Source organism: Dreissena polymorpha, chromosome 3 (genome assembly GCF_020536995.1).
Source record: "Dreissena polymorpha isolate Duluth1 chromosome 3, UMN_Dpol_1.0, whole genome shotgun sequence".
In the NCBI taxonomy this organism is placed as follows: Eukaryota; Metazoa; Mollusca; class Bivalvia; order Myida; family Dreissenidae; genus Dreissena; species Dreissena polymorpha.
Genome location: NC_068357.1, coordinates 90981328 through 91108377, shown reverse-complemented (window position 1 = coordinate 91108377; position 127050 = coordinate 90981328). Strand labels below are relative to the sequence as shown.

The window sequence follows — 127050 nt, the reverse complement described above, 5'->3', positions numbered from 1 at the left end:
CACCCCAATAAATGCTACGATATCAACATTAACACCTAGGGTACAAACACGCATACTAATATTTGTACTTTGAAGAGACTGATCGTTAATAAAAGTGTGTGCTTTTGTGCATTTTCAACATCAAGAATTCTAAGCTGGTGAAGCTGCTGGCGTACTTGATATTTTGTCCACGTAGCGTCTTTCGATGCAGTCGAGCTAAATACATAGGTTTCGACTAAAGTTGTATTTGTAAATCTTGCAGTGTGTAACCGAAAACTACATAACGTAATACAAAAAGCGGCTATGGCATAGTCATTTATTCTAAGCAATGGGACGTTACTTTTGTTGCGAAGTACGTACGTACGTACGTTTTCATGTATGTACTGAATATACTAACATCAAAAACATGCCTCTGCTAGCGGCTTAGCCTTGAACGACGATGATTGACCGATAAATAGGCTAATATGATAGGTCTTTGTCCTTCCTATATTTTCATCAAATATGTTATTGTGTATAATAGTACATGATAATGATTGAATGCACGTGTTTGGTAAAAAGCATTACTATCCTGAAAGGAATATGCAATCTGTTTTCAAATGGAATATATATATTAGGTACGTGATAAAACCATAAGCGGTGAGTGGAAAAATTGTAAAAACCGTCAACGTAGTATACCATAAATATTTAAAAATAATTATACAATGGCCAGTGCCTTAATAAATGGTGGCGATGATATGCGTGGGATTAAAAAAGATTTGCCATACATGTTTAATTATTGTGTTTTTTTAATAAATAATTTTGCAAGTTTATCCACTAGTATGTGGTATATTACCTCTTGATAAAACGTCATGCTTTTTGAAAGTTCTGTGTGTTTAGTGATTTTGTGTTTTCTTTTTGCATAACCCTTGCAAGGCTGGATTTTTCTGATTTCCACTTATCAAGTACTTGTTTACCTGCCCAACATAAACTTCATTGTAGCACCGCTATGATTGTCATATAGTAGTATATCTTTATTTAAGTCTCATCAATATACATTCATGGTAATTATATTACAATCATTTACACATTATCAAATGTATATTGCCATTCCATATTGGAATTATAAGAGACTATCGCAATTAAGAATTCCACTTAATATTTACAAATTACATACATTACGACTTTTATCAATTCAACATTTTGCACAAACAAATGAAATAAAAAATAAAAGTTAAAAAGTTTAAAACTGGAGAAACTTTGCTAATCAAATTAATTACGATCTGCCTTAAAACAAAGGTAAGATACTGAAAGATAGAAAAAAAAGCACTATCGCGCATGAGTTAAAAAATGGGTGTAAGAAATCATATATCACGTTGATCAGATCACCGTGAACCGGATTAGCAAAGTTGCTTCAGACGCAATAAAACGGGAGAAAACTAAAGCAATGATCACATTATATACATAAATAAAATAGATTACTTACAAATTAAAAATACCCGCCTCTGTAGCATGAGATAGCAGGATCTGGCACAGGCTCGTATGATATTATAATTGGAAAACAGATAGTTAAATTTGTCAACATCATTTAGTGTTAAAAACAACACATTTGTTTCGGAAGCACGTTTAAACAAAGTTTCTCTGATATCACAGTACACTGGGCAATGGAACAATATATGGTACTCATCTTCAACATTATTACAAAACGGACAATTTCTTTCCTGAATTGGTAAACCTTCATACCTGCCGGTTTCGATTCTTATGGGAGCTACCCCACACCGGAACTTACAAAACGCAGATCTATGTCTAGGTGGCATAATTAATTTACAGTATTGTTCAGTGACATATTCAGATTTAACACACTTATACAGACGCAATTTATTACCTCCTCTTCTAGAAGGACCAGTGTTACTATTTATTCTGTCATACCACTGGGAGATATACTTACTTTTAACAATATCTATGACTTCATCGACAAAAGATGACGACATCGGTTGCAAAATACTGCTATACATATTCAAGTTATTAACATCTAGAAACTGTTTTATAGCTAATACCCAATTTTTACATAAACGATTAGACTTAGATGCTACCCAGAGTGCTATTCGCTTATTTACCCTCGTTGCGTCCATATATGATAAACGTGACCAATAAAGCGTGATAGATTTCCACTGCCGTACTTGTGGTGGAATCCAACCCATGTCACCCGATATTCCATCATTTGGTGTATATTTTCCGACTCCTAGAAAAAAGCGTTGCGCCCTGTTATGCACCGCATTAATGCATGAATAAGTCCGAGCGCCCCATAAAGGAGTGCTATAGTTAATTACAGGTCAAACGACAGAATCGTATAATTTGGAAACAAGAAATATCTTTAAAAAAAGATATACGGCGTAAATTGTTTAATGAATGAGATCAAGGATAGCGTATGTCTTTTTCTGTGCAGTTCTTAGCTGCATCACACGCAGTACGGGATGTTACGCGGAGTTTTCGCGGCTTATTTTACATTATAACATATTTCTGGTCATAAACCTATAGATACAAAACAGAAAACCAAAAGAAGAATGGAAGTGAAATTTAAACATATGAGTCAACCGGCCACACGAGAAGTATCCGTATTTATAGGCGCGTTCTTCAAACAAACCTGTTTTAGTGGTTTGTCGGGCATTGCTATTTGATTCGATTATTAACAGTATCGAGAATCATCGTGCTCGTGCTTAAAGTGATATTATGGGCATTTTGCACTGTTGAATTGAGCTGAAAAGAATTAACAGGTCAAAATAGTTAGTTAAAATGTGGTTACTGATCAATTATCTGCAACTCACCTTGCTACCAGTTGTTTATAAAAATATATTTTATATTCGATATTCTTACGTGACCCACCCAGTCCTGTAAGCCGAAATGATCCGTAAAACAATATTGTGTCTTTGTGTCGTATGAACAAATCTGCACTAAAACTAAATTTAGGTTCAACTCGTAAACGCATGATCAGTTGTCAAACGAAAGTACGGTCGATATTCAAATGCATTATTTTTCTCTTTCTGGTATATTGTTTTAGTATGTTGATGCTGCATGAATTAATATAAGTGTATATGAAGTAGAAACATCAAAAATAATCAACGGTTGCGATAGACACCTATAAACTGTTACATGCTCATAATATCACTTTAGTACATTAGGCAATATGGTGGAATAATTATTGTTAAACTTATCAAAAATAATATTTATCATTGTATTGTTGAAAACACATTAAGCATCTTTTATTGACATACCATAATTATATTGCTGAATATCTTCATTTAACATATTTCTGGTCTAAAGAAAATTCCAGGTCACCTAGTTCACGGATAGCGTCTTTATTATATAACGATTATTTTACTGGCCGCGAACTCCGGTGATGACCTGTATATAAACTCTGAATGTCCGCGAATTGACCCGAAAACTCGCGGGTTGAAATGCAATGCTTTAAAGTGAGGCCTCGCTTCCACTGCTCTTTATACTTTTACATGTTAACATGTTGACAGGAATATGGAAGTAAGTACTAAATATGAGAACATAACCTTTTAAGTATAAACGCTTTTGCGCTGGTAATACTCTGAAAATAAAAGGTGTACGCACAAACTGTATTGATGTCGAGAATTGAGTGTAAAACTGTTCTATCTATTAAGCCTTTTCATTAGAGATAAAATTGTTTCATACAGTAAAACAGTGTTACAAAGACGCGGATATGTTTCCAATGTTCTGGTGGTATACTCAAATCAGCCAATGGAATAAATGAAGTGTATTCATTCGTACCTAGCCGCGGGAAATTTTATTTGAATTGTATTGGACACTTACAAAGGTCAGGCTAAGGTGAAAAGCTGGCTTAATACAGCTTACGCCGAAAAACATTATATGGAACGCCACCCAAGCTTTTACATTTTGCGATTAAGAGTCCCAAAGCACGACTAGCACTCTGAGCAACAGCTTTAACCGTAATATCATAATCAAGATGTTCATGTAAAATAACACCTAAGTAAGTATATCTATCTACTAGTTGTAATACATTTTCCCCACATTTAAAAACTATATTCGTACGTTGAAAAGCATTTGGGCGAAAGTGAATAATATTACTCTTGGACGGATTAACAGTCATATCATTCAGAGAACACCAATCATTTAAAGCATTTAACAATATTTGTAGCTCATCAGCATTGTCGGCTAAAATTACAATGTCATCAGCGTATAACAAGATGCATAGCTTTTCGTTATCAATATTAATACCTAAGCCAAAGGATTTAAGGTATATAGTTAAATCATTGATGAACAAATTAAAAAGCAGTGGAGATAATATACACCCTTGACGTAAACCACACTTGACGTCAAACCACTCTGTTTTAAAAGAATTAACTCTAACACATGACATAACATATGAGTATAAAGATTTAACAGCAGATAACATCTTGCCACACACACCAACATCATACAATCTTTTCCAAGGTAAATGTCTATTAATAGAATCGCATGCTTTCTTAAAATCGATAAATGCACAGTATGTTGACAATCTATTTTTCTTTCTTGTATCAATAATAGTATTAAGTGACAGAATATGATCTGTGGTACTACGACCTTTTCGAAAACCATTTTGTTCATCAGACAACTTGTCATTTGATTCTGTCCAAAGACTAAGTCGATTATTCAGAATATAACAATAAAGTTTATACATTGCAGGTGCAAGTGATATCCCTCTATACGACAAAGGATCCCGTTTATCCAAAGTAGATGCTTTAGGTATAGGGCATATAACAGATTTACTCCATAAAGTAGGAACAATACCATTATTGAGGCAAATATTGAACAACACATGTAAAAATGACAAAGCTGAATCATTGGTTAGTACTTCGACAGGAATATTATCAATACCACATGATTTACCCTTTTTGGCATTGATCAATGCTTTATGAACCTCCATGATAGAAATGTGATCATTAAAAGAGATATTTTCGGACTCCGTCGTATCAACAAAACTGTATTGATTATTGTCAGTATGTAAGACAGATTGGAACAGAGAGCCAAAGTCTTTTTTCCACCTTGCCAACACAACATCAACTTCCGTAGAAATGGAGCCATCCTCCAGGATAACCTTCATCGGAATAACATTATTTTTACAGCAATTTACTCCAATTTTCCCAATGGACTTCCAAAATTTGGTTGGATCGACGTTACACTCCCCCAAAAGTTGATCCTGCATTGAATACCAGTAAAATCGTTTAGCTCTCTGCACATCTCTATCAAAACATTTTCGGACATTTACATATTCAGATTTTAAAGCCGTTTTATGATTTCTATTAATACATGACAACCAAGACTTTTCAGTAGTACAAACAAGATTCCATAATTTAGTCAAATGTTCAGACCACCATGGTTTGCCTGGACGTCGTTTTTTATTATGAGTACCAGACTGAACTACTTTAAAAGGTAAATTTTCATACATAGATTTAGAAACGATATTACACCAATCACTATATACATCATCTATATCAGTTTGGTTTCTTAAACTACTTTCAAGTTTAGATATAGCAAAGTTTACGTCATTTAAAGTGTTCTGATTTAACATAAAATCATCAGGAACATTTTTAACATCAAATTTAGTATACTGAGACATAGGTACATCGCTCTCAGTGATGGTCATCAAATCACATTGAATAATCAAACTCCATTTCAATAATGAATGATCTGGCATAGCTGTAGGTACAGTTTCACCTAAAGTTCCACTGTTGTTTACAAGTGTAGATACTTTAACAACTTCAAAATTTGAAAATTTATCCAACATACAATGATTTACAAGACAATAATCTACGACTGATTTTCCTTTAGTTGAAATGGATGTATAACCATTACAAACATTATTTCTGCCGTTTAACATACACATATTAACATTAATCAAAAAATCTAAAAGTAATTCTCCATATGCATTACTATTAAAATCAATGACTTCCCGTTCAATTATATTATCAACACCTACTATAAAATCGTCACCATCTCCACACCTACTATTAAAGTCTCCGCAGATGTAAATTTGACCATCACCTTTATACTGGTAAATTAATGACAATAACGTTTCATAAAAATTGTGTACATCAAATGACCTAGATGAATGCTCTGGAGGGAGATAACAAACACATGGCATTAATGAAAAATTACTGGATTTATGCGAAAGCTTTAGTAGAAGTATACCCTCAGTGGACTTATCAACAATAGATACATTAAAATCTAAAAGCAAGTCATTTCTAATAAAAAAAACCAACTCCTCCGGACCCGGTTTTGGCCTTTTTGTGGATATATCTTCGGTTGTGTCCAAACCACGTATAGCCCTCGAGAAATAAAACGTCCTCATTTAAAAGATGTGTTTCAGCAACCCCTAAAATGTCTATATTAGTAGATAAAATACACGAAGATCTAAAAACATTATTGTCAGAGTTAATATCTGCCTTCCATCCACGCACATTCCAGAACCCGCATTCGACCTATTGGCGATTGTGCCTATCACCGGAATACGGCCTTTGGGGATAACCTCTAGAACCGCGCCTGTCGACCCGTTCCCATTCGCCACGGGACTGACGCCTATCGCCGTAATCGCTACGATGGGAATTTCCTACCTCATTAGCCCCTCGGCGTGATTCACGGTTGTAAGACCTATCCGATTCCCAGCGGCGTTCTGTAGAAGAAAGTCTATCAGATTTGCGTGAACTGTCAATGTCAACATCACTATAAACGACCCTAGAGCCTTTCATGTAAAGATTTCCCTGACTACTTTTTAATGCATTGAGAATAGTAGCGAAGTTTTTATTGGTGGACCTTTCAGATGGCAATTGGTCATGATGGATGAACACATTTTTGTATTGACTATTCTGCCTAAGTACTGTTTTTGCCTTCATTATTGCCTGTTTATCCTCCTTAGAATTAAGTGTCACAATGATAACTCCAGGCTTGGATTCGTTGTAGGATTGTTTGCGTTCAACCTTGCCAACAGTGACATGCGATACCTTAAGGCCATCTTTCAATAGGGCATTGACCTTTGACTGTGTACTCTCACTGGCACTCTCGGGCAGGTTCCTAATGACAATGTTCATTGAGCGGTCAACATGAGACTGAGACTGAGAGTTAGAATCTGATCGATGTAAAGAAGACGCTCCTTTGAAACTTTTAACCTCATTGCGAAGGCTAGCTAAGTCAGCCGCTATCTCAGCTTTCACCGACTGCTGAAGAGAGTCAAATTTGGAGTCCATTTTGGAATCAATCTCCTTCCGTACCCGGTTGATTTCGCTGTTCATGCGTTTGTCAACAGCCAGTGACACTCTGTTTGCAATCCGTTGCTCCAATGACGCTTCCAAAGTATCAAACCGTTCATTGAGAGACATAAACATCATATTCATATCTGCTGATAATTTGTCAAACATATTTTGCAATGTACGTGTTTCGACGTTAGGTTCAACAAATTTGCGTGGCGCTGGTTCCGGTTCTTTAGGCTGGTACAAACTACGCCGTGCAGTTATAGTTGGGCGTAAACTGGAGAGTTCCGGAGATGCCTCTTGTCTGGCTTTCTTCGTCGTAGTATCGCACGTTCCCGACAAAGACCGATGGCGTTTACGCTCACTTACACGAGGTGTAATAACCTTGGAAATTGGTTGAGAAGACATAACTGAGTCAACGTACTCCGCCGCTTCCGTATTTGTAACAGAAGCTGGCTTCGAAGTAGACATTATATTGAATATGCGAGCTTCAACACAAGTGCGAAACTAACTCACACAAATTCTCTTTCAATCGTAAGCGCGCCACCAGAGCGTGAAAAATTCAATACTACAATTATACAGTGTCAATTGACAACTGTCTGTTATAACTCAAGCGTGACGAATTTTCGGAGATCAGTGGTTTACTGACTGCACTATACTGGAACGCCAAAACAAAAGTATTACTGTTACTATAAATAACCTCAACGCACGCAAAAATCGACTGAGATTATAATCTGTTACTAAAAATAGAATCAGGTAAACTTTTATACATCTTTATCAAAGTCACAAAAACAAAAAGTTTTCACCTTTGACTAGTGTAAATATGTCCAAAAATATCCTTTATCACAAAATTCCCAATCACACTTTTCAACCAACATTTATTTCACAGCAAAACTTTCAAAATTGTATCACCAAAATGTACACAACTATCCGCCATCAATATCGATTACCTATGATTCCTTAAAACGAATTAATTGAATAGCAAAACCCCATATACAAGTACATATGTATTGATTGTATGACTTAAATCAATTATAAGGTGGTGTAAACAATTCAGCAAACATGAGAATGTACTTTAATTAATTTATTTTGGTTTTCTATACGAAATAAGAAGCTGCTTTGTATCAGATAAGGAATACTTAGCTCATGAAATTGTAACATTTAACGCGAAAGCATATTTAATATGGTGTTGATATCATAATGTTCTGTAAGGAAGTTCCGTACAAGTTAAACTAGTTCAATCTAATTGAAGGCTCGCTTGTGAAAAAAGTCTATACACAAATATGTTACATATTCTGCATTACAAAATACAATAATGCTCTTACAAATTTTGACGTGTGTTGGTTTTTTTTATCTTAAATATATCACGAAATGGTAAACCAGTTATATTGGATATACCCGGTCTAATTGGTATAAATGGAATTGCAGTTTCTTAAGTTATATTGAACTACATGATGTTGTTGATAATTATACTCGTCGTCGGTAAATATAGTTTATTCAGATATATTGTAATCGTCCGAGGTTTATTCAAATTTGGTGGATAGTAGTATTATATGGACGGCATGTTCTTACATATATTTGATAATACGCGTGCATATTGTACCTATAAACATATCAAATATGATTACATTATTCAGTGGATGAAATGGGTTTTTTAATTGACAACAGTTAACACATTCTTGAATATACATTACTATGGTATTAGTTTAGTATAATTTAATACGCATTCGTTAAACGATACTCGCGTTACTTTAAAATTTAATACCTATTAACATATCAAATATGATAACATTATGCAGAGGATGAAATGGGTTTTTTAATTGACAACAGTTAACACATTCTTGAATATACATTACTATGGTATTAGTTTAGTATAATTTAATACGCATTCGTTAAACGATACTCGCGTTACTTTAAAATTTAGTTCGTTGGTCATTAGATTTAGAAAACATTCTGTTATAGCCTGCCTGCTATATTTATTGGAGACAACTTGTGAACTTGAATTATTAAAAAATTAATTCAGCCAAAGAATTAAATCTTATTTATTGATTGATGAAACAAAATGCTGCTTATATCTTTAAGCCGTTAGATCAGTTGATACAACTGTGTGCTTTTGTGCATATTTTAGCATCAAGAATTCAAAGCTTGTTTATCTGCTGTGGCGTAGTAGATATGGTGTCCGCCTAGCGACTGTGGCGTCTCGGGTAGCGCTCTTTAGATTATGCTAAAGACACCAAGTACTGGTCCTACTCAGAAAACGGACTCAAAAATGTCTCAGACTTTCGATGCCGTCTAGCTAAATACATAGGTTTAAACTAAAGTTGTAGTTGAAAATCTTGCATGTTGTAACCGAAAAAACTACATAACGTAATACAAAACGCTGCCATGGCAAAGTCATTTATTCCAAGCAATGGAACGTTACTTTTGTTGCGAAGTACGTACGTTTTCATGTATGTACTGAATATACTAACATCAAGTACATGCCTCTGCTACCTTAGCCAGCCTTGAAAGACGATGATTGGCCGATAAATAGGCTAATATGATAGGTCTTTGTCCTCATATCTTTTTATCAAATATGTTATTGTGTATAATAGTACATGATAATGATTGAATGTACGTGTTTTGGTAAAGCGCATTACTATCATGGAAGGAATATGCAATCTGTTTTCAAATGGTATATATATTTTAGGTACGTGATAAAACCATTCGCGGTCGGTGGAAAAATCTTAAAAAGCGTCAACGTAGTATACCTAAAGTATTTAAAAATAATTATACAAAGGCCAGTACTTTGATAAATTGTTGCGATGATGTGTGTGGGATTAAACCAGATTTGTCATACATGTTCAATTATTGTTTTTGTTTATAAATAATTTTGCAAGGCTGGGTTTTTCCGATTTCCACTTATCATGTACTTGTTTACCTGCCCAACATAAACTTCCTTATAAGTACATGTGTATTGATTGTATTACTTAAATAAATCATAAGGTGGTGTAAACAGTTCAGCATACATGAGATTGCGCTTTAATTAATTAATTTAGGTTTTCTTTACGAAATAAGAAGCTTAATCTCAGATAATGAATACTCAGCTCATGAAATTAGTACATTTAACGCGAAAACATATTTAATATGGTGTTGATATCATAGTGTTCTGTAATGAAGTTCTGTACTAGTTTAACTAGTTCAATCTAATTGAAGGATCGCTTGTGAAAAAAGTCTATACAAAAATATGTCACATATTCTGCATTAAAAATACTCTCACAAATTTTGACGTGTGTTGGTTTTTTTTATCTTATATATATTACGATGGTAAACCAGTTATATTGGGTATACCCGGTATAAATGGTCTTTAATGAATTGCAGTTTCTTAAGTTGTATTGAACTACACGATGCTGTTGATAATTACACTCGTTGTCGGTAAATATCTTTTATTCAGATATACAGTAATCGTCCGAGGATTATTAAAATTTGGTGGATAGTAGTATTATATGGACGGCATGTTCATACAGATATTTGATAACACGCGTGCTTATTGTACTTATCAACATATCAAATATAAAAACATTATTCAGTTAATGAAATGGGGTTTTTTAATTGGCAAACAGTTTACACATTTTTGAATATACATTATTATGATATTAGTTTTGTATAATTAATACGCATTCGTCAAACAATACTCGCGTTTCTTTCAAATTTAGTTCGTTAGTCATTGTATTTAGAAAACATTCTGTTATAGTCTGCTATATTGCAGACAGTGTAAACTTGAATCGGGCTGTACTGTCGATACGTGCAGATTTATCATGGAAAATTTTCCATAATTATAATTTGATACAATATTTGAATCAGAACCGTACATCCACACACAAAAGTATACCTTTCCAACATGTCTTTCTTTATGTTGTTACACACCAAAGAAAATTAAGTTATAGCCGAATTACATTTGATTCGAAAAAAAACGTGTGGTTTGCATATACTTATGCTCCCTTTTAGTGTGGTAAACTGACATATACATATCGTGAAGTGAATGTATCGCAATTCTTTTTTACAGGTTTAACTGACTGCCAAGCTGCGTTTCTGACATGTCTTCATCCGCGGACAGGAAGTTTAGACTTGTTCGACAACGAGATATACATGTGCGCAGAAGGTAGTACTGAACGAATCAAATCCAATATGCATGTGTATAATGTCTACCTATAATGTATTAATATCTAAATACAACACACATTGACGAATACCTCATTTAAAGTAATATTTACAACTTTTACATAGAGAACATGTATCTACACATCTTAATTCATTGACAGGTATAGTTGTACCAAAAACGACAACGATACCAACGACAACCCTTCTTTCGTCGACAACCGACACACCTCAACCAAGCAACGCCATTCTTCCGCCTTTTTTAAAGCGCATGTGCGAACTTGGTAAAGATCTGCCAGAAGGTTACAAGTGTTGTGGTTACATTCCGTACCAACCGGATTTTCAAACGTGTTGTGGAATTACGTGGACGAAAACTGTGGTGCATTCTGGAAAACCTGACAAGGATTACACGTAAGTAGACTTCATTTAAAAAAAGTAAATGAAATATGTATATATGAATTAATTGGACAAAATACGAATACTATCTACAATTGGTGATTGAATTGTACTTCTATTTGCACGTTCAGTATATCTTGCTGTAATTGTATTTAGAGTTTTAAAATTAAAAGCAAAAATATTATTCGAAGCAGGTTAATATGGGTTATTTTTTCGAAAGAAAATATCATCATGTTTACTGATTCTTAAAAAACTTTAAACAGATGTTGCAAAGATGATATTTCAAGGGCCTACACAAGAAATGATCTACCGTGTTTGTATCACCCAGCGAATAACGACAAGTTCTGGAACGCATCTAGAGTAACCAAATTGTGGAAATCAACAAAACTTATGCAAGAGGCCTGTCGAACGAACACAGGTATGTACTTTATAATGTACATTCGTTTATTATTCAAGGTGTTTAATTTGTATTGACTATGCCATACGCCGTATGTATATATGGAATATATTTCAAAAATATAGCTCAGGTTGCGTAATCAGACGTGAAGTCTTGTTCAAAGCTTGCAAGCTAAGCTAATCGCTGACAAAAGCTGTATGTTCTTTGAAAATTATTTATTTCTGTCATCTTTGCATGTTACATGTATGCAAAATATCATTTTAAAGTATTATTTTCATGTAAACAATCAATGCTTTACAATTGACAGTAATGTAGGTACGTCTATTGTATGTTATCGTACTTTTTCTGGATTTTCAGCATATTTTGGCAAAGTGGAATTCTACAACAAAACTTCAATTATGAACTCAGACCTGATTATTAGTTTAAATGAGCTTGACTTTAAATCTCCAACTTCACAAATAATACAAACGGAGGTGAGTCTGTATATCGAAAAGGATCGCCACAGGCCAAAACCGTCAAAACTTGATGGGATCTACTTTTTGATTGTCACAGAAAATCAGCAGCCCACAGAAACCCCATCCTACATTAACATTAAGAATGACGCTGTTTATAAACTGGCAAAATCGCGTAAACGTGCATTAAAGAAAATACGTCAACTGGTTAAGCAATGCAAGCGGCTAAAAGGTTGAAAATAACTCACACACGATCGAACCAAGCTAACGAGGATTTAAACCGGGGTCCGGATGCATACTTATACATGATGGTACACGAAATGCAAATGTGGGTTTCCGGATATATTCTAAATTATGTCAGGGATCTCCGGTTTTCAGCGACATCAGGATGAGAGATTCAGAGGTTCGCCTATAAACACGGGAAGTTAAAGATACTCAATCGCTGGGTAGCCGTACGATGACGCGACAAAAATCCACAAAGAATTGGTACTTGTGTTGTATTGACAATATACCTGCTCGTTATCATGATGTTATACTAAAGCATTGTACTTCTAATCTGCTTACATGTAAATTATTTCTTTATAATAATTGTTGAAAGATTTCATTTGTCCAGTTGCAATTAAAATAAGTTTAATAACAAAATAATACATATTTAAAACATGATTTGTTATGTTAATTATTTAACTTATTAATAGAAGTAATCCGTAAAATATAAATGATTGTTGGGTTGATGATATCGATTTCGAATATATTTTATTAATTATCAAAATAAAACTGTATGCGACGGAGCATATGTATGAGAATTATCTATCAACGGATATTTGTTGAAATACCAAAAAGCTATATATATTGACTGCTGTTTGTCGTTAGGATACATAAAACGGAAGCCGTCACAGTATCATAAGAATGTATTTGTTACCAATATAAAAGTATCTTTCTTTGCAAACATATTTCTGAGTAAAAGGATTATAATGATTTAAAAAGGGCAAGCAATTGCATAGATTTATGGCAAAACTTGTGTTGCTGGTATCTCTGATAATACCCAGAATTTCAAAAGGAAAATATACCTTAGTGATTTTTGTGACGAGGCACGTTTTGATGTCTACCAAGGGTACGTAGCTCAATTGAAATTACAACGGAATTTCCCTGCACTGAATTTAACTACTGGCAACTCTACCAAAGGTGTATAGCTCAAGGAAAACTACAACGGAATCTCCCTGCACTGAATTTAATTTCTGGCAACTCTACCAAAAGTATAAACTCAAGGGAAACTACAACGGAATGTCCCTTGACTGCATTTAACTACTAGCAACTCCACAGGTTGATTAACTGCCCGATACTTTAAATGGTTGTTTACATACAGCAGCGAAAATGCATAAATACATCCGTGTTAAAACACCACATAAGAATACTTACATACCCATGTTTGAGAATCGGATAAATCTTGTACAATACATGACAAACCGCAAAACGCGTAGGTTTACTTTAATGTATACTTCTGTCAAAATGTTGTGCTCCTGAATTTGTATACGAGACGAATTAATTTTATGTTTTCCTGGTTATCAACACACCTAAAAAGAAGAAATTGAAATAAAATTATAATCATTTCGCGTTTCACCATCTTCACGTGCAAAAAATGAAACCCCACCTACTCCACGTGCAAAAGTGTGTAATTGTCACGGATGAATGATTTATCGTAATCTTGCACAGAATATAGTCAAATGATCACATGTGAAATAAATGACTATGTCATGACTGCTTTTTGTTTTACGTGATGTAGTTTGTTTGGTTACACTCTACAAATCTTGTATCATACTTATTCGCTGGACTAGCATAAGAGAGCCGTTGTTGAATCCCGGGAAAGACAAGGTTGTTTTCTCATCTACATCATCTATGTTTTTAATTTCAATTTTGTTCAATTAATCATATGGTTTTAAGGATTTATGTCATAGAAAACTTCATACAAAATGGGAATGCCATCTCTAAAAAATCTGAAAATCAAATATTATGCGAATATATGATTACGTTTGAATCAGTATTGATATATAATGGCAAAGACGTAGATAACAGAGATAAGCAGCTCGCCAAATATCGGCAAACTCTCTCACGTCGCGGGTTTAGGCGGTTGCCACGGTAGTTAACACGCTTATCAACATTTCTGAAACACGCTTTCGCGTTTCAGTTTGTGCGATTTGAAACAAATAAACTGTTATGTATTATTAAAATTAGAATGTATGCGGTATAATCACACAATTGAAATGTGTCAATTAAAATAAATCACACGCCGCATTGTTGTATTTAGCGATCGATTTACTTCGCCTCCAGTTTGAAAAAAAAACTGATTATCGGTATTTAAATATGGCCTTTAAAATACGATAAATTCAAATTAAGAAGCGATCAGAATCTTACGACAAACAACTAATAATTGGTTGTTTTAATTAGATTTTTGTTTTTCATTTTAATTGCGGTGTTTAAATTTGATAAATCCGAATGCCATTTACCTAAAGTAAAATTGGAATAAAGCTCTGAACAAATTTGTCTTCTTATGGCGAGCATCTATTCTTGGTCTGCTCTAATCGACTGTTTGTGTTCATTGTTCTCTTTAATTACCGCTAAATTCAATGTACGATTTTACCAATTATAACATTACCACATTGAGTATATGTATAGAAATCTTCAGACCCGTATACTGTGTCATTCTCCGATATTAACACAATGTCTTAGACGGATTTTGTGTCATGGGATGACGAGGATTTAAATCTGGATTTACTTCTAGGTATACCGATAATGATGAACATTGTGGTAATGAATTTGTTCAGGACATTACTCAGTCAGTTGTGCATGAGTGCCCAGAATGCAAAAGTTTATGAAAAGAACATATTATGGATTCCGTGTGTTGTAAAAGACCATCTTCTAAACTTGAAAAGTATGTCCTCACATGTACATTATGATTAGGTAAATGAAATGTGCCCTGGCTTCTACAGAGGAGCCTATGCAACCATTTATGTGATACAGTCTCTTCATAAACCTCTGTAACTAGTAACAATTTTAGTCTGTGCAATAAAAGAATGCATGAACATAGTTTGTACAGTTTAATGATATTTCATCAAAACTTTATAATTCATTTACAAATATCAATACACCTGGCATAACAAAAAATAAGCAATTTATAAATCATAACACATATTAAGCAAGTTGTTGATATTACAAATAACATATTGGAAGAAAACGGCTAATATTCTGAAGTTATGCAGGCAACAAACATGTAAGCATAAGAGCCATTATCGTATGAGGCAGGGTATTAATGTTTCTGAAGAAAAATCATAATCACATAAGAATTTTTCATCATGGACATTGGACTATAAATGTGACTAAGAGTGTTGACATGTTTTTACCATAGCCATATAAGGAAAAATGCTCCGCCGCCTGGCCATGTTTTTAAACCGACCGGAACTATTTTCAAACTTGTCCGAGATATCATTTGGACACATTGTTTTACCAAATTTCATGAAGACGGGACAATAAATGTGGCCTCTAGAGTGTTAAAAAAAAGGTTTTTTAATAGCCATATATAGACATATAAAGAAAAATGCCCCACCCCTTGGTGCCAATGTTTTTCAACCAACCGGAACCAATTTTGAACTTGCCCAAGATATCATTGGGCCATATCTTCTGACCAAGTTTCATGATGACGGACAATAAACCGGAACCATTTTTAACTTGTCCAAGATATCATTGGGACAAATGTTCTGACAAAATTTCATTAAGATTGGACAATTAATGTGGCCTCTAGAGTATGAACAAGGCAAATGTTGACGCCGCACAACACACACCACACGACGGACAAAAGGCAATCACTAAAGCTCACCAATATCACATTGTGCTCAGGAGCTAAAGGGCAAAAATATAATCACTAGAAATTTTGTTCCACAAAAAATGGTCCTGGGCAACTTCCTAACCATGAACGTACACAGTAGTGTGTCCTGCTTCATTAACACATACTTTCATACTTAAATGTTTTGCCATTGCTTTGATCTGAATGTAAACAGAGCATGTGCATGTCTCTTGCGTGGGTATTGACAATATATGGCTTTGGATCACTTCGTTCAGTATGTAACACTCAACCCTGATAGGCACAGTCAGTGATCTCAACTTGACAGTCTCCAACGTCAGCTGAGTCTGAATCTGTTGTTGACGATGACGAACCACACTGAGTTGCTTTGTCTTCATACAATGCGGTGTTGATAGAAGTTTCATCCTCAGTTCTCAGTTATGGATTCATCCTCATCGAACAGGAAACCATCGTCAAGTGCTGTTGGGGATGATTCACCAAGTAAATGTCAAGATTGCTTGTGCTGCTTCTGCACCCCATAACTGAGTCGCTCCCTCCTGGGCATGGCCAAACTGAAAATACAAATGAGCATATCAGATGAACACCAAATCATATGATATGTATTATATGATATTCTGAATTTAGATTAACAAGAGCTGTGTTCGTGAAACACAATGCCCCTACTGCACCGCTTTAAAGCCATATATTTGACCATTGACATTGAAGGATGACCTTAACCTTTCACCACTCAAAATGTGCAGCTCCATGAGAAACCGCGCATGTCAAATATGGAGTTGCTATCTTCAATAGTGCAAAATTTGACCTTGACCTTAAAAGATGACCTTGACCTTTCACCACTCAAAATGTGCAGCTCCATGAAATACACATGCACGCCAAATATCGAGTTGCTATGTTCAATATTGAAAAAGTTATGGCCGGACGGACAGACTGACTGACTGACGGACAGTTCAACTGCTATATGCCACCCTAACGGGGGCATAAAAATATAAAGGCCTCATGAAATTTATAAAGAAGGCATATAAGCATGCATTTTATAATGTTTCATAGGTGAATTCTTTTTCTTTCTATCAGCAACCCGACATCATTCAGGCTGTTCAATTGACTTGTTACTGCATATTGTAATAATGGCAATTTCTCCATAAGATATAACTGACTACTGAAGTTGATGTCCCCAAAAGCCAGTTACCTTTAAAAAAGTATTTGTTACATGAATGTTACATTGTAACCTAAAAACACTTCCATAATACAGAATTCCCTTTCTTGTAATAGAATCAGCCTAATTTTTATAAATCCATTGTCATATTTCAGCAAATGAACACCGAAAGACAATAAACAGCCAATCCACCATTTACACCACACACTACCTGGCAATAAGACAAAATTTTCCTATATAATAAATTGATCAACAAGCACCTGTTTACAATTAAATTCTTTGCTTTAATATTCCTGTATCACCGGATTAATATTGAATTATTAAATTCTTATATTAAATACTAAATGACTCTTGTATCAAAACTAAATCTATAAATTAAATCATATATTAAATGATCAATTAATTAAAACCTTCCTTAACTTGTTGAGTAATACAGTGGTTACTGCGTAACACAGACGTCATCAGCCGAGTTCCCATCAGTCATCAGGTGTTTCGCCCCTTATCTCGGAACACCCTCTTGATGGCGGGGCAGCAGTGGTGATCAATCACTGCTCGTCTGTGATGGCTTCCATGTCGTTTCATTGCGTCGTAGCCAGAGCCAACTGGACGCTCTCTCTGCCGCCTTGCCAAGGGCCCGTACAGAGCTTTTCCTAGCGCTGCCTTTGATGCCCAAAGCTCCTAGCGCTTTCCACACAGATTGTGCAGGGAAGCCCCTACATCCTACTTCTACAGGGAAGATCCAGGTGGTGTACCCTCTCTCCCTGCACATGTCTGCCAGTTCTTGGTACTTTGACCGCTTCCTTTCATTTGCTTCATCAGTTCTTTCTTCCCAAGGGACAGTCAGTTCCAGGAGTATCATCTTTTTTGGAGCTGTTGACCAGATGACTATATCAGGGCGTAGGTTTGTTTGAACAACATCTGGGAATACAAGTTTCTGTTGGAGATCAACCTTCATCTCCCAGTGTCTGGCCTCTTGTAGCAGGCTTGTGTTCTGGCTACCATTTGCCTTCTGTCCTTCCCTGACAAAGTTGATGTAACCTGGCCCTTTGGTGTTGATTTGCCGCTCCTTCCTTCTTTCTTGCTCCAGGATGTCGGCAAGCACTCGCAGGACTTGGTCATGCCTCCATCTGTAACGACCTTGAGAGAGAGCAACAGGACAGGATGAGAGTACATGTGCTAGTGTCCCTCTCTGGCTGCATAGTGGACAGCTTGGGTCGTCACTAAGCTTCCATCTTTCAAGGTTTGTTGGTGTTGGCAAAAGATCATATACTGATCTCAGTAAAAAGGACAGCTGGAGGGGTTCATACTGCCAGAGTTCACTCCATGTCAGCTTACTCTCTGGCAGATTCCATCGACTCCAACAACCTTGTTGGCCCATCTGCACAGATCTTGCAGACCGATGGGTATCTTCTGACCTTCTGATTTCCTGTTGTACCATGGAGCGTCTTTCCTGGCTGTCTGCCTTTTCCCATCGGGGCTGTTGCCCATGCCCTAGGCCTTCCCGACCTTTGTTGGTAGCTCCAACAATGACCTGGTGGTGCAGACTACTCTCGGCTTGTTCAACTGCCTTGCTTGCCGACCACTTCCTCCCTGTTCGGATTTCTATTCCAGCTTTACTTATCTTCTGGTCTGCTGAGTCCCGTAGTGTTAGGAACAGCCTTGCTTTTGCTACCTTGTATTCCTCTACTAGGGATGTCAGTGGCATCTGCAGCTTTGTACACCTTCCATATAGTCCTATGTAGCTGAACGATGGTGGCAGCCCTAGCCATCTTCTTATGTGCTTGCTTACTGCCTGTTCGAGTTGCTCCACTAGACTCACTGGTATCTCGTTGACCATCAGTGGCCAAACAAGCCTTGGTAGTAGACCGTGCTGATAGATCCAGGACTTGAACTTCCCTGGTAGTTCTGCTCTGTCAATTCTCCGGAGACCTTCCTGAAGCTGTTGCCGGATTCTTCCTTTGCTGCTCTTGTCTGAGAGTGTAGAATCAACCCATTTACCTAGGCACTTGATTGGGTTATCTACCAATGATGGGATTTCCTCGCCTTGGATGAATAACTTGAACTGTGTCGTGACCTTTCCCTTCTTTACTACCAGACACCTGGACTTCTTTGGCTTAAACACCATTCTTGCCCATGTCACAGTCTCATCTAGGGCTTTCAGGATCCATCTAGCTTGGATATGGGTTTCTGTGGTGATGGTGAGATCATCCATGAATCCTCTGTTTGCTGGTAGACGGATGCCTGCGTTGGTAAGTGGCCCTCGTGTTTCTCTTTCCCCTGCTCTCAGGATCATATTCATTCCCATAACAAAGAGAATCACGGAAATAGAACAGCCTGTGACTATACCCTTTTCGAGCGATATCCAAGATGTTGTGAAGCTCTTGCATGAGAACCTGAGGTGGATATTGCTGTAGTAGCTCCGTATGAGGCTTCTTGCATGCTCCGGTACATGGTAATGCTGTAGTGCTTCTTGGATTAGCTGGTGGGGGATGGAGCCATAGGCGTTGGCGAGGTCTAGCCACACAATCGTCAGGTTCTTCTTGTTTATTCTAGCCTCGTGAAGCAGTTGAGTGAGGGCACTTGTGTGTTCAACACACCCTGAGAATCCAGGGATGCCACCCTTCTGTACTGATGTATCAATGTAGGTGTTGGTGGTCATGTATATGGTAAGCCGTCTTGCCAAGATAGAGAAAAATATCTTCCCTTCGACACTGAGAAGTGAGATGGTTCGAAATTGCTTGACATTCTTTGAGTCTTTCTCTTTAGGGGCAAAACAGCCCTCTGCTGCCTGCCAGCATTCAGGAACCGAGCCTTTCTTCCATACAGCTCTAAGGAGGAGCCAAAGTCTTCTCAGCAGCTTTGGGCATTTCTTGTAGACCTTGTATGGAATACCACTTGGGCCAGGAGCAGAGCAGGCTCTTGCTTTCTTGGCAACGTCTTTGACTTCTTGGAGTGTTGGCTCTTTCAGGTCCAATGGGAACTGTGGGCGATCAGCAGGTGTTATCGTGTCACAGTCACCTAAAGGCTGGGCCCCTTCTGGGTCGGAGTGGACTTCTCTTAGGTACTGGGCTACTTCCTCCTGGTCACTTTGAAGGCTACCTCCCCTCTCTTCGCCAAGCAAAGTCTTGGTGAACTTGTACGGGTTTGCGATGAAAGCTGCCCTTTTCCTTGTTCGTTCTCTACGTTTCCTCCGAAGTCGTTCTGCTGTTGTCAAGATTTTCAATCTAGATCTAAGCTCTTCTCTAAGCTTCGCCAGTCCCTTCCTTTCTACTTCATTGGCCTTCTTGTATCTCTTTCTCAGGGAATTAAGCTCTTCCCTGACCTTCTTCTTTTCACGTTCCCTCCTGTTTGGGTTAGGGGCTGGTTTCGGCTGACTCTCCTTTCCATCAGTGCCGAATCGTTCAAGACCCAGTGAGTAGACTAGGGTGGTCAAGATGTTGATTTTCCTTTCTACCCTACCTTGGAGAGTGGTCTGAAGGATAATGTCAAGATCGTTGTCGAACATATCCCACTTCTTGTCATTGGTTCTTGGCCAAGATATCTTCTGGCGTTTAATGATGTTGGGGACTTTCCTTCTGTCTTTTGTTGACCATTGGTCTGTGCTCTGTTCATTGGGAGTGGCAGCCGGGCTTTCTCTAGCCTTAGGGGGAAATATTGGGGATTCTTCTCCTATGAATTGGCTGAAGATTGGAGACTCTTCTGTCTTGTCTGTCTGAGTCATCAGCAGTTCATCCTCTGAACTGTTCCCAACTGCTTTTTCTGTCTCTGCTAAGGATTCTAAGGACTGCAATTCTTCAGGCGAGCAACCACTTCCAGTTAGTGACAAAACTGGTGCTGAGAGACTTCTGGTACTATGGTTGGCCACCGGACCAGTCTTCTCCCTCGTCTTATCAGGTAACCCTTTGCGTTGCCTCAATCTATCAGGTTGCTGACAGTTGCTCCTCGCCTGGTGAATCTTTAGCCCTCGAAAGTTTTTGCAGACTTTCCCACATGCACAGGCCACTGTATCGGTCATTGTCCGTTGTTCTTTCCTTGTCGATTCCATTGTGTCCGTCCGGTTGGGTCTCTCATCCTCCCCCCCTCTCGGGAGACCCTGGGGGTGTTTTCCGTCATTTGTTGTTGTAGCTCGTGTAGGTTGTTCCCTCACAGGAACAGCCAGGTGGGCTTATACTTATAACTTATAAAACTGAAGCACTCTTTTATTAAGCACATTCTTCAACTCTTATCTCTTATCTGTTACCATAGGTGTACGGAAGAAACCCCCTCCGGAAGAAACCCCCTTTCATAGTTTGCATACGCGGAAGAAACCCCCTTGCTAATTTTGCATAGGCGGAAGAAACCCCCTCGCTAGTTTTGCATAGGCGGAAGAAACCCCCTTCCATAGCGGAACAAACCCCCTTCCAGACGATTTAGTTACATTCAAACGCACGGTAATTGTTTACAGAAATTCACTTTCATTTTCAGAAAGTTCCCGGGGAGCATGATTCAATTTTTTTTTAAAGATGAATGCTTCGGTTATTGTAGGAAAATATGTACGAAATATCTTCGTCACTATCGGCTTTGGGCGCTTATTTCGTGTTTTTGTTATTTTTATCAATCTAGTACAAGTTAACGCATATACAATGGTATAATCTCACTGAAACGAGTGCAAGACAAATTCACACGAGCATCTCATCATTAACAACTTGTGAACACACGGCCGGTACACCTCTTTACACATAACAGTTTGGAAATAGATGTTCGCACCTCCATTTAATTATATAAAAGGTCCTTTAATGTACCGGCTATTGTAGATAATGATGAGAAGTTGTGTCATGATCGGCGCCTTTGCGGCTCGTGTGAAGTTATGTACAGTTTTTTTTAATTACATTAACATTCGGCTATAATTGTGTGATTTTAGGGAATGATTTGATCTTTGTAAATAAATGTAAATATATGCCTGTTTATCGTTAATAAATGCGTGTCTTTTTTTAACAACAAATTGTTTATTGCTTTTTAATATATGCTTGTTTGAGATCTTTGTAAATAAATGTAAATATATGGCTGTTTTATCATTAAATGCGTGTCGTTTTTTGCAAAAACAATTTGTTTAATGTTTTCTAGTATATGATTGCTTGATCTTTGTACATAAATGTTAATATATTTCATTCTATTTTTGTCTATTTTATCTTTCAATAATAATTCTTTCCCCCATTCATACATTATTCGTTTTATTACCATCTTGATTAATTCTTCACAGATTGTGAACAAACGGCCGGTACACTCCTTTAAAAAATCAGATTTTCGCACCTTCATTCAATTAACACGATAACGATGTTTGAGTTTCACAGATTGAATATTTAGTGTGTATCATTAACAACTTCATTAACAACTTGTGAACAAACGGCCGGTACATTTCTTTACTGTTAATCCGAAACACACTCCCGTAAGTTGGTGTTAACGCGTTTTTAATACGAAACACACTTCAGAATGTAAATGTTACCGCAACGTTGAAATATTTTTGCAGTGTAAATTTTATTTTGTGTTGACTCTTTTTCTCAATAAAAAGGGCGCGAAAATTATGCAGCATAGAAAGCGTGGGTGTATTGAGCGTTGTAACAAGCACACAACAAGTCAGGGGATTGATGCATGTTCGGAGGGAATATTTCATCAAGTCTATAAAAAGTCACCTATGCCGAAATTTATTTGATACAAGAGAAAAAATTGCAAGGTTTGTGTTAAAGAAATTATTGAGAGCTTTTATCGTTAATATTTACCAGAAAGTGCTTTAAAAATGTTATAAACGGGATTATCGTGAAATGAATATAAACTTGAAAAGTAGCAAGCATGCAGTAATAGAGTCGGGTTGAAACAGATGTATTGGGGAATCGTTCGAGTCGGTATTTTACTACCTCTGCGTGAAAGACTTAACACTTAGTAAGGGGGTTTATTCCGCCTCTCTGAAAACACGAAGGGGGTTTATTCCGCCTGTCTGAAAACTCGAAGGGGGTTTGTTCCGCCTATGCAAAACTAGCGAGGGGGTTTCTTCCGCGTATGCAAAATGTGAAAGGGGGTTTCTTCCGCTATGCCGTTTTTAGGGAAGGGGGTTTCTTCCGAAGGGGGTTTATTCCGGTAATCGTTACCATACTGTTTCTGCCATAATAAATTTGAGATATATCCACTGATAACACATTTCAACACCCATATAGCCATAAACTAGATGACAAAATTGGCAGTTCTGTATGGAATATTACATAATATTAGTAACTGGTGTCAAGTTGACATCTTTCTTGGGTGGTTTTATGGATATTAGAGAAAGTTAAAAAAGGAGGGAAGGAATCAATCTATGTGTGCACTAAAATTTAATCCAGATAATTTTAATTACATAGATATGCTAAGTTTTATTCTTTTTGAAATCAATACTAATGGGGCATTTAACCATATTCATATTATACTTAATATACGTTATTGTAATTAACATGCACAGGTTGAATTTGAGCTTTAATTCCATTCAATACTACCCATAAACTTTGTCAACTGTCGTCAAAATGCTTGAAATAAAAAATTTCCCATAATCTTTCTCCTCTATTAGCCAGCATGAGTCCATTATTTGTAACAAATTATTTTTTTATTTATTTTTTTATAATTTCAATCATATTGGGATATAATTATTTTAAAATAAAAAGCAAGTTTAACACAGTTTTCAAGTTTTGTTGCAGAAAATCAAAGAGGCTGAATGAAAATGTCTGAAAAACTGGGTCAATTAAAAAGTGCATAATTCCATTATTTAAAGGAATATCACAATGAAAAATGGGCAGCCATAAAACTAAATCTGTACTGTAAAATAATAAATTTATGTTACAGGGCATAGTATATGTTTTAAGTTTGTGTGGGTACAACAAGTCTATGAAGGAGTTGGATGGAAACTTTGTTTGGATTAAAACATGCACCTGCAAAATGGGGTGTATAAAATATGGTGTAACTTCCTTAAGCAAAGAAATATCACTATGAAACTGTGGAGCTAAATAAAGTACAATCAGCACTTTAGAAAAATATCAGTTATTATATGAAGCAATGCACCCTTTTTAGCTTTGGTCACTCAAAAAATGCAAGTTTTTTGCGGAAAATCGGAACGGCTGTATGCAAATATCTGAAAAACAGGATAAATTAACACTTGCAGAATTTCATTATTTAAAGGAATGTCAAAATGAAAATTTAGGCAGACATAAAACTCAATTGGCATTCTAAAATGATACCATATTTGATGCCATCCATAGTTTATATTTGACGTTTTAGTCGCTGCAACTATGAATAGTTTGGATTGAAACAATTTTTGGCTTAAAGAAGTCACTTGCAAAGAGGGGTAACTAAAATATGTTGTAGTTTTCTTATGCAAAAGAATATCACACTGAAAATGTGGGACTACATAATTTACAATCAGCACTCTTTAAAAATATAAGTTATGATATGATGCAATGCACCTTTTTTAATCTTTGGTCACTCAAAATATGCAGGTTTTTTGCAAAAATCAAAACGAATGAATGCAAATACCTGAAAAACAGGACAAATTAAAACTTGGATAATTTCATTATTGAAAGGAATATCAAAATGAAAAGATGGGCAGCCTTAAAACTCAGTATGCACTTTAAAATGATACCATTGATGATATGATCCATTGAACATGTTGTCAGTTTTAGTCGCTAAAACTTTGAAGAGTTTGGATTGAAACAATTTTTGGCTTATAGCATGCACCGACAAAATGGGCAAAATTAAATTTGGTGTCAATTTCTTAAGCAAAGGCATATCACAATGAAAATATGTGACTCAATAAATTACAATTAGCACTTTAAAAAAAAATAAGTTATGATATGATGCAATGCGCCCTTTTTTAGCTTTGGTCACGCAAAATATGCAAGTTTTTTGTGGAAAATCAAAACGACTGAATGCAAATACCTGAAAAACAGGACAAATTAAAACTTGGATATTTTCATTATTGAAAGGAATATCCAAATGAAAAGATGGGCAGCCTTAAAACTCAGTTTGCACTTTAAAATGATACCATTGATGATATGATCCACAGAACATGTTGTCAGTTTTAGTCGCTAGAACTATGAAGAGTTTGGATTGAAACAATTTCTGGCTTAAAGCATGCACCGACAAAATGGGGAAAATTAAATTTGGTGTAAATTTCTTATGCAAAAGAATATCACAATGAAAAAATGTGACTCAATAAATTACAATTAGCACTTTACAAAAATATAAGTTATGATATGATGCAATGCACCCTTTTTTAGCTTTGGTCACGAAAATATGCAAGTTTTTTGTGGAAAATCAAAACGACTGAATGCAAATACCTGAAAAACAGAACAAATTAAAACGTAGATAATTTCATTATTGACAGGAATATCAAAATGAAAAGATGGGCAGCCTTAAAACTCAGTCTGAACTTTAAAATGATACCATTGATGATATGATCCATCGAGCATGTTGTCAGTTTTAGTCACTAGAACTTTGAAGAGTTTGGATTGAAATATTTTTTGGCTTAAAGCATTCACCCACAAAATGGGGAAAATATAATCTGGTGTTATTTTCTTATGTAAAGGAATACCAATATGAAAATATGTGCAAAACAATACAATAAAATTAGCACTTTAAAAACATATCAGTTATGATATGATGCAACACACCCTTTTTTAGCTTATGTCACTGGACATATGCATGTTTTTTATGGAAAACCAAAATGGCTGAAAGCAAGTATGTGAAAAATAGGGTGAAATTAAAACTTGCACAGCTTCATTATTTAATGAAATATCACAATGAAAATATGGGCAGACATAAAACCCAATCAGCACTTTAAAATGATACCATATATGATGTGATCCATAGTTTATATTCGAAGTTTTATTCGCTAAAACTATGAAGAGTTTAAATTGAAAATCAAATGCATCGGCAAAATGGGGTAAATAAAATCTGGTGTAATTTTATTATCTAACAGAATATCACTATAAAAAGGTGTGAATTCATTCAACCGAATCAGTACTTTAATGCAAAAATAAAATTTAATAATATCCAGGTAATATTTTCTTAGTTAAATGTGTCACAAGTTTACTGAAATTGGAGCAAAACCTGTGTTTCCGAGAATAGCGTAAAAATGCAGTAATGTTTGTAACGATTCTTACCGTAACCTCCAATGATGTCGCTTCTTTACTGAACTGGTCTGGTGAAAACAGTACCCAGCAATTTAAAAATAACATATTCAGTCAATGTCAACAAAGTACTCGCTCTAAATTCGCTCTTTAGTTTGTAGCTTTTACCCGCTTCGCAAACAAAATGGCGTCGTCTATATTTTTCTTCAAGTCTCGCGCAATCCCGTAACGTGTGAGAACTCGGCACACTTTATTACAGAAAATGAGCGACTTTCCAATCTCTGTTATCTACGTCTCTGGGATAGACTAAAACAATTGAAATTTTAGTTCGGACACTAATTCTGCAATAGAAATTGTGTCAAATATTACACAATTTAACAAAAGCAAAGGCATGTTTTTTAATGAGTAATATGTATGTTTTAAAATCAAATGTGAAATAAAAACTGATAAAACCGAATCCAACAGACGTATTGGTTTGCCATGGATTTCAAAGTGCCATGCATCATTGTGAAGAAACTTTAAACGACAAAAATGTTACATTTTAGACATTATTTTCTATTTTGTTGTTATTTAAGTTGAAGGTAACCGGTATGATTTACTAAAAACAAAATAATGGTCATAGTAGAAACATATATATATGTGTGTGTTTGTGTGTGTTATTTTCATATATGGAATTCATATTGTTGCATTAGTTTATTACATAGTATAGATCTTGACAATCATTCGACATGTGTTGGTGATAATGTCATGTTATAAATTATGTCGTTTTATTCAGTGTAACAAGTGTACGCTTATCTTTAGCGTTAATTATTTTGATGAGAATATAAAAAGTAAATGAAGAACTATTATATTAAATGATTACATGTATATACGTACAATTCTCCTCTTGTGTTGTGATGGGATGCAGCTGTGAAGAATGTCAAGACGTATTGCGAATTAAGGAGTATTGTATTGTATACACAACCTCATTGCACACTTTGTTTACTGTCAATTACCACGGCCTACAATAAGTATAAGCAGGCAGTTAATTATGTAACGCAATCGTGAAAATCACTACTATTAGAAACCCTGGCTACTTATGATTATCGAACTAGCTCGTGACAGCGGTATTTAAAATTGAAATCAACGAAAAAACATCGCAAAACTTTAATCAAGTTATAATTAAAAAAAAATCACAGATTCGATAATACAAATCACAGATGTGATATATTAATGAATAACGTAAATTCAAATTATTGCACAATTATTTGAGAATGATTTCAAAAGAAACACACAAACGAACTACGTAAACGAAACATAAAAACTAATCAAATTCGGATAACTTTAGAATCATTTTGAAAAGTAAAGTTAAAATAAAACAACGAACAAAATAACGTAAAACGATAATCAAGTTACACAGATGAACTGTAAACTATTATGATTTTTAATCAGTATTCACGGATTTATGTGAAGTCATCAAGTGTCGAGAAAGGTTTGTTTTGTGTTTGTACGGTTTGAAACACTCCTCACACCTGTAACACTTGTCAGGCATGTTGGTCTTGACGTGCTCTTTGAGGTCATTCTCACTCCTAACTGCCAACCCACACTGGTAACATTTCACCAATCCCTCTTTTTTGCACTTTTCTCTCGAGCCACGAGTAGGTACTTGTCCGCAAAGCTCCTGCCGCACTGTACACACACGTGACATTTGGGTCCTTCGTTCTTTGAAGCCTTTTAAGATTGTAGGCATCCTGAGAAAAAACACCTATTTTATTCACGTGACATTTCAATGCGTAAACACGCTATTTCAAAAATGTTAGTATCAGAGGACACGCGTTTGTTATTTTTAAATTACCAACGATTTGACGATTATTGAGATATTTCAAAATATATGATAACCTGAGAAATGCGATATATTGTATATTTGTGTTGCTTCAAGAAAATCCGTTCATCTGTTTGTTAGTATAACTGTATACAAAATGTAACTATTTTTACGGTATTTAATCTAACCTGAAATGCTTTCCCACAGCAGTAATAGTTTTCAGAGTTAGCGTGTCTCCTAATGTGGCGCAATAACCCAGCTCTGGTCTTCAACATTTTTTCGCATTCGGAGCATTGAGCCATATCTTAAAGAAAATATAATAGTTAAAATAATATACGATACATTACTTCACGTGACAATAGTGTTTGGCGCCAAAATAAAAATGGAATTTAATACAATAACATAAAGTGTACACGTATTTAAGGTAAGCATGGAATTGTGTCATCGATTTTAGATGTTCCAGCGTAAGATTTTAATATTATAATGGAGATTGTATAGCATGCCTGTATATCATAATTATGTATTAGTTCAACAAGCGGTGAATGCGAAGTGTATAGCCATTATGTGTTTTACCATTTAAAAATCCAGTTTCAAATACATTGTTGACAAGCATTTTTTTAAACAACTGAATAGAACTGAAAAACTTAAAAACAGTATGCCACACAGATCCTTGTAAACACGTATACCACACAGATCATATTACTGTAAGAATATTTTTCTTGATTTTGTTTTCATAAATATTTGAAAGAAACCTGAAAAAGAATGCCAAATGATATAGTGTAAGCTCCGCCCATAAAGTTTATTGCTTAATTTCACCAGAGGTGATGTTTCTGTGTCAAAATAAAGTAATGTCCCCACACTGATCCTACCTTTTTCTAACCGTTAAAACGCGCGGTTGCACTTTACTGAAAAAATACTTTTTTGTTTTATAAATTCATGATACCTATAGAAAACTCTCATGCATGAGCGGGCTCTCCACTTTATCCCATTAAAAATGGTGACATATCTAAAAAGTAATCCTTTCAAATCTTACCTTGGTCGCGCTTTTGTTGATATTTTACTCCCCACACAGATCTTAAAAAGTCACGTGGTATAGGCACCGTGATAATAGTCTACTTAAAGGGGCCTTTTCACGTTTTGATAAATTGACAAAATTGAAAAAAGCTGTTTCAGATGCGCCAATTTTCGTTTTAGTTATGATATTTGTGAGGAAACAGTAAAACTGAACATTTACCATGCTCTAATATAGCCTTTATAATATGCATCTTTTGACGATTTAAAAACCTGAAAGGTATAAAAGCGTTGCAACGTGAAACGATTGAATAATTTGGAGTTTTGTTGTTGAAATTTTATTTTGTGAAACTACGAAGATTGCTTATATACAGTATAAAATACGTCTATCATAAGAACGTGGCAGGATGGCCGAGCGGTCATATTGGTTTTTACTCCAGGACTCCAGGGGTCACTGGTTCGAGCCCTGCTGAGGGCTACTTTTTTCTTGATTTTTACTGGAGCTTTTTAGATCCCTTGTTTACATTTATCAATATAAAGCATTTAATGACAAACTTCAAAACATGCCAAAATCTGTGAAAAGGCCCCTTTAACTTGAAAAAAATGAGTTGGGATAGTTGATAATTTGAATTACCGGTAGTAATCCACGTACTTCAATATAAAATTATATCCGTTTATACCGGGTACATAGCTTTGGAATTTTACCCCTATAGAGTAGGAATTTGCTCATTAAGGACTTATTAATCTCAATATGTAAATTCTTTTTAATGCATAGAAGTTAAGGTTTAATATTTAATTTAAAGTGCTTAACATTCATAAATATTGGTTGTCAATATCGCAAAATAAACAAAATTGTTTGTGTATAACACAAGATCGTGCACAAATTGTGTTGCTTTCTTTTTATTTACTTTCTTGTTATCCCCCGCCATAGGCGGAGGGATATTGTTTTGGCCTTGTTGGAAGTGCTTTGGCGGATTTCATTGAAACTTGGTATGAGTATATATATGGATAAGAGAATGATGCACGCCAAATGGCATTGTACACCATCCGTTAAAACGGAGTTATGGCCCTTTGTATCTTGAAAAAATGATTTTTTGTGTCCGGAGCCATATCTTGGAAGTGCTTTGATGGATTTCACTGAAACTTGGTATGATAATATATATATATGGATAAGAGGATGATGCACGTTGGCGTTGTCCATCCGTCGAGAAAACGTTTGTGTCCAGAAGTATATTGGCGGGGGATATCAATTCAAAGAATTTACTTGGTTATTTTCTAAGATACATCACGGAGCGTATATTGATCTCTAGAATCCGTGGTTACATTGCTTATTTAGAGAACAGTCTTATAATTTATTTGATTAACATTACGTTTTTAACGAGCGACTGATAAACAATTAATGTATGGCGCGTTATAGAGTGTTTTCACCAAAATGTTCCTACCAGGCCCACGTAGGTGTGCGTATAGGTCGACATTTGACGCAAAAAGAGACGGTTATCTCAGATTAATATATAGTAACGTACAATATGCAAGATATGCATTCTCTAATTTACAATATGAAATTAGTAAACAATACGCACCTAATGCTATCAATAGGAAAGGAACAATATCGCAAAGCTTAAATTATGTTAAAAGAAGCGCTTGATAGTGTTTCACTTAGTGTGTTGATAAGAAATGATTGGGTATTGTTAAGTTTCAATTATACAATTTAGTTTTTGTTAATCTAAGAAAGCTATTTTACGTTCATTATCATATGTTTGTTGTATAATTAATTGAGTTCATAAATAAACACTTAAAAGTCCATTTCTCTCGCCGTTTTATTAAACATGATAGAACCTGAATGCATTGATAAAATAATAATTATTATTATAACAATGATAATACTTAATAATAGTATTGTTATACAAACAGAACATAAACTTATAATAAGACAAGTCTTTTTCAGGTTTTATCGCCAGAGGCCTGGTCCTGTTCTCTCCTCAGTTTAGACTTGAACCCGACCTTCATCTTGGCGGTGGTAGCGTTCCAGCTCATGACGGCTGGTTTCTTAGCAACTGACACACAATCATCCTTTGGTTTGCACACCGGTGGAGTTGGTACATAGTTACTATTATTCACGAAATCTTTGGTATGTCCGCTTGAAATAAATTCATATCCTCTTGCCCTATTGTAGCTTGCTGTTTCCGGTTTATCGCATTTTGGCGGAGCTGGTTCGGTATTGGTGTAGCTGGTTGTTTCAGGTTTATCGCATTTTGGCGGAGCTGGTTCGGTATTGGTGCCATTTTGACCCATGAGGTATTTCAAATTTAACCTCCTGATGCGTTGGACCATCGACTCAGGCCCCCAGTCCGGATTCCCACAAACGGGAGGAGCTGCATCATTCTCACTTGTGTCAACCGTGCTTTCTTTGACAACATTCGTGTCATAACCTTGTGCATTGGTTTTTGTCACAACATCGCTCTTTACTTCATTTTGTGTCGCATATATTTTATTGTCATATTTCTTAATGTTGCACGCGTAAACAACACTTTTCTGCATAAGGTCATTCGTATGCTCGCCCATGTCTGGGCACTTGTTAAAGGCTTTCTTCAAGCCATCTTCTTTTACATACACTTTCCTGTTCACTTGGTTCTGATATTCCTGCACATCATTGTTCTTGTCAAGGGCTTTCTTGAATACATCTTCCTTCACATCTATTTTCCTGATCACACCTTTCTCAAGTTCGTGTGGTGTTGCGTCAATGTCTTTCTTCAGATGACTTTCTTTCGCCGCTGGTTTAACAATGCAAGGTGGAGCAGGCACAAACACACCCATCCCGACATTCTTTTTATTTACATCTTCCGTCAATAGCGCATTTGAAACTGGACTGTTAATCGAAACATTTGCTTCTTGGTCTACATGTATATCAGATTTCTCTTTCTTTCTGCGCTTCTTGTTAGATTTCTTGTGCTCTGTCTTCATCTTCAGCAACTCCTGCCTCTTCAGATCCAGTTCCATCTCCTTTATCCTTTCGGCTCGCTTTCTCTCATCTTCCCTTGTCTTCCTCTCCAACAGGCTCTGACGTTTCTTGTCCAATTCTTGCTCTCTCTCCGTCAGCGCAGGGTCATAGTGTTCGTTGATGTAAAAGCTTTCTCTTAATTCATCCACGTATTGGGTGCGGACACGGTCAGTCGCGAACTGGCGGTCATCTTGAAACTGTGAAGATATTTTATTTGGCTTTGGCCAGGCCTCATTGAATTCTTGGACCGAAGACGCCGTGTAGCATTGCTGGGCTATTCTTTCGCCGAGTTTGCGCTTAATCTTTTCAGTTTCAATATATTTGGCCATCTGATTCAATGCAGGGTTAGTATTATCAATAACTGCCCAACGTTGATTTATATAACCCACGCGGTCTGAATCTACAATAAAAAATAAATGCATTTTTTCAATTTATAAAGCTCAACTATGGAACATACGTTATAACATAAAATGAGGTCATGAAATATTTGATGCTACTTGAAGATGAAATATCCCAAGTTTAAAATCCCCTATTTAATCCAAGTCTAAGTATTATATGATATTTGCAACGAACATTCTAACATGTACACTATCCGAAAAAACAACAAAAACTTAGCACCATTTTAAATCGACTTGCCTGCAACATATCCGTTTGCAACATTTTCTTACCATTCTTAGTTCCACGCGTTATCGGCTTCATCAGAACTCCGTTTAGATCGCTCGGTCGATTGTTACCAAAGCACGACTTCTCGTGCACTCGTTCGTTTCCACTCGGTTCTCTGTCGCCGCTTGGCGGTTGAGGTTGCCGATGTGGCGGAAACTTCTCATTCCTGATATGTAATGCAAATAATGAGGATATTTAATTTAGTTCTAGGTTTCGATGTACTATGTTATGGTCATTTATTTAATGTCATTGTATCAATAAATCTGTCATAAGATCTCTATTTTGTTTTATTGTAAGTTGTTTTTATAATTTTTCTATCAATAATCATTCAGAATATTTTACTTCAAAGTCTTGGATGTATATGTACGCATTTTTCAGCGGTTGAAAGTATAAAAGATCTTCATGTAAATGGTTGAAAGTCTAAAGGATATGCCTGTAAAAAAAAAAATTTGTACACTAATGTAGATTTTATATATTGTACACCGGATTTCTAAGACTTTAATTAGTTTCATGCATTTAATAATGATGGCTGATATTGTGTGTGTTAAATCATTTTTTTACATTAATTTAAAATCTTACCATTTCATTTTATACGAAGTCAGTATTTATTAATATAACTGAGCGTATAAAATGATGTACAAAATTAATCGTCTGCATTGATCACTTGCGATGCTGCGTCTGTCAATGTTGCTAAGTGACGTCGTCAACAGTAGCAGACTGGTTCTAGATGGTTCGACGTCAAATATCGAAAACAGACACCGCAGTCTGTGAGTCTTATCAAAGAAAATTGACGTTTATACATATGTATACAATATATCATATTAAACAATTTACGTTTCCAGAAGTTCTATAGCGCTTTAAGCTAGTTTGTGTCTTTAAATACGGCGTTACTTCAAAGTTAAATACAATTTGTTAGGCTTGGATTCGTGAAAAAATATATATATATATATATAACGACAATTTAAAACGCTAAAACAAAATATATATATGACGCCGACAAATATTCAAAGACAACGAAATCCGGTAAGGTTCTTTAATAAACATGAGCCGTGGGAGGCCCCCCGAACCACCACCAACGGGAGGGGGATACACTCTCCCATACCCACCCCTCCGCCGCCCCAATATCAATTTGCTTCCGACGCTCCTGAACTTCTGACACTTTTTGCTGCTGCAATGCCCATGTCTTCGTTTGAAGGAACATAACGTAATGGATAACTATGCATTTATTGCGCATCTTATTTTCATGGTGATGACATATTGTATGTTTAAAAGCAATCCCTTGAGGAAAGTATGAAGTATATCGCTCCACAATCTCATAACATTTTATGCAGACAAAACGACGGATCGAATTGACTAAAGCGGGATGATAATAAAATAATACGTATTCGGAGAAAAGTAATTTTTCTCGTGGCAAATTTTTTTTATTTTTTTGTATACTTCGATGTCTATAAAATTTTCATCAATTCATAAAAACACGGGCTGCAAAAGACGTGAAGATTCATAGTGACTGCGATTGGTTGAGCTCGAAATCTATCAGTTAAAGAGGAGCTAAAAAGTGTGTTTCTTACTAAGTGTTCGCAAGGTTTCACTCAGAAGGTAAACTGCCAAACCACATGGCGGCTATGTTTTTTTGACCAAACTACAATCATTTTTCAACGTTTCCCAGATATCATGACAACCGAATATATTTTGTACACGTTTCATGATGAGTGGATCAACCAAGTTACTCCTATAGTTTTTAACAGGTTTTACTATAGCCCAGGGACCTATACAAACAAAGTTTGATTGTATAGGTCCCTGTATAGCCACATTAGGGAAATTTTCCATCTCATGGGGCCATTTTGTTCAAAGGACCGGAACGGTGACCCATTCAGGGAAGAAAGAATTTAAAACAGCGCTCTGACCAAGTTTCATAAAGATTAGGAAAACAAATGTAACTTCTAGACTGGTTCTAAGCTCCCTCTTAAATTTAGTGATTTAGTTTTGATCCCATGTGATCCAGTTTCTAACTTGGCCAAGACATAATTTGTACAAATGTTCTGACGAAGTTTCATGAAGATTTGGTATGAAATGTGGCCTCTTAAGTGTTTCCAAGCTGTTACTTGTACTTGATATATTGACCTACTTTTTATTACTCCAAGTAAACAGTTTCGAACTCAGCCGGGAAAATGTTTTGACCAAATTAAATAACGATTCAGCAAAAAATGTGGACCCATGTGCTCAGAAGCTGTTTTTCAATTTGGCCTAGTGAAGTAATATTTTAACTCATATGACCCCGATTCAAACTCTAAGATATCATTGAGACGAATGTTTTGACCAAGTTTCATGAAGATTGTGTAATAAATATGGCTTTTAGAGTAATCACAAGCTTTTTGGTTTTTAATTAGAACTGTTAACCTTTCTTTGGTCCCATATGAACCAGTTTTAAATATGACAAAGACATTATTGGCATAAATGTTCTAACCAAGTTTCATAAAGATTGTGCCATGAATGTGACCTCTAGAGTGTAAATAAAGCAAATGATGCACGAAGAACAAGACCCTGTAAACTGATACTACATGTTCCACACTATAAAGGAAATGTTTAATTTTGGCCTGAAATGAGTTCGATTATTAGGAAAAATGCAGTATTGTACCAAAATATTCATTAAAAAAACATAAATACATTAACAATAAAATTAGGATAATAAAATATTTATACAAAATATCTTTTGTAAATCTTAGGGACATACAAAAATTTGTTGAAACAAGGGCTGTTTGTAAAACATGCATGCCCCCCTATATGGGCTATAAGTTGTAGTAGCAGCCATTGTGTGAATACGTTTTTTGTCACTGAATACGTTTTTTGTCACTGTGAATGGTGGTGGTGGTGGTGGTGGTGATGGTGGTGGTGGTGGTGGTGGTGGTGGTGGTAGCAGAAGAAATAGTAGTAGTAGTAGTAGTAGTAGTAGTAGTAGTAGTAGTAGTAGTAGTAGTAGTAGTAGTAGAAGTAGTAGTAGTAGTAGTAGTAGTAGTAGTAGTAGTTGTAGTAGTAGTAGTAGAAGAAGTAGTAGTAGTAGTAGTAGTAGTAGTAGTAGTAGTAGTAGTAATAGTAGTAGTAGTAGTAGTAGTAGCAGTAGTAGTAGTAGTAGTAATAGAGTAGTAGTAGTAGGTGGTGGTGGTGGTAGCAAAAGAAATAGTAGTAGTAGTAGTAGTAGTAGTAGTAGTAGTAGTAGTAGTAGTAGTAGTAGTAGTAGTAGTAGTAGTAGTAGTAGTAGTAGTCGTAGAAGTAGTAGTAGTAGTAGCAGTAGTAGTAGTAGTAGTAGTAGTAGTAGTAGTAGTAGTAGTAGTAGTAGTAGAGTAGTAGTAGTAGTAGTAGTAGTAGTAGTAGTAGTAGTAGTAGTAGTAGTAGTAGTAGTAGTAGTAGTAGTAGTAGTAGTAGTAGTAGTAGTAGTAGTAGTAGTAGTAGTAGTAGTAGTAGAGTAGTAGTAGTAGTAGTAGTAGCAGCAGCAGCAGCAGCAGCAGCAGCAGTAGTAGCAGTAGTAGTAGTAGTAGAAGTAGTAGAAGTAGTAGTAGTAGTAGTAGTTTGCATTACAAAAATGCAGTTAGCCTTACATTTGGTAAAATTTAAATATATTACAAGGGAGGCAAATCTGTAACAATAAATTTAAACTTATTGCATTTGTTTCCCCTGTAGTGTATTACCTCCCCTGTCCTGCTTATATTTATATTAATCAACAAAATTAAACATAAACACAATATTTAATATACAAAATATACAAAAAATCTCATATTCTGATAATATTTTTACTGATCCAATGTATTTTACTAAAAGGATGATGTTTCATTGGACTGATAATTATAGATTTAGGATTACAGACCAGTTGCTTCAGTAATATTGTTCAGAGTGTGCCCTGTTGGCCGCGTATGCATTCTAAAATTATCATTCAAAAAAACATTTTACTATTTCGAGTCACCGTGACCTTGACCTTTGACCTAGTGACCTCAAAATCAATAGGGGTCATCTGCTAGTCATGATCAATGTACCTATGAAGTTTCATGATCCTAGGCACAAGCGTTCTTGAGTTATCGTCTGACAACCACCTGGTGGACGGACAGACCGACCGACGGACCGACCGACCGACATGAGCAAAGCAATATACCCCCTCTTCTTCGAAGGGGGGCATAATAAAAGAACTACAAGTCTACTTGGTTCATTAGAACTATTGTTGAAGACTGAAACAAAAACAATGACGACTGGATAGCAATGTCCAACTTATCTATTTTCCATAATTATTGTGTTATGTTGCATGATGGCATAACAAGTTCTTCATTAAATAAATGTTGTCAGCTAATATTACGTGAGCCCCCATGAATGCAGCTAAAATCCCATAGAACATAATCTCAGCAAAGGGACCTTGGTAAATATACAGAGCAAATGCATAACCATTTCTACAATTTAATGCTTCTCTATTATTATGTCAAGCAAGGTTTCCTGGTCTCATTAACAGACAAGGTGGCTCCTGACCAAGGAAGCATAAAAAACTAACAAAGTTCATAAAACTCAATAACAAAAGAATCATAGTGCTCACTTATACTGATTACTACATGCATCAATGCAGTCCAACGGTGGAATTGGCAAAGCATGATATTTCACTGGATAGAAATATGACATTGTTATTTGAGCCCCATTCTGAAAAAAAAGGTTTTATTACATGTGCCTAAAGAGTCATTCTTTTTTGGCCTGTGCAGTCTGCGCACCCTAATAAAAGACGACATTTTTTGCCCAGACTGGATTTTCGCTTAAAACAAGACTTGCTTTTAACGAAAAGTCATGTCAAAGGGTAAAGTGTCAACCCTAAACAGCCTGTGTGAATCGTTCAGGCAAATCTGTGAGGACACTTAACGCAGCTTTGTTTTCCAAGAGTGTGGCTCACATAACAACATTCATCTTCAATCCACGCTGACCATGCTCCAGGAATAGTGTTCACACATAACAACATTCATCCTCAATCCACGCTGACAATGCTCCAGGAATAGTGTTCACACATAACAACATTCATCCTCAATCCACGCTGACAATGCTCCAGGAATAGTGTTCAGGGATGATTCCTTATATTTTACCTCAGACTTTTAATCATGACCTTGACCTTAACCTTTTGCCAAGAGGGCTGATACTTTTGAGTAACACTGTCTCCTCATGCTTAACACTTCTGCCAAGTCATTTTAAAATCAAATATATGCTAGACAAAGTATGCACTGGACAAAGATTGAGTTGCCCATATGCCCACTGGCATGTTCCCACATACAGCCGTATCAAACTGTTTTTAACAGTGGTACTTCAATTACAAACAAGCAAATTCGTTCAATTGATATCCCCCGCCAATATGCTTCTGGACACAAAAGTGTTATATTTGACACTTAAAAAAGCATTTTTTCAAGATACAAAGGGCCATAACTCTGTTATTACAAGATGGTGTACAACGCCATTTGGCGTGCATAATACTCTTATCCAAATATATATATATACTCATACCAAGTTTCAATGAAATCCGCCAAAGCACCTCCAAGATATGGCTCCGGACGGACCGACGGAAAGACAAACGGAAAGACGGATGAACAACGCCAAAACAATATCCCTCCGCCGATGGCGGCGGATAATAATATTAATATACATCATAACTATTATGCACTATTGAAATTAACATACAAATATAAAGCATATACGAGTCACAAGAAAAATGTAAAAAAACAATGCACAAAATAAGCTAATGGCTTAACATGATTAATAGTAATTGTCAACATACCGGTTGAAATGTCTTTAAACATCATAAAATAATAAATACACACATGTACTGTAATTATACATGTATCATTTTCTTCACAGAAGATTTAAGGATACTGTATTAATAGTCTTACATATCATTAAACTATATATAAACATATATCACAGCTCTTCAGTTTTCAACCAAGGTCCATTAAAGTAAGATGACCAAAGATCCTAAGACGTTCACCTGAGACCTAAATGAACTTAACTGTTCTGAGATGGTATTGTCTCACTATGGCCATTATAATGAAAGTAACATCTTATCCCCAACAGTTCTTTTAAACAGAAAGAAAACATTTTCCCTCCCGACCAAGATATACTTAAAACAAATATCTAAATAAATTTCATAAAGATTGTAAAAAAATGGACCTGAATGTTTACAAGTTATCCCTATTGCCATTATAAGGAAAACTGCAACGTCCCCAGGTGGCCATATTGTTCAATAGACCAGAACCCATTTCAAACTCAGCTATCATGTGACTTCAAAGAACAAATGCTCTGGGGAAGTTTCATATGATTGGGCACAAATCGCGACTTCTAGTGTATTCACAAGGTTTCTCAATAGCCTAATAAGGAAATGGTTCCGCATTATTCTGGACATGCTTTTCAAATGATTGTAACCATTATCAAACTCTAGAGCCATATAGAAAAACTAACCCGCCCTCTGGCAGCCCAGGTTTTTTCAACTGACTGGAACCATTTTCAAACTCTGCTGAGGTTTTATCAAAACATATGTTCTAAGCAAGTTTCGTGAACATGGCGCAAAAAATGTGATTTTCAAGGTGTCTACAAGATTTGATAACAGCCCTATACTGAAACTGCCCCATACCCTGGCGCTCAGGTTTTTCAATTATTTAAAACCATTTTTAACCTCAGCTGGGATATTTAAAAAAAAAATATGAGCAAGTTTGTTTTACAAAAAGAAATTTCTTGAGTTTTCACGAGGCTATATTACAGCAATATTAGTTACTGCCCTGCTTCCTTGGCTGCCATGTTTTTTCGATACAGCAGGATACTTGATACTTGAACTCTGATGAAATATCATTAGACAAAATGTTCTGAACAGTTTCATTATGATTGGGCAAAAGTTGTGATTTCTACAATGTTCGCAAGCTTTATATTTAATTTGATTCCAATTTGATGTAGAGAACTAGTTTTGACCCTATGTTACCCTGTTTCAATCTTGGTAAAGATATCATTGGGAAAAAATGTTCTGGTTAAGTTTCATGAAGATTGGGCAATAAATTAGGACTCTGAAGAGCTAAATAGGTCGATTTTGATGACAGACAAAGGATCACAGGTGACAAACAACACAAAAGGTGATCACAAAAGCTCACTATGAGCATGTTGTGCTCAGGTGAGGTAATAAATGAACTTACAGATCTATTGTTTACAACCAGCCAGTAATTTCAAACTAATGAACAAGTATCACCGTGCTATACCTTGCCATCACATAACATGTAGATTCATTCAGTAGTCAACAACTACCAGTTTTATTGATGTTTGTATCATTTTGGACTACATATAAATATTTTAAATGTAACAGTTAAATGAAAACATCAACCAGGACTCGATGCATTAGTCAATGTCCTTTACTTCAAATTTTTGCTGTGGCTTTAGTGAGGTCACATTAATCGGACTCTCATTAACCCGTTCATGCCTAGCGTCCTGAAAAAAGGACATTGCAAACAGCGTAAACCCAGATCTGGGTCTACGCTGTTTGCTTAAATGAATTTCTGTAAGAATTGTTCTAAATATAGAAATAAATATACTAGACATCCCTAATTTTGGAAATAAATTGATCCAACTTAGAAGGATGGGAGAGTCCTATATACTAATTCTATAAATTATCAATTAGCATAAATAACACACTAGAATAAAGTCTAATATTTACACTGAATTTTGTTTGTGGAAATATTTCATATTCTTTATCATGATTGTAATTGTACTGGCCAATCAAAATGCTTGCATGAAATGGGCTATTAATGTTTTTAACTTTTACAATTAGTAAATGAACACCTTAGGATGTTTTTTGTATATAATAACGCCATTCATAACAGTCTGTATTGCATTCTAGTAAATGTATTTCAACTTTTGTGTCAGAACAACAACAAACTGTGTATCCCAAATAGATCTTAGCTTAAAGATCTACATAGACCAATATGATATCATTTCATATAGGCCCATGCTGTAGCTTAAAACTCGAACAAATTGAATAAACAAAACCCTAACAGTCCAACTGTAAGTGTTAATACTGAGTTACATGATGATGCAGTGTCTGTCACTACTATTTTTTTGCATTAGAGTTACATTAGGCTGCACCACACTAAACTCAAACTCACTCTCAGTCTCAATGCTAATATCTCCAACATCTACACACGAGTCACTGCACACATCACAGCCATTTTCTGACTTCTCTTCATCCTCTTCTTCCTCCTCATCTGTATCAACAGCCTCTCTCGATATGCATGAAATAGGGCCAGATTTTCTCTTGTGTAGGTTGAACTGTTTCTGACACTCGCGCACATAGCGTTCGTACCGGGTGTCTGCTTCTTTCATTTTCCTGACCTGTTCATGCCTTGCTGGCACCTCGAGGTCTCGTGCACACTCCAGGGAACACACCCAGTGCTGAAATGGCACGCATGTGTTCCCTAGGTAGGGGTTCTTGAATGTTATCACTTTAAAACCTGAAAAAACAAGTCTAAATGTTTATCTCTGGGAAAAGAACTGAATTTTAACAAAGGAGTCTCACTCCAGCAAAACCAGACTTAAAGCATGTGCTGAAATCTTTGTCCCAGATTAGCCTGTGCATTAAATTATCATGTAATCACCTTTGTTTTTATTTCAATCATCATTTTTTTGTTTTCCCACATGAGGGCCGATGTTTTAAATATTTGGGTTTGGGCATTCATTTTCAGGCTTTATATTTATTTAAGTTTTTAATAATTAATTTTTAACAAAGCATGATACTTGCTTATACGCACACACATATAAGCGTTTTATAAATGGTTCAACATGGGAGAAGTCTCTAACATGTTTATCCTTAGTTATGTTCCTAATTCTTCAAACTAAATTATTCACTATCATTTATATCAATAATATGCTAAATATGAAGCAGAAGAAAATAAAATTACATGTCTACCAAGGCTGACAGATAAACATAAAATTTATTCGGTATCATTATAATATTAAAGAAAAAAACAAATGCAAATTACGAATCGTGTAACCTTATACAACTCTTAAGTCCGTATAAATACATGAATAAATGGAATCACTCACAGTAGAACTCAAATAATTGTCTAATTCAAAAGCATTTGATAAACATTTTCAGAAATGATCCTTATTTAATGCACATGGTAAATATCTTAATTCGTTGTTTCCATTCAAAGAGTGACGGTAACAATATGAAAACCTAGAACATGTATACATACATATTTAGTTAAAAGATTGCGCATTACAGAACTCATCAGTGTTCTACATGTGTATCCATGCAACCATAATCACATACATAAAATTGTAGTTTGACAAATATACCCACCTGGTTTATTACTCGAGCTTGCCCGTGCACACTTGTGGCACACATTAAACATCTCATAAACGTCACACAAGTAATCTTTCAACACAGACGCAACATTGTCATCTGTGAAAAAGTTCCTTCTTGTCCCTATAAGGGCCTTTGCGGCCCAGAACTGAAGGGACATAGTCTGTTTTTTGGCGCCATCTGAACTGGCGAGGGGCATTATTCTACAGTACACATCAGTGTGGTACCACATGAAAGTGGACTTGAAGTAGTTATGATTTCCATGGCGATGGACTGTCTCGATGTTGGGCATCTGGAGCAGAAATCCCGGCAGAGCGTCAAGGTGATTGTTGTCAAGTAGCAGGGTGTGAAGTTTTGTGCAGAAGATCAGCGTGTGAGGGATGGACTGGACATGGAGGCGATTGTTGGTTAGAGCCAGGTACTCGAGCTGTTGGAGTCGACCGATATCAGGCGGTATGTAATAGAGGCAGTTGTACTTGAGGGACAGATGGCGGATATTTGGACACTTGAAGATCTGAAAAAGAATACAACTGAACTGATAGTACTTAAAGTTACTACTTGAAACTTAAATGAATTCAATGTGAGGTACAGGGCTCTGTGTGCTGCAGCAATTTTATCTTCAAACTTAAAATAATTAATAATTTTTTATCGTGTATTGTTATTGTATATGAATAAAAAAATTGATGGTCTTAAAAGAACATTTAAACCACGCCTTTTAAAGCCACACAAATTATTTGGCATAGTAAATTTAAGTATAAATAAGAAACATATTTTATCTATGCCAATTAAATTTGAGAGCCCACTCAACTATTTAATCAATATATATTTAAATACCTTTCAAGAATAAAATATTTTTTTTTAAGTAGCAAATATCCAAGTATACTACTGTCATGTCTGCATCCAATTTCAAAATAACCCAAAAAGTCATTTCTATCTTTCCAATTACCTCTTTTGGCAAGCTGTTATCCTCCCCATATTTGAAGATGCTATCTAAATGGAACTCTGTGAATTGGTACATGTTGAGATACGTAGTCAACAGGGTACCTGCAATACAGTTAATCTACATGTCGTCTTTCATAAAGACTGAATTGCAATTTTAGTTTTCCTTCATTTCAATCTTTAAATTAGAATGTTCTAGAGCGAATGCTGCTTGTCAGATATTAAACATTATTGAGAGTCCGAAACTTAGAAAAAAATCTATTATTTGTTAATAGTTCTTAAATATAACATCAATATCACACTGAAGCAGACAATCCTTGACAGCTTAAAGTTAAATGCAATCAATGCTATGTTAATTATAGAAAATTTAATAATTCCCCAAATTATCTGTTATAATGTTAACTTGCTTTACAGATCCAATTAATGAGACATATATTGAATGCATTTAGTTTCCCTTAAAGGGGCCTTTTCACAGATTTTGGCATGTTTTGAAGTTTGTCATTAAATGCTTTATATTGATAAATGTAAACATTAAATGTTAAATGCTCCAGTAAAAAATCAAAAATTAAATTTAAAAAAGGAAAAAAAAAGTAGCCCGCAGCAGGGCTCGAACCAGCAACCCCCGGAATCCTGAAGTAAAAACGCATTAGCCAACTGAGCTATCCTGCCAAGCATACATAAAATGCGTATTTTATACGTTATATAAGCAATCTTCGTAGTTACACAAATTTAAGCGACAACTACAGAACTCTCCAAATTGTTCAATCGTTTTGCGTTGCAACGCTTTATCATTTTTAGGTTTTTAAATCGTCAAAAGATGCATATAATGGCTATATTAGACCATGGCAAATGTTCAGTAATACTGTTTCCTCACAAAAATCATAACTAAACAGAAAATTTGCGAATCTGAAACAACTTTTTTCAATTTTGTCAATTTACCAAACAGTGAAAAGATCACTTTAATGTAGGCTTTTCTTGGTATATTCATGAGTCACTGGTACTACTTATGAATATACCATTAGAGGCTGCTGCCTGCTCACAAATGTATGGTATATTTAAATTCACTATAATTCATTATTATAAGGAATTGCATTGATTAATGTAAAATTGTGTCCCATGTCAGTCATATCCAAACTTTTCATATTTTTACAGGACAGTAGGTCCTGTGAAATGGGAATAAATACAGGACCTCCTCTTTTTTTACAGGACCTACCCGCTACATAATATAATAGGTAAAATAACTTGGTTTCTTTGCTGGGATCAAGGTGTTTATGATATTAAATGATAAATGATGAAAAAGCTAATTATTTCAAGGTCACACATTTGTATCTGACGTTAAATAATAATACACGTCATACATAGTACTAGTCTTGTTTAGTTAAAAAATATCCAAAAAAAATGTTGAACACATGTTAAAAGTAAATATGCATTTTCTCATCAATCATTCTAATTTTCCGCCGGGAATCGCTCCTTGTAATATCTTAGAACATTTTACAAAACGAAAGTAGCCGATACTTGTTTACCTAAGCTACCCTTAGCGTGCATGTCAGATAGGTATCATAACGTCCAAAACCGACGACGACCTCGATAAATGATCATCCAGCCTTTTTCAGGCATGGACATGGACAGCCAAGATAATAACGGTTCCAACTAGAGCTTTGTCACAGACGTGACGAATACCCCCACATGCCACATTGACACAGAATATTTTGCATGTTGTCTTTACAAAAAACAGCGGACACCATGCTAAATGTTCAAAACGCACTAAGTGACTCCGTGACCTGGTTTTTGACCCTGCATGGCCCATGTTCGAACTTGACCTACACATCATCGAAATACAACTTCTAACCAAGTGTGGTGAAGATCATATTAAAATTACTTGAATTAGAGAGCAGACACCATGCTGAATGTGTAAAACTTACTAAATGACCCAGTGACCTAGTTTTTGACCCAGCAGGACCCATTTTCGAACTTGACCTAGACATCATCTAGATACAACTTCTGACCAAATTTGGTGAAGATCAGATGAAAACTACTTGAATTAGAGAGCGGACACCATGCTCAATGTTTAAAACGCACTTAGTGACCCTGTGACCTAGTTTTTGACCTGCCATGACCCATGTTCGAACTTGGCCTAGACATCATCCAGATACAACTTTTGACCAAGTTTGGTGAAGCTCTGATGAAAACTACTTGAATTAGAGAGCGGACAACATGCTGAATGTTTAAAACGCACTAAGTGACCTCGTGACCTAGTTTTTGACCTGGCAAGGCCCATGTCCGAACTTGGTCTAGACATCATCTAGATACAACTTCTGACATGTTTGGTGAAGATCGGATGAAAACTACTTGAATTATAGAGCTTACACAGACCGACAAGCTCACTCCTATATATCCCCCTAAACTTTGTTTAAGTGGGGTAACATGACAATGATCATTATAATATTATACATGTACATTTCTTTTGCTATTACAACGACACAAATTGATATCTTTATCATTCAATAATCAGAATTATGATTATCTTGTTAAGCCACTAGGCCTTCATGGATTTGGACCGTCCGTCCTGACCCGCATTCGTAGGATGCACAAAAATGGACCAATCAGGTGCCCTCGGAAAATTCCGTCAGCAGAAAGAGCATTGGTACGGAAAAGCATGTGTATAAAGACGCTATTGCTATTTTTGCAACTCAGAACACTTTCAGAGCCATAAACAAACCTATACAAACCAATTAATTTGTTCTCTTTTTTTACCAACAATCGGTTCTGTTAATTTGACTAACAAGCCGGACCTTACAAAATTTAACAGGACATTTCAGTCGGTCAGGCCATGTTTGGCTGAGACTGCCACATTTTAAATATATTGGCAAAACTTAATCATTACCATACTCAAAATCTATTAAATATACAGCAAATTTTTTCCTTCTTTGTAAAGTACCGGAAAACGGCACTTTCCCAATCTGGGAAAAATTACATATTTCCCAAATGAAGATTTATTTATTATTTTAATGAATTGTAATTAATTTACTTATGCAGCTTTATGGCTAGAACCTTAGTATATATAACATTAACAACTTGACATCAGTTATTCTCAATTATAAGGTATTTGTTAGCAAAAAATCAAATACACTAATTTCCCAATTTGTAGATTTCACAACGCATTTTCCCCAATTTCTAGGTTTACACGACTCAATTTTTCCCAATTGGACCTGTACGGGTACTTTTCCCAATAAAATATCGCTGATATAAATAAAGAAAATATATTTAGAATGTCTTCTTTATTACTGAAAATCTTATCAGTTAATTAAAATTTCATGTGTGTTTTGAAATGGTCAAAATATTTTAGTATAAATCACTCACTGCCTGTCCTGCGCATGTGATTGTCTCTGTTTTTATCAATCTCATCTCTCACTAGCTGCATCAAATATTGAGGTCTCGAGCGTAATGTAGCCACTAGAAACCACAACTCCTCTGGTATATCCTGTAATTAAAAGGCGGATGAATACAATTTAAATAACAAAAGTTGCAAACATTTTATTGCATCAATAAATTTTAATACTGAATGTTGAATGATTTCAGTGCATGATATTGATGGTATCAATGGCTTTTAATTTACTATTTAAATAGATAATTATGATTTCTGGCACATTTGATTGGACACTGCTTATCGGGACAATTCCTGTCATTACAGAATACATATATAATGAAACTTGTGAATGAAAAAAGCTCTTCAGATTATAATCACATATTGTGAAATTTTAAAATGTAAATAAATATCTGACTATAAAACACGTCCAAACAATACAAAAATTCATACACGGTTATTAATATTCTATTTGAACAATTATATAAACAATATCTTCATTAATCAATCACAATATTCATTATTTTTGACAATAGTCCTAAGCTAAATGTGTAATGTATGACGCATACACAGTACATGTCCGTGCCCTTTTCCTCACGTTCTCTCAGCTTGTCCCTCCACTCAATCCATTCTGCTGGATGTTGGTCGAACTTTTTAAACAGTAGCAACTCATACCCATTAAAAACACCACACATCTTCGTTTAATTTACTTTCATATCTATTTTGGCACTGGCGATTACAAGTTGTTGTTGTTGTTTTTCTGCAATGCGCTACTTGATTGGCACTCAATCGTATTTAATAGAATAAGGTTATATTCCACTTGCAAATCATTTCAATTAGCCTATGAGTATGAGGACCACGTGCGCATGCAAGTGCATTTTTTTTTAAGTTTGCCATCCCATGCTTAAAAATGTGTCAGGGTTTTCACACTGAACTGTTCTTCTTTTACTGTGAGATCGTCGTTTTATTTTTTAAACCGAAGTCCTTTCGTTACGATGTTTGTTCGTTTCTGTTTCTTCAAAGGGACATTTTCACAGATTTTGACATGCATTGGAGTTTGCCATCAAATGCTTTATATTGATAAATGTAAACATTGGATCTAAAAAGCTCCAGTAAAAAATAAGAATAAGATTAAAGAGAGAAAAAAGTAACCATCAACTGAGCTCGAACCACTAACCTCTGAAGTAAAAGACTAGCGCTTCGACCACGCGGGCATCCGTGCTCATACAGTGAGGGATGTATTTTATACTGTATATACCCGGGAAATCAATCCTCGAAGTGTCACAAAATATAACGACAACAACAGTACTCTCCGAAGCATTCAATCTTTTCGCGTTGTGCAACGCTTTATATTTTAGAGCATGGTATATGTTCAGTATAACTGTTGCCTTACAAATATTATAACTACAACGAAAATTTGCGATTCTGAAACATTTTTTTTAAATTTTGTCAATTTACCAAAACGTGAAATGGTCCCTTTCATCAAACATTCGCCGGCACGAATGTGAGCAGTCGCATCGTATATAGTGATTATTTACTTCTTTATACTGATCGATAGAAAGTACAATATTCCAGAGATCAAGTTCATTACTTATACATTCAGGTTAATAAAATATCGTCTTAAAAGAAGAAATTCAGTAGCGATATAAAACACAACGGTCATTATTAAAGCATAACTAGAACTTTGAAACGTCCAAGTTGTTAATTACATTGTATCTTATGTTCCTAATAACTTGATAATATGATAATAGGTGCTGCCTAATTTACGGACATTTTTTGTTGTTTGACAACCAGGTATTGTAATAAAAATTTGGACATTCTTGTGTACACAACATGATAATTGTTTCAATAAAAAAAAAATAATGCATCCAAACAATAAAATCTTTTTTTGCTTGATGAAGTGTTTTTACATCTGCCAAGCTTTTTTTATAAACGTGTGCTTATTTTGGCTCGATTGGTCATTGTAAGATCTGGTACTACTTGAATCTACCCCGGGTACCCCTTCATTATTTTTTATCGAGTGCACCGGGATGGTCTCCCATATGGCCATCGCCCCCAGAAAGACGTGTTAGTTGGTTACGGGGGTTACCCCGGGTACCCTAACGTTTACTTTAAATGTACCCAGAGTAAGGAAAATATACTAAAATGTACCCTGGAATTCTAACGCTTAATTGGTCGTTGTCGGCTTTGTATGCCCCCCACCACTATAGTGGGGGACATATTGTTTTTGCCCTTTTCGTTGGTTGGTTGGTTGGTTTCTTTGTTTGTTTGTTTGCTCAAACTTTAACATTTTGCCATAACTTTTGCAATATTGAAGATAGCAACTTCATATTTGGCATGCATGTGTATCTCATGGAGCTGCACATTTTTAGTTGTAAAAGGTAAAGGTCATCCATCAATGTCAAAGGTCGAATATATAGCTTCAAAGCGGTGCAGTAGGGGACATAGTGTTTCTGACAAACACATATCTTTTTTTCTAATAAATATGTTCATATTATGTCGATATTTTGTTGAATGGTCCCTATTTAATCGAAACTCATACGCAAAAACATGTTGAGGAAGGTTTATTTCGAAGATAATTTTGTTTCGAATTCCGTAGCGCGTTTTACGACATCTGATTTTGGGCGGGAATAAAACTCGGGTACAGTCTAAAAAGGCCGGGTAGATTTTAGCATACATTCCTTACCCGGGGTAAATTTAAGTAAACTAATGAGTACCAGGGGTACATTTAAGTAATACCCGAGCCGACAACGACCAATCGAGCCGTATTTAACCTCTAGAATTCAAAGATAGTTCTGCGGCTGCGGCGTAGTGGATATGGTGTCCGCTTAGTGACTCGGATGTCTCGGTATTGATCCTTTAAGTGGAATCTTTCTTTAGATCACACTCGAGGCACCAAATACGTGTCCTACACAGGAAACATGTTGTTTTATTATGTCTGCATTCAATTAAAGCTTGATAAAGCCGTTGATCCTTGCATAAGCCGATTTAACATAGCTTATCAAAATAATGAGATGTGTAAAATCAATTTTTATTGTCATGATTATCAATGTATAATAATGAACAACTGAAGGACAGCATACTAGTTTTGCAATTGAAATAGTTCATACATATAGATATGGTTTTCTTTCGCAAACTTGTGTTGCCTACCTTAAATTCTGTCGTCACAAAAACTAACACTTTTGTTCCAATTCATAAATCACTGCCTTAACTGCATTCACTTAGTTTGTAGCTGTACATTAAAGATTTGAATGCAAATTAAAAACAATGTAATATCATCAATATTTTTATTAATGCATTCTAATCACACATGGGACAAACATAGATATATCAGTAATCAAATAAGCTTTTTTATACGTCAGTCATTGTCTTTCCAGGCTTAGCCGCTAGCAGATGCATGTAAATAATGTTAACATATTCAGTAGATATATACAAACTTATAAATTATGGTAATGTATTGCGATACAAAACACATCACATCATTTATTTGAATGTAAAAAAATATAGTAACACAATACGTAATTCTAAATCACTGTCATCAAGAAACAAACAGTTTTACATACACGTGCTTGAAAAATGATACATGTAATATATATATTTTTACAAGATAAGTATTGATGCAAAGCATCAAAGGGCGTCGGGAATTTCAGTGTTAAAGGCACTCAATGAAGTAACATGGAACGATTTTTTTCTACTGTAAATATTAATATATTGGCCGATTTTAATCAAAATAGAAAAAGATACTGGTATAACCATTATCTATGATTTTGTGTTATAACCCCCAAATAACCATTATCTATGATGTTGTGTTATAACCCCCAAATAACCATTATCTATGATTTTGTGTTGTAACCCCCAAATATTCCATAGTTAATTTTATTAACATTGGTTTCCTTTTCTTATTGGCATCCGTGTGCAATTTTCATTAATGGAACAGAACTGTGTAGGTTTTAAAAAATCTGCTTCATCTCACAAAATGCGCATTGCTAGTGTCACCTAAAAAAGTCCATACCAAAGGGTCCATACCACCTGGATAGTAATACGTGTCGCTCTTCGCGCACTATATGTGGTTCTTAAAAAAAACTCCGATGAGTGCTTGACTCTAGGGAAACGGGTTGCTGGGACACAGCTCCTCCTTGATAAGCGGCTGCTTCCTTTATCACAACTCATTGTTACAATCAATAATACGTGTCGCTCTTCGCGCTCTATATGTGGTAGGGATAGTACTTAGGGCCTATGATAGACAACCATAAACAACAGCAAAAATACATGCAAAATAGATCTGTTGTTTGCATTTATTTGTTAATATAAAAACATGTGTATGTAGAGATGTAAGAAAGTTTAATTAACGTTGTCACCACGCGGCATCCATTAATTTTAATAAAAATGTGCAACGTTGTATTTAGGTCGCATTAAAACGCAGTATTTTTAAATTCTATTTAAAATAATATAAATATATATGTATATTAAAAATATAATATATCCATAAAATAATATATTAAAAAATGCTCCCCGCCTGGGAATTGAACCCACCAATTCCCGATCGCTAGGCGAACACCTCATCCACTACACCAAGGCGACTGTTGATAGTTTTTGACAAAAATGTTGACTATTGATTTATAGTTTCACCGGTTCGCGTATTTGCCCAGTCCCTGTGATCTTTTATCAGTGCCCAGTCCCTGTGTTTAGCTATTAATTTAAAGAATTAACTTTGCATTTTTTGCAATAAATGTTGTAATAAATATAATAGGCAAAAATGCAGTACTTTTTTACACTAATTTACACAAAAATCACCACTATGCAAGATATTCTTCAAACAAAAATATATACATTGATCCGTACAAAAACTGCTCCTCCCATAAGCGAAAAAAATGCATTACATACTAGTCGCCGCTCTCCAGAGCGACGCCAATAACTTGATTCCTTCAAATCTTTGAAAATTCAGGAATCATTACTGTGTTGGTTTATGGAAAGCATATCGGTCGGATGTTCTCAACATTCTCAGAATGGCTTGTGTGATTTCCAACACTATGCAGATCAGCTTCTAAAATAAAACAAAAACAAATTTTAATTTGATAACTTATGCAAAAGTTTAGTAAATGTCATGTTTTTGTTGATTTTGAACAGTCTGGAAGATTTTGGTACGAAAATCCAACAGCATTTAATTAAGCGGTTTTATGTTTGATCGTTATATAGTGATATGTAACCTATCAGGAGATCGGTAATTCGCGAGCAGACGAAGTGTAAACACAAATGTAAAATAAGCTAAAATACTTAAAAGTTAATTCGAAATATTAATTAATTTTGTGAATAAATGTTTTTCTCATGGGTAAAATCCACAACTTTTTACAATATCGCTTATGATCACATGTAAACTGCTTCTTAGAGCGAACGGAAGTTGGGTCACAGAATCTGACATGTAAACAGCCCGTAGGGGGGCGCAATTGCAAAACCGCAGGAAGAGGGATACCGCGATAATACAGATGCCGACTTCAATGTTGTTGTGTTGTTGTTGTTTTTTCAGATATTTTTTAAACAAGCGTTAACTGATTTATGTGAATAATAATAACACTACAATCTCGAATGTATTTAAAATGAAATTATGGGCATTTTTCACTGTTGAATTGTCAGAGCTGAATAGAATTTACAGGTCAAAAGAGTTAGTTTAAATGTGTTAACTGACCAATTTTCAGCAACTCATCTTGCCACCAGTTGTTTATAAAACTATGCATTATATTATATATTTTTCATGACGGTCCCAGTCTTCTAAGCCGAGCGGAACTGTCTTTTTATTAGGATCGGAGTTAGTATTTGTGTGTCGTATGTAAATATATCGTTGCAGGAAAACGAATCATTTCTGTAGTCAGTTGTCAAATAAAAACTTTCATTTGACAACTGACTACAGAGTACGGTTGATATTCAAATGCATTATTTTTTTCTATTTCCGGGATATTGTTTTAAAGCGGGATTATACGATTTTTTATATGTGTTTAATTGTAATATATTGATAAAATATGTTACAATAACACAAAATAGGCAAGAAAAATATACATCAAAGGCGAATTTTATAAAATGCAGCAAAGACAAATTAGCGTCCCGAGCCGATTGTGACGTACATATTTTCCTACAATAACCGAAGCATTCGTCTTTGTATAAGGATCGGAGTAAGTGTTTGTGTTTCGTATGAATAGATATCGTTGCAGGAATTCAAATAAACCGTTAAACTAAATTTAGATTCACATCGTACATGTATGGTATACATGCTGGCGAATTCGGCTGTACAGCCGTTTTCAATTTCAGAAATAAATATCTGGCTTATTTCGCATTTTTCGACACATGTTCTTCTTAACTTTTATTTTAATTTATAATAAAATATGTATATAATAAGTTTTTTTACATGTTTTATATAAATTCATAAATATTTGACAAAATCGTACAATCCCGCTTTAATATGTTGATTTATATATATTATGTACACATTTACCATAACTATTGTGTGTGCGGTCGAAAAGCATTGCTCGTTTTGGGACAAAGGGTCACCAAGTAGAGCATATAGATCTATGTGAACAATCAAAACGGCTCACCTCTTTAGGCGCCATTTTGAAAGTTATTATGTCAATAAATGTATTTCCGGAAGTACACCTTATCATTTTTAGCTTATCCCTTTTTGGCATTCATAAGTTGATTTACCGGGCATTTTCTTGTGGTTGTCATAACAAAGGTTGCGATCCTACGGCGACTACCCTGGTAATCCTTGCTCTCAATGCCGAGGTAATGCGTTATTAACTCGTCAACGGGACAACACAGAAGGATCGCACGAAGAACGCCATAAACGCAAAAGCGTTGGAAACGCAAACAGAGAGAAACAGATAGTCTTAATAAAATTGCATACCAGTGAAAACGCAGAGAATGAGTCCATAGACCACCGTACACTCAGGGGCGACCCCACTGCGTTGTAAACACGTGTTAAAGATTCGTAGTACGACCTTGTTGCGTTCTTAGTCCTAGCAATAGCAATGCCACCTAAAAGATAACGCTTAATACAGGTAGCATATATTTTTATATTCCACTCGAGGCCATCGTATTATCAAGATTCAATATTAAAGATGCTGAATCTGTGTAATAATCGCCTTGTTTTGCAAATAAACTCATGCTTTTCCAAAATTGTATACTAAAAATAACTATTGATTCAATATTTTGAGTCAACTTGAAACAAAAGCGTGTTTAATTGCGTAGTCATATGCCCCGTCACAACTTCTGTTAGGGCAAATTTCGCTGGTTGTCCACTTGCTGTCGATTAAAGTCTAGAGTCTTCTGACTTTCCTAGTCTTCCCGTTTACGTTTACGAAAGTATTTCAGGAAGTAATCGTCAATGCAGGTATTTAAAATGTAGATTAACAAAGCCAGACTAGGACCACAGCTTTTATCATTCAAAGGTATGTTTTGCTAAATATTTAAACTACGGTCATGGACTTATTCATGTTGAATGTGAAACAGTACCTTATCATTTTTCAAAACAAATTTCTGAAAACATACCGATCCAGAATCGTAAATGATTTTTATTAAATTCATTTGCAAATACTAATTATTTTAATGGACTTATAGACACGCATATTATTGGTACTAAAAAGCATAATATCTATAAAAAAATACGATTTAAATTCTGAGATCTGTTTCCAAGTCATTGATATACATGTATCCTCACGTGATATTTTTTCCTATGTTAATACTTTGTTGTAAAGTGTCTGATGTGATTTATTTTTGTATCATATTTTTCATATTTTGTATTACCATAATCACCATCGTCATCATCATCATCGTCGTCGTCTACGTCGTCGGAATTGATAAAGAAGTTGTTGTGACATTTAACTGTAGAGTTCATTTTTTCCCTTGTATGTTCGTATGCATGTTTCAAAATATATACTTGTGTTATGTTACTGAAGATCACATTGTAAAAAAGAAATCAATTCTAAATGTGAATTCTTCATGAAATAAAGTTATTATCATTATTATTATTATTATTATTATTATTATTATTATTATTATTATTATCGTATGATCTTTATTCTCAATAACCCAACATTTGTGTCACTATCTCAAGTAATTTGCACTATGGTATATTGGCGCGAATTTTAAGGTATTGTGTATTTTTTCTATAGAAAACTATTGAGTTTATATTGGAACGATCGTATAAAACCCGTACACTAAAATGTGTATACATGTGCACTTTTTAAACAATTTATAGATCTGTACGTGTTGTTAATTAAACTGATATCAGACGTTTTGCGAAATCAAAAAGTGATATACCTAGGAAATATTAATATTATTTTACGATTACAGAGGGGTTTTCTGACACATTTGCGTATATTTTTAATTGTAAATAAGTGCATTTACTAACATAACTCTTATATTTGGAATAATAAAAAATAATTAGCAAGGAAAAATGAATGAATAAATAAGGTTCAAATGTGTGATCTTTAAATGCAAAACTGATGCCGCTTCCACTGCATCACTGCTTTGTTTAAAAATAGAGGATATTGTAAACTTTGCGATATTAATACACACATTTGCCAAATTATCGATGAAAGGGAATACAAACGCTTTATCATATTACCAATATCGGTGAGTGATTTTACAAAGAGAAAGCGCTTTTTTCACGTTTTCTTAATGAGAGTGTTGTTTTGCATGTCATAATATAACGCATTCATGCTTTTCAAGCCACAAGAATTGGTTTGAAAATGGTAATGTTGTTAAACTGTTAACAAGTCCCTATACATGTATAAAACATGCAAAGACTTTGAAAATGTTTTCAACTCCAGAATTGTTTATTGGATATGTGTAAACATTGCTTGAAAAATAAATGTAGAACATGGATAAGAGCGATTGTCAAACTCACCCAAGATATATTTGAAAGTAAAATATTCTGAATAAGTTTGATGAAGATATGCAATAAATATGGTCTCTTCAGTGTTTACAATAAGCATGTTTGCGAGGGACGACAAACATTAGGTGATTAGAAAAGCACACCATGATCACGTCCTGCTAAGTTGGTATAAATTGTGAATGATGTTGATGTCGTGAGCAATGACGGACGTTGATGCTGATGTTTTTTAGATTGTGAAACTGAATTTTTGTGAAACAAATGTATTTGTTGAAAGCAAGTTTCATCTCTGTCAGATGCATATACATGTATTAAACACAATGAAGCCTTATACAGCATGCAGCTGTGTCAAACATCAAGCTGATATTGTGTAGCAGTGCTCCTTATGTCGTTCAGAATGAAATTTAAAAAAAGGACTGCCACTTTCAGTTCCTTTTTTAGCATTGGAGTCGAACATAGGTCAACAAATAAAAAATCATATCAATTTATTAAAGCGAATAGCAAAATAACAACACATTTTATCAAAGTACACAAACAACACGAGAAAGAAACAGACGGGCAATATGCTTGATACAAACAGTCAACATCTTTATAATGTCTAACGTGCATTCAAAAATTTGTGGATTTTAAATAAATAAAATACATGATAATAATCATAATAATAACAAGATGTGTTTGTGAAACACTATGTAAACCCTCCATATATTTTACCTTTTACCTTGAAGGATGACCTTGACCTTTCACCACTCAAAATGTGCAGCTCCATGAGACACACATGCATGCCGAATATCAAGTGGCTATCTTCAATATTGACAAAGTTATGGCCAATGTTAAAGTTTGACGCAAACAAACCAACAAACAGACAGGGCAAAAACAATATGTTCCCCAGTATAGACTGGGGACATAATAATTATAATGTATAACACGGAAGTTATTTCACATAGTAACTGCAGCGATAATTTATTATTTAACCCATTTATGCATAGCGTCTAGAAAAAAAGGTAATGGCAAACAGCGTAAATCCAAATAAGCCGCATGATGCGGCGTCTCATCAGGGTCTGCGCTGTTTGCTTAAGGAATTTCTGACTAGACATCCCTAATTTTGAAATTAATTGATCCAATTTAGGATGGGAGAATCTACTAGGCATAAATGGGTAAAGATAAAAACCTTTTGGGCGATATATCGGAAGACCAATCTGCCTTGCTATTCGCTGTCATAATGTTTATTGACAACATGAAGATAACGCATGAAGTGTAATGAAAGAATTTTTCTTTACGAAGAACAAAGTGCATGTTTGTTTTAAATAAAACTACTGCCATGCATACCTATTCGACCAAAAATCTGGAACTTTGGTTTTCGATTACGTAGATTTATTTATTTTTTTACATATTTAGATTGGCTAAACCGATGTATACTAACTAGACAGAGGTACATGAAAACCCATACTAGAAAAAAAGGTAACACATTGTAAGTTGTGAACACAACATGACATTAACAAACACAAACTCGTGAGAAGAAATGAGTAGGACTTTAAAATCAACCTCCTGCAATTAAATATCCCTTGAAACAAGAACCTAACCACCGGATATCGGGTACACGGGGTAAGGTTTGAGCAATCTATCGCGGAAAAATAAGGAAACTACCAACAAACCGCTCTTGAATCCTGGCCACAGACAAGTAACACTATCTGCAAAATTTGTTTGACGCACGTTCTTGTAACGAAATGCACACATTCTATATTTGTGTAGGTATAAAAATGTGCACTCGGTACTTTCAGAGTATGGGGATTAATTCACTTTTGTCGTCGCCGTTAACTGAAACTTATTGTGAACAATTATTGCAATAGCTTTGATAAGAGCATGTAGCCAATTATATCTTGCCGAATTTCGTGTACCTGATTTCACACGCGTCTAGATGTTTTGAGTATTCATGTACAACATGTTTATTGCTCCTGCACATGGATTTCTGTATCATGTGCAATAGCTATAACGTTTTAAATGGATAGCCTTAACTTACAACGCACAATATGAACAATTTATTTTCCGTAAATATTCTGAGAACGTTCATAGTTGTGCTACATGTACTAGTCGCATACATTGTTTGCTCAGAATCCCACTGTGTCGATGCATGTAAAGAAGCAGAACTTCACAAGTTTATACGTCAATAGAATTGGTTGTCCAAAGTCTACGTCTGTTTACATTGGGTAAGGTCATCTTGCGTACTTTTCAAATGGAAATAACCGACTTAAATAAATGTAGTATGCAGTTGTTATGCTTCATAGATACAATGTATAAACTAGGTAGGTTAAACACGTCTATGGGGTGCCACGGGCCTGCATAGGAACACCTTCGGATGCATTGGCCTCGGGCTTAAGCCATCGGCACACCATACGTACACAACTTAAAACTATTGGCACATATACATATTTGGCTTATGAGTTAGTTTCAAGCATGCGTTCTCGTCATGTTACTTTCTTATTCTGTTAACAGACTGAGCATGCGCAACGGTCCGGATCCAAACACAGGTTTTCCGCTACCTTGAGCTTGCGCAATACAAAGGATTTTAGTTGTTTGCTCACAGTTTACGCAAGCGCAGTGAAGTGTTTACTGCTCATATCTGTTTTCTTCTCTCTCGTCATGGTCACCACCATTTGTCTTCAACTGGTCTTCTTGCTGTTTGATAAAATCGCTGGAAAAAAAAACAACGACATAAGAACCCCACTTAGAAATAACAAATTGTTATGTATTTACGCATCTTTTGGGGCAATTATTTCTAAAACGATTTACAATGTGTTTGTGGTTTTTTTTATACAAAATGACATCATGTCTTACGATTCATTATGTATCATATCATATGAAATAGATGGATACAAGGCATGCCTATTTACTTTACCTGGGATTAATAATATTTCAACAAAAGCTTAATTTATGGGCCGGAAAAATAAAATGTAATTTATTGCTAAAACAATGTAATAAAATATTGTGTCTAATTGAGGCTACGCAAAGGCATTACAACAGTTACCCAAAATATATTCTCCCTGCTTGGTCGTCGGCTAAGCGTTTACATGCGGCCTCCAACTTAGGCTTGTTGAACGGTACTGCAAGGTCCTAAAAATTGAAGAAATATTTAAACATGAGCCTCGTTCTGGGAAAACGAGGCTTAATTCATGTGTGTGAAGTGTCGGCCCAGACTGCACAGGCTAATCAGGGACTATACTTTCCGCTTTTATGGCATTTTTCGTGTAAGGAAAGTCTCTTCTTAGCGAAAAATCCAGTTTAGGCAGAAAGTGTCTTCCCTGAATAGCCTGTGTGGATGACAGTTTACGCACATGCATTAAGCCCAGTTTTCTTAGAGTGAACCTTAAATAATAAATGAATACAAATAAATTAATGAAATGTATATAAAACTGTTAGACATAGCAGTACACCAATCATCAATGGAATTGATTATATGAATACATATTTGTATATAAATGTATTAACCGAGAGGAATGCGCTTAATAACATCTGAACATAATTGGACAAAGCACCGGTGTAAAATGCCGTTAGTATGTTTATCCATACCACTTAAAGAAGTTACTTTGCAGTATAATTGTCCGATCGTCGCCGTTTAATTAACACATACATTTGTACAACTTTGATATTTATAAATAAATGCTACCAACGTTCATTGTTAGCGATTAACCGTACCATCGGCGTGACTGTACTTTATCGCATAGTGACCGGCCAATGGAGATATATAAACAAGCCTGTCAGATGGCCTAAACACGACGAATACCGTTTACAGCATAAAGACTATCTGTATATGACATGGCAAGTCACGTCTGTCTGAATCATCGAACATAATTTCAATAAAACCCAGTTGATCGACAAATTGCAACGAGAAAAAAGCAAATGAGCCTCGCTCTGGGGAAACGGTGTTTAATGCATGAGCGTAGTGTCTTCTCAGATTAGCATGTGCAGTCGGCGCACGCTAAACAGGGACGACGCTTTCCGCTTTTATAATACTTTACTCGCTTAAAAGAAGTCCTTCCTAGCGAACACCCAGTTTATGCGGAAAGTGTCGTCTCTGATTAGCCTGTGCGTACTACATATGCTAATCCGGGACTATACTTTACGTACATGCATAAAGCCTCGTTTTCACCGAGTGAAACTCAAATCTTTAGCACGTTGTTTTTCAGTACCTCGACGGCTCTTACGAAGTCTTCTGGTGAGACGGTATACCCGCCGTCCGGGTCGTAACGCTTTAAAATATCCAGCAATCGCATGTCGTTCACTACAATGTGCTGATCAAGTATCAAAACCGGCTCCTTCCGTTTGTGTGGGTGCACCGCGGGCTTGTTCAAGTCGTCCTTTGTGTTTCCGGAACTAATGATCGGGCCGTGTGTAAGCTTAAAATTCGGCCTCTTCATTTTGATATCCTCAAAAATGCGTAGAAATTCAAACTCGACCGGGACATCCTGAAACATTCGTAACGAAGTAAAAGATGTGCACTTTTCAATGTATTTACATCATAACGCGGACAGAGCTTACACTTTCAAAACCTAGTGTATGATCTATAAAAATATATTCTCGGTTTGATAAATACGGTATCGTATTGGTTTTGTACATGTTATTTTGAGAAAGTACGTTTATGCTTTAGCGCAAAAATGGACGGGTTTCTCGTTTTGGGGTTTATATTAGTTGTAAATCTATTGATTCGTCATTCGAATTGTGTATTTGGCGGGGTTAAGTTATGGATATGGAGAAAGAATCCGCCCCTGAATGAATGTATCTGTCTAAAATTATCGGTTACATTATTTTACGTGAAATATTGTAATGATAAAAGTCGATATTTAGTTTATTTTCAGTCCAGTTTCTTAGTTCATGTGACCGATTTCTTTACGTACTACTATTTTCGATGATGGTGTTGATGAAGATGATGTAAATGTGGTTGATAATTATGATTAGTATTTTATAGTTATTTGAGAATAAAGAATAACAAATTTACTCATGACTATGAGAAAACAAAATTTAATTTCATGAGACTTTGGTCGTCGACACTATATATAAAACTGTTTTTTTTAGTGTAATATTGTTTGTCCAAATACTCGTTAAGACGCCCGAAATAACGTATGTGCAAACGCAGCCGGGACGCTTCAATTGACGTCATGGAAATGATGTTATTCACAAATGACAACGTTTGGTGCGCATTTCATCTTTGTAACGAAAATTCAAGTGTAGATTATACCAAGTCATATAATAAAACACTTACTGACTAGAAAACCATAGAATATGATCTGATATTAACGGGCAGAAAAACATGTACCCTTCGGCAGCTCTTTGCCAGTGATGTCCACCAGTGAATATCGGATCATATTCAATGGCTCCTAAGAAAAGAATTGTATAATGTTAAAGGTATGACCAGGTGCCTTTAAGAGTATCGTCCGTCCCGGGGTTCATTGTAGTATACTTAAAAGCACCCGCAGTAATTTTTAATAAAACCTGAGCCGACAACGACCAACTGGGAGTTAGTGGTAACATCTTCAGCAACATTAAACCTGATTTTGTTACTATACTCACGGTTATATCTAACTCTTCTAACTCACTGCTTTGCGCATTGTTGATTGAAGTGGCCAGTACGATCGCACCTGATGTCGTAAGTAAATTGTTACCCATCTATAACAACAGAAACATTGATTAAAAATACAGTATACTGCAGTTTCTTTTCTTTACAAAGCTGCATCTATCATACCTGTAATTACATAGTGAACGCATTGTATTCTGGTCGACAAAATGTCAACATAGTGTGAGTGGTGAGCATAATTGTTTCCGACATACACTTTAAGTTATTATATATGCGTTTTCTTTGCGTTTGATTATTATGCTGCTAAACACGTTTAAGGAAATATATGTGTATTGTATTTGCTAGTATAAGAAAAAACATATGAGGCGCGATCTGGGAAAAAGGGGCTTAATACATATGCTTAAAGTGTCGTCCCAGATTAGCCTGTGCAGTCAGGAATTTATTTAAAATAGACATCCTGTAAACAAAAAAAAAATAAGCGGAAAGTTTAGTTCCCGTTTAGCCTGTGCGGACAACACAGGCTAATATGGGACTTCACTTTACGCACATGTATAACCCTTTCAGTGCTGAAACCGAATTTTGAAGGCCTTTGCAAACAGTTTGGATCCAGATGAGACGCCACAGAACGTGGCGTCTCATCAGGATCCAAACTGTTTGCTATTGTGATAGTATTCTTTGAAAAAAAAATCGAAGAAAATGCTAATTTTAGAAATTCAGCAGACGACATTTTAGCAGACGACAAATTTCCCAGCATGAAAAGGGATAAAATTCGTATGATACCTACTCTGAGGACCCGGATGGTGTCGTTCGATGAGATCAGTCGGGACATTTTGACTGCGGTTTCTGCGTTAAGGCGATTGCCACTAACGTCCAGCTCTAGCAGGGAGCTGTTGGACGCCATCGCCTCTCCGACCGCCGCACCTCCTTCCGGTCCGAACCCGTTCCAACTTATGTTGCAGGACTTAAGTCGCACATTCTCCTACACGAAAACAATGAAGGCAAATAAAATGGCTGAACGAGTTTTTAATTCAATTATGGAATGTTATGGTTTTGTATGGAGTTAATGTATTGTGTGATACAAGTTGTTTCGCAAAAAGCGTGCTTGTAATAAATCCACAACATACTGGTATACAATTTTGAGTTCTGGCGGGATTCTTGTTTTTGTGGTTCGAGTGATGCTATAACATCCACTGCAGACAAACCACTTCACTTGAACGTCTTTAATCGCCTTTAATCGTCAAGTATATGCGCTATAATCATTTTCGCCTTTTATCAAACAAAGAAACCAAACCTCATTATATATAGGTTTCACATATAGTTCAAACCACACAATATCAGGTGACGCAATGCAATCTCATCTTCATAAATAATGTACATGCTTTACCCCAATGCCTTTTGCGACAGCAATTGCACCTTTCCCGCGTATGTGATTCCAGCTGAGGTCCAGTACCTCCAGTATATCATTGGAACCTGGAAGCAAATATGCAATCGAGCTTCGCACTGGAAAACGGAGTTAAATGCATGTGCAGTCAATACAGGCATATCAGGAACGACACTTTAAGCATTTTAACTAGATTTCCGATGAGAAAATATTTCCTTTAAACGTAAAATACCATAAAAGCATAAAGTGAAGTCGCTGCTTAGCCTGTGCGGGCTGCACATGCTAAGATTGGACAACACTTTACGCACGTGTATTACTCCGTTTTCCCAGCGGCTCAACAATAACTTATATAAACCATATTCTCAATCAGATAATGTCGCCCAACGTTATTGGTAGTTCTTGTTATCTTGATGACATAATGGTATAAACACTCATTAAGTAGATGCATTTTAAAGTTAAGAGCAGAGTTGTGATCAAATGTTGACAGTATTTCCATAAACAGTTCCACCTTTCAAATAAGGTTATTTTTAATCAATCTGTCTCTGTATTTCTACATAAATGTACATGCAACATATTATGAAATATAGTACATATCCTCTAACACTTAAAGAATTTAAACACAAAATGTGCAACATTTTTTTAATAATATACATTGATGCATTAAGAGTGTTGACAATACTTGAACTTACTAATGGCGGGTCCAAGTATTTCGCCCGCTTCTGTTCCGAACTGGTTACGGGAAAGATGGAGTTCCTTGAGGTATTTGGCGTGCTTCAAAATATAGGAAATGACATTTGTGTGGAAAAATATCTATCAATACAAATTGATTGGTAGATATTTGGACGGGGGAGGTAACTCAAAACAGGAAAGGTTTCCATGGCGATTGGAAAGTTAAAACATTACACTTCGTTAAGGAAAACAACTCTTTTTTTGGTAACTTAACTGTAGGTGTTGTTGTTGTTGTTCCAAAAGCGTTGTATATCATTATTTAAACGTATTTAACGTCATTTTAAACAAAATAGACATCATATTGCTTTAACATCGATGTGTATTTAGTACTTATATAAAAGTTATTTAACAAATGCAAGTTAAGTAACATGAAACCCAGTTTGAATTGATATTCTCACTCACTTCTGTTAAACAATCAGCAAATATCACGGCGTCTTTATCTTGGAAATTATTTCCTGGAATGACATAAAAATACATTCCATGATTCATAAAAGTGATACGCATTTAATTTCATTTACATTTTCAAAAAACGATTAAGGTCAAAACACGTAAATTTTTATGAAACAACAAACACAATGACACTGGTTTAATATGTGCGTAGTTTGATACTTTTTGCTAAATTTTAAAGATACCAAATATACTGTCAGCTCATGGAACTAAATTAAAATGACATAGGGCCAGATAAAACAGACTATTCTATGGAACAGACATACCTTAAATGTATCAATGTATTACCTCTTTTTTGCAATATATAAGCCAAAATATTGTTTGTACATGCGGTCATTCCGGATAAGCCTTCGCCTTCTTCACATACCTATCTGGGACGGCACTTTACACATATGCATTACCGGGTAAGCCAAGTTTTTTTTTTCAGAACGAGGCTCATATAAACATTCCCAAGTGATGCAACGTGAATACCCAAAGTTCCTTACCTGAGAGATCGAGTACCCGGAGCCCAGCGTTCACAGACAACATCTTGCACATGCACTCTGCCCCTACAGAGCCAAGTCTGTTGTCAGAGAGGACCTACCAACAAATTACACATTTATATATATCTGGTGATCCTAAATTATGCATTGAAACACCAATATTCGTCTTGGTATTCAATATTACCTTGCACTCATTCGTTTGCACTGCGTAAGTGGTACTTTTGTTCTAAATATACCATTGCCATGAAATATTTTATACTCTTTGATATTCTTACACTGCACGGTTAAATATAGTGTCGTATCCGATTAGCCTGTGCAGTCCACACAGACTAATCAGGGACGACAATTTCCACATAGGCTGGATTTTCGTTAAAAAGAGACTTTTCTTAAAACGAAACATACCATAAAAGCGGACTGTACATGCTAATCTCGTGAAATATTATTTATTTGTTTATTTTATTTGTATGTTGTTGTTGTTTTTTGTGTTATTTGTTTGTGTGTTTGTTTTTGTGTTTTGTGTTTTTTTTGGTTGTTGTTGTTCTTGCTGTGTTTTTGTTGTTGTTGTGTTGTTTTTTTGGGGGGAGGGGGATAACAGCGACAGTATTTCGGGCACATCACGACGGTTTGCTCAACCGAATCCTGACAGGCAAACCTGTATCTATCTACAAATTATTCATCACAAACCTCGGTACTCGCACAAAATGTAAAGCAGTGAGAAAGCACAACATCATGATACTTACTAATTCTGTGATGTAGTCGTTCTCCTCCAGCATTCGCGCCATGGCGAGGCCCCCCTCCCCCTCGATCCAGTTACCTTGGAGATTTAATTTCTCCAGCGTTATATTGTCCTGAAAAAAGAACCATTTACTTGTCAGGTTCTATTTCCTGAAAGATGTACCATGTTCTGATCAAACGTTCATACCGAGTCTCACGAAGATCTACATATAATAAAATCACGAACGCGTGAGTTGCACAAAGCGTGAAATATAAATAAAGACAGAAAGATATCAACAACGTGACATTATATTGTAACATGTTTTTTTTTTGTTTTTTTTTTTTAAATAAGAAAACTTTATTTACCTCGCCAATAGGTATGTGTAGGTCGAGGCCATCCTACTCCATACCTTACAAAAATTATGTGTTAGTAGCAATTAAATACAGACTGTGTTAGTATACAACTAAATGATTTGCACGTTTATAAACAGCGGATGCAAGTTTATTATATTGTAACATAACAAGAAGATCAGTCTTGATACATTCAGAAGACGTGTATAATGTGAACCTACTATCAAAACCGTTACAAATTGTGAGACATACTGATCCACAACCTAAATAAGTATAACAGATAAACGAAACCATGGTCATTTGTATCCCATCCTCCTTTCGAAGAAGGCGTTATATAGCAGTGTTACTGTCCGTCTGTATGTCGTTTGAAACTTCATGCCTCAGCCAAAACTTTGAAATATACCAGTATTGATGACTGTAAAATAACTTGAAAAGAATAAATCATCATAAGACGACGTGTCGCGTATAAAACACTTCTCCCCACCAAAAACATCAAGGGCTCGTTAAGAGGTCAAAGGTAAAAGATGTTCATTAAAGATTGACAATTCCTGTCTCGGCCATAACTTTCCTACATATTAATGGGGATTTCCAATAACTTGGCGATTAAACAATTATTAGACGACTAGTCACATTAAAAACGTGTTTCTATTCTTTAAAGTTCAAGGTCACGCAAAGAGGCAACTTTTGCAATCGGCCAGAAAACAGCTTGTGTGGACGTTAACTTGGTGATTAATCATAAAATTTTCAAAATACCGTGTCCTACCACAGATGCCCGTCAACAGGAGATTGCAGGTTGCGTGTGTAACGTGCCTTCTTACCTCAAACGTCAAGGTCAAAAGTCAATGTTAGCAACAAAAAACAGCTTAAAATTCTTGTCTTAATGATAACAATGTGTCGCATGGGACACTCGTCTCTGTACCCTCACTATCAAACGCATAGTTACAAGTGATATTTGACCATAGGACATATTGATTTTTATTGATTTTGACATAAGCATTCGTGCCATATTTACACATATCTTTTTCATATTTAACTATTCAATTTTTATAATAATGACGATATAACCACGAAACTATCTAGCGTGACAAAAGGCATATTCGCACTCAACGGAAAGTAGTTGTGTAACGTCCACGAACCCTAAGCACCAGAGCGATGGCCTTAGCGGCGCTGGCACCCAGACCGTGAAATCTCATCGTAATCTCGTGGTCCGTGATGTGACGTTTGAGGTACGAGACGGGAACCAGTCCCATCCGGCTGCACACCTTTTCGTAGTAGCTGCGGCCCGTAGGGTCGTGGTTCCGGACCTCTTTCATTACTTCATCTACAATATGTTAACCCATTTCCACTCAGATACTTATTTTGACGAATTATAGTCACTGAGAGATATCAAATCAATTAAAGACTTTTTTTAATAGATTCATGTTTTAAAGTCTTCATGTCCAATCCTAATATACTAATGAGCAGCAAACAGCGTAACACCTGAACAGACTGCGAGTAATTCCCAGGCTGTTTTGGTTTTATGCTGTTTGAACAAGTCATTACAACTTTGCATCAGATCGGGGAAGGTTTATTTGTTAATTCTTCACATCCATTGTTTGCCTTTTGAGCTATCTCATATTACTTCATCTAAATATGTCGATCTTCAAATGCTTTACGTCAATTGTGGCCTTTTTGTGCTAAAATAACTTGACTTTACTTTATTTAAAATCGTGTTTCTATTTGCCAGTGAAAGTTAGAATAAGCCATCAGCAATATATTGTCTTTGAATGCTATGTTTATTTTCGATGTTTCCATGCATATATGATTAGGCACGATTATCATCTGTTAAAACTGCGCCTTTCTGGTAAAGGCGTTCTCAACAAAAATTGTGAACTATTTAAAAAATGTTTTTGTATTGGATAATATTACCTGATTTTTATTTACAAGCATACATATGTTGATTATATAGCAGTCGTAATAGAGTATGAGCAGTTGCACATATTCTAATATTTAATAACAATTCTAACTGCACACCTACATGTCTACGTCCCCGGTTTTCAGTGCAAAGTATTGTGTACAATATAATATGTTGAATATTAGTTCTTATCGTTAGTTTCATAATAATACGAGTATCAATGTAAAATACTAAAACTGAACTACATAGACTACTAACTTAAATCTGTGTGACTATACGTTATACCAATACATATTCAATGTGTGCAGCAAATAAAGTTGCCAGTTTATGCGGAAAGTGTCGTCCCTGATACGCATGTGGGGACTGCACATGCATTAAACCCTCTTTTCACAGAGCTCGACTCAAATATATATTGACTCAAAGGCAGATCTATCAAGGTATCAAGGAACATTTACTCGTATCTGGAATTGTTGTGTCATCGGTTTAAACTTAAAAGATGTACGAAGTTTGTGTTTTGAGCCGCGTTCGAAGAAAACTGGCAATAATGCATGTTCTCAAGGTTTCGTCCCAGATTAGCCTGTGCAATTCCACAGGTGAATCAGGTACAACACTTTCCGCGTAAACTGGATGTGCGCTAAAAAGAGACTGACTTTAAGCGAAAAATACTATAAATGCGAAAAATGTCGTCCCTGATCAGGAATTTTAAGCATTAAAAATTTAAAATTATGCCCAGTTTTTAACGAACGAGGCTTATATATTATGAACATTTTTTCCAAATCCAATCATCGGTGTCTAAGAACAGGATATTCATATATGCCAACCCGCCTCCTGACGGCCATGTGTTTAACGAATCAAAGAAATTTGGTAGAGTAACCGTTAAAACTCTTTTTTACATATATTTTGAAACAAAATTGAAATATCGATATGTTTGAGATTTGATTTCCATAGCCATCATAAATTTAAATCATTTTTTATAATAAGAGTTCTTTGGACAACCACCCCGGAAATGTCCTGCAATGTTTGGTAAAAATCAACTGAGTGGTTTCAGAGACGTTATGTGAAGGAAATATTGACGCCAGACGCTGCGCGTTGACTACCCAATAAGCTCACCTTTGCAGTTCTTCCCCAGATGAGATAAAAAGAAAAAGAAAACTTATAGTCCAATACTGTCGGTGCTGACAATAATACAGTTTAAACACAAAATATACAATGGTACCTAAGCATACAAAGAAAGAAACAATAACATTCGACATTATATACATGCATTATAAATCTAAAAGATGTCTACAAAAGTATATTGATGTACGAGTTCAAAAGGTCTGTCTATATATTGAAGGCAACAACGACTCAAATCTAATTAATATTACGCAGAGAAATAGGATCTACAAATATGTTATACTAAAGTCCTCAAATGTTATGCAACTCATAAATAATAGTGAATCAATAATCTCATCATTAAGATAAAAAAAGTAAGACAACAAAAATGGATATTATAAAAGCCCAATAAAGAAATCGCCAAAATAATGTCTACAAAAAAATAATTAATTAAAAAACAACACAAACAACGCAACACTTATAATAAACAAAATAACAAAACTAATAACAAAACTAAAATATAAAAAAAAATGTTTACCAGGACGGATGCAATTTAATAATTTCTACATAAAGAAACAAGGAAAAGCCTCCAGCTCGTTATATTTGTATGTCGTACTGTCATGCAAAGAATGTACCGGTACCTTTATTTTTCCTCCGATGCCCCTTTCGTATTATATCTGTTTAATAAAGACAATTTGAACAAACACAAGTACAAATTGATTGAGTTTTCAACGGCATCAATACTAGTCAATAGCCAATTGAATTCATCGACATTAGTAACTACAACTTGCTGAACAAATTGAATAAACATTTATATTTTCGTAATCTGAAATAATTCATTCAATATATAAATATAATTTATAGTAGTAGCCATTGAAAAGATGACCATAAGTATCTAAATCAACGTACAAATTAGTTATCCATGCATGATAAGACAAATAAGCATGTGTACCTACATCAGCTGTACATTTAAAAGCAAAATAAAATGAACTTAAAAAATAAAAATGTTCTTCAATGTTATGAAAGAAACAAAACGTTGTAGAAAAAAATATAACGAACCTATCAAAATCTACATAAGTCCTACGTCACACACTTACTAAAGCTACACAGTAACATGGCTTACAATTCACAAGAACATGTACGGGTACAACAGAAACATTTCGAACAAAGACCAAACTATCTACTTGAAAACTGTTGACCCGCCAGATCAATCGTAGATTATAATAGTTCGAACGACTTATACTTTGTGTTGATTTTTTTTATAAAGTATTTGTAAAAAAGGAGAAATGTGCGTAATTGGTGGTCGTTTATAGACTTAAAAAGGAATTCAGTGCCAAGAATATAAAATGATTATTAAAATGTCAAAAACATGAATCTAGATGCCAATGGTAACTACCATACATAACCCATGATATGCACTCAATACGAGAAAGTAAATATGAGTATTTAATTCGTGAGTAACTACTGACCAGAAATGGAGATCCTGCAAGTCCATTTCTAATTTAAGGGTAAGTTCTTTATGTACGAAAGAAAGTTATTCATAATTACTTTACATATAATAAAAAGTCAGCATTGTGATTGATTGATGACAGGTACATCTAAAAGGTGTGGTCAAATATAACATTAATCAATATTGTTTTTAGAAGATAAATACATAAACACTTCACTATCATACAAGTACACATAGCTCGTTAAAACGTATATTAATATAGGTTGATTCTGTCATGACATGACAATATATAATGTATTGACATTGCAAACTATATTCCAAACCCAACTTTTGAATTGCATATTCACAGTTATTGGCAATTTAAATTAGTTAAATATTAATCCTTTGTCTTAGCTAAATCCGCTTATGTCATCATTGAATGCGCAACCAATTATAATTAAAAGATCTCACGGCGGATCAAACGTGGCCTTATGAAGTTTGAACTAGGATACAACACTATATTGCTATGCACACACACTGTATCACTACAACACACAGAATAACCCAGGATGAAAGTTGCAAATGCTTACTCTTTTTGTCTGAAACAAAATTAAAATCACATTGGTGAGATTGCATTTAATGAAATATTTAACAGCAATATAATGTTATCGCTATTTGAATGCAAATGTTTTGCTCTTCTAAATGATGCCTCAAAATGAAGAATATACTATCACTATGTAAATAAAACTATAACTGCCACTCACAGTCGTGTCTAGAATACCCACGCATGCCACATCCCCAAAAGGCATTGGCGTTTCAGTTTTAAAAACTGGTTCTTGCAACAAAGCAAGCGTCCTACCTAAGAAGTTTGATATTGATACCATGATTTTGCTGTCGAGATATGCATAAGACACAATTACAACATGAACATTAAACCGGGCAATAACTGTTAAATTATGGAAGCAGGAGTTATGGTTCTTATGCACTGCAATTCTTCTCACCTATTTATACCTACACTAAGCTCAAAGCTGGAAAATCTTGTCAAGATACGTTGTGGTTAAACAGATTAAAAAAATAAAAGAAAATATTTATTAAAAAATAAGGAAACAAGCAGTATGGCTCTTGAATTTTTCACAACTTCTAAAACGATGTGCCTATCTTGGAAGTATCTCTTATATTTTTTAAGATTTTCTTCGATATCAATACAAAAATATGCTAAAGGCAATAACTGTAAAAGAATGGAACCAAGAGTTTAAGTTCTTGTGCACTGCGCTTTTCAACCGACATATTAAGTTGTATGTTGAACCTCACCGAGATTCTCCGGGAAAATCTGTAATGGTGTTATGTATATAAAAAAACTCTAAGTTGAAAAGGGGACATAATTTAAGAAATGGTTCACGTAGGATGATATCATAAAAATCGCATATGCACAGCTTCATGTAACGAGGAACGATTCCTGCATGTCAAAATGATACCAGTAGAATGCTTACTTAGTATCGCGGGGTGTGGTATTACGAGGCATGAATGGTTATAAAAAAATAACTTGTTATTGCTATTGAAGCATGTGTTTATAAAAGAAAAAAACATGTTTATATAGTGAACACTGTTTATACTATTTTACTGTATCTAATACCGAGCTAACAAAAACTAAGTAAAATGCATAAAAGTGGAAACCATAAACGCTAACAATACAACGTGTTGATGCTTTTGTAGTTAATCATGGTTAAAGTGGTTGCAATTAGAAAACGCGAGGATTACTGAACACGTTTTTATATAAAAAGAGGGAATAAAACCTGAATAACAGTCTTTTTGATTTTAACTCATCTAAATGACGTATGCGTATCGACGTAGTATAAGTACAACTTACTGCATACTGTAAACACATTTATGTTATATATTTATGCACGTGATTCTTAGACTTCAAAAGAATAAACATATAGTGTGTCTTATACTATAATTAAATAAAGTGTTTGTTTCGCTTCGCTTACGTCCTTTTAAATTGAAATTAACGTAGTACAACAGAATGCTATAATTGTTCAATTTTAAATAGCGTCGGCATTTTTTTCATATCAAGCATAAGATACAATTACACAACATTATATCAACTATGCGGAATATTTCGATACGTGTAAATTGCAAAGGGCCTTTTCAAGTTTACCGTACGTTTTTGTATACTTTTGGTCGCTGACAGTTTAAATTCGTTTGTTTTTATTTTATTGTTGGAATCAAAGATACGTGAAAACATATCGTCACTAATTTTTGATCACTTTTATTTTTTAATGAATGAATTTCTCTGACATCTACCATGTTATTTATAAAGTAAAATAATTATTAAATTAGTCTTTATCGACCGACCTTTTAAATCTTGTCTTTTAGTGACTTTGAAGAGGCCCCGTGCAAGTCAATAACTCTTGCATGCAAGCTTACACAATACACAATAAATATAATTGCTTCAGAAACGAGTGAGCTTTCCAGGATATTAAAAAAACTGTAACATAGAGAAAATACGTGACTTCGAAAATTGAAAGCAATAGAAAGAATGGTCAATATACACCAGAAAAATACTGTGTACCGATGGCTTACCTTTAGGTTCTACAAAGCAACAGTGAAAAGCATTAATGTAACTTGGTAGTAAATTTTAGCAAGCATATGTATAATTTTTTTTACAGAAAGACCACGCACAAAATATCTTTGACATTGCGAGTTAAGACTTAATATAACTGTGTTTTACAAGCAATATGTACATATTTGTCAACTGTGTAAAGCAATGCACTTTTTGTGAACAAATCGCAGCATGGGCAAAGCGTTGAATGTCCTTTTTAAGCGTTAGAGCAAATCGCAGACTAGCACAAAATGGGTTATGGCGCTATACTGTACAATTAGATTCGCGCACTCTATTGGAATAATTACCGTTTCAAAATATTTCTTATAGAACTCTTTATTTATTTATTTTCCGAAGGTAACTCATTAAGACAACACATTGATACAAAGTCACGCAAACAGTTTAACAATGGCAATCTTATTTTCAATGAGGCTTTTAAACAACTATGGTATGTATAATGCATTTCTACATTATAATGCAAACATGTAGACTTTGACGGACATAAGAGTACTGTAACAGTGTAATAGAAGTGTTATAAAAAGCAAGTATATTATATGACTTCTCTTATATTATTAATTTCTCTTCCAATATTGAAATGGTCTCAAGGAAGAAATATTTAATAACAGAAAGTGTTTAAGAATATAAATGTATTGTAAATTACATTTTCCCATATGCACACACTCTAACGCACGCACGCACACACGCACACCTATACACACACACACACACTTATACAATTACCAGATCTTAATTAACACGACCAAAAACAATAACAAAAAGTTAACAAAAACAGCCGCGTACATTATTGTAAAAAGTCAGAGTTTAAAAACGTGGAATACATTTTTCTTGAAATAGTTTACGATTGACAGAAGCGGCTGATGTACACAAATATTATAATTACAGAAAACAATATTCATGACCAGTGTTGTTCACAATAGGATATGAAATTACTCAACTGTTATGAAGAATAGCCTTCATCTCCTTGCTATATAAATAGTTGAAAAGGCAATATGTATATTTGTTAGCAGAAATTAAATCTACAGTAATCATTATGACACGTATGGAGGAGTATTTGACTTTTGATTAAGAGGGAAACAGAAAAATGTTACTACGCGTGAGACTCATTTTGTGCCTCGAAGAGGAAATATTTCTTAAGCCTATGTTTGAGAGTGGTGAGAGTGAGAGATTGGCGAATTCTAACCGGTATGTGGTTCCATATTTCCATACCAGAGTATGATGTTTAAATAATTATTTATGAAGTGAATCCTTTTTTATTACAATGAACGTTTCTTTCCTGGTCTATTTATTCATTTGGTAAAAAAAACGGGAAAAAAGATCGAGCAAAAGAGTGCAAACATTTTATGTATGGAAGCATTACTTAAAAATAAACAATGCAGAATTGCGCGAAGATGGCTCTTTATTTGTCAATGAACTTTTTTTTTCATACTAAATTTAATATCCATTTGTCATGTGCAGAAAGCAAGAGCCATGCATAAATATATCATCTCTTGTGCATACCGAATTGTATGAATCAAAGTCTATATACTTTTTTAGTTGTTTTTTTTGCGGACCGACAAACGGAACGGGTAAAACAAGGAAGGACCGGATAGACAAAAGCCTCATATATATTCAAATGTGTGTACCAATTTTATAATTCTATCTAATGCAGTTTTTGTGTTATAACCCAATACCTAATTTATATCGTTATAACGCTATGAAGTTGTGTTCTATTTTTAACAGTGACCTTGACTTTGATATCTGGCGTCTTCCAAGCCTCTCCAGTACTTTCTGACGATAGCGTATTCCAAATTTTGCGGGCGGACAGACAGGCGTGAGGAGGAACAGACGGACGCATGGACAGATAGGTAAGATTCTTGGTGCAACAAAATGAGACAATACACGAGTATAATTATTGAAATATTATTTACAAAATAGAATATCATGTTTCCATAGTAGGTATAGGCGTTTGGCCTTTGAAAAAAAAAGATTGTTCGAAATATAGATCATTTGTCAGTGCTTTCAATTACCGGATCAACTCAATAATTGTGTTCTGTCTTTGATATTAATTCTGCCTGACCAGCTCCTTCGCAAATTGCACGCGAGAACAATTGTAGACAAAAGAATAGACGGAAACTTAAATTGGTGTGTGAAACTTAAGTGGTGCTTGAAGCTTGGATCCTTCAAGCGACGTCAAATGTCAATACGTATGGTTCAAAAAGCAAACATTACTTGGTCCCGATTTGTTTATATTGATTTCGAGAGACCAATAAATTCACTATCGGTAGTCGATTTTATGTTTGTAATTCGCCTACTTGAAACTGTATGTCACCCACTTGAGATTGATACGTTTGATCTATGTTTGTTTGGTTTTTAAGTTTAAAGCATCTCATTGAATATTGTTGAAAACAAGGCACATTTGTTTTCATATGGTTGTTTTTTCTTGTTACAAACAACGCGTTCAGATTTCTGCATTTTTATTCAGGACGAGTCATGAATTTGTTTGTATTCCTTTAATTAATGCATTAACAAAATGTTCACGTGAACAGATTTTCTAGAGCGCGATTTTATTTTATCAAACACATAGCACGGGCTTTGCTAATTACGAAGAAAAGCTGGTCCATAATCGTCAATAATTAAATTCCAAAAAATCATATGCATCAGTTTAAATATTTGAATATAATGAGTAAACATATTGGTGAATCAAGTTAAATAGAACCGTAATTGACTAGTTGACATGTTGGCTTAATGGAAGTCAAAGATCTTAACCGAAGATTAGACGAATGAAAGACTTTATTCATTAATTAATTTCAGTATACCGTTTAAACGATCAATACTATTTAACCGGGAATACGAGTTTAATTTTAATAGATTAATCATACAGATTGACGATTCTTATCAAGTTTACAGCTGTTATTAATCATCATTTCACGCGAATATGAAAGTAATATCCTCCCACAAAATATGATTATTTATTTGGCGTGATTTTATAAAAGGATTTATAAATATCCTGATTTAGACAAGAACGCCAGGCTGTTGTAAAAAGACCATAATCTTAAATATTCTCAGCAATGTAATACGTTTTTTGAATACATTGATTTTTGTTGCATTTTTATAATTTCATATCTTCGAGAAAACCTTTGAAATACTAGCGTTAACATATGTTAAGGATAATAACGGAATAACTATTAAACACTACACTCATTGTATAATATGGACTTAAAAGTTTCTAAAAAAAATATTTCACATAAACCAATGTATGTAAAATGTAAGCTGGCAAATATAACCAATCATAGCATTTCAAACATACACGCGCGTATTTTATTACTAAAATAAATTCAAATGATGTTTAACGTCTACCGGTACTTAAAAAAAGTGAATAATGAGAATTAATCAATGTACAATCATGTATATTCTTCGGATTGAAATTTCGTGATATATTTTTTTTCCGTAAACACGTAATTTCGTTGATTTCCGATTTTGCAAAAGTCTGGAATTCTGTCATTCCAATGTGTTAGTGTTTAGCTTTGTGATCTCTTAACCCACGAAATCAACGAAAATGAATGTCCCATGAATAACAATGATTTTACAGTATTAAATACACATTCTCTATAATAATGCGTTAATACCATCAAATAATAATTCGTTTACGAATACGTATATAAGACTAATGATTTTAAGAGTGTCTCTGTAAGATGTCTCTGTCTTTAAGCCCTCATTCGAGCAAACCCGTATCAGACTTGAGAATAAAGAATATACCATACAAGAATGATGAAAATATGTCACACAGGTGACCATTTAATCTCAACATTTTCGAACTTTGCTGCGAACATTAGAAATCGAATTAGAAGTTTAACACAATAGAATCGTGCGAACATAATAATTTGAAAAATATTCTTTATTCACAGTACTCGGTCGGAATTTCAATTGTGAATACGCTACCCGCTTACCTTCAATTTCCAGATCGGTGTCCCAGTCCTCGTCGGCTTCCACCGTCTCTATGGTAACCTGTCGGTATTCCTGCTCTATATCCGACCCTTCATCGGGATCGGCGTCACCCTCCACAAGTTCCTGTTCTTTCAGTTCCGTTATCAGTATATCCGGTTCGTGAGGTACCCGTTCGTCGTCGGAAACTTCGGGAGAACGCGAATCGCCGCTGCCGTCTTTGTTTGCTGGCGTTCGCACGAGCATAGCACGTGTCATCGTTGAGGGCATGCGTGACACCGACGGTGCCCGATCGCCCTCGATGATTTCCGACCGTCTTCCGGAGTCGTCCATGATGTCAATTTGGACGCGCTTCCCCTGGTGGCTTTCCTCCGATCGCTCCAGTAGATACTCCTCCTGAACTGACTCGAGAAAACTCGTTTGAGGCTCCCCCTGTACACAACACATGGGCAAATGATAGAATTCATCGAACTATATAAGAGGCTTACTCTGGAAAAACGTGGCTTAATGCATGTGTGTAAAGTCTCGTCCTTTGTTAGCATGTGCAGATTCTGGCTACGAAGATACATCCTTTAAACTAAATATACCATTAAAACGGAGAGTTTCGTCCCTGATTAATCTATGAGGACTGCATATGCTTATCTGGGACTACACTTTACGCACATGCATTAAGCCCCATTTTCCCACAACGAGGCTCATAGAAAGTATGCCCGTATTATTGATCACCGGGTACTCATGATGCAAAATTCCGCCTGTTTCTTACTTCGTGTATATTTTATAAAAAAACAAACAAACAGATAGTATAAAAGTAAGCAGAAATGCATACAATAATTTATTATCCTGTTATAATTTAAACACAAACATTTTATCTTTGTACAATGTATTTATATTTCGCAAACATGTTTTTACAGTATATGTAGAACTCGTAAACATTTCATATGTACAAGCAATGTGACAATTTCTTTAAAAAAAATACTTACTTTTTATCGTTAAAAATCTATCCGATTTGTGAATTTCCTTTTAAAAGCGTGAAAACAATTAGTTTTATAACCGTGCTCATACCTCGCCAACAAAAGGTAATATAGGAAATCGAGAGCAATCATACACTTAACAAAAATTCGGTCGCCGTTAAACTTGACGACGTCTTTAAGTTTTGAGACAATCTTTTAACTGATTCATATATATTTAATTTTCCTTATGACAAGTATAGGATTGTGCAAATTACAGGATCGATTTTTTGCAATACAAAAGCTGTAAAGGCATGAATTAGCTATAAAAACAGAGAAAACGGAATAAGTGAAGCCAGACAAACAGGCGAAGCCATTGAGAATGAAGAAAAAATTGCAAATCTAAAGAAAAGAAATATTTCAATTGTTTTTTAAGTATAATAATGGCCTGTGTATATTTTCTTAAATCAAGAATACGGTTCCTGGTGTTCTAATTCTGAAAACAAATATCTACACAACAATAACCGAAACCCGAGTTTGTATTAAAGTTAAACGTTATTTTAATTTGGTTATGGCTAGTATTTCAATATTAAAAATAATGTAGTATAATTCAATTGTGGTAAGAGAAAACATTATCGTGTGTTTTTTTTTCTGTTCATAAGCATTTTTCTGAAATAATAAACCATATTAATGCATTATCATTTTACATAATATATTATGAACTTACGAAATTTATTTACACCTCTACCATCGTCCAACTGTTAAACAATCATCTTGTAAAGTATGAGGTAGATTGCGTGCTTCTGCTTTTTCATAGTGCATGTTAACGCACTAAATTCAATAAAACAAAGAACACAAACCACACCCACACATGCCCGAAAAAAAGATAACCTGAGGAAAAAACACATGCTCGAAAACAACAACACAAAACCCGCATACACAGGCTCGAAAACAAACAGCACAGGTCACACCAACACATGCACGGACATAAATATCAAGACTTCAGCAGTATTTTATAAATAAGAACGATATTTTGTAATTTTATTTGTTCGTTAGTATTATGCATGTAATAATTAACCAAACTAGTTTAAAAAAAACATAGTTTGTGTTATATTTATAGGTATATATAACTGAAAGCACTTATAAGAAAACACTTATCTAAATAAACGTATACTATTTATATATACCATATGGCAAATACGACAAATCGCACACATTTTGGGCATCCAGCGTCGAATGATTATGACCATGATTAGGTACAGTCGAAGCACTTCATTCATATTTAAGAAATAATTTTGGATAAAGCATTATAGCATGTTATTATTTGTTATCAAGAGCGGCAGCAGATATAGGGTGAATTATGCGTGCTTATTGTTCATTCGTAGACGAAAATGTACATGAATCGCGCTCTTCCCTCACTCTGCCATTAACACTTGACGTAAATAATACAACCATTGACAGCATTCCTGAGATCTTAGACACATTCAACACACGTTTTACTAATATATCCGATTTGATCACCAAAACTAAATTTAAACCATATTATTATAAAAATTTCAAAACATATCTCAATGATAAACTCAAAACACATTTATTTGAAATTGCACCAATAACAGTATTCGAGGTCCGTAAAATAATCGACTGTTTAAAAAACAATAAAGCACCTGGCCTTCACAATATCGGTCCTGATATACTCAAACATTGTGGAGATACTATTGTCGGCTCAATAACATCAATAATAAATTAGAGCATTCAAAGTGGATTTTTTCCGGACAGGCTTAAGAATGCATATATATTGCCTGTGCATAAAGAATCAGATAAAAATGACCTTAACAACTATAGACCCATTTCCATACTCCCTACTATTTCTAAGATATTTGAAAGACACATTTCAAATCAAATCAAGTCATTTCTTGAAAAACATCAATTGTTGCATACTTTTCAGTCTGGCTTTCGTCCAAATCATTCTTGTCAGTCATCACTGATTCGACTTATAGATTCTTGACTACAAAACATAGATTCTGGACAAATTGTAGGGTCAGTATACCTTGACCTCAGAAAAGTCTTTGACTTAGTAGATCATGATATTTTACTTAAAAAACTTTCTATGTACCATTTCTCTGAGAGTGTGCTTACCTTGATGCAGTCGTACCTATCTAACAAACAACAATGCGTCAAAGTCGGAACGCAGAAACCATCTTTTCAAACTATAAAAGCCGGGGTACAGCAAGGATCTATTCTCGGCCCTCTTCTCTTCCTTATATATATGTCGTTTTTCCTTCAAAATGGAGCGCTAGATCTTTATGCAGATGACTCTACCTTACATGTAGCTGATGTTGACATTAAAATCATTCAAAGTACTTTGCAAAATGGCTTAGATATAATAACAAATTGGTGCTCTTTTAACAATATGTTAATACATCCAAACAAAACTAAATGCATGATATTATCCAGTGCTAATAAGTCTTCAAACACCTTATTACTTAAAATCAACAACATTGTTATTAAACAAGTTGAATATCATAATTTACTTGGTATAACTGTTGACAAACATCTCACTTGGCAACTGCATATAAATAACGTCTGTCGAAAGCTCAACTCAAAGCTAGCCTTATTAAAACGTATTAAACCCTATCTAAATTATGAAACAATGAAGTTGTTTTACAATTCATACATCTTGTCACATATGGACTATTGTACAATATGGTGCTCAGCCACAAGATCAAATTTAAAGAAGGTAATTTCGATACAGAAACGAGCTGCAAAAAAAAATGAATAAGCCGTTTTCCTCTCCTTCAATTCCGATTTTCAATAAACTGGGCTGGTTGTCATTTGAAAATAGGTGTAAATTTCTTGTTGGGACTATAGTGTACAAAGTTTTAGATGGCTCAATGCCTACTTATTTTGATGACGTTATTTTTGTATCGAATAACAATTCATACTCTCTTAGGTACACCACCCACAACGATTTATCATCTGTTGCATTTAAAACGAATTACGGAAAGCGTACTTTTTCCTGTTGTGCGAGAAATGTATGGAACTTTATTCCGAACAATATAAGACAAGCACCTACAATTATTTCCTTTAAACGGCACTTTAAAAATCATTTGCTACAAACGCAAAACTTGTTTTGAGATTGTGGATTGTTTGGATTAAAATACCGCTTTTGGGTATTTTTATTCTTCTTCTTTATGCTTTGTGATTGTCTGTTGTTATGAAAGAATGAAATAACCGTTATTATTGTTATTATTTATTATTATTATTATTATTATTATTATTATTATTATTTGTATAAGTATTATTATTTTCATTAAATATTGTAATTATTTTAAGGCTGATTGCAGTATGCGAGACATAGTTAAGTGATATTTACATATACTGTGATTTTAAAGACCACATTGTAAAAAATAAATGTTATTTCTTAATGTGTAATCTTCGTGAAATAAAGTTATTATTATTATTATTATTAGAAAACGGGTTTAATGCATGTGCGTAAAGTGTCGTCCTTGATAAGCCAGCGCACAGGCTAATCAGGGACGACACTTTCTGCCTGAACTGGATTTCGTCAAGAAGAGCCTTCCTTAAACAAACACTAAAATAAAAATGGAAAGTGTTCTGTGCGGAGTGGACAGGCTTATCTGGGACGACACTTTACGTACATGCATTCAACCCCGTTTTCGCAGAGCGCGATTCATATACATTATCGTCTATAAATGAGCAACATGCACGGATACTTAACTCTATTTCTGCTGCCGCTCTTAAGAACAAATCAAACAATATGAAAATGCTCAGCCAGCATCCAGGGAAAGGGAGTTCGGCAGAGGACAAGAGCTTTATTTGACGGCAAAATATGGTAAATATAATATAGAGAACATATTTACATAAAATATGTAATACAACGGTGTTTTAATAACTACAGACTCTATGGAGAAAAAAACCTACACCAAAACAAAATATTCAAGAAGAAACATGGCAAAACTGGGCGTAATTCACGTTCACTTCACTTCACTTCCAAGACCAGCCTGTGCAATCAGCATAAATACGCTAAAAAGGAAAAGTTCTGTCCTAGAGCGGACTTGCAGTTCACAGGCTGATTCTCGGACGTCGCGTTACGCCGATTGTTTAAGCCCAATTTTAGCCCCATGGTGAGTACTATAACAAAGAGATGCGATGTTACAACGAATCAAGAGCGCCAAACCAGCCACCACAGGTCGCAATGTTTCGATATACTCACCAACAAAGATATATCCGTGTTCTCCCGGCTATCGGGCTGAAAACGCCGGAAATCCTATACGAAAGCACAGATACAAGCGTTTGTAATATTTAGACAGGCGTCAAAACTATCGGTAAGCGCCTATTCCCCACTACTACAAATACAAGTGTATGTTTGTGTTTCATTATTATTTTATTGTTCTCTCAATGTGGATTTCACATTATTCTAAGCCAGTACATTTCTAAACTACAGTATTTTATAACATTCGTCTAATTAGATTGCAGTATTTTAAAACCCGATGCATAATGAGATCACGATTTAAAGTCTTTTGTGTATACAATTGATTTTATTGCAATATTTTAACAATCATGTCAATTTGAAAAAAAAAGAAAAACAAAAATATGATGAAAGTGACAAAGACAATAGAATGCACAAGCAAAAAAAACAATGTCTTTTTCGAATCCATCTCTATATTTTAAAGGGGCCTTTTCACAGATTTTGGCATGTTTTGAAGTTTGTCATTAAATGTTATATATTGATAAATGTTAACATTGGATCTAAAAAGCTCCAGTAAAAAAAAAAGGAAACCTCAGCAGGGCTCGAACCACTGACCCCTGGAGTCTTGGAGTAAAAACTTTATCAATTAGACCACTCGGCCATCCTGTCAAGAATGTATAACAGACGTATTTTATGCTTCATGTACAAGCAATCTTCGTAGTTTCGCAAAATATAAAAACAACAGAACTCTCCAAATTTTTCAATCGTTTCGCGTTGCAACGCTTTATAATTTTCGGGTTTTTAAATCGTCGAAAGATGCATAAAATGGCTATATTATAGCATGGTTAATGTTCAGTATTACTGTTTCCTCACAAATATCATAACTAAAACGAAAATTTGCGAATCTGAAACAACTTTTTTTAAATTTTGTCAATTTACCAAAACGTGAAAAGGCCCCTTTAAAATAAAATGATGATAAATTACCTTTCTAGAGATCTATGATCGACATTGTATCTTACCAGTCAACCTGTATTAATATTTTACTCTGCCGTTATCTTTTTACATGTTTTATGTTTCAAACGTTTCATGATCGGTTATTATTGTAACAGTTTGAGTAGATCAGTTTATACAGATATAAAGGAGTTACCTATTTCAGTTGTCAGGTTATTGCAATCACGACAATGTCAATCGTAATTGTTCCTCAGTAGCCGAAATTCCAAACTCAAAATCCGAACTTATAAGCATTAAAAGTATCCCCAAGTAACGGCCAATCACATGATGAAATTGTGTTTTCAAATTGTAACTCAAAATCAACGCTCGAATTGCAAGCATTTCGTTATTTGTCCAGTATAACACAATGCATACAATAAATGTGACATGTTTGCGTTCGATAATCTAGAGAATCTAGGATTGTTCGTGTTTTAAATGCGAAATTGTATTATGACAGATGATTTCTATTAGCCCGATATTGCCACTTCAATGTGGATAATGGACGAAATCTGTGGGTCTCGAAATGAAGGTAAACATTCTTTCATCTGTAATAATAACTCTGAACGCCATAATGGTTGATGAAATGCCAATATGGTCGATAAATATTTGATCAACTGTAAGTTCAAAATTGTCAACATGAGAAAACATGAGGTGGACTTAGAAAAGCTGAATGATAAAATCACAAGAATGAACAACAATGTTGCAAACATGATATTATTACCAACCGATTTAAGAAAATACCCTGGGAACAAATAAGTTTTTATCCCATTTATGCCTAGCGTCTAGAAAAAGGGCCTTGGCAAACAGCGTAGACTCAGATGAGACGCCGCATGATGCGGCGTCTCATCAGGGTCTGCGCTGTTTGCTTAAAGGAATTTCTGTAAGAAATATTCTAAATATAGACATAAATATACTAGACATCCCTAATTTTGGAAATAAATTGATCCAATTTAGAAGGATAGGAGAGTCCACCAGGCATAAATGGGTAAAATGACACTGAGAATAGTTTACGTGAAATGACTCTCAAACACACTGGTTATGCAAATGATAACTGGAATAGCTAAGTTGTGAAATTAAACTGAAAACAACATACTTGAGCCGCGCTCTGTGAAAAGGGGGTTTAATGCATGTGTCTAAACTTGATTTTTCCTCAGCTGTGACTATCTTGAAACGAAAAATATCATAAAAGCGGAAAGTGTCGTCCCTGATTAGCCTGTGCGGACTGCATAGGCTAATCTGGGACGACACTTTACGCACATGCTTTAAACCACATTTTCTCAGAGCGCGGCTCACTTGTTAAATGGCAAAATCTGGTCATACCCGCGAATGACGCTGGGAAAATATATTGGTTGTCAGTTTGGGCTATAACAATCGGTATTTTACAATTTGTAACGTAAAAATGTAAAACTTTAAATGCATAAAATTAAATTCGTTAAAAGAATCTGGGTATAATTTGTTCTAGTAAGTTACCAATCTTTCTGCGCTAACAGCGTTATTAGTATTTTTTACAACGTTTAATCTGTCGGAAATCAAAGACATGTTCATTGGCTAGGTTTCCAATGTATGCATAGGTCTTTAAAGCTATTGTGAAAGCTAGCAGTCGAAAATATAAACCAGTTAAATAATGGGTTTCAAATAGATCTAATATTTGCTCTAGAAAAGAAGTTCAGTGAAAAATTAAGTGTTCCGATGCTCTCTGACTGTTTCCTTTCATTCTCAGATTGAACGATATGTTCCAAAATACTGTGATTAGTTCCCACCGCAGATATATCTATGTTTATTTAAGATCGCTAACTCGATAACACATATACGCTACATTTGTACCTTTACAAACAATACTAGTCTCAAGTGAGATTATTAGTAGATAGATAATAGTTCAAATTGATTTTTGTTCTAATGATTATCGGGTCTTTACTGCATTCAAAAAGCGCAGTTGATAGCCTGTCGTCGTTTGTTTCATAAATTATAGGTCACGTGAATATGTGTTTTATCAACGTCGGCGACAAATTCGACAGACTTAACATTTGCACCACCGAATAATCAATGTTTATATTAGTTACTCGAAACTCATGGGTTTTCCACAAATTTACATCATGTATAAATCAACTGTTCTTATTCCACGGGGTTATGTATTGTCATTAAATTGTGCGTCAACATGGAAACATTGACTCTAGTTTATATATTTATGCATTATAAATTGTGCGAGGAACGAATCCGTTGCATTGCAAATATAAAAAAGTAAATTATTGCTTTGAGTCTTTACATATTTTGAATTCACCGAGACATTTTCAAATAGCATGCAGTTTGTCTATTAAGTCTATAACTGATTTGACAAAAATATGCCTTTCAGTTTTTAATCCTTGGTCAACGAAGAGGTAAGCCCGCGCTGTAAAATGCAGTTATTCATTCAAATCTATATAATGAAAAATTGAACATATTTAAATGAAATAACGCAGTATGTTCGCACAATCAATCAGTCCCTCCTGGCGTTATTGCCACGTACGGTAGCTACAGAGTTTCTGACAAATAGAAATATTGCGTCTGGTGGCAACAAACGTTATGGCTGTCCATTTAACCCATTTATGCCTAGCGTCTAGAAAAAAGGCCTTGGCAAACAGCGTAGACCCAGATGAGACGCCGCATAATGCGGCGTCTCATCAGGGTCTGCGCTGTTTGCTTAAAGGAATTTCTGTAAGAAAAATTCTAAATATAGAAATAAATGTACTAGACATCCCTTATTTTGGAAATAAATTGATCCAATTTAGAAGGATGGGAGAGTCCACTAGGCATAAATGGGTTAAAATAGTTCGAATAGTTAGATTAAGCGGATTGAAATTGGACATATTCAACCGCTGTGTCAATAAAATGAGTCGCGTTCTGAGAAAACTGGACACGATGCTTATGCGTAAAGTGTCTTTCCATATTAGCCTGTGCAGTCCGCACAGGCTAATCAGGGACGACACTTTCCGCTTTTATGGTATTATTAGTTTCAAGAAAGTCCCTTCTTACCGAAAATCAAATATAGGCGGAAAGTGTCGTCCCTGATTAGCCTGTGCGGACTGCACAGGCTAATCTGGGATGACACGTTACGCATATGCATTACGCCCAGTTTTATCAGAACGCGGCTCAAATGTATGTGCCTCTGTGATATTTGCGTTTATATTTAATTGCGCACGTGGAGAAACATGCTCTACTTAAAAGTGAACCAAGCACACGCCTTTTTTTATTATGCAAATGATTTAAGTGAATTGAATGTTTCAAAAGGTATACATATTCATGTATGGAAATTTTAGCTGTGAAATCGCTCAGTTCATTCTTATTTCACCACCAGTGAAAAAATGACAGAATAATTGTGTATGAATTATGTGATGCTTTAAAAAAGAACGTTCGATGACCAAAATATGCTCGTTGACGTATGGAACTATCCGCCCATAGCATACAGCCTTCTTCGTATGATATTTCGGCCATTCTATTGAAACGTTAACAGTGGTTAGACCCATAACAATATTATTTCAATTTATATAAGTGTAATCCCTTTAAAAACTTTATACTTACAGACGGTGGATACAAGCCCTACCGATGATTGCGTTCTTTAACCAACTCACGGCTTAAACTCTAATTCGTCTAGCGTTTAAAGATCAAAGACATATATGCAAAAATATACACATGATCAATTTTTATACTGACCTTTATTAGATTTTAACTATACGTCGAAATGAGGTCCTTACAGCATTGGCGACATACTGTCCAAGATTTTAAAAAAAGCTGAGAGATAAAGCACTAAATATGTTATAATTGCCAATGATATGTTACCTACCTTTTTAACAGTAAAGACTTTTATGGGGTTTTCAAAGTAATTTTGGAATCATCTTAGGGGAGAAAAATACACACACACACCGCTCCCTTCTCACACTCACATTTAATAGGCTCACCTCTTCATGTTTATAAACATTAAGTTTAGTTTAGAGAGATTTGCATTTAGCAATATTGGCATTCCAAAAAGAGGGAATCAGCAGATGACAGATAACATCACACATATGAATATTAAAACTGTATCATTCTGAACGCCGTACCTTCGGGGTGGCGGTGCCACTCGACGATTCGTCATCCATCCGGAGAACCTGTCTCTCCGTACCTATACCCACTGACGTCATTGCTATCGTCACAAGTGAAACGCCTGAGCACGACGACGAATATCACGTAAAGTGGTTAATTAAAGCGTGAATCTTAGTATATCCGTATTCGTCTCCAACAAACACTGCGCATGGCACCGATTTAGATTCCGTAACCTAGTGAATCAGGAGTTACAATTGTCAACACTAGATATTAAAATCAGAAGATGTTATACAAATTTCAATATCATGAAACTACGTTATCCACGATGTCAATTAGACAGCATTGCACTTAAAGTCGGTGATATCTCGAGTATCGACCTTATACAAAACAAAAAATACCACAAGAGCACCGCTGTATCGTTTAGGCGCTATATCAATAGTACACGAGATATTAAGTTTCCTCGCATATAGACGTGTTGTATGGTCGCGTCAAGGCTATTTGCCTAATAGAAGATTATTTAAGAATTTACTTAAGCCCAGCCGGGCGGCATTACTACCCGTCAATGCAGATCGATACAAATTAATAGCGAAATACGGGCACAAATCCGTCTTAACTCGCCGTGTATGAAGAACATTTTAATACGGTAACACGTTCAATACATTTCAGTCAATGGTCCATAATAATGTCATTTTGTGAGATTAAATATTAAAAAAAATGATGGTATCTGTAATCAAATGAAACTCGCAAAACAGCCGTGAAAGGACTGGACTTATGAATGAAAAGTACACAACGAACTACAGACAAATAATGTATGATACAACTAAAATTAATAATTGTAATCATTGGTACTCACATCGCTGCATTTCACAGCGACTTATTTTGTAATGTATTCCAAAATATGTATGAACACACGAATGTCGATTTGGATAATTGGAGTCCAAGCGGAAATTATCAGAAAAATACTTGGTGCGTTTTCCATACATAAAATATAACATTTGAGTCGATCTGTGGGAAAACCAGGCTTAATGCGTGTCGTCACACGTGTGCAGTCAGCACGGGAAGCGGAAAACTACAACGGGCGAGGCATGGTATGGTATTGCGCAAGGGGGGGTTAGATAGTTAGGGTTATGGTTTGGGTTAGTGTTAGGGGTCGGGTTAGGGTTTGGGTAAGCCTAAACCCAACCCTAACCCTAACCCGACCCCTAACCCTAACCCTTACCCTAACCCTTTTTTGGGGTTATCACCCCTGACCATGCCTCGCCCGTTGTAGTTTTCCGCCTCCCAGTCAGCACATGCTTATCAATGACAACACTTTCCGCTTTTATGTTTTTTTTGTTTAAAGAAAATTTATTCTGATTGAAAATCCAAAGGAGGCGAAAAGTTTCGTTCCTGATTAGCCCGTGCGGACTGAATTAAGCCCCGTTTAACCACAGCGAGGCTTTTTTTCATTTGGAGCTTTATAACAGGCCAATAGACCTAACGCAACATAATATTAGAAATGCACTGTAGGAATCTCACCAAAAAAATGTTACCATGTTTATTCATAATATTATGATATGACATTTTATGTTACTCAATAAGCATAAAATAATGAACACAACGGAACTTTGTGAACATGTGTACTCAGTGACACGCACACAGAATGCAAGTTGTACACCTACATTTATATATGAACCGCGCTCTGGTAAAAACGGGGTTAACCCTTTGAGCGCTGGAACCAGATTTTGAAGGCCTTTGCAAACAGTTTGGATCCAGATGAGACGCCACAAAACGTGGCGTCTCATCAGGATCCAAATTGTTTGCTATTCTGAAAGTATTCTTTGAAAAAAAATCGAAGAAAATGCTAATTTTAGAAATTTAGCAGACAACATTTTAGCAGACGACAAATTTCCCAGCATGCAAAGGGTTAAATGTATATGCGTAAAGTGTCATGCCAGATTACCCTGTGCACAGGCTAATAAGGAATGACACTTTCTGCTTTTGTGGAATTTTCCATTCAAAAGAAGTCTCTTGATTATTCTGCACAGGCTTATCAGAGACGACACTCAACGCACATGCATTTTGGCCCATTTTCCAAGAGAGCGGCTTATATCTAAAACAAATACCCGCACAAAGTACCAAAGACGCACAAATACAAAAACATCTAACAACATTTACATAATAAATGTCTTAACAAAAAAGTACAAATACGAATATATATAAAAACATAACACAATACTGTTTGATATATATATAGACAACAATCTTAAACTGGCCATGTTTTCTTACATTATCTTCAATGGCCAAACTTAATGTCGACATTTGCATTGATATATTTAGGTCCCAAAATTATGCCATCTGTTTTAACCATGTTGTATAAAGAAAAAAAAACGCTGCATACTTATAAGTACATTATAGTGTATATCCTCAAGATATTTATGAATTAAAAATCACAAACAAATAAGTGTTATATTCATTTAATCCATTTTTCATTAAAAAAACTTCAATACTTCTTTTACAAATTTAATCAATGATTATCAACCTAATTGCAAATAAACCTATTTCAGCAGGTGTTACTTACACAAGGGTGTGGAAAATGCCCTGTAACAGGGATCAGATAAACTCTTCATGTTTACATAGATGCATCAAAGTAAATACATACCGTATTTGTACAATAAGTTTGTCATTGAAAGAGAGGAAAGGAGGAGAAATCACACCCCTGTTACAATCTAATATCATATTCTTAAAATTTACAGGTACAACTGATTCCTATTATGCTACAGAATAATTGAGACAGAACTCATATAATCAAAGAAAGTATATGTCATTGAGAACATATTGGCATATATTTGAGTCTCAATCTGAGAAAACAGGGCTTAATGCAATCCGCACCAGCTTATGAGGGACAACACTTTCCGCTTTAATGGTATTTTCCGATGATAGGAAGTCTCTTCTTAGTGAAATCCAGGTTATTTGGAAAGTGTCGTCCCTGATTAGCCTGTAGGGACAGCACCAGCTAATCTGGAACAACAATCTACATACATGCATTAAACCTTGTTTTACCAGAGCAACGCTCCATTGTCAATAAATGTTATTAGGGAGAAGTCACTCATCACAAAATTAATAAATTAGCAAAATGTGTGTAATTTCATGAATAATGAAGTGATATACTAATACGAGTACATTTAAATTTATGTACCAAAAAAAAAAATACAACAAATTAATAATTACGCTTATGTTGATGGACGAACCATTTGATAATTACTGGCTCACTAACAATTTGTGCGAGTTTACAGATATTTACTACCTATGATATCCATTGGCTACTCAGGTGGTTTATAAATGAGGCATTCTCTGGGAACTCTGGCCTTAGAGAATGTGCGCAAAGCTATCATGTACGGCACTTTCCAAATCAACTGGATTTTTTAAATTAAAGGCTTCCTTTAAACCAAGAATTCCATAAAAGTCGAAAGTTTCCACCCTATTTAGCCTGTGCAAAGTGTGCAGGGACAACACTGTCCGCATAAACTGAATTTTCACTTAGACGATACTTCCTTAAAACTGATTCTTTCATAAAAGGGGAAAGTGTCCTCCCTGATGAGCCTGTGCAAACTGCCCAGACAAATCCGGGACAACACTTAACACATGCATTAAGCCCGGGTTTTCCAGACAGCGGCTCAAATGAAGTCACAGATAATTGTTTACAATAAATCATCTTTTTTTACAAAGTGATCAGTCAGATAATGATATGAAATGCCCTATCAAGATTTTCTATGCAACAATAAGTGATTGTGAATGTGCTAATAAAATATATATGTAGATCAATATGCAACAATTGAATGCAAAACAACCCAAAAACCAAAATGCCACAAACTAAAAGATCAATGTGCTGGGGTGTAAATTCCAATTACTCGATCAAATTGGGGACTAACGTTTGCTCCGGACAAATATGATAGCTTAAATATTGGTTCGATCAAGTGGGTCTATTTTTCAATCAGAGCTTATTCGTTGTAACCCATTCTTGACTGTATCTGACATAACAAGATTGGGTTGATGCCTTTAACAATATAACGTAATGATCATACTGTTGGTTCAAGTTACCAATTGATTTGTAAGGGCAAAGGGCAATATTTGAGCCGCGCTCTGACAAAATGGGGATAAATGCATGTGTGTAAACTGTCCTCCCATATTAATGTGTGTGTGTAAACTGTCCTCCCAGATTAATGCATGTGTGTAAACTGTCCTCCCAGATTAATGCATGTGTTTAAACTGTCCTCCCAGATTAATGCATGTGTGTAAACTGTCCTCCCAGATTAATGCATGTGTTTAAACTGTCCTCCCAGATTAATGCATGTGTGTAAACTGTCCTCCCAGATTAATGCATGTGTTTAAACTGTCCTCCCAGATTAATGCATGTGTGTAAACTGTCCTCCCAGATTAATGCATGTGTTTAAACTGTCCTCCCATATTAATGCATGTGTTTAAACTGTCCTCCCAGATTAATGCATGTGTGTAAACTGTCCTCCCATATTAATGCATGTGTGTAAACTGTCCTCCCATATTAATGCATGTGTTTAAACTGTCCTCCCAGATTAATGCATGTGTGTAAACTGTCCTCCCATATTAATGCATGTGTGTAAACTGTCCTCCCATATTAATGCGTGTGTTTAAACTGTCCTCCCAGATTAATGCATGTGTTTAAACTGTTCTCCCAGATTAATGCATGTGTGTAAACTGTCCTCCCAGATAAATGCATGTGTGTAAACTGTCCTCCCAGATTAGCCAGAGCAGGGAAAAATAACCAGATTTAGCCAGCTATTACCCTGCATGGTGAGGGGAATTCTATTAGATTTTTACACCCTTATGAAAATGCATTAAGCCCCATTTTCACAGGGCAATTTCATATGTTAAGAAACAATCAGAAGGAGACAAAATAATACTTCATTTAAAGAATGTATTGCCATGAGAATGAGGCAAACCGATTTGATAACAAACTTATATAAGACTGATTTCATGACATGGCCACTCTCAACCACAAAACTAAACAAAAAATGTACCTTTTTATCTTAACTTAACCAAGATGTGGTGTTAATTAGTAAAACAATCTAGCATTTAGGTTCATTTCAGAAACTGACAGAAACATAGTAAAATGGTACTTCATCCAAAAATGAGCACTTTTACTGTGTGACACCTTGCAAAAAAACACTGTAACAAGTAGAAATACAAGCTATACATTATCATGACTATGATTAATGATTTAAAACATTGAAACAACAAGTCACATGAGTTTCCCTAAAAAAGCAACAACAATTTGTAAAAAATGTCAAAAATGTTTGCAGCCTGTTACCGGTACAGTTTAGTTCTTTTGTGCAGAGATACTTAACAATTGGTCTTCACACAAAATGCCAATTGATTCTAACCTATGTGTTGCCAAGGATGCAAATGTATTTCCCGCTCTTATGGAATTATAAAAATATGGGTCACTAAACTTCATATGGGGCTTAACTTGGTGCAAAGAAACAGATTATTGAGCGCCTAAAAAACTGACAAATACATGATAAAAAAGTGCCCACAAGCCAATGGCACTATGCTGACTTTAATTTTTATCTCAAATAGCGTTTATCTGAAATGTCTCAAACGAGTCCAAAAATGTGCATTTTTAAATTTAACTTTATTACCTTTGGAGTTTTAACACTATATAATATTAAACGCACAAAAAATAGATACACAGCATGATGAGGTTAAATAATACACCTATTTTTTATATCCAAATTATGTATACATCTCCAAAAAATACATGTTCAAATTTTCTTTTCCATTATTCATATCAACTTTAATGTTTCTTTACAATTAACTTCTGTACTCTATTAATATGCGTGTCTGGTTTAAAAATTACATTAAAATAAAAGTTGTAACAAATTGTAACTTTCTTATATACACATTATTAGAAATTTATAATGACAAGTGTGTCTAGCATATTGCATCTACACAAGGCAAAACTGTTTCACAATATTACAAATATAAGCACCATTTGTTTTGTAAAAACAAAACTTCATACCAAACAAACACAAAGCATTTAACCAGAATTCAGAATGCTTTTATCAAATCATATTTACTAAAATAAAATCCTGTACTTAAATTAAAAGCAATTGATATATATATATAAGTGTGTTCTTCTTCCATCCTTTTTTCAAATTCAATAGTTTAAGAGTAAATAATGCGTACTAGACATTATTAGGCAGTATATCCTGACATGAACCCAATGAGAATAACATTACATATGCTTTAATTAATTCCAAAGAGAACATTCAGAAGTGTTGCAGGACAAAGTTCACAAATTTCATTATGTCTGCTCAATAAACTTCCATCTTTTTTTATAAATTTCTGTACAAACACTTTTTATATATACAAACATTATTCAACAGAGAAGTATTTTTTAGAAAATTATTCATGCATAAAGGTAAAAACAAGAGCACCGCCTTGCGGGTGCAGACCGCTCATCTATTTTCTTTTTAAAGGTGAAGGGACTCTCATTTTCAATCACAAAGGAGGGAGGAGTGGAGTGAAGAGGGGTGTATAGTGTGGGGTTGTGGACATTTATTACATTATCTTCCAAAAAAGCGAAAAAAAAAAACAAAAACAAACAAATCGGGGGGGGAGAGGGGGGGGGGGGGGGTTGGGGGGGCGATGGGGGGGGAGGGGGGGTTTTGGGTGCGATGGTTGGACGGTATTTCAAACATAACCGTTTTAAAAAAAAATGGGGGAGGGGTATAGTGTGAGGGTGTGGTGGTAATTTGTGTGATGATCTTAAAAAAAAAAAAAAAAAAAAAAAAAATTGGGGGGGGGGGGTGGGGTGGGGGGGGGGGTGGGGGGGGTATAGTGTGAGGGTGTGGTGGTCATTTGTGAGATGATCTTTAAAAAAAAAAAAAAAAAAAAATAGGGGGGGGGGGGGGAGGGGGGGGAGGGGGGGGGAGGGCACGGGGGATGGTTTGGGTGGAGTCTATTGTGGTATGTCAGGTAAGAGTAGTTTCATCAAAGTATCAATCAAATCTAATTATAAATAAAGAAGTTATGGCAATTTTAGCAAAATTTAATAATTTGACCTTGAGAGTCAAGGTCATTCAAAGGTCAAAGTAAAATTCAAGTTGCCAGGTACAGTAACCTCATGATAGCATGTAAGTATTTGAAGTTTGAAAGCAATAGCCTTGATACTTAAGAAGTAAAGTGGATCGAAACACAAAATTTAACCATATATTAAAAGTTACTAAGTCAAAAAAGGGCCATAATTCCGTAACAATGACAACCAGAGTTATGCAACTTGTCCTTTTACTGTACCCTTATGATAGTTTGCGAGTGTTCCAAGTATGAAAGCAATATCTATGATACTTTAGGGGTAAAGTGGACCAAAACATAAATCTTAACCAAATTTTCAATTTTCTAAGTATAAAGGGCCCATAATTCCGTCCAAATGCCAGTCAGAGTTACATAACTTTGCCTGCACGGTCCCCTTATGATAGTTCATAAATCTTGCAAGTATGAAAGCAATAGCTTTGATACTGTAGGAATAAAGTGGACCTAAACACAAAACTTAATCAAATTTTCAATTTTCTAAGTATAAAAAGGGCACATAATTCTGTCAAAATGCCAGTCAGAGTTACATTACTTTGCCTGCACAGTCCCCTTATGATAGTTAGTAAGTGTTGCAAGTATGAAAGCAATAGCTTTGATGCTTAAGGAATAAAATGGACCTAAACACAAAACTTAACCAAAATTGTCAATTTTCTAAGTATAAAAAGGGCACATAATTCTGTCAAAATGCATGCCAGAGTTATCTAACTTTGCCTGCCCAGTCCCCTCATGATAGTAAGTAAGTGTACCAAGTTTGAATGCAATAGCATTGATACTTACTGAGAAAAGTGGACCTAAACGCAAAACTTAACCAAAATTTTCAATTTTTTAAGTATAAAAAGGGCACATAATTCTGTCAAAATGCACACCAGAGTTATCTAACTTTGCCTGCCCAGTCCCCTCATGATAGTCAGTAAGTGTACCAAGTTTGAATGCAATAGCATTGATACTTACTGAGAAAAGTGGAACTAAACGCAAAACTTAACCAAAATTATCAATTTTTTAAGTATAAAAAGGGCACATAATTCTGTCAAAATGCACGCCAGAGTTATCTAACTTTGCCTGCCCAGTCCCCTCATGATAGTAAGTAAGTGTACCAAGTTTGAATGCAATAGCATTGATACTTTCTGAGAAAAGTGGACCTAAACGCAAAACTTAACCGGACGCCGACGCCAACGCCAACGCCGACGCCGACGCCGACGCCGACGCCGACGCCAAGGTGATGACAATAGCTCATAATTTTTTTTCAAAAAATAGATGAGCTAATAAGGTAAAAGTTTTCAACTTAATGTTTCAAAGGCAACGATATGTAAGTTGCAGCTTCTTTTTGATGTGAAACATTTTTTTGCAAATTGTATATTAAGCAAAGAAAATAAATACGCTTGTATGTTTAACATGTGGGAGAAACAAAACACAACAACAACAATCTAAACAAGAGCACAGTCTTGCGGGTGCAGACCGCTCATCTATTTTTCTTTTTAAAGGTGAGGGACCTATCTCAATTTCAATCACAAAGTTAGGAGGGGTGGAGTGGAGGGGGAGTATAGTGTGGGGGTGTGGTCATTTATTACATTTTTTTCCAAAAATGCAAAAAAAATGCATTTTTTTTTGGGGGGGGGGGGGGATTCTTGGGTGGGATGGTTGGACAGTATTTCAAAAATAAAATAATACAAAAAAATATTTGTTTTTTTTAACCATGTTTAAAAAAACAAGAGATGTGTTTGTCAGAAACAGAATGCCCCCTACTGCGCCGCTTTGAAATAAAATATTTATTTATCATTTGGGAGGTATAGAAATCATCTCCCTTTAAAGCTTATTACTTCCCTTGGATTTTGTCCAATCCAACCAGGGGGGGGGGGGTCTGTAGACAGCCAAAATGACCAAGTCAGACATCACTGGCAACAAAGGCCTGTGGTTTATCAAAGAGATCATAGCCAGAGTCCATCATGTACCTATAGACATAAGTCCAGAGGTATGTAATGAACCCACTATTCACATAATTAGTACAGTAAAGAAATGATAATTATATCATAAAAAAACTTTGACAAATCATTCAGTTGAGTTATAAATAATCCAAATAAAAAATCTGTACAGTAACTGTGAAAAGTTAAATTCTTGGTACAGAAATATATAATATGAGATTTATAATTATATAAATTACTTCCCTTGGAAATAATTGTCTCTAACAAAACTCTATTTTTAGTTGCAAATAATTAAAAGCCACTGTCTATTTTTAGTAGCAAATAATTTAAAGTCACTACCATGACTGTAGATTCACCACTCAATGTGCAGCTCCATGAGATACACATGCATGCCAACAATCAAGTTGCTATGTTCAATATTGAATAATTATCTCCCTTTAAAGCTTATTACTTTACCTTTGATAAGTATTTTTGACCTTAGACCTTGAAGGATGACCTTGACCTTGATCTTTTACCACGATTTGTTTGTCAGAAACACAATGCCGCCTACTGCACCGCTTTGATTGATTAAACAAAAATATATACGTTGGCAGGTCAGATAATTATGTCCATTTAAACCTAATTACTTCCCTTGGATTTGTTTTTTCGACCCTAGACCTTGAAAGGTGATGTTCACCTTGAAATTTTAGCACTCAAAATGTTCAGCTCCATGAGATACATATGCATGCCATTTTACCTTGAGAGTCAAGGTCATTCAAAGGTCAAGGTAAAATTTAACTTGCCAGGTACAGTTCCCTCATGATAGCATGAAAGTATTTGAAGTTTGAAAGCAATAGCCTTGATACTTTAGAAGTAAAGTGGATCTAAACACAAAATAACCATATATTCAATGTAACTAAGTCAAAAACGGCCATAATTCCGTAAAAATGACAACCAGAGTTATGCAACTTGTCCTTTACTGTCCCCTTATGATAGTTTGCGAGTGTTCCAAGTATGAAAGCAATCTCTATAATACTTTAGGGGTAAAGTGGACCAAACACAAAACTTAACCAAATTTTCAATTTTCTAAGTATAAAGGGCCCATCACTCCGTCAAAATGCCAGCCAGAGTTACATAACTTTGCATGCACAGTCCCCTTATGATAGTTAGTAAGTGTTGCAAGTATGAAAGCAATAGCTTTGATACTTTAGGAACAAGAGGGACATGATGGCCCTGAATCGCTCACCTGATTTCATCAAGATAAACATTACCAAATTTCATAAAGATTAGATGAAAACTGTGACCTCTATTGTCTACACAAGGTTTTTCTATTATTTAAACTAGTGACCCAGTTTTTGACCCCAGGTGACCCAAATACAATCCCAACCCACATTCTGATCAAATTTTATAAAAATTGGATGAAAACTGTGACCTCTATTGTCTACACAAGTTTTTTTTTATTATTTGACCTAGTGACCTAGTTTTTTACCCCAGATGACCCAAATACAATCCCAACCCAGATTTCATCAAGATAAATATTCTGACCAAATTTCATAAAGATTGGTTGAAAACTGTGACCTCTATTGTCTATAAAAGGTTTTTCTATTATTTGACCTAGTGACCTAGTTTTTGACCTAGTGACCTAGTATTTGACCCCAGATGACCGCAATACAATCCCAACCCAGATTTCATCAAGATAAACATTCTGACCATATGTCATAAAGATTGGATGAAAACTATGACCTCTACTGCCTACACAAACAACTTGTAACAATCCAAACCCAGATTTCATCAAGATAAACATTCTGACCAAATTTCATACAGATTGGATGAAAACTGCGACCTCTATTGTCTACACAAGGTTTTTCTATTATTTGACCTAGTTTTTGACCTAGTGACCTAGTTTTTGACCCCAGATGACCCAAATACAATCCCAACCCAGATTTTATCAAGATAAACATTCTGACCAAATTTCGTAAAGATTGGATGAAAACTGTGACCTCTACTGTCTACACAAGGTATTTCTACTTTTTGACCTAGTGACCTAGTTTTTGACCCCAGATGACCCAAAAACAATCCAAACCCAGATTTCATCAAGATAAACATTCTGACCAAATTTAATAAAGATTGCATGAAAACTGTGACCTCTACTGTATACACTAGGTTTTTCTATTATTTGACCTAGTTTTTGACCTAGTGACCTAGTTTTTGACCCCAGATGACCCAAATACAATCCCAACCTAGATTTCATCAAGATAAACATTCTGACCAAATTTCATACAGACTGGATGAAAACTTCGACCTCTATTGTCTATACAAGGATTTTCTATTATTTGACCTATTATGTGACCTAGTTTTTGACCTAGCGACCTAGCTTTTGACCCCAGATAACCCAAAAGCAATCCCAAACCCAGATTTCATCAAGATAAACCTTCTGACCAAATTTCATAAAGATTGGATGAAAACTGTGACCTCTACTGTCTACACAATCAAATTGTTGACGGACACACAGACATACACACATACGGACGCCGGACATCACACGGTCACGTAAGCTCACCATGTCACTTCGTGACAGGTGAGCTAATTAAGTGGACCTAAACACAAAACTTAACCAAATTTTCAATTTTCATAGTATAAAAAGGGCACATAATTCTGTCAAAATGTCAGCCAGAGTTACATAACTTTGCCTGCAAAGTCCCCATATGATAGTTAGTAAGTGTTGCAAGTATGAAAGCAATAGCTTTGATACTTAAGGAATAAAATGGACCTAAACACAAAACTTAACCAAAATTTTTCAATTTTCTAAGTATTAAAAGGGCACATAATTCTGTCAAAATGCACGCCAGAGTTATCTAACTTTGCCTGCCCAGTACCTTCATGATAGTAAGTAAGTGTACCAAGTTTGAATGCAATAGCATTGATACTTTATGAGAAAAAAAGGACCTAAACGCAAAACTTAACCGGACGCCGAAGCCAAGGTGATTTACAAAAGCTCATAATTAAAAAAAAAAAAAAATGAGCTAAAAATATGATTAATAGCATGAGCTCTCTTAGAAAGAACTAAATCTCAGATCAAGTCTCAACTTTAGCGTTACATTGTTATAGTTGTGGAGTCTGAATAAGTCATAATAACTAAATAATTGAGACTTTTTCTGAACAAACTGGGCTTAATAAATTTGCGTAGTGTCGTCCCAGATTAGCCTGTACAATCTTCATCAGGGACAACACTTTCCACTGTTAAAGAAATGTTCATTTGAATGAACTTTCTATTAAAGAAAAATCTCATTTAGGCCGAGAGTTCTGTCCCTTATCAGCTGCACAGGCTTATCTGGGATGACATTTTGCAAACATGCATTAAGCCCAGTTTTCTTAGAACAAGCTAAAATGACCTATCACGTTTATTTAAGGGAACATAAAAATCACATTTGTTCAAAACATTGAGCATTTTCATTAACCACCAGGGTACGAATGATATGACAATTATGAAACTATCCATTCAATACTGGACTAATAAATCCACTATAATTAACATGGATTGATGAAAGGATTATTAACAGTATTATAAATGAGTCACGCTCTGCGAAAAGTGGGTTTAATGCATGTGCATTTTCTGCTTTTATGATCTTTTTTGTTTAAACGAAGTCTCTTAGCAAAATCTTGTTCAGACAGTCCCTGATTAGCCTGTGTGGACTGCACAGAATAATCTCGAATGACACTTTACATACATGCATTAAGCCTAATTTTTCCAGATTAACCAAAGCTAGAGTAACATGCAGGATCCAATTGTAAGTAACTTCAAACATTATTTAATTAACTATGGTTAACGACTAAAAACAATTTTTTTCTTTCGTTTCTAGAATGACCTTTCCTATGAAGGCTAACTATGTAAGAACAAATTTATATTAAGTGAATATTTAGAAAAGCTATAATTCAAGGAGGATTTAAAAATTGACGTGTTATCAAAATAAACAATTGTTATCACAAACATTGGTATTTTTGTTAACAACAGCGTCTCTGGGTTTCCAAAACGACACTTGTCTGGTCTGTCATCTGAAAACCCGATTCCCTCACAAATTTGGTCGGTGGATCAGGAAAAGCTTAGTCGGTATAGTCCTGGAATATCAGCTTCACAAAGCTGGGCTCTTCAATAGGCGTGGCACAGAATGGACAGACTGGATGGAAACCCTGGCAACCATGGGGCACTGCAACCTGGGACCAGTATCTAAATGGAAGAATAAGAATACATGCTTAATGCTTGTGCATACATTGTGGTCCCCTATTAGCCAGTGCAGCCCCCCCCCCCCCCCCCACACACACAAGCTAATCTAAGAGACACTTTCTGCTTTATAGAATTTATTGTTTAAAGAGTTTCTATTTAAGGAAAATATAGTACAGCTGAAAGTGTCTTCCCTGACTAGCCTGTGCCGACTACACAGCCTACTATGGGACCACAATATATGCACATGAATTTAACTCTTTCAGTGCTGGAACCAAATTTTGAAGGCCTTTGCAAACAGTTTGGATCCAGATGAGACGCCACAAAATGTGGCGTCTCATCAGGCTCCAATATGTTTGCTATTCTGATAGTATTCTTTGAAAAAAAATAGAAGAAAATGCTAATTTTAGAAATTCTGCAGACGACATTTTAGCAGACGACAAATTTCCCAGCATGCAAAGGGTTAGCCTAGTTTTCCTAGACTGAGACTCATCTTATCCCAGTTTGCCCATACCTGACTGTTTTCTCAGAGGCCATGTGTCCACAGGTACTGAAGCAGTAGTTTGGGTGCTCCGTGTCCAGGTACAGACTCAGCTCTGCACCCATCTTCAGCTTGATGAACGGGCTCACCTGTGGCACAGAGATTAGGGGAGGGATCATAGGAGTTAGATAGAAAGAAGGTGTGCCTGTTTTACTGAATTATCTATTTTTTAATTGATGATAAGAGTAATCTATATTTTCAATAAAGGCTGATAAATAAGAAATTGTGTTCCTAGAAATTTATTTTTGAAAATGAAGAATTTATTCTGCAAGTCTTTGTTTGACTGAGAATATGATTTTTCAATAAACATTCCAAAAGAAAAGCGTTTTTCATGAACTAATACATTCTAATCCCAATCACAAGTTATTACATACTTTCCTACTTAAAAAACAATCAAGACTTTTAAAATAGAAAAACATTTAAGGGCCGCAAACAGTTTCTTCATTAAGCGTTTCACAACTCACTGTCAGGCATAAGGGACATGTCCGATCGTCGTTATTATTTGCCTGCTGGCCCCACTGGTGTTGGCCATGCACGTGACCACACTTGGTGTACACGAAGGGCTGCTTGTCATTGATCCCAAGGGTCCCCTTTCTGGGTAGCACCAGGGTCATAAGGCCCACAGGACACTGGGGTCGACCGGCATTGATGTCATCAACCATTGTCTCGAACTCACGCTCACTCTGAAGAAGATAAACTATGCCTGTATATTACAATTCAATCTCCAATTAAAGCTCACTCTGACGAAGATAAACTATGCCTGTATATCACAGTTCAATCTCCAATTAAAGCTCACTCTGAAGAAGGTAAACTATGCCTGTAAACTACAGTTCAATCTCCAATTAAAGCTCACTCTGAAGAAGATAAACTATGCCTGTATATTACAGTTCAATCTCCAATTAAAGCTCACTGTGAAGAAGGTAAACTATGCCTGTATATTACAGTTCAATCTCCAATTAAAGCTCACTCTGAAGAAGATAAACTATGCTTGTATATTACAATTTGATGCCCATTATATCCATCATATGTAAACTTTAATATGTAATAGGTAAACTAAGCTTGTATATTAAAATTCAAAGCCCAAGATATGCAGCATATGAAAACTATATTAACTTAAACAGAAAAATTGCTTTGCTCAAAAATTGCATACTGTAATGCGAATTCAACAAAACAAATACCATGACACTCTTGCCTTCATATCATTTTTATTAGTCCAAATGTATCCTTCGGATTTTCAAAAAGGAAAACCAACGACCACATAAGGTTAGACACTGATATTCACTGGGTTAGTCAAGGGCTTCAAATAAACAAATCTAGAACCATAAGTTTTCATTTGACAACATCTCTTTACTCAATAAATATGAAATAAATGAAATATCCTTTTGTAGAAATGACTATTATGTAAATTTGACATAAGAAAATTGTGCGCAAGATTTTTTAATCTTGCATGGGTTAAAAATTATCAGGAAACCATAAGATATAAGGCATTACATCCAAATTAAAAAAAAACAAACAAGAGGGCTATGATGGCCCTTAAGCACTCACATTAGTTCAGGGACACCAATTGTTGTAGACTTGTCCAGGTTATCTAGTTTTTGACAACACTTGACAAAGATTTATACATGGCCTTCATATTGTTAAGATAAACATTATGAACAAGTTTCATCAAAACTGAGCCATAAATTTGGCCCTTGAGTGGAAACACATTTTTTTACATTTGACCTGGTGACCTTGTTTTTAGAAGCATCTGAAGACAGATTCAAACCTGGCCATGATATTGTAAACATTCTGACCAAGTGCTATCAAGTCTGAGTAATACATGCGGACTGCACAGGCTAATCTTAGATGACACTAAGCACACATGCATTAAGTCCTTTTGTCCCTGAGAAAGGCTCAAGTATTAGTTGTTATGCCCATAAAGATGCCTACTGGAGATGAGGACAGTCCAGCTGCCGATCTCCATATCAACGTAGCACCACAGAGGTCTATCAGGGTCCCGTCTACCAACACATTGTTCTCCTCCACTATCTGAAAACAACAATGTATGAGCTGCGTTCTGGCAAACTGGGCATAAAGCATCGGTGTAAAGTGTTGTCTCAGAATAGCATGTGCAGTTTGCACAGGCTAAAATCCGAGACGACACTTTTTGCATGAACTTTTTTGTTTAGAAGAGACTAAACAAAAAATTCTATACGAGTGTTAAGTGTTGTTCTTGATTAGACTGAGCAGACTGAAAAGGCTAATCTGGCATGACATTTAAGGCACATGCATTAAGCCCAGTTTTCTCACAGTTATTACTGTAACTCTAGCACATACAGGTGGGATCTTTAAATGATATATGGAGAGGGAATTATGCAATACCAATCTTCTCAGGGATGTACCAAATAATATTCACACCAGCTCAAACCAAAGTTATATTTCAAAGTATAAGGTCAATGTAAGTTCTCTTGAATAAACGTAAGTACTAAAATCTGATTTTAAATGTAAGAAATCATGAAATACATGTGCAACAACACCATATCAACATTTCACATACAATTTTTATTCATAAGCATATTAGAAATTGAATGTATTCAAAATACAGTGTTAAGTGTAAACTTTAAATGCACATGATTTGTACAAGCAATACAAATTGCAAGTACAAAAATACAACATAATGCATCAATCACAATCAACTGCATGTGCTGTTTTTTAATATTATTTCAACTGATGTGTCTTCCAACATTTGCAAATAAAAACTTACAGGAATATTAATTGCATAACATGATATATTGATACTTTATATGAGCACACTTTCCTTACTGTAGCTTGCATTTAATTATGTAACATTTGCTAATAATGCATACTAAATCCCAGTCATATCAAATGATCATTGCATTATCTATATTTTTAACTTACAATGTTGTTACATTTAGGAAGCTGTTATTGCCATTTTTCAGTCTGAATTGATATTTAATGCACATATTCCCATACAAATAAAACAAAAAGGCATGACCCCATGGAACGTAACAGTTCGTATAAACTTTTGGTACATTTTAAGAACAATTTCAACACTTATCAACTAATTGAATTAAATTTAAATATTCAACTAAATGACAATTAATCCATAACAAAACCACAACCCTAAATTAATGGAGTTTGACATTTGTTGTATTCATTGGCCAGCATCAAGTCGTGAAACAAAGTGTAAGAAGTGTAAGTTTAATAATATTTTTGTTGTCACAAAAGCAGACCAGTATGTTTCAAGAATATCTTGCCACAGATGTCAAAGAAACAAATACAGCTGTTGTAAAGTATTTATGACTCTTGAAGATTTGAACTGTAATGCACTTGTGCCTCACAATGGGTCAATGGGTCCTTAGGCCTATATTCACAAAGCATCTTATAAGGCAAAACAATTCTTGAAATTCATTAAATGCTTTAATTTTTTATGCAGAAAATTTTGGATGTCACAAAGTAATTTAATCTTTGATTTTCACTGTTTAAGTACATATACATGTCATGTCACTATTCCCAGTAAGAGCCAACTGAAAATGTCCACGATCAAAAAGCCAAAATCTACACTATAAATAAATGTGAGCTTTGGTCTGAAAAATCAGGCTAAATGCATGTGCGTAAAGTGTCATCCCAGATTAGCCTCTGCTGTCCGCACAGGCTTTATAGGGACAACACTTTCCATCTATACTGGATTTTTCATATGAAGAGACTTCCTTTAAACAAAAAATACCATAAAAACAGAAAGTGTCGCCCCAGATTAACTAGTACAGGCTAATATGGGATGACATTTACGCACATGCATAAAGCCACATTTTATCAGAGCAAGACTCATATCTGTGTCACAGACAAACACACTGTACCTGATTGCTCTTGTGATATCTGTGTCACAGACAAACACACTGTACCTGATTGCTCTTGTGATATCTGTGTCACAGACAAACACACTGTACCTGATTGCTCTTGTGATATCTGTGTCACAGACAAACACACTGTACCTGATTGCTCTTGTGCGGGGTAGAGCGGGACTCCCTAAGGGCGTACACAGTGCCCCCCACGGATACCTCTCGCCAGACACCTGCAGTCGTGGAATGTGAAAAGGAGCCCGGGGGCTTCATAAGGAACACACCGTTGGTGGTCAGTCCGTCAATTTCCTCACCAGAGTACCACTTCACTGCTTTCTCCTGGAAATAGCACAGTCACTGTAGCACAATCTTATCCCTTTACCACTTGGATATGCATTTAACACGTTTCTAGTCCCTAAGAAAAGCAAGTTTAATTTAAGACCTTTCTTACTAGATTCAAGTTTTAAAGGCTTCATTTCCATCCCTTAGATACTAAGAAGCAGCAAACAGCATAAAGCCTGAACTGACTGTGAGTTTCTTTAAGGCTTTTCTGGTTTTATGCTGTTTGTATTATCCTTTTAACTTTGCTTCTGAGCGAGAAAGTCTAAATAACAATTTAGGGGGGAGAATACACCAAGAGTTACTTTGTCTGTTTTGACAAATATGCATTAAACATTTTTTTTGTATAAAACCAACTAGAATACCAAAAAAATGTATAGGTCCAGGGGAGGAAGAAACTAATTGTAAAGCAATTTTAAGATTTAAAAGGAGGACATGTGTATTCATATATGAGAAATAAGATTTGAGCAATTGCTGACTTTCAATAATATGTATCATACATGTATATAACAATAGAATGCTAATTTCAATGAAATTGAAAAGTATATACTTGTCAATGAAGGATTAAACTGACTAATTTTTGGCATATAGTTGCAGTACCATATGAAAGAATTATTTAATGCAAACTTTCGGACATATAACAGAAAGTTAGATTGGATGGATTTCTGTTGACTGAATCAATCAATGTACTTGACACAGAGTTTCGGTAAAACAGTTTAAACAGGTATATAATCTTTACATTGGAAAAAAAATCTTAAAAATATAGGAACTTTGGTGAAGATCAGAGTCAAACTGAAGAGTAAATACAGTTACTGAATTCATGGGCAATAACTCGTAACTTCCATCCCAAATATCCAGACATTATAATTTGAGCCTCACTCTGAGAAAACGGGGCTTAATGCATAAGGTTAACATATCATACCAGATTAGCCTGTGCAGTCTGCACAGGCTAATCAGGGACAACACTTTCCACCTAGACAGGACATTCTTTCACAATAATTTCCTTTAAAAAAAATCATACGATCAGAAAGCATCTACCCTGATAAGCCTGTGCTGACTGCGAAGACAATTCTAGGACCACACTTTATGCATATTCATTAAGCCCCATTATTCCAAGTGAGGTTCATTTATATGAAGTTTCATACTGAAATTTTCCCAGATATGAGCTTCTGAATGATTACCCCTAGGAAGATATTTCTTGCAGAGTCGAAGCCCGCAGCGTATATTCTTGCTGTGTATGGTGGGTTACGCTCTACCAAAATCCTGCAGGCAAACCGTGAGATTGTGGACTGGGCCACACTGTCGCTGGCTTGTCGCTGGTTTCCGGGCACCGTATCCATGACAACAAAGTCTATCTGGTCTTCCGACGATCGACCAATCTGAAATGGTAAGCAAGCTTGACATTGGCGTTTTTGCCCATTTTTTGGTGGTTTTTAACCCATTACCGTTTCCATACAAATTTTGATATGTTTGTATTCCCTTAAAAAATCTTATTCAATTAAAGGCCTTTCTTACTAGATTCAAGTTTTAAAGACTTCATTTCCAACCCTTAGATACTGATGAGCAGCAAACAACATAAAACCATAACAGCTAGTGGGTATTTTCTGGTTTTATGCTGGTTGCAAAAGCCATATTCACTTTAGTTCTGAGCGGGAAAGGGTTACAAAGGATATTCTTTATAGATATCTATTTTTGATATATACTGGTACACCTAAAAAAGGTAACTAGTTCAGGTCGTAAAATTAATAAAGCCCAAGTGACTATTGCAATTATTACAGTGTTCAACAGTAACAGGAGTCCGGTAGTTCAAGACTCCTTGATATGACTCGGTCTCTTTGTTTTTGTGTCAAGGGAGTCCATCCATCATCTTCTAAATCAACTTACAATTATATAAAATCCCTCAGCTTATTTATTTGTTTCAAGAGATCAGAATGTCAAAACTTAAGTGCATCCTTAAAAAATTCCACTATTTAGATCAATAATTTCAGTGATTTATAGCAGTTTGTTTGATTTGTTTTACCTACTGCACTTATCTGCATTTGCATCATAACACACAACTGTAAATGTTTGGTTGAATTCTCAAATTAGCATAACTAGTTTCATAATCTGAAAAACATTTCTGAATTTTAATTTTAATGCGACGCTAAAAAAATTCTGGCTTCATATAAACAGCCCTCATGCATTTCGTGTTGATCCTTTGTCCAATAAAAGTGTTCTTTGAAATAGTATGAAGAATATATACAAAGCAATGAAATATTTAGGGCTGTTACATTCTTATAATGTGATTCATTAACTATGACACTAACAAAAAGAATCCTTCAATAATGGTATTCTCTGCATGTATTACAGGCTATATGGCCTGATGGCTGATGCAGATACCTTATTCTAAAACAGACAAGTAGGACAAGAGCGTAAAATGGACAAAAAAGAGCAAACTGTGATCCCTTATTTAAGTACACAAGAGAGCTAAGATGGCCTTAGATTGCTAAATTGTGTAATGGGGCTGAGCAATCATGAAAAATCTTTGTAAAGGACCACAATACTAGTATGTATGTCAAATATCAAAGCTGTGTGCTTCAGGGTTTCAGAGAGGCTTCTTTAAGTTACTATTCTATGGAATTCAACATAAAACATGGCACCCTCACACCCAGGAGTAGGCTAATTTTGACAGCAGGGACATGATTTAACAAAGAAGAGGATTATTGAATGATATTACCTGACAAACATTACACCTCTTGGCCTTGTTGTTTTAAAGGAAAAGTTTAAACAAATTATTTCACCATACAATTCCATATACATGTACATTATGAGACCAGTAGGACCTGTTTGAACAGAGGGACATGATTTCAACAATCTTTGAAGACTACAAACTTAGTAGAGGATTACCATATGATCTTACATGTCGAAAACCAAACTTCTTGGCCTTGAGATTTCATAGAGGAAGACTTTTTATTTTTCACTATACATACATATTATAATAACACATAGAACAGGGCCAGTTTTTAACCCGTCTGCATAATTTGAACAAACTTCAAAGGTGATCCCAAAAAATGATCATCATCAGGCTCATGATTACCCCCAGGCATCACAATCATCAGAAGTATCATCATTAGCTTAACACAAGCATTAACTCATTTATGCCTAGCGTCTAGAAAAAAGGCCTTGGCAAACAGCGTAGACCCTGATGAGACGCTGCATAATGCGGTGTCTCATCAGGGTCTGTGCTGTTTGCTTAAAGGAATTTCTGTAAGAAATATTTTAAATATCGAAATAAGTATACTAGAAATCCCTAATTTTGGAAATAAATTGATCCAATTTAGAAGGATGGGAGAGTCCACTAGGCATAAAAGGGTTAATCAGACCGGTGTTTACAGCAAGCCTTTTACAATTGTGATTTTTAAGCACTAAACTGAAAATATGTATTCTATATATTCTGGGATTTTTACATACAACAATCCTTCATAGGGTGTCTTTTTCAAAAAAGAAATATCAGATCTCTACAAGGGGCTTTAAATTTGCAAGGTTGATAATATTCAATTCAACATTGACATGTTAATTTCATAAATGAACCAGTAAATTAATTCATTGATCATTTCACATTTTACCGGTACATGTACATTGGTGATGTTGCATGCATAAAGTAAAACCATAACGTATAATTGATCATGTAATTATGGCTCAGTCTGCAGTCAGAACATCTAAATGTAAACGTATTATGTGCAATTAGAGAGCAGAGTTGTCAATGTATGCATAGCACACCAACATTAATTACAATAACAATCTAAAGTACACTGCATTGTGTCACATGCACTTCAAACATTACTGGTATATCAGATCGTAGTGAAATGTCAAGTTAATGAGGCAATTACTATTGTCAAGTATACACACAAAGCACTCTCATAGTATTGTAAGTGAGCATATTGTGGTATTGAGACCAACGACAGAAGGGTTTATCCCAGTTTAACAATGCCCAAAAGACACCAGTCAAAATATTCAGCTCAAAATATAAACAATTCCTCAGCTTTTAAATTTAGAGACCAAACATTTTACAGAAATTTCTGTAGTTATTTAAACAAAATGAAAAATGGTATCATTCATAAGTGATTTTTAAAGGGCTTTATTAAGCCCAATTTCAGCACCGTTACCCTGCTCAAATGTATATATTTTTACCCAATAATTCACATCTCAATGTTAGATTTATTTGGGAAAAATTGACTAAATAATTGAATTGACTAAGTTAGAGGAGTTTTGGTATATGTTCCAGCTCATTTAATCAAAGCAAATTTTAGTTTAATATGATTAAGTGTTCTAGCAAAGTATTTGAATTTATTTTGTTTGTACATGACACATTGACCTATTCAAGGGGTGACCAGATAAATATCCCTCATCAGGAAGTGGCAAGGTAAATGAGGCCAGTGTTGTCTTGATACTCACCACAAACAGTAAGTGGTGTATTCATACCACTACAAAACATGATGACACAGCATTATGTCAAAACAACTTTACTTACCAAAGGTTTCCACCGATAAAACTGCTGCGACTGCAATCTGATTTAGTAGAATCCACAATGCCATGTTAATCTACTCATGACATATACATGTAAGAAGTACTCATGCTTTTCATAACAGTTAATGTTAGCCAGCTTTTCTCTGATTTTATCATTATATAATATATTTCCTTGATCAAAGATGAAAATTATAGAACAAAGACATAACCATTAATGTATTAATATAAATTCTTTTATAATATTCAACAGATCTGTTAGTAAATTTCAATGTTCATCACCCATTGCTAAACAGTGGACTGAACTGTCCTAGCCCATGCTAAAAAAAAGAAACAATCTAGGAACAAACTTCATTCAACAGTAGTTTGTTAACAACTCAACTCAACTGAATACCAGTAATGTACACGTGACGCATTGCATTTTATAACAAATAATATTCAGGGGCATTAAATAACGGTCGCCCGCTCGCACTGGTGACCGTATTTTAGCCTCAGGCGAATGGAATCTCCAAAATACTCGCCCGACCGGGCGACCGCATAAATAGATCAGCCAGTGCTTTGATTAGGTAACAGGTGCTAGTCTGGTTGTCATTTTAATAGACTGTGCGGTCGTTTTATAGCAATAGAAATGCTGCACTATATGCTGGAACTGTAACCAGTCTGCAGTGTGCATGAATTAATGTTTATCGGGACACCGTTTACATTCCCGCATTATGTCGTCGTCAAAACAAATCGACATTCGTAACTTTTTAGGAGCAAATAATTGAAAGGATAATAAAGATAGTGATACATCAAAATCTGACCAAATCAACAAACGAAAGCTAGAACAAAGGAATAATGAGCAATTAAAAAGAAAACGTCAGGTATACGTTTCAAACTGGATAGTTTTATTGAAAATAAGTGACAATTTTGACTTACTGAATTTAATAAAATGTAAGACTGGTATATTTATTAGGCACATTACTGAAAGACTGACACCTTGCATGAATGATTATAGGACAACGGGTGAATAAAAGGTGAAAATGTTTATTTACACAAGTCAACACATGGTTATTGTTAACAGACATAATTAGAATAGCTTGTCAAGTAAACAATTGTATTGTTTTTAACACAAATATGAATAATACATATTTGCCGTGAAAAATGCAGGGTGACCACAAAATCACTATGGGCGACCTGCTTTTACAAGTTAGTGGCCCTGCAGGGCAAGTAGCTTTTAGCAAAATTTTACACCCCTGATATTGCAGTATCTAAATTTAAATAAATACGATGGATACAATTATCTATGGTTCTCTCAGCATTTTTTAGTGTTTTTTACAATACAGCAATGAGTTGAAGTGATGCAAAGAATATGAGGACTATTTTTCTGAAGTTAAACATAAATGCATGCGTATATAGGTTAGAAACTCCTCCTGAAACATATTATTATAAGCAAACATTTAGCTAAAGCGCTCTAAAAAGATACTTTAGTGGCAACTGGATAACTTAAATACAAGGTAGTTGCCGGGACAGAGTTTATCAGATTCTGCATGCAAACTAAAAACTATTTTCTAAGCCTTAAGAACAAAACTTTAAATATTCCAGCACAAATCATGTACACAAATATAATTCCACCTTCATCCTATGCAGGACTATGCCACTTTTAAAAAAAAGTTGAGGAAACAAAACACTGTTCAGTGTTCATTGTTATTAATAATTTACAGATAATTCTCCTACAATTAGAACAGTGTTTATAAAGATATCATACCTATGCATAAGGCTTCACATTGTTTAGTTATCTCACATTCTAAACTTTAAACAAGAGTTCCGCGGTCGGAGATGACCGCATTGAAGCCGGATTTTTGATTTAAATGACAGGAAAGTACCTTTCGTGTTTTTGTCAATGCAATACTTAAATTACTGAAATATTGTTCAAAGGTCAAAATGAAATGTAAGTACTTTTCAAGGCATGAGCAAAGTTTGAGATTCTAGGTCCAAGCATACCAAAGTTACAACAATTTTAACATTTTAACATTTAAGTTCACAGTGACCTTGACCTTCAAATGAATGACATTGAAATGAATGACCTTGAAATGACCAGTGGTCATCTAAGTGTGCTTGCAAACCTTTACGTCAAGTTTGAGATTCTAGGTCCAAGCATACCAAAGTTATAACAATTTTAACATTTTAACATTGAAGGTCACAGTGACCTTGACCTTCAAATGAATGACATTGAAATGACCAGTGGTCATCTTCTAGTACTGGCCAATCTTTATTTCAAGTTTGAAGACTCTAGGTACAAGCATACCAAAGTTATAACATGAAATAAGAACTTTAACATTTTTACATTCAAGGTCACAGTGACCTTGACCTTCAAATGAATGACCTTGAAATGTCCAGTGGTTACTTACTAGTTCTGGCCAACCTTCATGTCAAGTTTCAAGACTCTAGGTCCAAGCATACCAAAGTTATAACAACTTTAACATTTTTACATTCAAGGTCACAGTGACCTTGACCTTCAAATGAATGACCTTGAAATGTCCAGTGGTTACTTACTAGTTCTGGCCAACCTTCATGTCAAGTTTCAAGACTCTAGGTCCAAGCATACCAAAGTTATAACAACTTTAACATTTTTATATTGAAGGTCACAGTGACCTTCACCTTCAAATGAATGACCTTGAAATGACCAGTGGTCATCTGTTAATCCTGGCCAACCTTCATGTCAAGTTTGAAGACTCTAGGTCCAAGCATACCAAAGTTATACCATGAAATAAGAACTTTAACATTTTTACATTCAAGGTCACAGTGACCTTGACCTTCAAATGACCAGTGGTTACTAACTAGTTATGGCCAACCTTCATGTCAAGTTTCAAGACTCTAGGTCCAAGCATACCAAAGTTATAAGAACTTTAACATTTTTTATATTGAAGGTCACAGTGACCTTGACCTTCAAATGAATGACCTTGAAATGACCAGTGGTCATCTGTTAATCCTGGCCAACCTTCATGTCAAGTTTGAAGACTCTAGGTCCAAGCATACCAAAGTTATACCATGAAATAAGAACTTTAACATTTTCGAGCACGCCGCCACCCCGCCCGCCCGACAACATCAATCTATAAGCCGAGATTTTTTCGAAAAAAATCCGGCTAAAAACCTGTACTTAATGTTTTGTGAAGATTTAATTGATTTTCATGTATTTAAATTTAAGGAATTCAAATCTATGCTTTTTTTGAGACTTTGCACAACTTCCATTTTTCCATGACATAACTCTTAAATGCCAGAAACAATTTTTATTTAAAGAAAACAGTTAATTCCTAATTTGCTATACATTCATGGAAGCAAATGTTTCTTTCATTTTTCATAGTTTTATAACAGAGTAATACCTCCAACAACAACAATATCAAAATTATAAGGACTGCAATTACTACCTGAACAACTATCGATTAAATTTAAACCATCATCATTATGAAGTCATGACCACTATTATCATGAAAAACATCATTTGTTTTCTGTTCATTATCATGCACCATACCAAAAATTGAAGTAACTGCAAGACATTATTAAACATTTAAAAAAAAATGGGGGAAGGAGATGAGTTCACTGATGGTTTGAGTGAATTTCACCTGGAACATGTTTGTATCTGGGGTTTACAATAAGGGGTTACATCATTTTCGATTTTCCGACCGAAGATTGTGCATCATACATATTTGAAAACATGTCCACATTTTTTATGTCATTGTTCTCAATCCAAAGGGGTGTGGCCCTGTTCAAAAAAAGGTAAAAAAACACACTGGTATCTTAACATATGATCTGCTTTATGGACAGCAAAGTGGACACAGCTCTTACCTGGAACATGTCTGTATCAGGATCCTCCTTGTATTCCACGATCACAGCCTGGTTTCTAGACAGTGTATAGGACACTGAGTGCTGGTGACTATCTTGTACAGCCTTTGACGAATGGGGATTTTTCACTATGTGTTTTCTAAATGGTTTGACACCATTTGATTTTTGCCTCTTGTATAAAACATATTTGCTTTTCCTGCGACCCTTGTTTCCTTGTGGTAAATGCCCATTGTAGCTAAAAAAAATATTTTTTTATAAGCTTTGCTTGAATAAAAAGGGAAAAATATGCTCACATATTGAAGTAAAGAATATTGCATTTTAAATTTGCATGCAAATTTATAACAGACCAGTTTAATTCGACTTGATACATGTAATATAAAGCTCATCATCATAAACATACATATGCAATATCAGCATGTGCTTCAATTACATACAAAACATACAATCATTTCAAAGAAACATCAATTTGAAAAAAGAATCTAATTCAACATGTTATTGTGAGAATGTCAAATGGATTAGGTTAATACATAATGATAAATGACCACATTATGTCAAATTATATCATTATAACATCATTATATTTATTTATCATAGTAACCATCACCATTTGGAGGCACTGATATGTAAACTTAATCATGACTGTACCCAAGTATAACAATTTCCCCGTATGACACAGTTTGCTGAGCAGACATTGGTGATAGGTAGTCTTGGTTGCCAACACTTGGAACTGTGGAAATAGCTCCACCTGGTTGTAGCCTGAAAATGTACATTGCAATCAAAGCAAGAGCACCGCATAACGGGTGCCACGCTCGGCTGCGAAAGCTTGTCAGAATTTTTTTTTTGTTAAGAGGTCACAGTGACCTTGACCTTTGACCCAGTGACCCAAAATGGGTGTGGCGTGTAGAACTCATCAAGGTGCATCTACATATGAAGTTTTAAAGTTGTAGGTGGAAGCACTTTGATTTTAGAGCCTATGTTAAAGTTTGATATTAGAGGTCACAGTGACCTTGGCCTTTGACGTTGTGACCCAAAAATGGGTGTGGCGTGTAGAACTCATCAAGGTGCATCTACATATTTAGTTTCAAAGTTGTAGGTGGAAGCACTTTGATTTTAGAGCCAATGTTAAGGTTTTAGCACGATGCCTACGGCGGACGAGCTGGCTATGACAATAGCTCGGGTTTTCTCCGAAAACAGCCTCGCTAATAAAATTAATAACAAAGAAGGAAACAGGTGTGCTATATTTTAATCTGTAGTTTTTAGATGGTCGCTTTAGCGACCGTCTAATGTGCTTGATGTAAAATTCAGGTCGATACGGCCTGGGTATGATTAGCCCAATTCCCGCTTACACTACGCGCGAAGAAAGAGTTGTATAATTTATGCAAGAGGTTTGAGTTCTCCAATTATGTTTATTCACAAATGGAAACATTATATTAATATCGTGTTAAATGCAATAGTTTCGAATGGTGTTTTATAGAAAAGAATAAAGAAAACAATGATCGTATTGCACGTGTCGCGGAGGAGATTGTTTATGAATGATTAAAATAGTCCACTTTCTGCTGCGTCTGCGTGACGTAGTATTTTCGCTCATCTCATTCATAAATCTGAGGCTGGCGATAAACAAAGGGGAGTCCGGGTGAGAATTACGCACTAGTATAAGGTTACGCTTGTTTATATTCACAGGTCTCAATTAATAACATGTTGACCATGAGTTCAACAATTATTACCGGGATACGATAGACAACATAAAAATGATTCATTATCGCTGAAACTGTTAAACAACATTTAAATATAACAAGAATATTCTCTAAAAAATGTAGTCTTGCTGTTTTGAAATAAGGTTTGGAATTTTGGCTTCTAAATAACTTAATTAAAAACAAAAGTTTAATTATAGTGTTTTTTACTTTTAGTCGCATATTTACCGCATTATAATGTGTGTTATAATAGGCAAACCATACATTAGTAAAATTCAATCTGCCTTCGCACATAGAAGGAATGGGTCAATTAGGTGCTGCTTTTCCTTTGCTTACTTCAGTTAGAGGTCAATTCTTTACGTAAAAGCAATCACAAGGCCCCGGCTTCAGAGGAATTGCGGAGCGTTCTTACATAATTAAAGTCGTAGTCGCATGGTATTTGCGTTTAGCGTCCTATTTGGTCACGTGGTTCTTTTTCGCGGGTGTTTTGGCATTCATGATATGAGGCCATTAATAGATGCGCCTGTCGATAAACAAAGGAAAGTTTACGGGCGATAACAACGCAATAGAGTACCCTCTCACATACAACTCAATGACGTAGTACAGGTCGTAAATTGAGAGATTTGGGAAAAAGTTGACGCTTATTTATATTCTCAATTTATAAAACGTTGAACATAAGTTCAACAATAACTTCAGCGATACGATAGACTAAAAAAATCATAATCGCTTAACCCGAATATAACAAATAATTTATAATAATAATACGAATGACCTGTTTCATAACCTCGTTGAAGCTACTACATCGGGTATTTCTGGAAAGCGTTCTTGGTTCTCAACACATAGCGGCGATCTTTTGTATTTACGGATGCTAGCAACGCAATAGTAGAAGCTTAGTAGAAGGGTTAGCTTGTTTATATTCACAGTTCTCAATACATTGACAGTTGGATATGAGTTCATCAATTACTCAGGCATACTATAAGCAACCTCGAAAATGCTTTATAATCGCTAAAACCGAAAACAACTAAATATATTATATTAAATATATTTATAACAATACATGTCTTTTAAAAATGTAGTCGGCGTATACGCCGACTTTGAAATAAAGTTAGCAATTTACTTTTCTAAATAATTGAATACAATTAAACAAAAGTTAAACTATTGTGTTGTGTTTTTCACTTGTAAGCTGCATATTCACCGCATGAAATGTGTGTTAGCATGGTCAAACCACACATTAGTGTGAGTAAATAAAAAAATATACTACGGGAGAGCACTTCATATGTGTCCTCATATGCCTTGTTATGAGTATCTTTCTTCATTATCGAAATATATCGTATGTTTATATTTGATTTAAACGCAGTTTTCTTTCGTCACATTTAAATCACACGTCAATAGCGCCGTCATGCGAAAATGGGTCTTACGCGTTTCGGCAAGCGTTTGTTAAACCCAACATGTGCTCTTGCGCAGTCAGGCCATAGGCGACGCTGTTCGCTTTAAAATCACTCAATATGTTATGTTTCTCCTTACCAGAAGGAGGGATAGCTGAGTGGGATATTTAAATGAAGGGCGCATATGGAATAAGACCCATTTTCGCATGACGAGGGTCATTACAAATCTCATTGCGAATTGAAAATCCCACATTTAAAAACAATGCTTTTTGATACAAAATTGAATACAAAATAGCAAACTTGTTAATAATGGCAGCCTATCGACACATTAAGGAATGATTTCCAGACGTGCTGACCAAGTACGGCAAACATTGTGGTATGATAATTAAACGATTTTCTCTTATCGTGACACTATACTATTTCGCTAATGATTGTTTTCTCATCTTGGAGGCGAAATTGAAATTCTGCGAGATGGATTGTAACGCGTAATTGTAACAGGGCCACAATTTGTGTCGTTTGAGCATACAGAGAGTAGTCCGGAATTTCTTACACTGAACAGTGCTACATCCTTTGAATTGAGCACATACGCAGTGATGTAGCAAAAATTCAGAGGTTGTATCTCGAATCAGCTTATTAAATATTCGAAAATATTCATGCATGTCTGTTGGCGTTATGTTAAAGTCACTAAGATGAAAACTGAAACAGCTTCGCCTAAAAGCGCATTAGTGCTCTATACCTATGTTTATGTTAGCGTTGTTGACACCGTGTGAACTGCTCGGGTAACAAGTAAAGCATAAACAGCAATGTTTATATACTTTTATTCCTCCATATACAAGATACGAAGATTATTGTATATTTTGAATTTGTATATGGTGTCAAAAATCAAAAGTTTTGTACACGGAACTTTCATTATGAATTTATATTCTTGGTGAGATAGTCATTTGATATTAGAAAAAATATTCCTTTAATATGATGGTGACTGCAAATTTTCTTTATATTAAGTTCTCATTACCATTTTCATCATACTTTCTTTGCTTTCAGAACTTCCAAAAAAGCATGCTGTTTTTATTTTGTCTTAGTTATTTCTATGAAATAATAAGGATGATAAAAAGTGCACACAAAACTCGACCCGTGCGCTATGACACACACTTTTTTAAGTTGAATGGCGTGTGTTCATTTCAAACTTGCGATTGATTTTGAAAAATGAATTGCGTGTTAAATTATGCAATAGCGAACATCTTCAGTGCCTTCAGCGCTTTGATTAGTACTTAGAATGGGTTTGTTTAACTGACTGCAGTATATAGAACAAAAATTAACAAAAATCCCCACACAGTGCTTTTCATACATTTTCTTCTAATTTTGGCAGTCCGGCAAGTTATAACTTTAACTTTTGCAAATATCATACTGTTTTAGAATCTATATTTACGGTAAACATGGTTGTACTTTATACAGATTTGTAGCTTTTATATTTGGAGTTCAGTTTTTAAAACTACATCTTGCTTAGGAGGATAAAATTCTGTATACGATATAGAAAAAAAGGGTTTAAAAATGAAAGTAAATAAGGAATTAATTTTAAGTAGCGCGCGGTCATAACGCTTCGAACGTTTGGAGTTTTAAAATATAGGTTGACATGTTCGTACTTTATACCGATTTGTAGCGTTTATATTTGTAGTTCTGTTTTAAAAATTACATCTTGCTAAGAAGAATAGAATTCTGTACAGGGTTCGACACTAAGGCACGTCCGACAGACATTGTCTAGTAAGATCGGTAGTCGGGCTAGTAAAACTGTGGGCTAGCTTGTCCGACAGGTCGTACATAAAAAATCTATACTGATTCATATAACTATAACTAACCGAAAACCTTTTTCTCCTAATGTGTAAAATAACTCTCGTATCCGGTATTTACATCAGAACAAAACTAGCGTATATAAATAAACGCAGAGCATTCACATGATTCATGCGCGCTATTTTTAGACGCGAAGGAGAGCTTCCCGCAGAAATTGCTTGTTTCCATTGGTCAAGTTGTCATGAATATTAATGATTTTCTGCAGTGTCTTAGAACTTTACATCATGTTTTTCGGCGTTAGCTGTATACGCCAGCTTTTCACCTTACGTGACCTTTGTTAGCGTCCAATAGAATTCAAATAAAACTTCCCGCGGCCAATTACAGATGAATACACTTCATTGACTGCATTGGCTGATTTGATAAAACCACTAGAACATTGGAAACATGTCCGCGTCTTTGTAACACTGTTTTACTGCGTGTTCAGCATGAAAAAGTTTTATCTCTAATAAAAAGGCTTAATAGATAAAACAGTTTTACACTCAATCTCGACATCAATACAGTTTGTGCGTGCACCTTTTATTTTCAGAGGATGTTCAGCGCGAGAACGTTGTTCTGATATTTAGTACTGACTTCCATATTCCTGTCAACATGTTATATGTAAAAGTATAAAGAGCAGTGGAAGCGATGCCTCACTTTAATGCATTGCATTTCAACCCGCGAGGTATAATGGGTCAGTTCGCGGTTAGTGTGTTTGAATGTCAGAGTTTATAAACAGGTCAGACCTTATGTGCTGATCGGAGTTCGCGGTCAGTAACATAATAGTTATATAATAAAGACGCTATAGCGTGAACTAGGTGAACTGGAACTTTTTTTACCACCAGAAAGATGTTAAATGAAGATATCCAGCGATATTATTTTATGGCATGTCAATAATAGATTCTTAATGTGTTTTCAACAATACCATGATAAATATTATTTTTAATTAATTAACAAGAATTTTTTCATCATATTTACTAATGTTTTATTGCAGCATATTGAGTAATGTATTAAGTATGAGCGGGATGATTCTCGATACTGTTAAGAATCGAATCAAATACACGTAGCAATGCCCGATAAACCACTCAAAAGGTTTGTTCGAAGAACTCGCGTATACATATTTAAAAATGTACGGAGACTTCGCGTGTGGCCGGTTGACTTTGGCTTTCTGTTTTATATCTATAGGTTTATGACCAGCAATATGTAATAATGTAAAATAAGCCGCGAAAACTCCGCGTAACATCCCGTACTGCGTTTGATGCAGCTAAAAACTGCACAGAAAAAGATATTAGCTATCCTTGATCTCATTCATTTAAATCTTTACCTTCCATAAACTCCAACCACAATCAACGCTGTATATCTTTTTTAAAGATATTTCTTGTTACGACTTCTATCCAAATCGGTATCATCAATGTAAACATTTTGGCGTAGCAGACGAAAGAATGTAATTTAAAGAATGGCTTTGTTCAAAATTGGATTTTCGTCCGACAAATAAGTTAATAAAGAAGAATCCGACGGTAAAACTGACACAGATTATGATGGGAAAAGAGCCTTGGAGCTGTGGTTGCATGGAGCACAGCGGTCAAGGAGGCCAGAATTTGATGACGTTGAATAAATGTCACCTGCTGTACAGACATTATTTGTTTTAACTGGTGATAAACAGTGAAATTGAAACAAACAATTTATGTTGTTAAATAGTTTTATTTTATTTTATAATCTGTGCATCAAAATAACTTTCTTGTGTTCACTAATTATTTACTGATAAAACCTGATTAAACAGTTACGCGACACAATTGTTTTTATTTGCTATGTCATTTATGGTCTAGTAGACATCAGATTCGGGCTAGTACATTTTAAGACGAGCTGGTCCGATGGTCTGGCTGTAAAAAAAGTTAATGTCGAACCCTGCTGTATACGATAGAAAAAAATGGTTTAAAAATGTAAGTAAGTAAGGAATAAAGACGGAAGAAAGTTTTGCGTATATAGCGGACCCTCTTGATATTTCTAAGATAAGTTTGGTTAATGGAAAAAAAGATTAAGTAACATAAATGATTGCAATTACTACATGTTCAAAGAGACTGTTTAAGACTAAGAGCGACCTATCATCATGCTCATGATCGTGATAAAGCTGAGGTCAGAAGCTGAGATCGAGTCTCCAAAATTATTTGTACCAAACTGCTAAAAAAATACCAACCGTTCATTCTTGGTGTCAGGCATGCTCCTTATCATTATACATTTTATTTCAATTGATAAAACAACATTGAATTTTAAGCAACAGATCAATCCAATATTTAACAACAAAAGAGTTATGTTTACTGTGTGTATAGGGGGCGCTTGTTTGACATTAATTGGACGCTTACATTTTGCAAGCATTTCGTCTTGATGTAAGGTGTACAAAGCGGATAGATTGGCGACCGCGAACTTTTCTGTCTGTTTGCAATAGGATTGGTTAAAACCTATTTATTTTAGCTCGATTGCCTGAGGCTTATTTTAAACGCTCTCGATTCTGTTTCCTGGGAATAAAACCAGTACTTGGGCTCGATTGGTCATTGTCGGCTCGGGTACTTCTTACATGTACCGCGGGTACACTTAAGTATACTTACATGTACCCCGGGTACGGTAAATATAATAAGACGTGTCTATGAGAGAGATCTAAAGAACGTGGGGATCAAATTGGTCAAACCCTAGTGCTGCAGTGGCACATTTTTTACGATGCCGAAGTAACCACATGCCGAAATGACTAGATCTAGCAGCTTTCCGTCGTCTATGTTTTCATTTTAAAATAAAATCTTCATTTAGCTTTCTGGAAATATTTGTTGACATAAAATGGAGGCCAAGTTCGGTAAACAGTTAAATTGAACCATTCATTCCAGAGTAATAGTCCTTTGAGAAAGCACTTGTCTGGACTCTTACACGTACCGTTTCTGTCAAAACACCAATTTTTCTGGAAACGTGTTAGAAATAAAATGAGGTCCCGTATCAGTAACCAGTCTATTCGAACCAGGCACTTTTTAGAGTTTTTGCCCGTTGTTTTTTCCCAAATATTTCAATAATCGCTGTTGCCTTTGTCTTATAATACAGTTTTCATAAAATCTTCAGCAATATTTCCGTAAAAATTCATTTTCAGGTCGCCGTGGTGTAATGAATATGCTGTCCGCCGAGAGGTAAAGGGTTCGATTCCCACTGTGGGAGCGTTCTTTAGATCTCCCACAAATACACCAAGTACTGGTTCTAGGCCCAGGATACGGGCTCGAGAGCGTTTCAATAAGCCTGAGACTTTCGATGCAATGGAGCTAAAATAAATAGATTCAAACTAAATGTTTGCTGAAATTAAATAGAGGCAAAGTTAAAAACAAGATGTGTTTGTAAAACACTATGTCCCCTATATTTGACCTTTGACCTTGAAGGATGACCTTGACCTTTCACCACTCAAAATGTGCAGCTCCATCCTGTACAGTTACACCCTCAAAGGCCACACGCTTGCATGTGAAGACGCATCCAAATACCTTGGGGTGGAGCTAACAAAGGACATGTCCTGGAAGCCACATATCCAACAAGTGATCAAGAAAGGCAACAGTTCCCTTGGCTTCCTACGCAGGAACTTACGGATAGGCAACGAAAGGTAAAAAGTGCAGCATACTTTTCCCTCGTTCGCCCCAACCTAGAGTACTGCGGCACTGTGTGGAGCCCATACCATAAGGAGCAGATCCACGACCTGGAGATGGTCCAAAGACGAGCAGCCCGCTATGTGACGAACAGATATCACAATACTAGCAGCGTCACATCAATGCTCGAACACCTACAGTGGGAAACTCTAGAGTCCAGAAGAACCAAAGCCAAGCTGACAATGGTCTACAAGATAACCAACGACCTCGTGGACATACCAGTCTCGAAATACCTTTCCCCTGGCTCAAGCCGGACACGAGCAAACCACACCATCAAGTTCCTGCCATTATCGACATCCACTTCATACTATCGCCACAGCTTTTTTCCAAGTATCATTGCCACCTGGAACAACCTACCAGCCTCCATTGATGAATCCCCTGACTTGGTATCCTTCAAGCGGGGGCTAGCAACAACCAGATTCTGAATAAGTTGTCAGCGCCAGCTACAAAGTAACTCCTAATGACCCCTCGTGGCTGTGCCGGTTGAGGCTCAATCCTCTCAGCGGCCACCGTAGCCGGAGAGGCATGAGGGAGAAGGGCGAAACGTAGCTGGTGTTCTGCTTTACTTTCCTTCTGTCTTTTAACTATCAAGCTCTTCTTACTTTACTGTCCCTCATTCTTTATTCTTACTCTTTCACCACCCGTCGCATAATAATCATGCGTGATTGCAGCGATGTACAATGTAGATGTAGATGTAGTGAAAGGGGAGGGAACCCAGACTACGATTGCGTGTCCTGGACGGCGATTAAGCTTTTGTAGATACCGCAGAATACACGAATAAAGGAAGCACTACAAACAAAATGGCAGCCGCCGTGTTGGCATTCAGCAAAATCAATGTTTTTTGTAAATATTGACTATTAAACTAATGTTTGATTGCTAACAACGGTCTTATTTCTAGATATTTACAACAGCTTATATATTGAAGTCGATTTTGCTTTAAATAAACGCAATGTCCTGGTTAAGCGGCGGATTATCGTCGTTGACAGGTCAGCTGTCAAATCTTACGAAAGATATTCTGACTGAAGGGACGGAGGAAGTTAGTGGTACGTATAGTTTACGTCCATTTAAAACACATTTTTGATTTTTTGCGTATGTATAGTTTATGTCCATTTAAAACAAATTGTTGATTTTTTGTTATGTACCTGTGCTGCATGTCCTTTCACAACATTGTACATGGGGGTCTTTATAAACGCGGATTTTAGCGCAGACTGCAAATTGCAGACTGCGTTATCGGGCCATAAAACACAGACAATATAGACATCGTTGTTTTAAATGCAATTAACAGTATATGTATGAAAGTGGTAAATGTCCAAACAATAAGACTTAAATTATCGCTTTTAATTGCTAAAATGGCAGTATAAATATACACGTATTTAGATTTTTTGTATCAAGATGAAGACATAATAATTTGTTTTGATGGTATTAACATTATTATGTGTGAAATGTATGTATGTATAGTGTATGTATAGTCTCATTTATAAGACGCGCAAAGAATTTAGAGATACTTTTTATATGGGCTAAATTCTTTGGAACGTCTCATCGTTGAAGGACCTTTTTTGTGGTGGAAACCAGAAAGTTTAAATTTTCATCAATTTGCGTAAAATTGCAAAATAACATTACCAACTCATTCAGTTTTAATTCAGAAGTACATTTTACATCACATATCGTCGATTCGAAGTTAGAAAGGCATACATTCTTCAGTTAAACTTCTGCTTAAATCGCAAAACAATCACTGACCTGTAGCCATGTCATGAAACTGATTTAAATATGAACCAATCAGTAGAAGGCATTACGGTGTAACGTGTACACGTAATTTTATTTAACATGAGCTTTTAACACCGACTTTTACCTAACTAGATCTAGTATGCTAATCTTTGTCGATTTAATAAGCATATGTTCAAAACAGATATGGTGCAGTTTCTATTCACTGTTCTAAGTTTCAGCAAGTGTTTATGCATGTCTTTTTCGCACCTCTGTCTGTGTTGTTTTATGTACTTACATTCTACGTTACAAAGGACGGTATACTGTACGATCTGTATCAATATTATTTATGTACAGTATAAAAATAAAAGATGTAATTTATTTCAGAACTTTTTAATTGTCAATTTAGAAAAAAAACAATGCTAAATTAATCCAGAAAAGTATAACATCGGTTTACTATGTAACGCGCTGCACCACAACAGACGAACGCAAACTGTATTTTACGCTGTTTATTCTTCCACTTTAAACCAGATGCTTTACATCGAGGTCGTGTTATCGATTTATATCTACACAGCGAGCGAATCGAGAGATATTGAAAAATTGAATAGTGGTTGGATTTAAATTGCTCAGGCGTGCAAAATTCAAAGTGTCATTACATAATTTTTACGGAACATTATCGAGAAATGAATTATCTACACAGGTATGTAAATATTATTGCAATCCGTTGTTATTAAGTGTCTTATATCGGGGCTTGAATGTTGCGCACAAAATCCTTGCGCAACAATATAGACAAAGAACAAAAAATTCCCACCACATAATTGGTCTTTCACCCTTTGTACACTCCAAATATTACCCATATAAAAAGAAGCTTAATATTTGAGAGCGTCAAAAATTTGGACTAAGTGTATGTACAGATTAAACGTATTGTTGTTTTCAACGCAGCCAATATAGACATCGTCTCATATTTATATACATATTATGATTTTCTGTATCAAGATGAAGATATAAAAAATGGTTTCTATGAGCACATGAGTAATTAAAAATGTTTTAACATAATTATATAAAATGTATGCATGTATAATGTATGTAAAGATCGAACGTATTTTTCTTTTCAACGCAGACAATATAGACATCGTTGAAAATTGCAGGCTGCGTTATTGGGCATAAAACGCAGCCAATATATACGGAATCCTGATAGGGCCAAGTTGAGTGTCGTGTATCGACCTTCAAGGTCGACACACGACATTCCAGGTCTACACACGACATTCAAGCGACATTCTCTCGACGCGCAACAAATCAGTCGACAGTCAATATTTGAGTGTCGCATATTGCGCTGGGATTTAGAAATAAAATTTGGCAGAAAATCTTGACTGTCAACTGATTTGTCGCGCGTCGTATTGAGCATCGAGAGAATGTCGCGAAAATGTCGTGTGTCGACCTTCGAGCACGTCACTCGACATTCTTGCGACATTCTCTCGACCCACGACAAATCAGTCGACACTCAATATGATATATCGCGAGAATGTCGCCTGTCAAGATTGACTGTCGACTGATTTGTCGCCCGTCCAGAGAGCATCAAGAGAATGTCGTGTGTCGACCGGTGTGGGAGTAATTTTTTCATCTGCAAGCAAGGTGTTATAGTAACTTTTTCAGCTTAAGTAAAAATAGCGGCATCTAGTAGCAGCAATAACAGCAGCAGCAGCAGCAGCAGCAGTAGCAGCAGCGTAGTAGCAGCATTTGCTGCAGCTGCAGCAGTAGTAGCAGCAGTAGCAGTTGTAACAGTATAAGTAGTTGTTGTAGTAGTAGTAGTAGCTGCAGTAGAAGCAGTAGCAGCAGCATCAGTAGCAGCAGCAGCAGTAGCAGCAGCAGTAGTAGCAGTAACAGCAGTAGCAGCAGTAACAGAAGTAGCAGGAGTAACAGCAGTAGCAGCAGGAGAAGGAGTAGCAGCAGTAGCAGTAGTAGCAGAAGTAGCTGCAGTAGAAGTAGCAGTAGTAGTAGTAGCAGTAGTAGTAGTAGCAGTAGTAGTAGTAGAAGTAGTAGTAGTAGTAGTAGTAGTAGTAGTAGTAGTAGTAGTAGTAGTAGTAGTAGTAGTAGTAGTAGTAGTAGTAGTAGTAGTAGTAGTAGTAGTAGAGGTAGTGTTAGTGAGACTGGTAGTAGTGGTAGTGGTAGTGGGACTAGTGGTAGTTGTAGTAGTAGTTGTAGTAGTAGCTGAATCAAAAGTAGTAATAGTAGCAGTAGCAGCACCACCAACAGTGGCAGTAGTAGTAGTTGTAGTAGTAGTAGCTGCAGTAGAAGCAGTAGCAGCAGCAGTAGCAGTATCAGCAGTAGCAGCAGCAGTATTAGTAGTTGTTGTAGTAGTAGTAGCTGCAGTCGAAGCAGCAGTAGCTGCAGCATCAGTAGCAGCAGCATCAGTAGCAGCAGCAGTAGCAGTAGTAGTAGTTGTAGTAGTAGTAGTAGTAGTAGTAGCTGCAGTAGAAGCAGTAGCAGCATTAGCAGCAGCATCAGTATCATCAGCAGCAGTAGCAGCAGCAGAAGTAGCAGCAGCAGCAGTAGCAGTAGTAACAGTATTAGTAGTTGTTGTAGTAGTAGTAGTAGTAGCTGCAGTAGAAGCAGTAACAGCAGCATCAGTAGCAACAGTAGCAGCAGCAGCAGTAGCAGCTGTAGCAGTAGTAGCAGAAGCAGCAGTAGTAGTAAAAATAAAAGTACTAGTAGTAGTAGTAGTAGTAGTAGTAGTAGTAGTAGTAGTAGTAGTAGAAGTAGTAGTAGTAGTAGTAGTAGTTGATAGTCAAGATTTTCTGCAAATTTTGTTTTCTAAAACCCAGCGCGATATGCGACACTCAAATAATGATTGTCGCATGATTGTAGCGCGTCGTATTGAGCGTCGAGAGAATATCGCGAGAATGTCGTGTGTTGACCTCGAAGGTCGACACCCGACACTCAACTTGGCCCTATCCAGATTCCGTAAATATAGACATCGTTGCAGCCGATATAGATATCGTTGGAAAACGCAGACAATATAGAAATCGTTGGAAAATGCAGACAATAAACAAATAGAAGGAAAACGCAGCCAATATAGAGATAGCAGGCAAAAACTTATTACATTTGATGTTGTTTGTGACTAATTTTATTTTATGGAGATTTGCTAAGTGTGAATTTAAGGATGTACAATTAGCTGCCAATTAATACTTCCCTTTGAATTTCAACCCAAGAGACCCTTAATTATACCGGGTTTTTATTTGCTCAGATGACTTCAAAGCGAATTAAATTGCAATCTTAGGAATGGAATTTCGCACATATTGTTAAAAAAGTTGTTATATTTTAGCGAGTAACTCTTAGCCGTATATTTATATCGGATTTTTTTTATCCATTGCATATCTGTGTTACTTGTAATATCAGTGCTGTCAGTGATTAGTGAGATTTTTGGAATGCGTGTTTTGTGTGTATAGGGCGTTTTTTCGTGTTTTCAACAGTTTTTTGTGTGTGTTTAGTGTGATATTTGAAATACATGTTTTGTGTAATTTGTGTTTCAGTTTTGTGTGTGTGTTTTTTTGCGTATATTGTGCCTATAGTGTTTCTGTGTGCTTCAACAGTTTGTGTATATATTATAAGTTTGTGTGGTTCGTAAAAGTTTTAAAGAATGGCTTTGATTTTCGGACACAGTCAGGTGAAGTATATGCACCAGTACCTAAAATGTGATGACATAAAGCAAAACGTAATATTTTTAAGATTTGATGCATTTAAAAAAATAATAGTAATAAAAATAATAATAATAATGTTGACTTAAAGACTGAAATAATAGAAGATCTTCAGTTCCTCGCCTCATTTTCAACCTGATGCCTGCTGTCTGCTACTGTATCTTTTCACTATTGTATATATATCACAAAACGCCATCAGCGGCCCAGCAAGGCCATATACTTGCCAGTGAAGAAACGTCTCTCT

The 127050-nt window shown here is 35.4% G+C and overlaps 6 protein-coding genes and 1 long non-coding RNA gene across 15 annotated transcripts in view; 2 read left to right on the top strand and 5 right to left on the bottom strand.

The window, feature by feature from the left end:
• Positions 1 to 8682: 8682 nt before the first annotated feature.
• LOC127875361 (uncharacterized) lies at positions 8683 to 11761 on the top strand. Its single transcript, XR_008047379.1, has 3 exons — positions 8683 to 8708; positions 11272 to 11367; positions 11528 to 11761. It is a non-coding gene; the product is annotated as an uncharacterized LOC127875361 (long non-coding RNA).
• Positions 11762 to 18155: 6394 nt separating this feature from the next.
• LOC127872399 (uncharacterized) lies at positions 18156 to 21629 on the bottom strand. Its single transcript, XM_052415729.1, has one exon. It carries the CDS (start codon positions 21627 to 21629, stop codon positions 18156 to 18158), a length of 3474 nt encoding a protein of 1157 aa, XP_052271689.1.
• A 9721-nt stretch (positions 21630 to 31350) lies between these two features.
• Positions 31351 to 33914, bottom strand: LOC127873338 (uncharacterized). Its single transcript, XM_052417182.1, has 3 exons — positions 33792 to 33914; positions 33218 to 33378; positions 31351 to 32949 (listed from the first exon to the last, which is right to left on the bottom strand). Exons 1-3 carry the CDS (start codon positions 33797 to 33799, stop codon positions 31493 to 31495), a joined length of 1626 nt encoding a protein of 541 aa, XP_052273142.1. The 5' UTR covers positions 33800 to 33914; the 3' UTR covers positions 31351 to 31492.
• A 3721-nt stretch (positions 33915 to 37635) lies between these two features.
• On the bottom strand, positions 37636 to 47632 carry LOC127875269 (uncharacterized). The gene is made up of 5 exons (XM_052420217.1): positions 47431 to 47632; positions 46858 to 46978; positions 43505 to 43602; positions 42556 to 43072; positions 37636 to 41704 (listed from the first exon to the last, which is right to left on the bottom strand). Exons 1-5 carry the CDS (start codon positions 47554 to 47556, stop codon positions 41277 to 41279), a joined length of 1290 nt encoding a protein of 429 aa, XP_052276177.1. The 5' UTR covers positions 47557 to 47632; the 3' UTR covers positions 37636 to 41276.
• Positions 47633 to 56214: 8582 nt separating this feature from the next.
• Positions 56215 to 87048, bottom strand: LOC127875267 (leucine-rich repeat-containing protein 74B-like). Of its 3 annotated transcripts, none has more exons than XM_052420214.1 (14): positions 86595 to 87048; positions 81556 to 81609; positions 76380 to 76806; positions 66549 to 66733; positions 65088 to 65195; positions 64351 to 64444; positions 63821 to 63873; positions 63379 to 63460; positions 62693 to 62778; positions 62093 to 62287; positions 61305 to 61400; positions 59927 to 60202; positions 58765 to 58850; positions 56215 to 58431 (listed from the first exon to the last, which is right to left on the bottom strand). In XM_052420214.1, the coding sequence occupies exons 1-14, from the start codon at positions 86673 to 86675 to the stop codon at positions 58347 to 58349; spliced, it is 1908 nt and encodes a 635-aa protein (XP_052276174.1). In that variant the 5' UTR covers positions 86676 to 87048; the 3' UTR covers positions 56215 to 58346. The 3 variants fall into 3 exon arrangements, with proteins under 3 accessions (XP_052276174.1, XP_052276176.1, XP_052276175.1); XM_052420216.1 differs by lacking the exon at positions 86595 to 87048 and adding an exon at positions 82679 to 82933; XM_052420215.1 differs by lacking the exon at positions 81556 to 81609.
• A 9293-nt stretch (positions 87049 to 96341) lies between these two features.
• LOC127875255 (protein pellino-like) lies at positions 96342 to 120080 on the bottom strand. 2 transcript variants are annotated; one of them, XR_008047340.1, is made up of 10 exons: positions 119940 to 120080; positions 113494 to 113604; positions 112852 to 113083; positions 105705 to 105902; positions 104338 to 104523; positions 102275 to 102373; positions 100810 to 101028; positions 100319 to 100434; positions 97630 to 99810; positions 96342 to 97227 (listed from the first exon to the last, which is right to left on the bottom strand). XR_008047340.1 is itself a non-coding variant. In XM_052420178.1 (9 exons), exons 1-9 carry the CDS (start codon positions 119972 to 119974, stop codon positions 99687 to 99689), a joined length of 1320 nt encoding a protein of 439 aa, XP_052276138.1. In that variant the 5' UTR covers positions 119975 to 120080; the 3' UTR covers positions 96342 to 99686. The 2 variants fall into 2 exon arrangements, 1 of the variants encoding a protein (XP_052276138.1); XM_052420178.1 differs by having other exon boundaries at positions 96342 to 99810.
• A 2113-nt stretch (positions 120081 to 122193) lies between these two features.
• The window catches only part of LOC127875248 (thyroid receptor-interacting protein 11-like), a 95875-nt gene continuing 91018 nt past the window's right edge, over positions 122194 to 127050 (top strand). For all 6 annotated transcript variants that reach the window (XM_052420156.1, XM_052420153.1, XM_052420155.1 and 3 more), the window contains exon 1: positions 122194 to 122453. In XM_052420156.1, coding sequence (XP_052276116.1) covers positions 122360 to 122453 — 94 coding nt within the window. In that variant the 5' untranslated portion in view covers positions 122194 to 122359. The remainder of the gene's footprint in view (positions 122454 to 127050) is intronic.

Coding starts and splice junctions, on each gene's coding strand:
- LOC127875267 (XM_052420214.1), bottom strand. CDS start 86,675: ATGACGTCAGTGGGTATAGGTACGGAGAGACAGGTTCTCCGGATGGAT. Junction 65,196..66,548: donor CCATCGCTCTGGTGCTTAGG/GTTCGTGGACGT, acceptor TTCTTTTTTCAG/GACAATATAACGCTGGAGAA. Junction 58,851..59,926: donor ACTTCGTAAGAGCCGTCGAG/GTACTGAAAAAC, acceptor TTCAATTTTTAG/GACCTTGCAGTACCGTTCAA.
- LOC127873338 (XM_052417182.1), bottom strand. Junction 32,950..33,217: donor AACGCGTGGAACTAAGAATG/GTAAGAAAATGT, acceptor TTTTTATTGTAG/ATTCAGACCGCGTGGGTTAT.
- LOC127875255 (XM_052420178.1), bottom strand. CDS start 119,974: ATGATAAGGAGCATGCCTGACACCAAGAATGAACG. Junction 113,605..119,939: donor CCTGACACCAAGAATGAACG/GTTGGTATTTTT, acceptor GTACATTTTCAG/GCTACAACCAGGTGGAGCTA. Junction 102,374..104,337: donor CCCCGCACAAGAGCAATCAG/GTACAGTGTGTT, acceptor TGTTGTTTTCAG/ATAGTGGAGGAGAACAATGT.
- LOC127872399 (XM_052415729.1), bottom strand. CDS start 21,629: ATGACCGATACAGTGGCCTGTGCATGTGGGAAAGTCTGCAAAAACTTT.
- LOC127875269 (XM_052420217.1), bottom strand. CDS start 47,556: ATGTGTGGTGTTTTTAATGGGTATGAGTTGCTACTGTTTAAAAAGTTC. Junction 43,603..46,857: donor TCACATGCGCAGGACAGGCA/GTGAGTGATTTA, acceptor ACTGTATTGCAG/GTACCCTGTTGACTACGTAT. Junction 43,073..43,504: donor ATAACAGCTTGCCAAAAGAG/GTAATTGGAAAG, acceptor ATTCTTTTTCAG/ATCTTCAAGTGTCCAAATAT.